This window comes from Chenopodium album, chromosome 27 (assembly GCF_948465745.1).
Source record: "Chenopodium album chromosome 27, dcCheAlbu1.1, whole genome shotgun sequence".
Taxonomy (NCBI): Eukaryota; Viridiplantae; Streptophyta; class Magnoliopsida; order Caryophyllales; family Amaranthaceae; genus Chenopodium; species Chenopodium album.
In genome coordinates, this window is record NC_137860.1 from 1,991,113 (window position 1) to 2,095,314 (window position 104,202).

At 35.3% G+C, this 104,202-nt stretch overlaps 8 protein-coding genes, 1 non-coding gene and 3 pseudogenes across 14 annotated transcripts; 7 read left to right on the plus strand and 5 right to left on the minus strand.

Moving 5' to 3' along the window:
• The first annotated feature begins 9,843 nt into the window (after positions 1 to 9,843).
• LOC145620745 (two-pore potassium channel 4-like) lies at positions 9,844 to 12,756 on the plus strand. The gene is made up of 2 exons (XM_081675453.1): positions 9,844 to 11,145; positions 12,139 to 12,756. The coding sequence occupies exons 1-2, from the start codon at positions 10,058 to 10,060 to the stop codon at positions 12,332 to 12,334; spliced, it is 1,284 nt and encodes a 427-aa protein (XP_081531579.1). The 5' UTR covers positions 9,844 to 10,057; the 3' UTR covers positions 12,335 to 12,756.
• A 115-nt stretch (positions 12,757 to 12,871) lies between these two features.
• On the minus strand, positions 12,872 to 20,372 carry LOC145620746 (uncharacterized; annotated as a pseudogene). Its single transcript, XR_014108294.1, has 2 exons — positions 19,742 to 20,372; positions 12,872 to 13,266 (listed from the first exon to the last, which is right to left on the minus strand). The product of XR_014108294.1 is annotated as an uncharacterized LOC145620746 (transcript).
• A 171-nt stretch (positions 20,373 to 20,543) lies between these two features.
• Positions 20,544 to 20,699, minus strand: LOC145621753 (5.8S ribosomal RNA). The gene has a single exon (XR_014108552.1). It is a non-coding gene; the product is annotated as a 5.8S ribosomal RNA (ribosomal RNA).
• Positions 20,700 to 24,493: 3,794 nt separating this feature from the next.
• LOC145620521 (peroxisome biogenesis protein 7 pseudogene) lies at positions 24,494 to 29,067 on the plus strand (annotated as a pseudogene). Its single transcript, XR_014108249.1, has 2 exons — positions 24,494 to 25,587; positions 28,705 to 29,067. The product of XR_014108249.1 is annotated as a peroxisome biogenesis protein 7 pseudogene (transcript).
• Positions 29,068 to 30,571: 1,504 nt separating this feature from the next.
• Positions 30,572 to 34,207, plus strand: LOC145620594 (uncharacterized). Of its 3 annotated transcripts, none has more exons than XM_081675289.1 (5): positions 30,572 to 30,716; positions 31,763 to 31,962; positions 32,364 to 32,809; positions 32,915 to 32,995; positions 33,390 to 34,207. In XM_081675289.1, exons 1-4 carry the CDS (start codon positions 30,614 to 30,616, stop codon positions 32,952 to 32,954), a joined length of 789 nt encoding a protein of 262 aa, XP_081531415.1. In that variant the 5' UTR covers positions 30,572 to 30,613; the 3' UTR covers positions 32,955 to 32,995; positions 33,390 to 34,207. The 3 variants fall into 3 exon arrangements, with proteins under 3 accessions (XP_081531415.1, XP_081531416.1, XP_081531418.1); XM_081675290.1 differs by having other exon boundaries at positions 30,576 to 30,716; positions 31,735 to 31,962; XM_081675292.1 differs by having other exon boundaries at positions 30,581 to 30,716; positions 31,782 to 31,962.
• An 877-nt stretch (positions 34,208 to 35,084) lies between these two features.
• LOC145621474 (callose synthase 7-like) lies at positions 35,085 to 59,653 on the minus strand. Of its 2 annotated transcripts, XM_081676208.1 has the most exons (42): positions 59,235 to 59,653; positions 58,322 to 58,422; positions 57,401 to 57,510; positions 57,059 to 57,146; positions 56,846 to 56,956; positions 56,607 to 56,762; positions 54,704 to 54,793; positions 54,530 to 54,621; positions 54,274 to 54,400; positions 53,153 to 53,287; positions 52,993 to 53,069; positions 52,801 to 52,921; positions 50,587 to 50,718; positions 50,353 to 50,470; positions 49,351 to 49,682; positions 49,183 to 49,235; positions 48,953 to 49,013; positions 48,098 to 48,179; positions 47,956 to 48,005; positions 47,775 to 47,861; positions 47,090 to 47,194; positions 46,880 to 46,977; positions 46,694 to 46,775; positions 46,426 to 46,589; positions 46,183 to 46,306; positions 45,814 to 45,923; positions 45,347 to 45,467; positions 45,129 to 45,280; positions 44,229 to 44,338; positions 43,471 to 43,590; positions 43,320 to 43,388; positions 43,034 to 43,220; positions 42,841 to 42,952; positions 42,078 to 42,200; positions 40,421 to 40,539; positions 40,248 to 40,331; positions 38,047 to 38,159; positions 37,744 to 37,973; positions 36,471 to 37,268; positions 36,335 to 36,385; positions 35,819 to 36,004; positions 35,085 to 35,466 (listed from the first exon to the last, which is right to left on the minus strand). In XM_081676208.1, exons 1-42 carry the CDS (start codon positions 59,437 to 59,439, stop codon positions 35,200 to 35,202), a joined length of 5,853 nt encoding a protein of 1,950 aa, XP_081532334.1. In that variant the 5' UTR covers positions 59,440 to 59,653; the 3' UTR covers positions 35,085 to 35,199. The 2 variants fall into 2 exon arrangements, with proteins under 2 accessions (XP_081532334.1, XP_081532335.1); XM_081676209.1 differs by lacking the exons at positions 57,401 to 57,510; positions 58,322 to 58,422; positions 59,235 to 59,653 and having other exon boundaries at positions 56,846 to 56,952; positions 57,059 to 57,079.
• Positions 59,654 to 65,044: 5,391 nt separating this feature from the next.
• On the plus strand, positions 65,045 to 70,957 carry LOC145621613 (putative receptor-like protein kinase At2g42960). The gene is made up of 8 exons (XM_081676340.1): positions 65,045 to 65,747; positions 66,357 to 67,100; positions 67,194 to 67,298; positions 67,471 to 67,593; positions 67,837 to 68,007; positions 68,094 to 68,223; positions 68,432 to 68,641; positions 70,352 to 70,957. The coding sequence occupies exons 2-8, from the start codon at positions 66,439 to 66,441 to the stop codon at positions 70,490 to 70,492; spliced, it is 1,542 nt and encodes a 513-aa protein (XP_081532466.1). The 5' UTR covers positions 65,045 to 65,747; positions 66,357 to 66,438; the 3' UTR covers positions 70,493 to 70,957.
• Positions 70,958 to 74,331: 3,374 nt separating this feature from the next.
• LOC145618975 (uncharacterized) lies at positions 74,332 to 75,102 on the minus strand. Its single transcript, XM_081673581.1, has one exon. It carries the CDS (start codon positions 75,100 to 75,102, stop codon positions 74,332 to 74,334), a length of 771 nt encoding a protein of 256 aa, XP_081529707.1.
• Positions 75,103 to 79,246: 4,144 nt separating this feature from the next.
• LOC145620404 (conserved oligomeric Golgi complex subunit 5-like) lies at positions 79,247 to 85,255 on the plus strand. The gene is made up of 3 exons (XM_081675080.1): positions 79,247 to 80,494; positions 82,634 to 83,107; positions 83,906 to 85,255. The coding sequence occupies exons 1-3, from the start codon at positions 79,379 to 79,381 to the stop codon at positions 84,842 to 84,844; spliced, it is 2,529 nt and encodes an 842-aa protein (XP_081531206.1). The 5' UTR covers positions 79,247 to 79,378; the 3' UTR covers positions 84,845 to 85,255.
• A 1,937-nt stretch (positions 85,256 to 87,192) lies between these two features.
• On the plus strand, positions 87,193 to 90,704 carry LOC145620406 (GDSL esterase/lipase At4g10955-like). The gene is made up of 2 exons (XM_081675082.1): positions 87,193 to 87,670; positions 89,482 to 90,704. The coding sequence occupies exons 1-2, from the start codon at positions 87,498 to 87,500 to the stop codon at positions 90,479 to 90,481; spliced, it is 1,173 nt and encodes a 390-aa protein (XP_081531208.1). The 5' UTR covers positions 87,193 to 87,497; the 3' UTR covers positions 90,482 to 90,704.
• Positions 90,705 to 96,129: 5,425 nt separating this feature from the next.
• LOC145618976 (uncharacterized) lies at positions 96,130 to 97,572 on the plus strand. The gene has a single exon (XM_081673582.1). The coding sequence runs from the start codon at positions 96,130 to 96,132 to the stop codon at positions 97,570 to 97,572; it is 1,443 nt and encodes a 480-aa protein (XP_081529708.1).
• A 971-nt stretch (positions 97,573 to 98,543) lies between these two features.
• On the minus strand, positions 98,544 to 100,970 carry LOC145621562 (pentatricopeptide repeat-containing protein At3g16610 pseudogene; annotated as a pseudogene).
• Positions 100,971 to 104,202: the final 3,232 nt, after the last annotated feature.

The window sequence follows — 104,202 nt, forward strand, 5'->3', positions numbered from 1 at the left end:
TTTAATCAATCGAATGGACTCTTCCATTTGCATACCAAACCACATAATGGACAATTGAAATAAGCTCAAAACCCCATCAATCATTACATCAATTTCTATCTCATTAATCACTCTAAAACATATCTAACACAAAAATAAGTTAACCCCAAAAAATAAAGCACAGATTTATATATAATAAACAAAATGCAATACAAATTAATATGATTCATTCTTATAAAACTCAATAAATTTAGAATAAGAGAGAAATACCGTCAGAATTTATCTAATGCATTAAGATTTATCCCATAGAAACCCCCAATTGAATTTTTTTTTTTTTAAAAAAACTAATTTGTTGTACGCCATTCCTACACATTCAGAAGAAAGCTCAAAAATCTCAGATTCCAATTCACATCTTCTAAATTACAGCAAACCTACAAGCTACAACCATAAAAAGCTGTCATCTCGCCTTTTTGGTGATCAGGAGCTAGGTGAGCACAGAGATACTTATGCTTTGCATAGTTAAACAAAGATAATGAAAGAATTGAAAGGATTTGATCATTAATCTCTAAATTAAAAGTAAAGCAGTCAACCTAAGCAGATAAACTATTTTCCGAATCATCAGAGATTAATTCAATATACATTATATCAGATCTAAGAAATAGAAGTAAATTACCTGAGATTCTGGGAATACGAAATCTTCTAGGCCACTTGAGTAAAAAACGCTTGAATGGAAAATGAGATTAAGTGTGTAGAGAATAGAGATTAGAGAAGAGTGAAGTCAGTGAACACAAAAGAGAGAGATTGGACTTCAATGGAGTAATGGATGGAATGAAAAATGAAAACGGCTGAGGAAGTGAGGAAGATTCTAGGGCTGTAGATTTTTTTTTTCTTTCTTATTGTTTTACTTTATTTTTGTTTTTTGTATTTTAGAATTTACTTAATTTCGTCACTTTACCAATTATCCTTTCACTCGTGGAAATTTGGAGGGAGTATTCCCGCTTATAATTTACCAATTATCCTCATAATGAAATACTTTTAGAGTTTTAGCCATTTGGGGGGGAAGAATTTCCCACAATTTTTAACCAAGTTAAATGTTTATTTTTGTTTCCCTCTTAAATTTTCACTTTTAAGTTGTAACTTTGTTAAAATTGAAATTTTGAAAATTTTTAATTGATCAACAGTGTGTTCGTAATCTTACATATGATTATCTGAATATGAGAATATTTCACTTAATTAATAATACCTTCGTTTTTTTTAGTTGACACGTTTTGACTTTATTCACACACTCCTCTTTGACCGTATTTTGTGTTTTATATGTAATGAAAAATATAGTATGTGGGATCTTGTAACATTCGTCACGATATTTATTTTCAAAATATCAACTTTTCATAATTTTTTATTATCGGTGATTAAGGATATAAATGGTTGAAGTTATGCATCAGCAAACATGACTAAAGAAACGTGTCAACTAAAAAGAAACAGAGGAAGTATCATATTATGTGCAACTGGCCAACTGTGCACCAATTACCCAACACTCAGTCATTATAAGTTTATAATTTAATAAATTTTTTCTTTTTATAAATATAAACATCAATATATAATGCACGATAAATCTTATATTCAATCAAAAAGTAATATTCATTTATTACATTAGTTTAGTTGTTTAATTGAGTAGTAGACTAGTAGATAGATACAAGCATAGTTGCATAACTGATAACTGCAATACTTCATAATTCATTAATTCATAATAGACTAATAGTGATGAGACATCCTATGAAGTAATTTAGACCGGAGAGTCGGAGACTGAGCTATTAAGTAGCCCGAAAAAGCTTTAATCTAATCTTATCAAGTTTGAATTTGAGATCAAATTACCTTGAACAGGAAAAACCTTGTTATGAGTTTCGTTTGAAAAAAATTGATTGGAATCGGATATGTTTACAATAATGTTGTTAATCAACTTTATAATTAAATTTTGTGTCGTTTTCCACCCTTATGTTTAAGTACTTGATCACATATATTATTATACATTAAAGCATGTAATTTTAAGAACTAATTACAACTGAGTTTAAGTTGACTTGAATTCCTAATTAACAATAAATTTTTTATCAAACGAAGCATGTTATAACCTATTTTTGATTGAATCGGTCACAAAAATAAAATTGAGTATATGTTGGCTGGTTTGACCTCCTAATTTGCAATTTAGCAGTAAATTTAATTTCAAACGAAGCATGTCATAACATATATCTGATCGAATTGGTTAAGAAAAGTTCACAACGCGAGTAAGTGTACTTGGTGTCCATCCACGCTACTACTCTTTAAGTCTTTATTAGAAAAAATATAGTCTTGTCACTCTTGTGTCATTGTGTGTACTTGTTGAAATCGCCACCACAATAAATATTTTAAGAATATTCAATTGGTAAAATTTTATAATGTAAATTACTGATAATTATAATAGGAAGTCCATTATTGATCAATTTCCTGCACTGGCATGCCTGCATACATGTATCAATGTATGTCCAGTTAAAATTAATGGAGCACTTAAAAAACATAGATTATATTATAGATTATTATAAGAATAATACAAAGAAATTATTACAACAGTGACAATGATAATAAGAGTATTAAAACTAAGGTCAATAAGAGAGTGAGGTATAACTCAATTAGTTAGAGCATCCCTCTTAGTTTCAGGAGATCCTGAAATTGATTCTCAATCTAAACACCAAAAAAAAAAAACGTCAATAAAAGTCTAACAATTACTATATTGGTATATTCCATGAAAAAAGTAGCCTTACTAAATAGTAAATAATAAATATAGTGAGTTTCTCGTCAAAAAATAAATAAATATATATACAGAGTTGAATTTAACCCAATGCATCGACCCGAATATGACCCGACCCGAAGTTGACCCGAATTTTGGACCCGAAAATTGACCCGACCCGAACTGACCCGACCCGAAAATTGACCCGACCCGAACTCACCCGACCCAAACTCGACCCGACCCGATCTCGACCCGAAGTGTTGACCCGATACCCGACCCGACCCGATTATCAGTCGACCCGAAATCAACCCGAAACCCGAAATGACCCGACCCGACCCGAACTTGACCCGATAACTTTTTGACCCGAAATTGACCCGACCTGAAATGACCCGACCCATACCCGACCCGAATGACCCATTTGCCAGGTCTAATGGGCCTGTTCACATTTACTGAACTGAGTTGAACTGAACTGAACTAAACTGAACTAATTGGAGCTGAACTGAACTGAACTGAGCTGAAATGAATATTTTATGAGAGAGGAAAATTAAGAGCTGAACTAAACTGAACTGAACTGATTGGAACTGAACTGAACTAAACTGAAATTAAGTAAATGTGAACAGGCCCTATATCTCGTGATTTAACATGTATACAATATAATAAACTCTCGGAGGGTATTAGGGACCATGGTAAACATTTCGGCAATTTTTATTTCCGGGCGAAAAAAGGTCAAAAAATTACAAAATTGAAGGCTATATAATCCACAGTTTTAAAGGAATTTTAAAGTTTCGGGGCCTAGTCGCGAAAAGTATTGAGACCCTAAAGCTGTCAAAAACTGACTCGACCCGATCGAGGATCTGACCTTAATCGAAAATAATCTGAACCCAGCCTGAACTCAAACAATGGGGTGGATTATAGCTTTCAATTTTGCCACTTTTCGCCACCGGGCCCCAAAACCTCAAAATTTCCTTAAAAATCGTGGATTACAACCTTCAATTTTGTAATTTTTGAAACTTTTTTCTCTCGGAAATAAAAATTGCTTAGATGTTTACCATGGTCCTTAATACCCTCCAAGAGTCCAATTGGGTCGGTGGAACCATCCAATATGCCCTTAAACGGTCTTTTTACCCGTTCACAACTTGAAGTGATTTCGTAAAATCAAGCCTACCACTGACATTTATAAAAACATATAATGATCATATGTGGTTTCAAATAAAATTATATATATGACCCCGATATGTATCCCTTAGGGTCTCAAAACTTTTGGCCACAAGGCCCCGAAACCTCAAAACTTCCTCAAAAAGCGTGGATTATAGTCTTCAATTTTGTAATTTTTTGACCTTCTTTCGCCCGGAACTAAAAATTTCCAAGATGTTTATACCCTACGGGGGTACAATTAGGTTAGTGGAACCATCCAATATGCCTTTCAACGGTCATTTTACCCCCCGTTCACAACTTGAAGTGATTTTGTAAACTCAAGCGTATCACGTCCGTTTATGACAACATATAATCATCATATATGGTTTCAAACAGCATTATATGACATCGCGATATATTCCCTAGGGTATCAACACTTTTCGCTACCGGACCCCAAAACCTCAAAATTTCCTAAAAAAACATGGATTATAGCCTTCAATATTGTAATTTTTTTACCTTTTTTCGCCCTAAAATAAAAATTGCAGAGATGTTAACCGTGGTCCATAATACCCTTTAAGAGTCCAATTGGGTCGGTAGAACCAACCAATTTGCCCTTAAACAGTCATTTTACGCGTTTGCAACTTGTACTGATTTTGTAAACTCAAGCCTACCACGGACGTTTATGACAACATATAATGACCATATATGGTTTCAAACAACATTATATGTCCCCGAGGTGTATCCCTTTAGATTCTCAAGGCTTTTCGCTATAGGCCCCTAAACCTCAAAATTTCCTAAAAAAGCCAAGATTATAGGTATAGCCTTCAATTTTGTAATTTTTAACCTTTTTTCTCCCGGAAATTAAAATTATGAAGATTTTTACCATTGTCCCTAATACCCTCTGAGAGTCCAATTGGGTCGGGGGAACCATACAATATGCCCTTAAACGGTCATTTTACCCAATCACAACTTGCAATGATTTCTTAAACTCAAGCCTCCCACGGACGTTTATGACAACATATAATGATCATATGTGGTTTCAAACAGCATTATAGGACCCCGAGATGTTTCTTTTACGGTTTCAAGGCTTTTCGCCACCGGGCCCAGAAACCTCAAAATTCCTCAAAAAGCGTGGATTAGCCTTCAATTTTGTTATTTTTTTACCTTTTTTTCCCAAAAATTATTGCCAAGATGTTTACCATGGTCCCTAATACCCTTTGGGAGTCCAACTAGGTTGGTAGAACCATCCAATATGCATTTCAACGGTCATTTTACCCATTCACAACTTGCAGTGATCTGATTTCATAAACTCAAGCTTACCACGGATGTTTATGACAAAATATAATGATCATATATGGTTTCAAACGGCATTATATGACCCCGAGATGTATCCCTTAGGTCTCAAGGCTTTTCGCTACCTGGCCCCTAAACCTCAAAAATCTTGGATTATAGCCTTCAATTTTATAATTTTTTGACCATTTTTCGCTCGGAAATAAAAATTTCCGAGATGATAACCATGGTCCCTAATATTCTCTGGGAGTCAAATTAGGTCAGAGGAACTATCCAATATGCCGTAGAACAGTCATTTTACCTGTTCACAACTTGCATTGATTTCGTAAACTCAAGCCTATCACGGACGTTTATGACAACATTTAATGATCATATATGGTTTCAAACGACATTATATAACCCCAAGATGTATCCCTTAGGGTTTCAAGGCTTTTCGCCAACGGGCTTCGAAACCTAAAAAATTTCCTTAAAAAGCGTGGATTATAGCCTTTAATTTTGTAATTTTTTGACCTTTTTTCGCCCGGAACTAAAAATTGCCAAGATGTTTACCATGGACCCTAATATCCTCCGGGAGTCAAATTGGGTCGGTGAAACCATTTAATATGCCCTTAAACGGTCATTTTACCCGTTCACAACTTGAAGTGATTTCGTAAACTCAAGCGTATCACGTACATTTATGACAACATATAATGATCATATATGGTTTCAAACGGCATTATATGACACCGAGATATATTCCCTAAGGTCTTAACACTTTTCGCCACCAGAACCCAAAACCTCAAAATTTCCTAAAAAAACGTTGATTATAGCCTTCAATATTGTAATTTTTTTGACCTATTTTCACCTAGAAATAAAAATTGCAGAGATGTTAACTATGGTCCCTAATACCCTCTAAGAGTCCAATTGGGTCGGTTGAACCAACCAATATGCCTTAAACAGTCATTTTACGCGTTCACAACTTGCACTGAGTTTGTAAACTCAAGCCTACCACGGATGTTTATGAAAACATACATATAATGATCAAAGTCCCTAATACCCTCCGGGGGTCTAATTGGGTCGGGGGAACCATACAATATGCCCTTAAACGGTCATTTTACCCATTCACAACTTTCAGTGATTTCTTAAACTCAAGCCTACCACGGACATTTATGACCGCATATAATGATCATTTGTGGTGTCAAACGGCATTATATGACCCCTAGATGTATACCTTAGGGTTTCAAGGCTTTTCGCCACAGGGCCCCGAAACCTCAAAATTCCTCAAAAAACGTGGATTATAGCCTTTAATTTTGTAATTTTTTGACCTTTTTTGACACGGAAATAAAAATTGCCAAGATGTTTACCATGGTCCCTAATACCCTCTTGGAGTCCAATTGGGTCGATGGAACCATCCAATATGCCTTTCAACAGTCATTTTACCCGTTCAACAACTTGTAGTGATTTCATAAACTCAAGCTTACCACGGACGTTTATAACAAAATATAATGATCATATATGGTTTCAAACGGCATTATATGACCCTGAGATGTATCCCTTAGGGTCTCAAGGCTTTTCGCTACCTGGCCCCTAAATCTCAAAATTTCCTCAAAAAGCTTGGATTGTAGCCTTCAATTTTATAATTTTTTTAACCTTTTTTCGCCCGGAAATAAAAAAATGATGAGATGTTTACCATGGTCCCTAATATCCTCCGGGAGTCAAATTGGATCAGTGGAACCATCCAATATGCCCTTAAACGGACATTTTACCCGTTCACAACTTGCATTGATTTTGTAAACTCAAGCCTACCACGTACGTTTATGACAACATATAATGATCATATATGGTTTCAAACGGCATTATATAACCCCGAGATATATCCCCTAGGGTCTCAACACTTTTTGCCACCGGGCCCAGAAACCTCAAAATTTCCTCAAAAAGTGCGGATTATAGCTAGAGCTGTGAAAAACTGACCCGACCCGAGAGCCCGACTTCAACGGACAAATATCTGAACCCAGCATGTACTCGAACAATGGGGTGAAATTAACTAGTGACCTATAACCTGACTTCAACCTGACCTGATCTTAACCGAAAACCCATTTGATCCAATACATTATGACCTGAACCCGAACCTGCCCCGACCTGATAGTAACCGTTAACTGATTTAATCCGATTAAAAAATAATCCGAACCTGAACTAGTACCTGACCCAATTAAAACATGAACTCGAGTCATGGAAGGTTTAACGAAATTTTATATACCTTTTATTCAGCTTATATAATGGTATAATTCTGTAAACCCTCAATCCGATTTAATTAAATCTTTTGTTCAGCATATATAACTTTTGTGTTTTATAAAATGTTGATGATGCTTGATCAAATTATGGAAGGTGTAATTAAATAGTTCAACTTGGCCACATCGATATTTATTAGAATTGAACTTGAACCAGATTCTGACTCAACACTAACCCAAACCCGAATGTACCATATTTGTTAACCCATCCAAACCTGACTCAACACAACCCGGACCTGAAATTGAACCCGATCTGATTTTAACTCGAATTGAACTAGACATATATCCGAAAAGGTGAACGACCCATTATAACGTGAACTGAAAATTGATCCAACCTGAACCTAATCCTGAGCTGAAACTAGATTGACCCGACATAAACTGATCTTAATTTAACCCGAGACCTAATTTGACCGACCCAAACCCGACTTGATTACCCGAATTGACGGCTATAAGTTGATGTTGAAATGAATGGGATGTATAGCCGTCTAAATCTAATTAAACTTAACATGGTTTTGTTTGTTCCCTACCATTTTGCCAACTAGGTTGTCGACCTTTTTAATTCATTTTTTCCTTAACTATCGGATTTATAGATAATAGATTATAGAGTAGAAGGAGAATAGGAATTTGTCAACCACATCAACCAGTAAATATATAAAGACAACAAACAAAAGGTGTCAAACTTGAAGAAAATGACTACTATTTATTTATTATTATTATTATTATCATTATCATTATCATTATTATTATTATTATTATTATTATTATTTTGACATTGAGGGAAAGGACAATTTTTGCTGGGGAGGTATAGATTTCCAAAGGGTCTAAACTAATTGCCGTTGCGTTGTTTACTTGTGGAGTTGTGGATATTACAATCCCTCCTGTTTTGTTTTTTGTTTTGTTTTGTTTTGTTTTTTTTTTTTTTTTTTTTTTCCAATCATTCACACTTACTGATTTATTTGACGAATAGTAATGGTCGGTTTACTCTTGAATAAGTAACCCCGGTCATACGATGTGGCCAGCCACACAAAAAAATGTGTTGTAGTCATATAATTTTCTTGAGAAATTCTTACTCTTATTTTCATATTTTTGGAAATTATTGAATGAAGAATTATTAAATTTGATTATTACATTAGATTTTTTCTTAATTAATAATTGTGGAATGTTTGTTTGTTACAAATACATTATCATTGCCATAATATATTGTTTTTTATCACATAAGTACTTGTACCTTCTATCATTATTTTATACATAAGTTTTTTATTTTTATTTTTTTGAGTGGTTTTTTTCCTTATAAATATTGTAGCACTAGGTTAAGTCCCGTGCCATGCACGGTAATTTTTAATACATATCATTAATTTTAAGACTGCTATTTAATTATAAAAAAACCTAATTGCAAAATAGGATGAAAGTTCTGTAATTACAAAAAAATAATTAAAAAATTTATCACACTAAAGAAAACAGAGAGAATAATATATGCACGACTAATAAAAATAACTCTGAATTACATTACAATTACAAAGTTATAGATGGAAAACTATTATTGCATATAAATAAGATATACTTATCAAATAGGAAGTGAATTATTATTGTATAGTTTGTATTAAAAACTTCTCTAAGAAGCTTTGGCCAAAAAAATAAAAAAAAATGGAAAAAAAACTTTTGGAGGGAAAATTTTTAACCAGGAAATGACATGTGTCATTCCTGGTTTCGCCTTTAGTATAAAGTTATAGATAGATTATAGATTTATAGTGATACTATATTATCTTTTTTGCTTGATTCTATTTAAATCATTCCATGAACTTGTTGCTAGAGATATAAGATATCATTAATATTGAAAAATTTATTTGTGTGATTGATTTTCCATATCAATATCAAAAAATCATTTTTTTATCAATATGAAATAATATATTGGATATCTTTTATATCTGTAGCAATAATAATGTACACCATATACAATATATATCTTTCTTTTTCAAATACTTATCAAATGGAGGAATTTGTTATATACACCCGGGTGTACCGTATACCCATAAGTATTTTGTTCTCATTTTGATGATTGTTTTTCATTTATTCATCAAATAAAGAGCAAAATTAACCTTGGGTTAGTTGGATGTACGGTACACTCGGAGGTATATAACAATCTCTCCTTATCAAATAGATCACCTTTATCCTATTGATACATCATAAGATCAGTAAACAAATTTTTGCTGAAATAGACAATTATACATCATATTTAATTGTGCCACTATTAATCATTTTTAGTACGTGTCTAGGTAAAGTTTGATAGGAGGAAAACTAAATATATCAAATAACAAAGATCGTTTTCAATAAATTAATAACAAAGATGTCCATTTCCTTGACCAGTGTATAAAAGACAGTTGTCTCTATTATTTTTCAACCACTAATAAAAAAAATTGTATTTATCAAACATAGGAACCTTTGATTACAGATCATTATTATGAACAAAAAGCAGAACATCTTCTGCTAACAAAATCTTTACCCAAAAATTAAAATTAATATCAATTATCACCAATATCCAATTTTATTGTACAACTTCATAAAAAAAGGCTCAAATATTTCTTGCAAAAGTTTAACAGTGAATGAACCATTTCTCCCTCAAGATGGAAGGATGTCTCAAGACACAAACTCGCCTCGAGCCATCAGACAACAACCATTCCCTTCGGCCTACAATTACATTGATCGCGGCTCTCCAAGGTCGTCGCAATCTCTAAGATCGCTTCTTCTTTTCAATGATGCAGTCCATCCCCTCCTCGCCGCACCACGAGTTAACTCCATCAGAAGAAAATTATTAGATCATCAATCCACAACTAGGCTTCTGAAGGATGACAGCACATTTCCGTGTCCTCCGCCTATTACAAGTCCCTTAGACAAAGATCTTATTATCAACTTCGACAGGTCATGTTCTGCTCCTCCTCTGTTCACTGATGAGAAAGGAATTGTTCCACTCAACTCCTTCGATCATAAACATCGAACAAAGAAGGCTTCACGGATACTGAAGCTGGCGTTGATTGGATTAATGCTATATATAACTGTTGGGGTGACAGTATTCACGTTAACCCACGACACGTTTAAAGGTCATAGAACAGATAATAAGCTTGTCGATGCCCTGTATTTTACAGTAGTAACGTTGTCTACCATAGGATATGGTGACATAATACCGGCTTCTAATTTTACTAAGCTCTTCACATGTATCTTCATTCTAGTCGGGTTTGGGTTTATCGACGTTCTGCTGAATGGTTTAGTCACGTATGTGCTCGAATCACAGGAGGAAGTGTTCCTCGACGATACCAAGTTTAACAAGATTATAAGAGATTATGTGATTGACAAAAAAAAAGGTAGAATGAGGATAAGGATTAAGGTTTGCTTGGCTTTGGGAGCTGTTTTTGTTTTCCTTACTATTGGGACGTTTACAGTGCATGTTTTCGAGAAGTTGAATTGGGTTGACAGTTTTTATCTGTCTGTAACATCTGTTACAACAGTAGGTTATGGAGATCATGCCTTTAAGACTGTAGGAGGAAGATGCTTCGCGATTATTTGGCTACTGGCAAGTACATTGGCAGTTGCTAAGGCGTTCTTGTATCTGACTGAGTATAGGCTCGAGAAGAGAAATAGAAGGATGGCGAAAGATGTACTTAAGAAAAGAATGACTCTTGGAGATCTGATGGAGGCTGATATAGACCATGATGGAAGTATCAGGTAATTAAACTTCATAATTATTCATTGGAATAACAATAATCTGCAATTTTTTATTCTGTTTATCTTTTAACATTCTGATTCTAGGTCACCATCTTATTATACTTCTCTGTGAGGTTAAAAATCGCAGCAGAGAAATAACTAATGGTCCTCAATGTAGTAGAATATTTCCTATTGGCCTACAAAAGCCGCGTCCTTTCCATAAAATGTAAAGAGTTTTAAAATGTTATAAGAAGTGACCTAAGGTTTATGCTAGACATTACAGTAAGAAGAGATGGTGAAGGGGTTTTCGGATTGGGTTTGGTCGAGTGAAATTATTATAGGATTAGAAACAAACAATTACAACTTAAAAAGCATAGCTCTAATTGCAATATACTCTGTATCATTATAGAATTGGAAGCAGTAGACAGTCCATTTAGGTGTGGATCTTGATCTCGGAACTGCTAGATCAAAGCTTCAACAATTCAATAGTTATGTTGGTCATAAAAGAAGGTACTAGTCAGGTAACAACGCTAGGCAATAGGTATTCAACAGCATAAATATAACATGTTTAAAATCTTACGATAGGTGCTTAATGACTGTCAGCTAGAGCAGCATGTTCTAAGACTTCTAGCCATTTCCCTTCAGTTAGCAAGCAGCAAAGCAAGTTCTGTGGCGCTGAGGTCTGAATCCTGAACAAGGTTTTGCAAAATTTCAACTATGGAAAATGGTGGCGGACAGGAAACAAGGTCATGTTGTACAGCACGCCAATGCTATGTCATGAAAACGACTAATCGTATAATGTACACCATGGAAGATTATTTCGTAAACCCCATGAGGAGCAAATAATTAAAACAAGTCCCTACTACTTTCTGGTCTAACAAGATAGGAAAACTTACAAAAGTTGCTACTATAGATTCGTCACTAAATGTTTGGAAAGGATTGAATATGTGCCCTGCTTATATTAAAAATTTCTAAACCCGCCCCTACTTCTAACAGTTATTTTGGTGTTTGCAGTAAAGCTGAGTATGTTATATTCAAACTTAAAGAGATGGGGAAAATAACAGACGGTGACGTGGAAGAGATCTGCAAAGAATTTAATGCTCTAGACTACACCCACAGCCGAAGAATTGCAATCACTGATCTCGCAGGAGGTGACTCGGTATCAAGCTCTGAAGATGAACATGGTGAGGGAAGCCATAGCAAAACATGAAAATGCTTCCTGCATTTAGGGCCTCGTCTTGCTTACTCATTTGGGGCTAATAGCACTAGCATGCATTTCCAATGGCATATTGATTGTGTAATATATGAAATTGTTTCTGGGTGAGGTTTAGCATCGTGAGTCCTGACTCGTGAGAGATGATGAAGGGATTGTTTCCTGATCAAGTGATTTTCACGATTTTGTTCCGTCAGAGAAGAAAAACTGTTTTAAATATATGATGCAATGCAATACTTTCTCCTCAAAGCTTCAGACTTCGGTGCAATAGCAGAAGTAAATGCAATTGAGCATTTTATGTTGCAGTAAACTGTGCATACTGTACTACGAGTAATTAACACTCAAACTGAGGATTACGGTCCATTAATCATTTGAGGGGCAAAACTTTCTAAAATGTTTTCTACATGTACAAATTGCCACAGAAATAAATTGGACAAGCATGATACTGCTGAATATTTGAAATATATCAATATAAGAGCATTTATGCGTTCTGACAGTCACGAAATGAAAACAGAATTCTAATCAGCCCAGAGTAGCAATAATCAAGAAAACCCTAAATCAAAACAATATGACCATAATTAAGGATGGAGACTATTATTATATTGCAGTAAGCCAGTAACCATTACAGATTTGTAAGGTGCGTGATTGAAGTGCAAAATTTTCAAAACATTTTCACCTACTCTCAGTGAAGACTACAACCATGAATTTATATGAGAAAACATACAAGTTTATATCCAGCACTTCAGGCTTGATGGAAAATCCAAGAGATTTCATTGAAATATTAATTTATCTCGACCACAACCCTTTGTAAGCATGGAAAATGGTGCATCAAAGAGTTGGCAGGCTTAGAGATACCACAATTTAGAGAGGGAATTCTTCATTCTGCCAACCCTCCTCAGGCAAAAAATCTAACTAAATCAGAGACCGACCTGTAGACCACAAATGCATGAATTAGACAAACTCACAATTTGAATTAGAATATAAAAGCATAGCAAGAATTTAAAAAAACTGAAATTAACACAATTATTCTTAAAAAAAGTGTATCCATTCAATTATCCAAGCACCAATTCACCCAAATCCCAAACAACTGATTATAATTATCATAATCTTACCAGGCAACCATAATGGCGACCTAATATTCTAATTAAATAGAGCAAATATAAAAAGAAGTGTGGAAAAAAAAGTTTTAGGAGAAAACACACTTGCCCACACTAAAAATCCTTGACTAACATTATGATTATAATATCCGCCTTTTCCCTATAAATCAAATCATTCACATACAGAATGTGGAGGACGAAAACTCCAAAATTCCAGCAACATATAGAGTTCAGATATATAAACCCTTGATGTTTATGACATGCAAAGAGAGAATCATCATTTGTAACAAGTCATATGAAAATCTATAATTAGGAAAATAAATAAATCAATATCAAAGTAGATCTAACTGAGAATGAGTCAAAGCATAAATTATTAAATTTATACTTGAAATTTTTTTGAACTTGGGTCCAACTCCATAGGTTTTAACATCTCAACAAAGTTTTCATGAATAGAAGACTTTACATGCAACAATGGTAGTGAATGAGATCAACAGTTTGATAACCCTCAAATGTCAAAATTTAACCAAAACCAGTCAAAAGAAACAGATAGAATATTTACATCATAGGCAAGTCCAAAAGCAACCCTCGAAAAGAGAGCTCTAAGATAACTAGAGGCTACAATAACTTAAAGTATAAAGCAAAAGCTTAAACAAGCTAAAAACGAATTGATAAAGTACGGGCTTAGGCACTTAGCACCAGAAAACAGATGATTGATGCCCAAACAAGAATACTGAAAACTATTTAGAGAAGAGGAAACAAAAGAGTTTTTAATAACCCCAAAATAAAATATCAACAAAAACAAATCATCGGTAATGCTACAAATATATAGCTCCCTCATACACAATGATCAGATAGTCATATGGCTTAATCCATATAGAAAGCTTCCAAACCAAGTACTCCAACACAAAACCATTGGCAGGTAGTGTAGATACAAAATGTAAACAGAGGTGTAAAAAGTAATTAATGCAATAATCATAATCCAAGAGCCAAATGAATGCCCACATGAATCTTTAACACATTAAGGCACTGAAACAATGATATATGCCATGCCAAGCAAAAAATAAGAGATTTTCCACCTCACAAATCCTGTATTTTGTATTGCATTAAGGCAGTACGGAGAATATCAAAGAAGTAGCTCTCATATTAATTCACTCTCTTGAGAACCTTTATTGAATCCCCAAAAGTACAACTAAAAGTAAACTCCTGTACCCCACAAACAGTTGCTCCCTTTCATTTCCAATTTTCTGCTTTTATAAATTACTTACACAGTCTAATCAACATCTTACAGAAATAGATAGGATATAACATAGCCTACATAACCTTCTTGCTTTCAATAAACCATTAAACCTACAAAACATTTATATACTTAGGGGGTTAGCCACTTAACTCATCAGTCGTTACATACTATTTGTACCATCTGAATGAGCCCGGTTCCATTGCTTAATATAGTAAAGTATTCTATTTTTTATTCCCAATTCATCAAGGAAGTTTTCAAGTTCAATTCACCAACTTTCAAAAATCTAAAACAGATTAACAATATAACTGAGAAAGGTTGTACTTGCCTATTTTATATATATATATATATATATATATATATATATATATATATATATATATATATATATATATATATATATATATATTATATATATATATGACTCATCAATTCATAGATTGACAGTGTTTGTCAATCATCAAGATCAACTGGCAGCCCTCTTTAAAACCCTTTTTGTTCTTTCTTGAAAAAACAAAAATCTACTCATGCACAAACACAATTCTAGCAAATTCCAACTTAACTCATGGACCCAAATTCACTTCCTCTTTCTTACTTCATCTCAGCCCGCAATTCCACTAGTGATGAGCTGGAAGTTCCATTGTTGAGCGAAATATTGGAGGAAAAACCTTAAGTTGCCGAAACCAGCTTCGAGATCTGAGGAAATGGAGGATGCTTCAAAGTTGGGTTCATCCGAAGTCGGCAGGTGTTCTAGCTTCACATTTCCTCTTCTTTCGAGCTCGGTTTTCACAACACCTGGTCTTAGGGAACCGAACCGTACACCACCGAACTCGAGGTGTGGGTCGGTAACACATAGGGAAAAGAATACTTTAAGGGAGTGTCTATGGCTTGATAAATATGTTGATGCTAAATTAAGCAAGGGGGTTTTGGTTCCTGTAGACGATGATGAACCCATCCTAGTCACACATCTGCAAGTTCATGTCGGCGCGGCTCTGAAGGTGAAGAAGAAGGTGGGCTTTTTTTGGAAAACTGGGTTGATGTTAAACTGCTTTGTATTTCCCAAGCATTAGTGGGGAAAAAGACACGTCTATGGTGGAAAATTTGTGATAAGGCGTAAAGGGTCAACTATGTTTAAAATTGTTGTTTATCAAAAATTAGTGTTTTTATTTCTACGTCTCTATGGATTTTAGAAAAAAAAAAGTCTTTAATTAGGATGTGGTTAATATCACTAGTAAAAATCTTATGATTATGTATTTGAAGTATTATGGTAAGCTATAACTTGTACCGCACAAGTAGTGTGCTATGTACTTGTGATATTATGTGTTAATGACTTAATGTAGTATTATGTGATTAAAAATTAAGATTTAAGTTTTTTTTTTGATGTAAAATAGCTTCTACAATTTATTTGATTACAGTATTATTCATTTCATATACCTTTCTAAATGATTATCTTTTTCCGCTTTAGCAACTATATCAATTAATAAAATGTATAAATTAAACAAACAAACAACATATTAGTATATTACCATAAATAGTTAATACATCATACATAACACCCTTCCGATTTAACATTAATGCTAGCAATACAAACAACTACCCCATAAACTATTTAAGGGGAGGACTAGTTCTACTACATTAATACATCATCCGTCATCATAATGCATAAACATCACTAAATTAGAAGCTTAACACACACTAGACAATAGAGTACTTAAAACATGACATGTAAAAACATAACACTTCATGAAGTAAAAGCATAGCCGGAGTTTAAGTATAAGAATGCCTATGTTTGTGAAAACTCTGTTCATTCCCTACTTATCCAATAACCCTAACATTTTAGAAGTTAGGTAAATGAACACATCTTGATCATTCCTTACTTGGTGACCAGTTTGTTCTCATGACTCGTAAATAGTCTATCGGGGTCCAAAGATCTGTACACAGACCAAAGCTCATACAGACCAGTTGATCTTGATGATTGACAAACACTGTCAATATTTTCCGCCACATCAGCTTTTTAAGTTAGGGAAAGATGAGTGATATCAATCAATCTATATATATATAGGGACAGCTTTAAATTGATTAATTTTAACCCATCTGGAACACATACTTGCATATACTCACAAGACTGATAGGGCAAAGGATAGATAACAAAAAACTACTACAAGGCATAAGAGTAGTTTACAAAATTATATTGTACCGGGTTGGAGCAATGTGACTATAACAAATGGAGTATTGTTTAGTAATTTTATCACACTAATTTTAGGCCTTGTTTGGTCGATGTAGGAAGTAAATTCCCATGGGATATTCTAATTCATGGGAAATTACTTCCTTTATAAAAATTCCTAGGAATTACATAAATGTTTAAATCCTAGGAATTGTGAATGACCAAAGGTGGGGTGGGTAAGTAACTTCCCATAATTTGTAGGAAGTGAAAATTCCCATGAATTGTGACTTCCCCCATATTTGCTTTTTAATGTCAACCAAACAACATACCCAAAAGGAAATTCATGGGAATTTTGAGTGCCTATGAAAAGTAAAGGCAACTAAACAACACCTTAGTTCATATTCAATCATTTATTGTATTGAATCATAGCTTTCCCATTCTTTCACACAAGAAACATATATACTGTCATGATTAGAATTCTAATCAAATTTTCCTTGACTCGTTACTCGTATGGGGTAAGATATTAAAAAATTGGAACAAAAAAAAGAACTAGTGTAGTTGAAAGTACTTGCACCATATCCCTTAAGCCTTATCTAAACCTATTGGAAGTTAATTTAGCGCACTTATCACATATACTTATAAATAGTAAATTGGACTTGGTAGCCATTATGTAGACCTTTTCAAGCTTAATGGTACTTACCTTACTCCCTTTGTTGCAAATTAGTTTACCTTCCTCAAAATGGCACAGAGTTTTAGGAAAAATGCATGGGCGGGCAAATTTAAAGATAGCATCGCTAAAAAAGGTAGATGTGATAGGGCATAACAAAACTGCTCCTCCATATTTCTCAGTCTACACCCCCCACCTTTTTGGCAGATTTTCTGAAAAAACTGCAAATTTGTACCCCATGTTTGAATCAAAACAGTGGTAGTCCTCCACAATTCCTACTCTCAACTCATCACAATACCCACCTTCTCCAGCAACAATCTGAAGAATATGCAAATCTGCTCCCTTTCTCGAGAAAATTACTGTCGCTGCCTTCCATTATCCCTTAATTTATATCAACCTTTCCAATAAAGCCATCTAACCCCCCCCCCCAACCACCAACCATTGAAAGAGACTCCATCTCTTGAAAGTGGGTATGTTGAATTTGGTTTAATTACACTGATCAAGCTAATGAAATCATTTTTTTTCTTGCTTAATTTCTGCTGAAAACATAACACCATCCCACCACAAATCCTCAGATTCCTCACGACGTATTGAATCCCAGTAACTAGCAGTCCCCAAAAGCTTTCAACCCTTTTTCCCAGTTAAATGTACGGGAACAAAAAAAAGGCAGCAAGGAAATGAGGAATGTTGCAGCGGTGATGACATGCTGGTGAAAATTCCAATGGAACAAAAGGAAAAACAATATAGAAGGGAGAGGAGTGTGGGGGGCTTCAGGAGAAAGACTGGCCCTGGCAGCTCTTGCAGAGTGATTTGATGTCTGGTGGAGAGGGGAACGGAAGGGGAGAGACAGTTGAGGATTGATGGTGCTCATGCTCAAAAGAAATAAAATGAGAGAGAGAAAGGGGGGTTAAAATTGCAGGCTGAAAGATAAAGGGAGGGTTAGGGTGCAGGCAGAGAGAGAGAGAGAGAGGGGAGAAATTGACAGACAGACATATTGCATTGATAATTTGATAGTTTAAACTTGCAAGTAACATTACTTAGATATGTTAAGGCTAGGTAATATGGAATAACAAAAGTTGGTTAAGTGGACACTAATAAGGAATGGAGCATTAGTCAAATCCATTATCTCATCAATACCCATTTAACTGAAGGATGTATAAGCTAGTGAATTTTTCAAATTTTAAGAATCAAAGATAGGAATTCTCTGAGCTCAAAATTTTTAAATACTAAATCAACCCTTATACATCACAAATACATGCACCTCAGTACACTAGAACATTATGTATATCCCCCAAATAGAGCTGAAGAAATTAGAAATCAGCGCTTAATGATGAGTAAAAGTTTCCATTTCAGCTCTAAGTCAGATTCTTTTAACCGTGAGTATGTAAAGGAACAAGACCAAGTACTTGAGACCTTTGGAAACCTCAAACCAGCTCAACATAAAAGACCAAGCAAAACTCTCAAGTCTTAACAGCTAAGTAGAAAATTGTATCCAACATCAACTAGTGTCTGCATTCCAAACTTTCCAACTAAGGCTATAATCAAATTCTTCCAACCCTTGAAGAATACATAAAGCAAAGGAGACTAAGTGTGGTACATTTGTAAACCTCAAATCCCATGACCAATAAATGACCTTTACAACAATCCAGAGACATTATCACTTACAAGCTAGTGCCCACAATCCATGTAAGTAGCATATACTTAATGAAAAAAAATGCTCCCAACTTCACAATGATTTTCTAGCTCTTAATTACCGAAGTCAGAATACAAAGATTAAAGCCCATAAATTCCTAACTGTCATTACCGCAGACAATTAAACTACTCTCCAGCCACACCTGTCTTTAAAAGAGAAACCAGTCATAGAGTTGCCACTAACCACTAGCATCGCCGATCCCATATATAAATGTCCAAATTCGTTTAACAACCCAAAACAAACTTCCAAATCATCAGTTCAAAGAGAACAATAGCTAATAATGCTAATTACTCGATAACATAAACCAAGGATCCAATGGAGAACTAAGCTACATTAGTTTGCAATCAACCAATGACTGCAGAAATTCGTACTCTAATAGCTTAACTAGGCAAAAATGCCATTATTTCCAATCAGCAATGTAGCAAAAGTAATCTTAACATAAACCCAACAACAAAACCACCTTTAATCCTCCCAAAAACACATAAAACAACCCAAATTCAACCAAACAAAAAATAACATATAACAAGAACAATCAATATCAATTCTTACCTCACTCCATGATCACTTTGGCGCCAATCGCCTTCATCTTCTCAATAATCTTCTCTGCATCCTCCTTCGAAACCCCGGTCTTCAACACCGCCGGAGCCTTCTCCACCAGCTCTTTAGCCTCCTTCAAACCGTAATCAGTAAAACTCCTAACCTCCTTAATAATCTTAATCTTCGCCCCGGCCTCGAACCCGGCTTCCAATTTCAAATCAAACACAGTCTTCTCCTTCTTCTCCTCCTCCACCGGAGCCGCCGCAGCACCGCCGCCGGAGCCACCCATTCCTCGGAGACTGAACCCCATTCCCGGCATCATCAGCGAAACAATCGGCAAATCTTTCACCTCCAATTTCTTTCCAAGCAAACTCGTCAAATCTGCCACTTCTAGCAATGTCAAATTCGAGATTTCGTTGGCAATGTCGGTGATCTTCGCCGCCGGTAGCGGTGGTTTTGGCGTTGATTCTTGAGCCGGAGTGGTGCTGTGATTGCGCGAGGAGATTGCATTTGATGATTGGATAAACCCTAGAAAATTGAATTTAGGGTTTTGGCGAAGAGTTGAGAATTTGGGTGAAATGAATCGTAAATACTTCATTTTTGAGAAAAATAGGTGTTCACTTAGTGAGTGAGTCGGGAGGAGAGATAAAACGTAGAAAAACCCTTCGATTAGATTTTTTTGGGGGGCGGGGGCTATGCCGCGGCACTTCATAACCGGGGGCTCCATATTTAGGCCATCCACACCCGGTGAGGCATGGGAGGCCATCATCCTCCGCCCCTCCCACTCAAGGTGGGTGGGGGGAGATGCGATGCGTGACGCCCAGGCAGGCGTGCCCTCGACCTAAAGGCTTCGGGCGCAACTTGCGTTCAAAGACTCGATGGTTCACGGGATTCTGCAATTCACACCAAGTATCGCATTTCGCTACGTTCTTCATCGATGCGAGAGCCGAGATATCCGTTGCCGAGAGTCGTTTAATGTTATATACGACTTGGTGCCACCTCTACATCTGGCGAACCAGCTGAAGAAGGGCACACTTGTATCCACGTTCCTTAGCGCAGACCGCGCCGGGGTTCGTTACTGTGCTGAGAAGATACCCCACCGAGGCGGAGTACCATCCCAGCTTAGGGATGGGGCTTTCACCACATCCCCGTTCATGATAAACATGTTCTCTGGTCGCTCTGCTGGGCAGGTTTCGACAATGATCCTTCCGCAGGTTCACCTACGGAAACCTTGTTACGACTTCTCCTTCCTCTAAATGATAAGGTTCAGTGAACTTCTCGCGACGTCGCCGGCGGCGAACCGCCCACGTCGCCGCGATCCGAACACTTCACCGGACAATTCAATCGGTAGGAGCGACGAGCGGTGTGTACAAAGGGCAGGGACGTAGTCAACGCGAGTTGATGACTCGCGCTTACTAGGAATTCCTCGTTGAAGACCAACAATTGGGGGGGAGAAGAATTCGATTTTTTTTACTACGGTTCGTAGTTTGTAAGAACGTTGACCCGTCTTTGACCATTACTATCTTTGATTACGTATTGATGAAAATTATGGAGTACAACAAAATTAGTGTACTCTTTACAAAACAATACATTTAGACGTGTCCAAGTACAGAAATATGTGATTTCAAAAAAAAAAAGTACAGAAATATGTAATCATGTGTATAATCTCTAATATTGTAATTAATTAGTATATATTTGTAAAATAAAAAATAAAAAAGTAGGTAGATTTTGATCCGTATTTGTTTTTGGCGATCGTTGTCTTTATTTTTCGACGTCTTTAATGTGAATTGAAGTTTGTATTTTAGTGAATAGGTTGTGATAGATTGTACATATATAGAGATAGACAAATTGTACACTTTTTAATGGGTTTGAATACTATGATAACAAGCAAGAAAATATCATTGACACGGGTCAATTACCTAATGTATGTTAACATACTCATGCATATACATCATATAATGTCGTTAGTATAAGTAACTTTGCAGGTATCATCTCTTATCCACCTCAAATGTTTGTGCATGTATTATGAATGCTTGATAAAAATTCTTACATTATGGATTTAGGAGCCTTTGATCATATGTCAAGTGATACAAGATTAATTTTTGAGATTAGAAATATCAAAAAGCATGTATGTAAGAGTTGGAACACAAACTCTTAATAACACCCGATTTACACTAAATTAGTGTAAATCGGGGTGGCTAACTTCATCACCGAGAAAAACACCCACCACCAAACCACCAACCCTGTCGGATTCCAACGCCGCTGACCTCCCCCATCCCCCGATTCCGGCGTCGCTGACCTCCTCCATCCCCTGATTCGTGTCGAACTTCGATCCCTGCACCGATTTCGCGTCGAACCCAGTGTCGGGTTTGGTGGGTTTTCACACTTTCTTTCTCTCTCTTCCTTCAAATCAATCCACTAACAACTACAACTATCTTTCCCCCAAATTCCAATATCGCTTCCTATGTACACAACTACACAAAATCCGAATCAACATCCAACTAAAAAAAAAAACAATCAAATTCATTCATCAAATCCCAAAAATGATCCAAAAATTGAAACAAAAACAAGCTCAAATCAAAAAATATTAATGGGGTTAATGGGGTTTTGGGTTGGCTGGGTGGGTGGGATTCCGTTTGGTGGTTTGGCGGTGGGTGTTTTTGATTTTGTGTTTTGTGAAATCAAGTTGGCTTCTGGACTTATGTAGTTGTATTGCACTGAAATTGCAACTTCAAGAACACAAGGTTTAGTAAACTCCGAAACTGAGAGGTGATGACTGATATAGAACAAAACTTTTGCATTTTGTGTTTATTTTTTTGATTTTGATACTCTGTTTTTGTGAAAAAAAGGGTAACTTTTGTAAAAAAAAAAGGGGGTCACTTTTGTGAAAAAAGGGTAACTTTTGTGAAATATAGGTCACTTTTGTAAAAAAAAAAAAGGGTCACTTTTGTGAAAAAAAGGGTAACTTTTGTGAAAAAATAGGGTCACTTTTGTAAAAAAAAAAAGGGTCACTTTTATAAGAAAAAAGGGTCACTTTTCGCAAAATGTTCGATGTACAATAAAATTATTGTAAAACGGGTGCATGCAAAAGGTTTTGGAGTTGGAATATGATATGGTACAATAAGATGTAGAAATAACAAATATGAAGTTGAATCCTCACATAGCTCCTGGAGTAAATTGATGGAACAAACAAAATTGAAAGTAATCAATACTGTTTAAGACTATAGGAGTAAATGTATCCACTCAAAATCCCCACAAACCTCGCATGCCCCAATCCTTTTGTGAAGCGCATTCTCAAACATTTCCTGCACCCTTTCCCAATCGTTGACCATCAACGGCTAGTAGACAAGGCTTTGACGCGATTTTAAAAGCAATTTTCGATTGTTCGAAGTTGCAAAGGAAATATATCAACACCATGAATACGAAATTAACTTAAGCGAACATTTAAGCAAAGGTGGTGATTTCAATAGTCTCCTTCTACATAACTTACTAAAGGGAGGCGAAGGGTGGATAAGGCTTGAAATCCCATCACATATCTTGCTAGCAAGTTCAATCTCTTACCCTTGTACTCGTTGATGGTTGTAACATGATCCTCCTTTCACCTACTTTCTTCCTTTTGCTCAATTGAAGAATTGATACTCCAATAAGCCATCTTTATATCAATCACATTCTTATAGGCATATGTTCTAGCTTGTTATTGATAATCTGAATATAACATTGGCAACATAGCTCATTACCAACCCGCAACAATATTATTTAAATATATGACTAAAAGAGTATTAAGAATATGACTACTCTTTCTTAGAGCACTCATAATGGGGACTAAAATCCTTATCCTCAACATATTTTATGAATTTAGAGAATGAGGGTTGTTGTGGAAGTAGTCATAAGGATCCTCAATTTAAGAGAATGAAGGAGCATTGGCCGAAGAGCCAAAATTTGGGTGGGAAAGTGTGGTTGGGTGACATGTGGATAGAGATGAGGGAATTGTTATTTTTTTTTTTAAAAAAAAAATCAACATGCACCAGTTATTGTTAGACACATGGCAATGCTTTTTTAGCTAAATTTGTTTATGCATTTGTAAATAGTAGGAGATAGAAAAGAAGGATGAGAAAGAAGATCAACTGATATGAGGGAAAGTAGAGGATGAAAAATAGTTAAAGGATAAAGGTAGCGGAAAGTGTGTATATAAAATAGAAAGTGAGGTATCAAAAGAAAAATAAAAGATAGAGTTAAATAGAGGATGAGGATGAGGATCTAGTTGTCCATGTTCTTAGAGGTGAGTTATGTTGGTTGCACTAGGGTGCAGTTAAATAACAATAGTTTACTTGATATCATTTAACCTGAAAATAGCCACAAATAGAATGATCATTTACATCACTATCAACAACCAGATCTATATAGAATTGAATTTCAAAATTTAATTAGTTTGCAACAGAATATTGTCTATCTATGGTTGTTGAATATATCCTAAGATTAATTGATCCAAACTTTAATTTTCTTGAACTTGATACAATTGTTTTACTAGCTAGCTTCTTGATAATGCCAAGGATACAATTTGATTTAGCATAAATCTACACATATATATACTATCATCAAATAACAAAATTAAAACTTTGATCAATATTTTTTATTTACTCCTTAATTTCTCAAAACAAACCGTAATATTGAATCGTAAACCAAACATACCCGCTAAACTATAAGATACAATTGGTTTGCGATTTGGTGCGGCTTAGATTAAACTCCGTACATCCCTATTCGTTGATTTGTTGAATAACGACCATCCTAAATTCCTAATCCCCAAAACCAACCATTTAAGTAGACTAACCCCACAAATCCACAAGACCAACCACCAACTTCCGATCATGCCGATGTTCAAAACCCCCTTCAATGGCTACTCCGTCAAATTTAGCCCCTTCTACGAACACCGCTTAGCCGTCGCAACCTCCCAAAACTTCGGCATCCTCGGCAATGGCCGCCTCCACATCCTCGACCTCTCCCCCACCCCATCTCCCACCCCCATCTCCGAACTCACCTTCTTCGACACCGCCGACGGCATCTACGACGTCGCCTGGTCCGAATCCCACGACAACCTCCTCGTCGCCGCCATTGCCGACGGCTCCCTCAAGCTCTACGACCTCTCTTTATCCCCCCAACAAAACCCTTCTCGCTCTCTCCCTGAACACACCCGTGAAGTTCATTCCGTCGATTGGAACCCAACTCGCCGTGATTCCTTCATCTCCGGTTCTTGGGATGATACTATCAAGCTTTGGACCGTCGATCGCCCCACCAGTGTCCGCACCTTCAAAGAACATGCTTATTGTGTTTACTCCGTTGCTTGGAATCCCCGCCATGCCGATGTTTTCGCCTCGGCTTCTGGGGATTGCACGGTTCGGGTTTGGGATGTTCGTGAGCCGGGTTCTACTATGATCATTCCTGGTCATGAACATGAGATTTTGTCCTGTGATTGGAATAAGTATGATGAGTGTTTGCTGGCTACTGGGTCGGTTGATAAGACGGTTCGGGTTTGGGATGTGAGGAGTTACAGGACTCCCATTGCTGTTCTTGCTGGTCATGGGTATGCTGTGAGGAAGGTTAAGTGTTCGCCGCATCACCGGAATATGGTTATGAGTTGTTCTTATGATATGACTGTTTGTATGTGGGATTTTATGGTGGAGGATGCTTTGATTGGGAAGTATGATCAGCATACTGAATTCGCGGTTGGGATTGATATGAGTGTTCTTGTTGAAGGGTTGTTGGCTAGTACTGGTTGGGATGAGACGGTTTATGTTTGGCAACATGGAACTGATCCTAGAGCCACTTAGCATTGTTATTTAATGGGGATTTTGAGAGAGGAGGTATGTTGTACTTGCTTGTGTTGAGGAATTTATGTCTAAATGTTGATATATTTAGTGTTTAATAAGATCATGTAACACAACTTTTTTTTGGATGTAATTGGAATGAGTTGATTATACATTCACCCCTTGTTGGGTTGTCTAATGATCTTTATTTATATTTGATGCTGTGTATATGGATGCAAATAGAAACGTAAGCTGTGATTGTTCCGATAATTTTATAAATTGCTATGAGTAATTGTTTATGTGATGTTGGGAATCTTTATTGTTATGCTGAATTGTCAAGTTATAAGTTTTACTTGCTGTACCTTAGGAACTAGTTTGGACAATCTTTATCCTTGCCATATTCTTTATCGATTTAAGAATGTGCACAGGCTGCACATTATTAGGATTCAGGGTTTATAGAATATTCTGAATTGTGTGGATTGGAAAGTGGAAGGAAGGTAGCTGTTGTTAGCTCAATGAAGGGTGTTGTGAAAAGGCCATGTTGCTGTATTGCAGTAATTGGGTTAATTGAAGGCTTTTCTGTTAGTTTTAAGAGTTGCATGCATGACTTCGAAGTGATTGTCAAGTGAAGGAAGATATCTTTAAGGTTTATTATTAATTGTCCAGAAGGAGGCAAGGAGCTTAATGGAATTGTGAATATGGAGTTTTAAAGTTGTTCAGTGCCTTCTAATTCAAAGCCAATTTGATGTCTCAATCTTCTTTCTTCTCCAAGTTTCTATGCTTGATGGTGTTGTACTTGGTATTTTCATTCATTTATATATAATATTATAGGTTAAAACCTACTATGGAGTAATGGAGTAGTGTGATTCTTAACCTATGTAGATTTTGGGTAGCTTAATGACTTAAATGGTGACTCGTGAAATAGTTCCTTTGCTGACTTACATGAAAGACTCATTGGGAAGTTTAGCTTTGAACTTATCATACATTCTTGCAAATACATACTGGGTCAATGAATTTATCTGCTGGTTCTTGGTAACTTTTTTATCCCTCAAAATCCTGGAATTACATTGATTATATTTGCTTGGTTTTGAGTTTTGAATGAGGCATTTGCTTGAATTTGACTGAGGCTGTAAGCCCTGATCATCATTTTAATTGTTTATTTTCCTGGTTTCATTTTGTGAGACTTCTCCTGTTTTATTATTCCCCAATCACTAGTTTTCTTAATTGCTGATGTAATGTTGGGAAACTTTACTGCTATGCAGAGTTGCTGAGGTATATGTTTGACTTGCTTTACAATAGGAACTAGTTTGGACATTCTACATCCCTGCCATATTTGGTTACAATATAAGAGTGTGCACACATTGTACATTATTAGGATTTCAGGGATTTGGCTTTATCACTGTATTTTGTTGAGAATATCCCTAGTCGAGGACTTAAGGGTTGATAAAATATTCCCCATAAGTGGACTTGAGCCCCTTCTCTTAGGGGAAATCCATTAATTTACAAATGAAATGTAAAGAACCATGTATGGGATCAATAGTGGCAAATTGTGTATAGCAAAGATTCAGGGGAGGGAGGGAGGAGGATTGTTTCATCTCACATCCCAATATCTCTGTCCTTTTCAAACAGAAGAAATCAAGGATTTTTTGGGCAGTTGAAGTAAATTGTGTGTTTGTTCTTCTGTATTTGAGTTGAAGAGATGGAACTATCTGGCTTTGGAAAGTGGAAGGAAGGTAGCTGTTGTTAGCTTATTTGTAACTAGAGATGGCAGTTATAGTAAACCCACCTGAAAAAAAGGAGCGCTAAAATAATCCCACATAGATTTGGCCCTCACTATTGCATTGATTACAAAAGGATGAAATTCAATTTTTGAAGTTTGGTTCCAATATCTGGCCATTTGTATCTTCTATCAGGTTTAAGATAGATTCAAGAAGAAGTTTGATAATATCTATCTAAGTTAAAAGTCTAGAAAATGAAAGTTTGAAGTTGCTGTTAAGTGCATTCATCAGCACATTATAAATGCACTCCAAAAAGACTTCCAATTCTAATTGAAAACGAGATGAGGGGTGTTGTTAAAAGACCATTAGGCTGCGTTGCTATATTTAGGTTAGTTAAGGTTTTTCAGTTAGTTGCAAAAGTAACATGTATGAGTACATGACATCGGAGAGATTGTCAGGTAATTAGGTAAAGGAAGATAGCTTAAAGGTTTATTGTTAATTGTCAGGAAAGAGGACAGGAACTTAACGGAATTGTGGATCTGGAGCTTGTAAGATGTTCAGTAATTTCTATTTCAAAACCAGCTTGAGTTCTCATTTGTCTTTCTTCTCCTAGTTTCTATGCTTGATATTTATCATAGGTATTTGTTCGTATATTAAGAAGTTAGAACCTATAAGTATGTTTTTTAACCTATGAGGAATAGCTTAATTGACTTTAATGATCATTGGTGAAACAGTTTCTTTGCTGACTTACATGAAAGCCTCCTTGGGTAGTTTGGCTTTCAACTTATCATACATCCTTGGGTATTATTTTTGTTCAAAATCTTGGGTATTATATTGATTTTATTTGCTTGGTTTTGACCAAGGCTGTAAACCCTGATCATCATTTTTTGTTTATTTATCTGGTTTCCTTTTGTGAGGCATTTCCTGTATCATTACTCCCCAGTCTTCAATTGTTTTGTAGTATGTGTGGGAAAGTTTAATAAGTTGAAGATAAGAATGGGGTGGAGGGAGTAGTATAACTGTATAACTAGTACTCCGTATTTTGTATCTATTTATAATTAGCTTGGTCTTGCACTCTTGCTGAGTGGTTTATGTGGTACTGTGGTTGTTTATTACCAGATAAATTCAATTTAAGGAAAAAGTTTCTGGATATTGAACATGTTTAATTCAGGTGGTGTACATAACTTTTTTGAAGTTCACCTTATTAGCTAGTCAGCTTCTCATGCAACTAAGGTGTTTACCTTTGAGACTACTTGAATTTGTGGAAACAGAGGTTCAGTGGGGTGATTGCCACTTTTTTTTTTTTTTTTTTTTTTTTTTTTTGCTGGAAAGAGACGTAAATACCTAATATGATATATCATTCATGAATTTCTTGGAGCATTTAGCTTATTTCTAGATGACTCTCAGCCACTCTTATCTTCTTTCTTTGAATTTGGTGAATGGTCAACTTGAACAGGTACCACATTAGAACCACAGCACTCTTTTTTCGTCGAATGCTGGTCTAGAAACGTATTCCTGGGTAAATATTGTGTTTTCATAGTAGTTGCTTCTCCATTGTAGAACAGCTGCTTGCTGGAGCTATCTTCCACTGAGGAAACTACTATTTGGCTAGTGACCATCCATTGTTCAAACCGCAGCTCCAGCTCATGTTTGGTTCAATGCCCTCAAAATTTGTATGCTTCTTCTTTGAGCAGATTTTTAACTGAATGATCTTACCAGATCAAATTGTTCTTGTCGAAGTATAAACTGTCTGAACTTGTTGTTATTTCCTCTCTATCCCTACACCCACTCTCCTCTTAATCTTTAAATTTCCTTAATCTTCATGCATATCCTTGATGTATAGATTAGTATGAGATGGGGGCAGCAATGAGCAATCGTGCATAGCAATACATTTTTTTGAAAGGCAGTGTACCTGTTGAGAAAAGGCATATGCCAATGCCCTCTGTCATGTTCATGTCATTGCTCAATTTTGTTCTGATACCTTATTTTCGATTTGGCACTGTTCAGGTGTGCTATCAACCCAATCTTCCTGTTTATTCTGAGTGCAACACTAAGCAAGATTTTCAGTGCTTAATATAGAAAGCAACATTAGAAACCATTTTGGATTAGTAAAACATAATGAAGTACTGGAATGACACAAAAGTCGACATTCATTTTCAGCATGGTGGTATAAGCATAGGTATGCAGCTGGGTTAAAACAAATATCGTGTAACCTTTGGTTTATAACCTGAAACTCGGTTAAAACAGGAGGATCTTGAATTGAAACGGACTCCAATCGGATTTCTGGTTTGAACTTTAATGGATACAGCCGATGATTCCCTGCTTGGACTCTTCATTCCACTGCCAAAGTGAAAACTGCAGCCCCCTCAAGTGTGCAAGTACAAAACACTTGCAAGTAACCAAACAGCAAATTCAATCATGTCATTTACTATAGACTTGATTAACGATTACTAATATGTCATAATTTTCATAGTTAAGAGGATTATCCTAAAATGAGCATTTCCTGGAAGCATATGCATATTAAAGGGTGCTCTGAATTCAAGAAGCTGAATCTCTCGGCTAAAAAAACAATTATATACACTTGTTTGCAAGGTGAACCTATGTTTCCTACTTGTCTGTATTTATTTATTTATTTATTTCTCATTTTATGAACAAAAGAAGAATATCATATTTGAGTGTTATTATTTACCATAACAAATTTTCATTTTCACCTTTTTTCACAAATCATTAACTAGTTACTAGGCTAAGGCAAAAACAAAAAGATAAAAAGAACATATTAAAGCAAAAAGTAAGAAGATAGGATTTAAAAAAAAAAAAAAAACCAAAAGTACAAAGTTGAGCATTTGTAGACCATAGTGATATACTCCTTCATCCCTATTTCTTGAGGGCGCTTCAAATGACAAATTTGTAAATAAATGACCATAATTTTGCATGGTAAAACCGCTAATGTACATATTTTTACTATTTTTTTACTACTTCCGTCTCCTTTTGATAGTCCCTTATGGGCAAATTTTAGTCCCAAAATGTTCACCCCATTTGCTTTTTCCAACAACCATTAATATTAATTTTTTATCAAAATTCCCTCCAATTTGCAATAATAAATTTTGTTTTCCCATGTACTTTTATTACTCTCTCTCTACTTTTTTGCATAGCCAATGTCAATTTATTTTTACAATTCTTATTTGTGTTTATTAATTCACGTGAAATATATCCATAAAGGACTATTAAAAGGGGACGGAGGGAGTACAAGTTTACCGTTAATAAGATGTATTTTCTCGAGTGTATATATTACTCCGTAAACCGTAATCCGTAGTTGGAAAAAAGGCAAAGTGCGGAGAGAAGGAGATTAGAGAGAGAGAAAAGCGATGATGATAGTAGCAATGTGCTCAGCTTCAAATGTCAACACTGACCACTTACGCTCTCAACTCGATCAACTTCACTCCGAAGCTCTCATTACTCGACGAAAAGGTCGCACCTTTCTTCCTCTTTTTTACATTTTTCGATTTTATACCTTGTTCAATTTCGTTTTTGGAAGATTTTTCATCATTTGTTGATTCATAGTTCTTAATTGTTCGCTGAATTTCTATGTTAGCAACGCAATTTATAAGATACAAGTATTTTTTTCTTGAAGCTTTAAGCCCTTAATGTGTGGTTTTCATTCTGTATTTGATGATTTGTTAGTGGGTATTTGTTTTTGGCATATTTGTAGCTTCCTACTGGTAATTGATTTGACTTGTGAACTCGCCAGAAATTGATTTCAATGAGATGAAATTGATTGATTTGATTTCAATGAGATGAAATTAATTGATTTCAATGAAATTGTATAGAAATTTAGTGAAGAAATGGATTTAATATCACAAGCTCCATTATATAGGTCTTGTAAATTCAGTGGTATTGAGCTTTTGATATTCGCCACTGCAATTTCTATAGACAATCCTTAGTGATGATATGTTCGGGCACAAGAGATGACAAGATTCTTTTGATGACTTTTAACTGAATAGAAATTATCAAGTGCTAGAAATTCAGCTGGATTTAATTTTCCTATGTCTTGGTTTTATTTTTCGAATCTTTGATAGTTCGAGTGGGGTTATAAACTGTTTTTTTGGGGAGACTTTAAAGGTACTCTACTAATAAGAATTGATTTGGATCCATTCATGTCATCTTAATTTCAATTTTGGATAAAGTTAATACGGTGGGAGATGCTACATCCTTTTGATGGGGTAGTCACCATGTTGCCATAAATTATCGCAATTCTAAGGGTTTATTTCTTATAAAGAGCTCATCGAACGTGATCATTTTTATGTTGGCTTTGCTTAAAGCTTAATGAGACAATGACAACTGCATTTATGTTATAGAGAAACCTGTTCAAAAATGGTGAAAGCTATGAGAATAAAATACTGCTTGATCTTTTTTTTTTAAAACGTTTCAGCATAGATATTTATGAATCTAGGAGTGCAATTAGTTAATAACAAAGCATGACATACAGTGACAAGGATCTGTTAGAGTTTGTTCAGCTAATAATGCAAGATTCAGGCTCCTACGGCTGTCAGAAGCAGCTGAAAATTTATGCCGGCAAGCAGCTGTAAGTGTGCGCAAGGGAAAAGATGATGATGCTAGGGAGCTTCTTTTCCAGAAGAAGAAAATTATGTCAGCTTTAGAGAAGTCAAAAGGTCGTGTAGAATTGCTTGATGAGCTTGCAGCAAAACTTAATGAGGTACAGAATGGAACAAGAGACTTACCTAATTTGTCTTTGGTGTCTTAATATTTTTATCCCACATGCAGTTGGTTAACTAGTCATCAGTCAAGTATAATTTTCTTGGATCCACTAGAGTTAGTTTGCAATAAAGCCTCTATGTCTGTACTTTTGCGTTCTGAAAAATTCATATCACCTGCATGTATGGCATGCCAACTGTTGAAATGCGGTGCAAAGTATTGTTGTCCTATTGGTCGCAACTGTTTATGGCTTTCCTTCATTTTTGCCTCCTGCTTAGGATTTTCTCCTTTAGTAGCTGTTTAGGGTTCTCTCACGTGATCCTAATGGCTCTTTCTGGTTTCTTGTTTTAAAAATGTAGCCCTCTGTTTTCCCATACCAATGACAGTTTTATTGTTTTCTAGGCAATATCTATCAAAGAAGCGCAATTAGTCAGAAATGTAGCATCAGATCTTGATATTAATGGAGATGATGCTGGAGGTCCTGTACATATTGTTTCTCCAACACAAGATGACAGGACAACTTCAGATAATGACAGCCATACCACCTTCAACCGATCTGAATTCAGTGAAGACCAAGCACTAGGTCTCGATATTGACAGGGAAGGAGATATTTTGTCTTATAGTCAGGCAGAAGAATTTCCCAGAAGCTTCAGAAGTGAAAATGAAGCAAACATGCTTAGTAGCTTCAGAGGTCCATCATCTTATATTGATTTTTTGGAGGATCTTGACCAACAATTAAATAATATTGAAATTGACTTGGGTTTGGTACTAGTTAATGAGGAGATACCCAATAACACTAAAGTGCAACAGTTGAAAATTCTTGAAAACATTCGGAGTGCTAGAGGGAGGTATCTTTTTATTCTTATTGAATTCATCTCATAGTTCTCTTTTGGCTTTCGAGGCTTCATTGTTCATAGATCTATCTGAAATCTGTTATATTGTCATCTTTGCAGGATACGCAATTATGTCAAGGAAATCACGGCGACTAGGTAGATGCTTATCTAGGTTTCTGGAGGAGATGTCCCTTACAAGAGGTTAGTGGAGCTCACCCTTCTAAGAAATAGCATTAAAAAACATTAGCTGCTTTTAGGTATATTCCCAAATCAGTAAGACCCTTTTTTGGGCTAGAGAGTACCAACCGTTCATTGCATGTACCTTATGGAGCCAATTTATCTACCTTAAACAAGATACATTTTGGTTTAAGGATTTAAACAGAGGGCTGTAAGGTGGAATAAAGTTGATTTGTGAGCATTCTAATGATAAATGTTCATTGATCTTTAGACTACGTAATGCACTGAAGTATCTGAAACTGTACATGCTGTGCCCATTTCTTATGCCTATCTTCTGCTTATTTTTTAGTTCGTAGTTCACTGAAGCATCTGTGTCTATCAGCTTTTCTCATCATTTCGATCAACATTCTTTTATTAGGCTGGTTTTCACAAATAATGGATACACTGTTAAAGAGAGTGTTTATAAGTAACTTGAGGGAGATCATATCCACTCAAGGACCAGGAGCCAGACATGTAGCGGTACAGTAAGTCATGATAGGGTTCAAAGAAAATTCGAAGTCCAGAGATGAATATCAAAGAAGAAAACATCAGTCTTGTACTAAGTAATGTAGAAAGAGCAAGCACTTCATGCACCCTAGTGGCTGCTAAGCAGTTCAAAGTTGCAGTGACCAATTTAACTCAGAGAAAGTGTCATGTTCACAGATTGTGCTTCAATATATGAATTTGTGAACATACTGCAATTATAGTACTAATTCATATTATGAACATATTGAAGGATTGAACATAGCATGGTTATATGGCAGACTGCAGAACTCCGTATCTTTGTCTGGATCCTCTGATTTGCTGGACTGAAAATTTTCTCTAAACATTAATTTACTTCACTCTTTGCATGACTTCAGACTTCTGATAACAAAAAGGATAGCATCCTTAATTCCTGGTCTATGATTGTTCAAATCTTTGTACTTGCACGGTTCCTGTTGTCGTTGATCATTCTGAGAGCAGAGAGCAACCCAGGCGACATTATTGTTTTCATTGAATCATATTGAGTCATATCAGAGGATATTCATGTTGTATTTTTTTAACTTTTATGCTAGTGATTTGAATGCTTTAGTGCTGGTTTCATATTCTGTCACTGAAAAAAAAAAGGTTATATTAGTCATGACAAAGGCTAATTATTTTGGTTGAAGTAGTTTGGGTTGACCATAATTTTTTTCATAATATATTTTTTTTAGAAATAATGTTATTTATTATGAGAAATGGCAAAGTTTAAATTATTTAAATAGTCTTGTGTTATTGGTGTATCCGTGTACGTGTTAAACAATGTTTAAGACTTTTTTTGTATAAATTTTCTAGTTATAATGTATTTTATTTTATTTTTTTTTTTTACCTCCCAAGTATGGGTTAAATGATTATACCAATCAAACTAATACCTTTAGCAAATTGGACTTGCACTTTTACCATCACCTATCCCCTAATTCTCCCTCACTCCTCTATCGCAACCTAACCCACCCCATCACCACCATTAACAAAATGTTTAAGCTATAAAGTATTTAAATTATCATGGCTATATAATTTTTTCTTTTAATTTTTAAATTTTTTTTTTCTATTAAAATGTAATATCTTTATTTATATGCTCTTATGTTCTTTATATAAATATGAAATAATCTGATTTGACTAACAATGAACCACGGATGATGACGTATTCCATTACAACAAAAACCAAAATTTGATTTTAATCCTCACTTTTGATGGTACTTGGATTAGTGTTGATTTTGGATTTAAAAGAATCAATTACTTAAGAGTTGTAGACATAAATCAATGGTACTCATGCAAGCAAGGTATTTTCAAACGATTGCACCCTGAAGAGTACATTATACAGCGTTTTTTGATAGTGATGTTCGATAATGCTGGGCTAGCCAGGTTTGGCCTTGTATGTATCCCATTGTATGATCTTTGATCTTCACACAAGACAGGGAAGATGATATTTGGTTGTAAATTGTATGAGGTTAAATTTGAGGCCGACTAGAGCTTTGGTGAGTCCAAGGACCAGCTCAGAATGGACGAGATTAAAGAACAAATGAATCTTAGTATGTACTGTGTTAGAGAACGCGGAGCAAAACCTTACTGATGACGTTGAACATAAACTAGTAATAATGGCTGCATTACAGAAAGTGGGAGAAATTACAATAGTATAAATAAAAATTGTTTACTACAAGAATCATTACAATTTACAAGTCAACCACCCTTAAGCCTTGCATATCTGAGGTGGAATGATCTTTCCGCCCTGCAATAATCATTGAAATCTGCAGACCTCTACTAAAAGCTTGGTTGAACAGCAACCTTGTTTGGAACTCGGAAACAAATGGAAACCACGACAATACAGCAATGGGCATAAAGATTATCAGTCCCATCACATATTCATAGGCTCTGCCGAGCTCCTTAATTGATTCCCAGAACTTTAAAGCTTTCAACAAACCCCTGCAAGTTTGCCCAATCTTGAAGAGGGCAAGAACAAGTAGGCACAATTGTTAGGCTTATGGTAGGAAACTCATAGTCAAAAGACAAGCTTGGACTGAGAAAGCAAATGGGCATGAATTAAAAAAGGATTGATATCGTGAATTCATGCATTAATGAGTGCATAGACAATCTGGATGGCACGAGGACATAGTAGTCGGTACAATCAGCTAGAGGTTATTTAGATTGCCACACTTAGAAATTCAATTCAGCACTGTCTTGGGATTGCATTGTGATTGGTAGTGTGTATGTGTGGCACATATGCAATAGTATCATAAATTCATAAGAACAAGAAAATGAAACAGACAAGAAAAGGATAAACGTATAACTTACTAGAAGCATAGCCCACCCGGTGGGCAAGAAAGCAAGGATAGAAGCAAATAGATCTTTTATGGTGAGGTTGCAGACCACAAACAGTACAGTCATAACTGATACAAAGCCAAGGAACAGGAGTCCTTTGAGAATTCTAAACATTAGCTGAAAATCAGTACCAAATCTCCTCCTTCCCATCGAGACCATCTGATGCCAAGAGCAAATAGCCATTGAAAAATTACTATAGGCGGTATAGTATTTAGATTCATTAGCGGAATAAAAAGAAATACATGTAAAAAGAAAATATTTGCTTGTAGAAGAAATCATGTGCTTTACTGAATGTTATTTGCTTCAAAACCCATGGTCAAGGAAATCAATAAAAAATAAATAAATAAATAAAAAATAAAAAATTCATAATACCACCTTTTAATTATCATTCATTGCGTTTAAGCTTCAAGTTGCAAAATTTTAAATAATTGAAATTATGGCCTAGGCATAACACAAGAGGGAAAATAGGTGATAACTTGCTTATGTTACCTTCAAAACAAGAAGAACAGTAGCCATGACGACCCAAGAAAGTGCATAGACCTATCAGAATAAAATCACAGATAAAAGTCAAGATGTAAGCTGCAGCAATGTATAACGAAAATAAAAACATGGGATAGAATAATACCAAGACACTCCTGCTTCCATGAGCAATATCAAGATGGTACACAATTCCGTATTGGTAAAGGAAGAAGCGAAGAGAGAGGACTATTTCCAAGAACCGTCCCCTCACAGTTGTATGCTTCAGGTGTTCTTGTTCTCCATCCCACCATGATTCCCAGCTTTTATCTGGCTGTATACCTATTCCACCACGATTTCCCATCCACCTTTTCCAGTCTGTCCAGTCATCGACTGTCTTTTGCCAGTCAAATCCAGATGGATTAAAGAGGAACGGAGCAAACAGCCAAGAGACGACAAGAAACCACATGGACCACGTAACAAAAAGGTAAAGATTTGAGCTGCGGTATGAGTCCCCATAGGCTTCATAAACAATTAAAAGAATAAAAAGTTCCAGAGCTTTCACAAAGTGACTTCGTGAATACCGCCTATAATTGTCTGCAAATTTTGCATGGAAAACAACAAAACCACGCCCTGTCGCTCGATACTTGGAACCTCCATGTAAGATAGTTCTTCCATAGTAATGTGCTTTTGTCCCTAACTGGAAGGTAAAGAACACAGAAGCCAGCTGAAGTTGCATGATTACAAAATCACCTATTGCTGTTCGAAAGCCTCTTTCCAAGCCAATTTCCATAATCATTGGAAGTACTAAAAGTACACCAATTTGAAACATACTTTGTGGTGCTAGAGCCTCTTCAAGGGCCTTGGTTTGATTTATTGTTGCACTATCTATAATCGATTTCTCTAGCCCACTCAATACCATGTACAGACGTCCATACAAAAATATGTATACAGTCAAAACAGTGACCTGAAATGTGGAACAAGATGAGATATATTATAGAGATATCCGAAGCAATAGATTTTAAATGCAAATCAAACAAGTCCCTCCTTAACTCCATCAGCCTAGACCAATTTCTCCAACAATTTTCACTAATTAAAACAAATGGGAAGATAATACAGAAACTGCTAGAAAAGTACAAGCATGTCAAGTCTAGCTAAATGCCCATTATAAGGGTAAAATACAGTTTGAGCAAAGAATGACGAGCAAACGATTTTGAGGATGTGTATTATTTCATTTTAACTTCATTGGCGTTAGACTAACCTACTTTCTCTCAAAATGACTTCCCTGATATTAATATTTCTTAGTGCATTTGAAGAACAATATCCATAGTATGTTGACTGGTTACCATCTCACTATTCAACATATGAATTTCAGATAAGACAATCACAATTATACAAATTGGTTACCATTAAGCACTTCAATAATTGTCAGGGATCCATACCATGCTACTAAAATAGAAGCCCACTGTGGTGTAGTAGAATGAAAGCATCCTGTAAAAGTCAAATCGGCGGCCAAGTCGATAAACATCACGGCTAAGTGTTTGCTCACCATTGCCATTGGCAACTTTAGCCTCAAAAAGGGATATTTGATTCATTCCAACATCACGGCCTTTTCCCACCTGAATATACTCATGGTGTGTAATGAAACCTCCACGTAAGGTTGAATTATAACCTAAGAAGATTAAAGGAAATTAGCAAAGGCTACAGATATAAAATCTCTGTTTTTGAGATGTAAAAGGACATACCTGAGAATATATCTTCGCTCAAGTTAATGATTTTTGAAGCTTTGCTAATTCCTCCCCTGGTTATATGAAATAGTCTGTCAAATATATCAGGATGGCCATAATGGAAACGTACCCTGTTCAGAAACGACAGAAAATCAAACATAAGAAAGTTATATAACCATAAAGATGTTTTCTACTTTTCTATGTTTTATTGCAGATGATTGATGAGAAATGAGCCGGCAAGTGAATTGGTATGTACAAAAGGTTTGGCCTTGGTTGGAGACATAAGCAATGATATGGTAACGATTTAATAAAGCACGACAGAGAAATTTGTCAGTGACAGAATCTCATAACTGAATAAGCATCCACCTCTGGGATACTTTTACAGAATCTGAGCTGCTAAGCTGCAGACTGAACACACTTATTTGGCTTATTGAACAACAGGCTTACTTACCACTTCAATATATAGCAGTTGTGTTACGATGTTTTCTATCATTTGTTAACACGACCAAAGATCCTGAATGTCGCTTTTTTTTTTTTTTAAAAAAAAAAAAAAAGAGATGTACATCCATACATCATCAAATCGGGTCTCTTACCAGTAACTGCCTTTGCAAGAACATTCAATGTGATGACCTCAAATTAAACTTCAGGAAATACAAAAATAAAAATTAAAAAAAAAAAAATTGGCTCCTGATTTAAGGCTTTTTTGAATGATCGGTTATGGCTTGGTTACTTAGACCTTTTTTTCTCTTCAGGATCACAGTTCCAAATTTCAGTCAGCCTGACAGACTTGTGACACAATCAGATATAAGTCTAAGCTGGCAGGTTGTTGCCACAGTCAGGCATGTCTAAACCATCACATTAGGCCTACCTGTGGCCATTACACAAAGAAGATACATCCCAAAAATCTCTCCAAGACATTATCAAATGGTATTGAGGTTTCAACTGATGGATATGAGAAAATGTATGGTCATAAAAGTATAAAACTCATAGTCTATGGAGGCAATATTCCCATCCAAATGCTTGTAGGCTCTACTAAAAATATCCCACTCTGGTTTGTGCCATACAGTGATACAAAATATTTCAAAGTGTATGCTTTTCAGCAATAAACTAAGGATATATTGAATCATAATCAAAATAATAACCAATGCCCAAGTGCTTCACATGTGGCTGCCGCAAAGGCAGGGGAGGGTTAAATGTATTCAGCCTTACCCTTGAAAATACCGAGACACTATTCCAGTTAAGACCCTGCAATTGAAAAGTGTTGAATGCCTGCAGCTTCACCAAGAGTGACAAGCATACTAATCTATTATTTTTTATTAGGTCCATTTTATAGCTCAGGGAACTAAATCATGGGAGGTCATGATAGCCTAAAAGGTCAAATGTTGAAACATGTACTCCATCCTCAAATAATTGTCCTATATATTGCTTTGGTCATTGCATAAATAACTGTCATCTTGCCTTGCATGGAAAATTTACCGGTTTACCCCACCCATCTCGTGTGATGTGGGCTCCTCCACTGAATATTTCTCTCTCATGCTATCTACCTTCATATCTCATGTCATGTCCCCCCACCAGCTCTATGTCCCTCAATTTAAAAAAAAAAAAAAAAAGTTACCAAAATTTAAATTCCTTACAATTACTGTTAAGTGACAAAGTCTAAGAAGACATTCAATTGACGGAGAGCCTACTTTTTTGCAATGTCATGTAAGAAGTCACAGATGATACTTTAGTAATTTTAATTAGTACCAGCCTGTATCAACTTGCATAGACAGCATCGATTGTTGTCTTGGTGGCAACTGATATTAAAGGCCTTTACAGCTCATCAAATATAAGTTAAGCAAAGCTTAGTTTTATTGCTTCCACCGGCATGGTCAGTAATAGCTTGTAACTCCAGATTTTAAACAGATTTTAACCGGCATTGGCACTGGACATCTCATTTAAACAGATTTTGAAGAGGGAATGATCACCTCATTCAGCCCATATATAAAATGATTCATTGGCTCTTAATCTTAAGCGGGAACCAGGGTTATAAACACAGTTATGGTCAAGATCGTGGCACTAGTTACACTTAGTGGAAGTGTGCTTATCTGAACTTATTAAATCTAAAATAAGTGAAAATAAGTTGAGGAGAACCAAGCCTTGGGAAAATTCAAAAAGCCAATACGTATCAGCCAAAGGATTGCATATCAGACAATATTGAACCATGACAGCAGTGCTACCTCAGAGGGTTGGCCAGGACTCGCTGACCAATGGTAACAAAGCTAGTCTCCTGATTGGACATGAACCACGCTAGAGATGAAACACTGAAATATAAACACAAACAGAATCACAAACATGTTATAATCTAATGTTCTTGCATAAAATGGTTGTAGAGAAAGGATGAAAGGCCAACCTTCCAGTGAAAATATGCTCCCTCAAACCCAATATTGTAGGTTTTCGACGCTTACGACGTGACTTTTGAAACTCTTCCAAAACATTTCTCATTTTAAAAGCTTCTTCAAAATAATTATCCTGTGACACAAATGTAGAAAGAGAGGTATGAAAACCCAAAATTACTACCGTCTTGGCATGTAGTGTATTTAAACATATTAAAATATAAAATAAATCCAACAACATTGTCTGTGTCCTATATATAGAATATAGTTATTTATTTATTTTTTTTATAAAAAATCAGCATACTTAAACACAGTAAATTGAATAGGCACAGCTAATCCCATCCATGGATAAAAAAAATATATATATATAAATTGATGGATGTACTATCCCTTCCAAAATTACTTGTCATGTAAGGCTAATTCCGTAATATAATGGCTCCAAGTTAGGGCTGCTTAGTAAATCGTAGGAATGAGTCGTAAAATTGTAAGCTTCTACTCCCTCCGTCCCATAATGTCATGCCTGTATTCCATTTTGGGTGTCCCAAAATGTTGTGCCTGTTTCTAAAAATAACCCATAATCATTACTTTCTTTTTATCTTTCCCATACAAAATACATATATACCCAAAAAATCATTACTTACTTTTTCTTTTTTTTTTTCATACAATATTCTCTACTTTTAATCTTTCCCATACAATATTTTCTACTTTTTATCTTCCCAATAAAATATTCTACTACTTCCACCATTCTCCTTAATTACCGTATTTTTTGAGAAATAGGCACGAAATAATGGGACGGAGGGACTACATATTTGCTCAAAAAATTATATGCAATTCGCACTTGAATTCTAAAGTACTAAAAAATTATCCTCTAACCCAATCTCATAGATTTGAAAGTTGTGATGAACAAAATTATAAAACCAACACAATCATTAATAGAATTAATTGGTGAATAACATGTAAGAATGATTTTATCATTTCAAGTAGTCATTGTAGGGATTGTATCACTGGATCATAAGTTTGTATTACAATTCAAATATTTATCTTGATAGGAATAAAATGTCCTACTTAAAATTGAGACCAGCCACATATTTTTGGATCATATAATAGTAAGATTCTAAGATTCAAATCACATTCTAACAACCATGATTAAGGTAACAATTACTTCTGGCAGAAGTTATAGTAGTAATTTTGTACTCCACATAGGATACAATGATACATACACAGTTTCCTTAAAAGCATCTTTTTTATCCTTTCAAGTGTGTAAGTAGTTAAAGCTCTCTTTTAATTACTTAAGGTCAAGGAGGAAAACTAAAAGAGCAAAAAATTAAGCTTAGAATTCTATCTAATCATAAAAAGAAATTCTCCTGTGTTCAATACAGCAATGCTTTACTTTATACCATCCTCTTTACTCTAGTAGCTATCAGTACCCACTCACATCAACCTATCCCTTCAATTCCTGCTTCCAATTTATCCAATCATATACCAAAAAATAGCATATAATACTGAACATATATTCAAGTCTTCCTTTTTCATTAGATTATATAGTAACTTTGGGGTCTTTTGACTCTATAAACCCAAGCCCCCTACCTGCCATTCTCTCTCAGCCCCTTAACAAGAACCTTGCTTTCAGAGGTCAGAAAGGGGACATTAACTGATAAATGAATGATGACTGACCTGGTTCATGTCTATTGTTTGTAGGGCCTCTCCACGTGTAAAAATAATGGCATGATTTTGGTTCTCAGGCTTGCCTTCACCGATTTCTGTAGGCGGACCCGGAAGCTTGATCCGATATATTTCCTAAAACACATGTAACTTAGTCAAATTACAATTATGTCACAAACTAGGAAATGGATTGCACAATACTAAAACATCAGAAGTAGAGGGTACTTGAAAACTAAAATTGCTATTAGGGATCAAACAAGATAGCGCAGTTCACTTGTCAGATATATAGAGCCCTCAGGGAACTGAGTTACTCTGTAAAAATACCTAATTTCTTTCCCAAGCATACAAAAACTCCAAGAGCTCAAATAAAAACATAAAACCCTAAGGCATTGTGCAATACAAATAATGCTAAAACAAAGATTCAGCAAACATGGTTATGACAGGATCATCATACTAATTAATTACCTTGTACTAGCGGTTTAAGATACCAATACAACGAGGAAATATTATCTTATCCCTGGCCACATACTAGAAGGGTTTTCATCTTTTTTAAAAGACAAAAGTACGAATAATCAAGCAAGTAGGATGTAAAATAGAGTATAATTCTTAAAATAAAAATAGATTTATGGCTTGCAAAAAGAACTTGTGAAATATTGTGCAGGTTTATCTTTTGCTTCCGGTGACATAAATCTGTTTCTGCCATAATAAATGCAGAAACAGGGCTAAGATAAAAGATTGATTAGTACATAAAGAAACATCTTTAAAAGCTCCATACCTCATCCAACTTGAGACCGGCTTTGACCAGAACAGAGTAATAGACCTTCCCATTGTTCTCAGCAACTTTCTCCTCTCTCTCATCTATGTAAGCAACACGCAAAGATGGGTACCTACAAATTTACTACATTACTAAAACATGTGGGGAGTTTATACCTTATTTAAACTACAATTCACTTGTAAAAGAAACTTACGTAATCATGAGATTTAGTATGTTATTTGCACAGCTTCGTTCCCTAGCATCACTAGATTTTTTCTGATTACCATAGACTTGACAAGAGACAACATAAGTGAACTTCAAATCAGTGAGAGATTGAGAATATTCAAAAATCTTCTTATGTGTTTCACTTTTCTCAATGGTTCGGTAGCCAGTAAAGATAGCTGTCAGGGTAAAAAAAGATTGAGTCATAATTTATACATTATACTCGGTGCTAATAATTCCAAAAATTAATTGAAAAATTAAAGAGAAATATAATATACCCGTATCTTCAGCATATTCCAAGAAGCACTGAAGCTCCAAAGCCAGACGATAATACATCATTCCTCTAACTAGAGCACACAAACAGATAAGCTTGAGTGACAGCTACAACCCATACAAAGAGAAAAATAAAAATCAGCATGTTATGCACACCTGTTCTAGCTAGTGTTTGCCCTCTATAAGATACCCAATGACGAACCAACTCCTTCGTGTCTTTGCTAGCATATCCGAGTTTTGGATCATTTACTCTTTCCCTGAAGTTATTCCATTCATCTGGAGTGATTCCAAGTTCCCCACAAAGAAATACAATCATAAGCCAGAACTTAATGAAGAAACAACAGAAGACAGAATATGAACATATAAGAATAAAACAACAGAAACAATAACCATAAAATAAGACATGAACTTGCATGCAGCAACTGCGAGGCTGACATGCAGAAAATAGGGATAAGGGCAAATAGGGGAGAACCCTGTATTCTGTTAGAAGAAAAAGGTGGCAGTGGTGTGAGGAAATAATTATGTGTGTTGAGAGCACTGTAGTGAGAGGGAAAAAAAAAAAAGACAAAAAAAAAAGGAAGAATAAAAGAGAAGATGGAGAAGGATTTCATTCAGGAAGTTGTTATTTGGTTGCTTGGGAGAGAGTTGAACCTCTCGAATGCTCAGTTGTAACCCCTTTTACTGCAATTTTCTCTTAAACCAAAGAAAACAATTCTTTTCCTTAATTGCTTGTTAATTCTGCAGATTAATTATCTTATTTATTAACTTTGATCTGAGTTCACCACAAAATCTCCTAACACTGGCACAGTTAGAAGGATCAAAACAAATATATGCAGGCTCAGCTCCACCAACCAAGGCAAGGTTAGAGAGGCCAATAGAAAACGAAACACAGAGGAGACAATATTATGACTAACCTGGATATATCTTCTGCAGATAGAATAAGGTTGAAATTCCATCCTCATTTTCTTCGTGAAGTTCATCCCATGAATAGAGAACATCTTCTTTGTAATAAGGGGTCAAAACACTATAATATGTGAAAAGAAATAGTAATGATTAATTGATTTGTAGAAATAGAATGGATAAGGATTGTTACTTTTAAAACAAAGGAAACCATCGAAATCAGTTTAGGATCATACGCCTGATTATTACAGGCTGTATAAATTAAGCTATTTGGAAGAGGTCCAACAGACCAACAAGTCCGTCCACAGGTCCCCCACTCCCACCAGCAAAAAAAAAATTAAAAAAAAAATTAAAAAGATGAAAAGAAAAACTCTGACCCAAAAACAAGCCTTATGGTGAAGTATTAGCAAATTAGGCCCAAATACAAAGAAGAGTCAAGGAAGAAAAGATTCAGTATCTTTTCGAGGTCAAACTTATCACGCTTATATTGGATTTGTAACTTTCAAGCCCATGCATTGAACGGGCTTAAAAGTAAAAAAAAAAAAAGAAAAAAGAAAAATCATATGTGTAATGTTATTGTTCTACTTTGTATAATTTTATTCTCAGTGTACATCCACGCTTTTATTATTTCTACATAGTCACTCTTACTTGAAAATATATAATTACAACATTTGGAATTTGACACTATTTACACACTCTCCTTTAAAAAGTCTTTTATAAATTTTACTAGCATATAATAAAATATAAATATAATGTGCATTGAAAAGCGTGAAACTCCCAACATTGCAAGTAAAAATGAAAAAAGTGTATAGCATTCTCTCCCTCATGCCTTCAAATTTTAAGAAGAAAAACAACAGTGAAAATCAAACAACTAAAGTACAGAAAGAACTACAAGCTTATTTTGAAGGTCTCACCTAAAGGAAACCATATTGCGAACATAGGGAGCTGATGGCATGGTCATGAATAATGAATTAGTAAAAAATGTCATTCGTCGGCGTGCTTCCAGATTTGTAGGAACATTTATTGCAGACTCCTTCTCACTCAAGAGAACATGTAGCCGAACAACCTGGGGGGATGGAAGAAAGGGTTATATCTGAATATATCTGGTACTAAATAAGTAAGATGTGAATACCTTTTCCCTCCACGATTTATTACGTAAGAGTAAGATGTTTATCCTTTCAAACCTCTGCTCTCTTTTGCCATCATCATTGATTTGATGGTCTTGTTGAGTGCCTTGAGTCTTCTTAAAGATACTAGAACATCAAGAACAAAATAAGTAATCCGGTTAACCAATTGATCCAAAGTTTTTCTGACTGCTAGATCTAATAATGTAGTTCTTTATTTATTTAGTTGCAATGTTTTGAATTTTGCACAATCTTCGGTAATTTATACTTAAGATATATAGTCATGTGAGATCTCGTTAGTTTCATCTCAATGTATATTCAAAATAGTAACTTTTTTTAAACCTTACTTGTTGACGATTACAGTCATTAATGGTTGAAATTATGCATTCGCAAGTGTAAATGACATCATGTGTAATGATATCCACAATATCCTGGAGAACATTTATTATATGAGACTGGACTTCATAGAGCTTACCCAAGGTCATTATAAATGACATCATGTGTAATGATCTCCACAATATCCTGGAGAACATTTATTATATGAGACTGGTATAGGTCTTCATCCGTATAATCACTGTCACTCAGCTGTAAAACATGCAATCTTGTGAGAAAGAGCATAAAGAATACATCACCAACATCAAAAATCACCATCAACTCAATGCACAAAATTCAAGGACTCAGATGTTCACAACCAAACTCCTGCAACTGCAATGGCAGAGAGCAGTTTTTTGTCGGGCCATTCCACACAGGGCACTCATCATGAAAATATTGACAGAATAGCTAAAATAAATACCGAAAAGGGGAGGGAGAGTCAGGCGAAGATGAACATTATGAAAAATCTCACCAGTAATTTCAGAAACCTCTCCAACTTGGCATGAAGAAAAGGCAGTCCAGCCATACGAAAATCAGCTAAAAATTTGTGCTCCTGTATGCTAGTTTCTACTTTTTCACATATTTGTCTAATTGCTCTGAAACAAATGAAAAGAATTAGTAAACAGGTTCACTTCTTTTAACATTTTAAAACTCTATAGGAAGCTGCTCTCTGTTAAAACACAGGCCAATGGTAGAATAGAAACAACTAGCTTACAGTTTATCTTCTCGATCATCCAAAAGCTCAAAGAGAATTTCCCTAAGGGTTTCATAGCATTCAATCACAGCTGAATACATGTAGTCGTCATCCTTGATCTTGTTGAATAACTCAGAATCGTCCTTTTTCTTAAAATCTTTCGCCATATCTAGTGCTATAGGAATCTGTTAAACATTGAATCACAAAGAAGAGAGCAATACAACCATCAAAGTCAAACCAGCATACATATATGATAATAAGGTCACAAATAGTTAGTGAAAGGGCACACCTTGCTAGCAAGAAGGAAAGGAGGCCATTGAACAACTGAAACCTGACTTGATGTGTATGGTACAAGAAGCAAATCTCTCTCCCTATGTAGAAAAGAAAGTTAAGTAGAAGAATAAAGAAAATGAAAAGAAATTAGGCTGATTCGACATATTAAGCTAATTATCTGGTCTCAAGCAAGATGACCAACCTGTGGCTGATCAAATCTTCTAGCCGCAAATAATGTATAAATTCATTCCACACTTGAGAGAATTTTGCAACATTTTTTCGAGCCTCCTTATCTTCTTCCTACACATTATATGTATTTTAGCTTAAAATATATAAACAATGAAAGATATTAAACATGGATTATATTATACATGAGTAAACAACTAAGATATCATTGATAAAATGGAACTACCTCTGGGCTATGATGAGTTTCCCTTTTCATTCTTGGGACAAGGCGTTTCTTGAAAGCTATAGGCACGGATTCAAATCTGGAGCGCAACATCCCAAGAGTGCGTATCTTTATAGGGAAACAAAGTGTCAAATTAGCAAATATTTCATCTTTTTGGTTTTCACTTCAAATTTTTTAAAGAATAAGTAGAACCATAGAACAACCCAAATCACAACTCAACAATTGACATGTCCTGGTCTTATCAGAGGATGGAGATACTTCCTTTTGTTTTTTAGATTTTAAATGCCCCAATTTGACTAGGCACTTATGCCAATGTGGAACTTTGACAGATTATATCTAATATTGTCAACGAGTATAAATTATAAAAAGTAAATTTTTTTGAAATTAAACAATGAGACGATTCTAACAAGCAACCATATGATTACTTTTTTTTCTTATGCAACATTGGTCAAAGTTGAGTATGTATATAGTGCGAAAAGTCAAACCAGGGAACTTAAAAAAAATGGAGGGAATACTTCAACTGAGGGCTCATGGGTTCAAATCTAGGCACCAGTTTAGTAAGAGAAGGTTTCACTACAGCAATTTCGGCTTTAATTTATCTCTTTCATAAGATAAATTCACCAATATAGAGCATGGACAAAACATCTATTAAATGTTGCATTACAAAATTGACAATAAAAGCACAAACCTCGCCCAAGTGACTGAAAGCTCCAAGGATGCCACCAACAATAGTAGAAAATATAGCATACCATATTTGTGCATCCATAAGATAGACCTAAACATGAAAATAAGGGTACAATATTAAGTTACCACAGAAACTACCAAAATGTAACAAAGTAAAACATTTCATCTACTTCTGAACCACTTACGAGAACAACTGGAGCCCATATAGCAATGATAATACCAAAATTGTGTGTCGCTGCATGTACAACAAATATAATTAAAGTCAGTTTATGGTGAACCATCTAAACAAGAAATCATGGTATTCGCAAAAATCGAGAAAAAGCTTACCATTAGGAAAGAACTCATGCCATTCGTAGTTATCAACTCTCATCCCCCAAATTAGCTTTGTTGGCCCAACTAATGGCAAGATCTATGCACCAATTATGAAGTATTAGAACTCGATTGAACTTTACTTGAAAATTTGAGCACAATAAAAAGTATATTTTTTTCCGATCCTTCAACAAATTCCAGGGTATCTAAACTTCCTACAACATTATCATAGCAAGAAAGTAATTTTTATAATGTTTTGGAAGGGATGATTGAGGCTCAGGGGTAGAGGAGACACGATTTCATTGTACCCATTATTTATTAAAAACATGACTGAAGTAGATTCCAAGATTTTATATTAATGTAATTTTGAAGTTTTAATTAAGATCTCAGACCTATTACATAAAAACACAAACCCAAAGTCATATGTGTATCTCTAACTAAATTCTCCCACTTTTTTGGAAATTTTTTTATATATAATGAGTAGTGAGGATCATTAATAGTTGTAATTTAGTTTTCCTTCTCCTATTTCATCCCCTTAACTAAAGTTAATTTTTCTCCTCCCCTTATCCTTCCCTCTCTCGTTATCACTGTCTTTGTCCCTTTCTTCTACTGAGACAGCTTATGTGTTGCATGGATCAGAAGACTAGTTAATAAATATTTATAGTAAAGAGATATTGAATTATCAATGATAAAGAAATTTATTCAAGGGAACGCAGTTTAGTACAGGGACAAAGTTCCACATCAGAATAGCAGAGAATATTTAGAAAATCTAGAAATAATACTGTACAGCTCAATGAATCCTCATGCATTAAACAACCAAAAATACTTTATTGGCAAAAATGCAATAGCACATTCATACTGAGCCAAACTTACCTCCACATAGTAACTAAATGCCAGCTTGCACATTAACAGCAAGATCCAGAACAGCATATACCTGAAAATTGTTGATATTTCCATGGTGTACCACAAGCAAGAGCATAATAATTAACAACACAACATAGATTGTACAAATAAGTAGAGAAATCATGGAGCATGATATGATCAACAACAAAATTTGAAGTCAATTAATCTCTCCTAAATACATCAATACAAAGTGTCCTTACTTTAGAAGGGAAAATGTGTCTTCATGCATGCCTCTAGCGATATACAATTTCGGCTGCACCAGCAAAAAAAAATGAAGTTCAACAATGTTCCAAAATAGCAGTGGCTTGCAAGAGGTTAGCAGAAAAAATATAAACATTGCAAGAATGAAAGATGCAGAATATGCTTACCTGAGCCCACCACATAATGAGAATAATGATACGTGAATTCGATCTTTCCACAAATTTTCGTACTGGTGGAAAGAAAAATAACAAAGCAGCCAAAATGTTAGGAGCCATGTATAAGGCAATGGCAACTTTGAAAAATAAAGGACTCCTAAGATCTCCTGCCCAGCTTGTGAGGAAGTCTACGAGCCCTGCTGGATTCTGCACATAGCTGGTATAGCCTATAGGCAACACTATAGCCCACATAGCTGCAACAACAAATTTCAAGAGATATCGCAGTATTTGAGAAAACTTCAAGCTCCCCCAAGCCTTCCAACTGAGAACTATATCCAGTGTTGCTGCACATAAGAAGTGAAAAGAACATTAACTATTAACATTAAACATACGATAATCCTAGAAGAAAACCCTCCAGCATGTGAAAAAAGGAAAGACTTTCTGCACAATAATTTTCCATCATTAATCGAGAATTCATCAAGAAAAATGCCAATTAAACAAAGAACGCAGATAATAACCATCACCATGATCCTATCATTGACTTAGAAATGACTCTGCAAATGAGCATTATCAGCCTCCGAGCACTCCATTGCTCATGGATACAGGGAAAGTGCTTAGAGTTAAGTGGAGAAAGCTTAACAAAAAAAAAATACAGAAAATCAGGGAAGAAATTTAAGGAAATCATAGATATGTTAGAATTGGGAATGGTGAGGAGCTTCTGTGACCATATATAGGGAAGGAAAGCTTGTGCACGGGATTATTGAGATAAATCGAGGGAGAATGCATCCACATACACACTACCATGATAATCCAAACCTCACAACAGAAGTCATTTTCCAGTTTGGACTTAAATCCCATACCCACAGCTACTTACATCTACAGCAAGAAACACATGACCAGCCAATCAGAACCCAGGTAGAATTCAAAGAGTAGAGATGTTGAAGCATAATCACATTAATCAACCATCAATTTAGATAATATAGACTCAATTAACAAATTGCTCATATAAAGTACCTCCCATGAAATTGAGGAAAGCAGCAGTAATGAATATGCTTAAAACAGTGTCGAATACATCCGGATCAAATATTGAGGTAATTGAACCAGAAGAACTCCATGCAACAATAACCATTGTCTGCAAACAAATTAGAATAATAGAAAACTATACTATCAGAATCTTCAATTTTCATTATTACTAGATACTAATAATGGTCAATATTAGAAATAACAAAGTCTATACTCAGAAGCTACCTGAAAAGCAAGTAAGAAGAATATCCACATGCGGTCAAAGCTTCTATAAAGGTGCCAAAAAGTACGCATTTCGACAAAATTTGTCTTAGGCTTCCTCTTACCAATAGCATCCTGATGGTCATGCTCATGCCTCTGCAAAAGAAGACATCTATTTCATTACAAATTTGCATCTTGTACATGATAAAATACATGATTAAATGCAAGAGCAGAAGACCCTGTACATGATAGTTTGTGTCTCGACATGAAAAATTGGAATTTCTGCCTATAAGTAACATTAATATATAACACCCCCCCCCCCCCCAAAAAAAAAAAAAAAAAAAAAAAAAAAAAAAATCAAATCTACAGGACTCAATAGTCAATATGTATGAAGAACTAGTTAATTACAATATTAGCTTGTATAAGAAAATTGAGGTGAAATGACAAAATTCAATAAATAGAGTTACAGGTAATACCAAACACAGGCATAGAAAAATCTCAATTACAAGTTAGATCAGGAAAAGTTATATTATATGAAACCATTTATTGTGTCATGAACCCATAACCATGATGTGTATCCTATATGTCCTCACAAGTATTGATTCTTCAAAATAAAAGTCAATACAAAATTACAAATGCCTTCATCCAAACTGGAAGCTTTCAGTGGAGAAATCTGAAATCTTTTTAGACACCAAACAAAAAAAAACTCCAAGAATCCCTTGTTCCTTGGGCAAGTAAGGCCTATTCTCTTGGACTTATTAAAAAAAACTATCAAAAGAAAATATAGACATCCATAAAGTGGGGGATGGAAGTGGAAAAGTGGTCGATTTTGAGTGGGAAAACGGATATTCCAATGCAAAATTGGGTTTTAAGTTTGGAAAAAATTGGTTTAAGAAAGGAAGACCCCAAGCAGGTTGATTAAATAAAGCATGGTGCTTTATATAAGCATTAAATACACTTCCAAATATTAAAAAAAATACACTTCCTATATATTGAAAATTTAGAGATTCATGACAAAAACATGTGTAGATCAGTGTGAACAATGTTTATTTTTATCAAAATCTTTTCTTTTTTATGTACATTGATATACACATGTTTTTAGAAATGTATATAATGCTCTATCAAGGGTTGCATATAGCAATACCCTTAAAAAAGACAAATTAATAAGGGAAGTAGGAAGACCAGTAAAGGATGGATTTACGGAATCATAGATAATGTCAACACAACAGCCACTAAAAATCAATTTACTTACAGACATTTGTAAGAAGTATCAACAGTTGATATGCAAACATTTAGAAGAAGAAAAGTCAGATAATCCATAAGATAATGCTGATTATACAGGCAATAAAATTAAAGATGATTCTAATTTGTAAGCAAAACGACAATAAAATTGTAACAATAATAATTCTATTATTATCGATTTATCATTATGTAAGACTAATAAAATAAGAAAAAAGTTGTTCCAACAAAAATTCAGCTTAGATCAAAAAAATAATCTGAACAATAATTTCATTTGAGCATAAAACAATTTTAACCAATAAAAAACCAGTGTGTTCAACATAAAGCTTTTGGTCACCACAAAACAATTTTAATCTTCATATATCAATCTAATGTTCCAATCAGATGTTAGTTAAAAAGGACAATGCATCAATGCCTTAAATAAGATTCCTCTTAGAGAAGTTGTCCAACGATTGCTTCCAATACTTAAATAAGCTAACTCCAGTACTCCACAATCATGTTCTCATTTTCACAGCCACACTCTAGGGAACTAAAACGAAACAAGAAAATTTCCAATTGAAACAGGATAGCAGATGTTCTGAAGTGAACTAAAAAATCAACATGACAACAAAAAACAGAAAAGTTCCATCAAGACCGGATGTACATAATTGTTGTTTCAAAATCTACAAGTTAGAATCTTGGAATAGTAGTTGTTCACTATGACTTCAGTGCCATGCTTTATCTGATTTCATGTTTATCACTTAATATCATTTTAGCAACACTATTCAGAAAATAAGACATGACAGAAAAGAGATTCGGAAATTTGTTTATCAACAATCCTTATGTTACAATCTGCTTGTCACTCTTGTTGCACACCATGTTCTCTTGCTTACAATAAATGTAATAACAACCATCTCGACCACTGAAAAATACTTGGAAGAACACAGTTCCAGGATGATAACATTACAATTCATTATCACAATCACAGAATTAAAACAATATTAGTAAGCATTATTTTACCAGCTGTTTCTCCATTCTGTTAGGCTGTGTCTCCGTCCCTGGAGGATGTGTCTCTTTCTCTTTCGGAAAAAAGTCAGCAGTGCGATCCATTGGCCACCCTAACTTGAAACATTTTTTAGACCTATAAAAGAACTCGGTTTATAAGAAATATCAAATACGGCACAGAAACCGCTATATGCCCTTTAATCTTACCAAAAATATTCATTCAGATCATCATAATTTCTCCAAGCTGAGTGGCTTGCCGTGCCTCCTTTGTTTCTTCTTGCTTCCTTTTTGAACAATTGGCTGTCATTCGTTTGGGCGAATTTTACATATGGACAGTACAGACTACATTCATGTGAGAAAAACATACCTTACGAACAACGTCATAAATTGGAGTTATAATTTCCTTTAGAAAGAAATTTTCTCTATGCTCCATAGTTTGATAAGGCTCTCCCGTGATTGGATATACGTTGCTATACAAAACTCCATGAATTTCACTAGCCATCTACAGGCATTAGAAATACATAACATACATAATTTAGAGAAGGTGAGGTAACCAAAAAATGTTGATCGTGAATTGCGTCAAAGATTGATAAGATTTTCAATGGAAAATGTGATTATCACAAATCACTCAATTTCTTTTCAAGGTTTACATACCATATAATCTCACAACACACAAGCATGGAACATTTTCCTCCAGACCAAGCATCAGCAGTATAGCATTTTTGTTGATCATATATATGGGCTTCCAGTGACAGAACACAGTTCTAAAGAGAATTTTCTTTATAGATTAAAAAGTCATGTCAGGGTTATATATGCAATAAACAGCCTCAACAGCAAATATTTTAAGAGTTCTATTAGGTGTTATTCCCATACTCAATTCTATATGTTGGTCCCTAGTACTTTTGACAATTCTATTTAGTGGACAACAATCTTTTGGAATGTACATATTACCCTTCTCTTCTATTATTGAGAATTTTCACTCTATGCACCTTCGTCATATATTGGAGTTATAATTTCCGTTAATGTTCATGGCAAATGTGTGGTGTGTGTAATTGAGCAGACCCTCCCATACTTTTTCATGACCTTCCTCATATAGAAAAACAATCATAGAGACAAAATGAGAATAGGGATATTTTTGGGGGCCATGGTTTATGGCTGTTTATAATAGTTGTTAAGGAAGCTTTTTAAGAAAGACTTATATAGGTTGTGTTCTCAGGTTATTATAATTTTATCTTTGCTGAACTAGAGATAAACCATAGTGTTCAATTGACCTGAAAACATAATTATTGCTTAGTACTTTCATGCAAACAAATAGAAAATCGTTTGTTAAGCACCAAGAGATACTCCCTTCCATACCAGTTGAACACTTGAATTTTATGAAAATAACATGAACCCATGAAAAAATAGAGGATGAATATATATAGAGAATTTCGACCGAAGAAAGAAATTTAAACCAAACACTTTCAGATGTGATCACCAGTTACTTACATTATGGAAGATGTAGCATAGGCACTCGGGCATGAAGCGAACATTTGAAGCTTCACCCCAGATAAGGAGATAAAGTGCAATATACAAAAGTTCCGATTGCTGCTGATGATCAGCATCAGGAGGAAACCTTGAAAATTCCACGTGAAACCAAGTCAACAAGTGACCTATATGCCTTATTCTTGAGAATGGGTAGTACATTCTGGCTGTAAATTAGATAAACAATATTACTTCCATTCTACAGGACAAGAGAACTTACTTGAGATTTGATTTGCAATGAAGATAATCACACCATCTTTCATAATTTTTAAAAATCTTATCCTTTAGCTGGTGGACAGTTTGAGGGTCAAGCTGCATCCCTCAATCATCAAGTACTAATTAATCATATGTATCAAAACCTTAATAATAGTTAAAATAATAGATGTCAACCTACCACTTCATAGTCCCCGGGCCTTCTAACCCTTACATCCATGTTTGCAAGTATCAATATTAGGTGCTCCCTCTGATTTGCAACATTTCCTTTCTTTTACCGCAGAGAAAGGAAAAAAAGAGGAAAGAATGAAAGAAAGGAAAAAACAAATGAAACATCAGATATTGGCAACTATCAGATTGTGTAATCTAAATAAATAAAAGCATTGAATGAAATCTATAGATTATTCAACATACATAAACAGAAAAAAGAAACAAGATGATGTATGCATGGTTGCTTAGAGACAGTACCACAAAACACGTATTCTGATTATCAAATTCATCAAACCACCTTGCTATCTAAATTTAAAAGAATTTTCTATATGAATGGTACTCCAGTGGCACATGATTAAATCTGATTTTCCATTACTCCCTCCGTTTTTTTTAAGTACCCCATGTTGACTTGGCACATATGACGATTCAGAACTTTGATCAATAATATCTTTAGCTATTAATTAGTACAAATAATAAGAATATTAATAATCTATTCATTGAGACGATTCCAACAAGTACCCACAAGACTATTTTTTTTCTTATGTATAAATTACAAACATTGGTCCAAGTGGATAGTGCAAAAAGTTCCAATGGGGTACTTCAAAAAAAAACAGAGGGAGTATCATCTCGGCTATTTAAGACAAAAACGACACCCTCCCAAGCAAAATTGACTGAGCAGAAACTACCAGAGCCAAAAGACGAAATAGATACTGCTATATATAGAAGTCCCTTATCAGGCCAAAGAAGCAAGCCGATTGTGTTACCTCAACAACAGTATGTTCTAGTACATACATGGTATATCTAAAGAAGCCAAACTAGTTCATAAGTGAACCAGTGTACAAAACTACATACACAAACCAATTCGCACATTCCAAATTGCGGCTCACTAGGAGGATGAATGATATACTCAATACTATCCATTCTAAAGTAGACAGATGATTAGCCACACAGTATGACTGATGCAATCATTCTAGTTCATTTATATCATCAAGACCAATCCCTGATTTATCGCATTTGTCACCAAATGTAACTCTTTCGAATTGGAAGGTATGACACAAAGAGTTACATTTCCATGGTGATACTGTAAAATTCTTCATAACAGGACCAGTGGGACAATACTTATGACAGGATATTGGACTAGATCGTTATGGGGCAGTCACTTAGCTGGTGCTTTTATGGGCTAAGACAACGGGGGATTTAAAGGATCACTAGACTGTGAGATTCAAAGAAATTGGGATAATCCCTGCTTTGATTTTAATGGACAGTGTTCCCTCTTTTGCTTGAACTCCTTTTTCTGAGCTTTTATACTTTTTTCTTGTCAAACAAAAAAATGGAAACAAATTTTGGAAATCCAATCTACCAATCCTGCCTTTCAGACTATTAAATTTTTATCAGAAAAGGAGAAAAAAGCAGATCTTGTTACCTATGCTATAGTGGAAAAGATACTCATACAGAAAACATAGTTTCTTGTTTCTCACAATAACTAAGCAGCCAAGTAGTGATTTCATGTGGAACAATAAAAAAGTATAAGATGAATTTCAGGAAAAACAGGATACCAATTTGATATCTCAGTATAAATTGAGACTTCCACTAAGTAAACGAAACTAAATTGACTGAGGGTACATCAAAAAATATATGATCTTGATTAGTGATTTCAAGGAATGTAGTTGATCAGAATACAAGCTTTTCTCTTGCTAACACTCGTCAGAAAAAGCCTTGCTTCTCAAGGTTGGAGGAAAGAGCATTTTAGAGCTAAAATTGAAAAGGTTAAACTACTCAAAAAGGCCTAAAGCTGTATACCAGCTAAATTAATAAGCCTACCCTCCCTCAAGCCCAAAGCAGAGATGGAAAAGACCTTCATCAACAATGTTTACCTGAAACCCAAAGATGGATGCTAGCCAGTCGAGTATATCATTGATAGACTTGTCCTTGTACTCCGGCATAATAATATTATCACCTTGTGTACCGGACGATAATCGAGGCATGGGAAGATTGTCTGTATTGCGTATAGCCCGAATTGCAGCTTTTATCTGGATGTTTCAGACAAACATGTCGTCATTAAATTTACACAGTTACGGACAATGCAAAAGCACAGATGGAGAATGTAATTGACCTCAGGAAGTTCCATAATTGCTGGCTTAACTCCAATATCAAAGAGAGGAAGAATATTATAATGCTCATATTGCTCTCTATTCCTTTCCACTTCCTTGGCATAACTTTCTGTCTGCAATAAACTTGAATGTTAAGATTTAACCTGATACTATTGATATGAAAGGTAATGTCAATAATATAATAAACATTAAAAAAAAAAATGCATGAATCAAACCTTTTCATCGACTTTTGCATAGGGTACCACTGTCCTTAAAACGTCGTACAGCACAGTTGCTATCTGATAAACCTTGGCCATTTCTTCCCTTAAGAAAGCAACATAATTCAGAACCTAATGAGCAACAGAATTTATTTTGGGTACTACTGGGGCATAATAACACCCTATAACATATTTTGTGCGCTTCTCTATTTCACCTTAGACAGGATCAACAAACAATGATAAGTGCTTCCTCTGTCTCACATTAGTTGGAACACTTAACACTATATAAAGTTTTAGGAGGATTGTTACCCACTGTAACAATCATTGATATGAGAGGAGAGGGCAAGAGGGTAGGCTTACAGTGTCTTTGTTTGTGCACCCTGCCTAATGTTCTTCTCACAAAAGTCCTGGTAGAACTCCTGAATTTCTCTTGGATCACTTTTAGTCCTTGGGTGAGTTTCCACCTCCTCCTGTAATAAAGAGGATACAATACATTAAACTCTTAACAAAAAGCTTCCACAAAGGAGAACATTTGTCTATATATCACTAGGAGAATCACATAAGAATCAGTGACATTATATCTTCCCATAACCCCATTTGACCACATAAATGACCGATAGGCTTTAGTTTAATGAATACAGCACCAGTGCCATATATGAAACAGCAACGACGAGCAAGTATACTCTCCTTCTCTTTCTTATTTCTTTTCATGCTCGTTTTCCACATCAATATAAAAAAAAATAATAAAAAAAATTGAGAATAAACCATCTTCTAGATTTAGGCTCAAATATTCATTTGAATATTAATTGACTTAGTCTCTGTAAAAGAAGATCCTATCCTGTAGCAAGGCAACTGTTAAAGCATTTCACTTATAATGCAAATTTAGCAAAAAAAAAAATTGTGAACAGCATAAGATATACTTTCTGTCGATAAAAACATAAAGATAAGTCAATAATTAAACCTGTAATTATTAAGCCTAAATTAAGACTTCAGAAAGTAAGCAATGCAATTATGGAATTAATCTGATTCAAAACTCAAAAGGTATAAAACATAATTCCCGTTATTCTCCGTGTCTCATACAACTCTTGGAACAAGAAACAGCAAATTCATAGCTAAATGAGATGGTATTTTTTAATCAAGTCGATACATGGATGCTACCCACCCCCCAACATTCGGGTATTCAAGTTGCAAAACCTCCTAGAAATCAACTGCTAGCTTGCCCAAAAAAAATAAGGGAAAAAAATTGTTCAGCATAGAGATCTGGTAAAGAGAAGATCCCACCTTTTCAAGTCTATGTAATAGATATGTTTTGAATTGACGAACCCCTCGCCCACTTGATGTTGGGTCCATCTTGTGAGCCTTCTCAAATGCATGAAAGCGACCTAGTTGATCAACAGCATCAATTGAGAAAAAGGAACATCACAAAAAGAAGATTTATTGATACCAATATACTTGTGTCCTTTTCCAATCAATAGAACAACAATATAACTTCTGAGTCTGAAACAGATGATAAAAACAGCCATTTGTTGCATAAAAATAAAAAATAAAAATAAAAAGACCAAGACAAGCAGAAATGAAGCTGTTGATGCAGTAATATTCTGTAAAATAAGCAACTGGACAAACGGATTATGCCTGATTAGCTTTGAACTCTATGAACAGATTCCCATATTATGGTCAATATAGTAAACTATCAGTTCCTTATGATTCAGTATTACTCCGTATACCATAACTCCAAAAGACAAAATAATACCAATGCCATTAAACAACAAATCACCTGAATTTTGTGCTCAAACTCACTAAATTTGGTCATAAATTTGTCAGATATTGTATTGAGCTATCATAATTCATAATCCATTCTACAATTTGATATAGTACTACTAGTATATGCTTCTAAACTTATCTAAAGTAGCATTTTCGCGAAATCATCATCATAGAATGTCTACTTTCTACTATAAAATAAAATCAAACAGGAAAAAAAATGAAACAAACTAATTTATAAAATAAAATTCACATATACTAATTAAAGTTTTACCATTATCTCAATCAGTAAACACAAACCAAAAACAAATAAGCCTATACCCTTAAATTCAATTGAAACACAAAATTTAAATTAAATTAAATCAAAAATAAAACTCAATAATTCCAAAATTGTACAAAAAAATTAAAAAGATAGAGGAAAAAGAGATGAGATTACATAAATAAGCAACCCTAGGGTTTTCGGCTTCGACTTCATTAGCAACCCTAAGAATAGGAGCAATAACAGCAAGAGAAGAAGGAACAAGTTCACTATCAATCGGAATCTCATCTTTAGTCGGATCAATCATAGTAAGAGCTCGAGTCATCCGCCTCGACGGCGGCCGTGACCCTAAATCGCCTTTGCTCCCACTGGAACTCGCCATATCGCACCACCACCGGCACCGCCACCGTATGTAGTATCCACAAATCCAGTCTCTTGATTTTTCGAGTCGAGATTGAATATAATGAAATGAACAACATTGTATTGAATGATTTAGAGGATGATGAAGATACTTTGTGTAGGAAGTGGGGCAATGAATCCAAGGTAGTGCTTTTTCTTTATCGCTTTTCTCTTTGAGCAAGTAAAGAATTGCTGGAATTTTTATTTGTTTTGGTTTTTTTTTTTGTCTTTGTTTGTGAAATCAAAGAGTTGTATCAACTTTAATGGAAAAAAGGGATGTTTTCTGGGTTTCTTTTTGAATTATTTGTTATTTATAATGGTTTGGAACTTGATAAAGTTGGGGCGGGAAAGATAAAGTGGGTTTTGATGTTTACAACTAACGACTATCCCATTATTCACTACTCAACTCCTATTTTAGTATTCTTAGCTTGGTAAGTTATCACGATGGAGACATGGAGTCCCTCTTCCTCCGTGGGCTCCGTTTCTTAATGTTTATCGGACTTGATCACCTTAACGATTGTTAAGAAACACGTTTCGTATGGTTGATAATAACTTAATATTGCACCTTTCTAAAGAGTGATTTTTTTGCTATGTAATCAAATTTTATTAACATGTGGGCATGTGGCTCTTTTTATGTCAAAAATATACTAGTATATAGGATAAATTTGTTAGACATGATTAAGTAACTTAGCATAGTTTACATGTCTCATAATTAGGAGCATCGTTATCACTTAAGCATATGGAAATGGACATACAATGTATCAGTGAAAAAGTTGTTCTAAGCCATATTCGTGTTTTCTACGTGACATTTTCTTTTCAATACAATGATATCTTCACCAAGGGACTCCCTCACTCCCCTAACCCTTGTTTGTGGATTTTACATAATTAGCTTTGGTAAATAATAGTGTCTAACTATCTATAAATGACATATTGTAATTATGTAAATTATGTTAAATATTTGTACAATATCATTATATTCCCTTCGAACCTTTTTAATTGTTACGTTTGTTTTATGTATAGGAATAATTAAAGTGCATAAATGTTCCATTTTTTTTTTACTTACAAAGTATATTAATCATATTTTAATGTCTTCTAAGGAAAAATCTAAAATTGTGTTTTAAAATAGTGAAAAAAGGTACATGAATACATAAAGTCATAAATGAATCGATGACTAAGTACATAAACAACCAATGACTTACTTTTTCATCTAATTTAGGCAAAGTATAAAGATTGATGATTAACCACAACAAAGAGCTGAAATTTTATTTATCTTTTCCTGCAACTCATTGTGGTTGACTGGTTGTTGGTAGCCTCCCACCATTTACACTACAAAAACCAATGGAAGTTATGGAACAATACTCCATTTGAATATTTGGTAATCATAAAATAAAGGTTATAAGAAGCTCAAAAACAACACCCCTAAAAGTATATCAAGAGGTTTGGGTTTGCATAGTATTAGGAACATTTTAATTTCAACATCATACCACCGGTTCATTATTGAATTTCAAGAAGCCAACTTCAACAACACAAAATCTGATTAACATGCATTTTGAAAATGTTTAATCTTAAAGACACGGCACCAGATTATATGCAAATTGAATGGAGACGACCAAAATCATGAAAAATGCACCAACACAACAAGGCACTATTTATCATAATAAGAAGCACAAACTCAACAATTCAAAGCAGCTAAAGCCTAAAGGTACTTATTGTCTTATTGATACAAGAGCAATAGTCCAATATGAGTTTTCTTGAAGATTCATTGAGTTTTTTGTGACATTTCTATTTTTATGGTGTGTTGCAACTATTGTGACATTTTTATTTTAGTGAATTGTTGCAACTATAAAAAAAAAATGGAGGAAGTTTTAATTATTAGGATTTTTGGCAATGTATTTTTACCTTTCACTTGAAAAAATGTAGGTATTCTCAATCATGGATCCATGGAAGAATATGATGATTTACCTTTGAGAATAGACATGACAGGAAAAGACATCAAGGACCCTTAGATAATCAATGGAAATGGGTGAATGGACATGCATTAGAGATTTAGCATCCATGCTTAATTTGGGCAACACTTGGTAAATGACCTAAATAAGATTAAAAGGCTTGAACAGGTGCTTAATCTGCTACTAGGTGGCACACCCCTAACATAAACACATTATACTATTCAATGTTTTACTTTGAACATTTGGATAATATGTGGTTTAGTTGACTAAAAGTCATAAAAGTGAGTTAATGTAGAAACAACACAATATAGAGTAACACCATTCAGCATAGATGTGCCAAGAATAATGTTCAAAACAATTGGTATGGAAGCCAATGTACAACCATGAAGCTCAATACATACTGACGGTAAATAAAAATTGGTACATTCATTTACAATTTATAATATTATTAAAATCCAAGACATTACATGTGTTGCTCTTATATCGGCATGACATGGCACTACATACATAAGATCTAGAGGTGATCAAAATTCGGTCAGACCGAGCCTTAACATCAAATCTCATGTCTAAACCCACAAAAAATGGCGGGCTTGTCAGGCCAAAAACAGGTTTTTTCAAGTAAAGTTCGGGTTCATATCTAAAATAGTGTTTTTTGCTTGTCCAAACCAGTTTTTTTTTAGGCCGAACCAAGTCGAGCTAACAGACCGACCCGTAGTTAATCACCTACTTATAAGATCTTCTTTATTCTTAAAAAAACATATACATAACATCCAACTTCTCTCTCTAAATCTTTCGCTTCTAATCACTACCTTAATCGTCGGAGGCGTATATTTCGATGATAGAGTATTCACTATTTTATTGTTTTGCAGGTGGTCATTAGTACAAGTGTTGCATCTTAGTTCGTAGTCTCTCGAGAGACATTCAAAAACCCCAAACAGTATCCAGGCCAAGATTTCCCAATATGATATGCACGATATGCTTATCACTCAAATTTTCTTGACAAGCTATATCATCTATCTATCCTTCACAACATGAAGTACAAGTCTAAATTGTAGGTAAATGTATAGGTGTTAAATATAGGCCGGAGTCTCTCCTGCAACCAATTAAGAGCGAGAGAGAGAGAGAGTTAACCTCACAAGTCCAAGGAAGATTCGTCCCAAAACCATATGTCAATAGGAGCCTTATGAGGAGTAATCTCTTAGCCTTATAGAGTGTTTAACTCTTTCTTCTTTTCGTCTTAATGTGGGATGTTTACATGTGATATTTATCCTTAATACGAAATATAAATATTTTTGTTGACTTTTTATATGTAATTCTTGGGCTATATTAATCATAAAATGTCACTTGATTCACTCTTTAATCAAGGATATCTGTTAGGAAAGACTCCAACAAAAACTACGTACATAAATTCGTGGTAATGCTAATGAGAATTCAATTCAATAGCTTAAAAGTTATACGAATAACAAATGTTAATGTTGAATGTTTGACCAAACCATGAAATTAATTGAATACAACGGCTATAATAGAATGACTTAAATAGCTTTTTGACTAGGATGACTAAATGTCAGGAATTATACTTTAATTATATGATAATAAATGCCAGGAATATTAAATTAAATTAAATTATTATTAAAAAAATGTACAGATCTAGCTTGGTGAAATGAAATGCTTTTCAGAAAGAATGAATTATCATCACATTTTGCAGTGTGGTGGGAAATTTATTATACAAGTATAAAGTAACCTTCATTGCCAGACTCATCCAAACTCATTTTTTTAAGTAATCCCTTGTGATTAAAGAAATTGTATATTTGTACAATACTACAATTTTCATAGTTACTCACTTTTTATTCAATCTATTTATTCCTTGTACAGTTTCAATCCACATTTTAAATTATATTATTAATTTTTTAATACGTACGTCTTTTAATAATAATATAGAAACTAAATCTACACATTGAGATGCAGTTAACAATATTGCACATAAACATGATTTGAAAGTATTAAGCTTTATCATAATATTTTAAACGGGACAATAAAAAAGAACGAAATTATAAGGGTGTGTTTAATTCACATGATTTTCACTGATATAAACTTATTAAACCTTATTTTAGTTATAATTTGTATTTGAGTAACCCTTATGAGAACTTATCAAACTGAACTGAACTTAAATAAACTTAAATAAATTTATCAAAACTTATTACACCTAAAATAAATAAAAATAAGGTGAACATAACATACCCTTAATTTAACAAATTAATTTTGTACTACAAGGTCTACAACCTACTTAAACAAACCTTTAAAATTAAAGGCTGCCATTAGTATACTGCAAATCTAAAAGCTGAACATTAAATCCTGACATTTCACCAGCAAATTACTGCGATGACTTTGATTTTCTCACTAATTTTAATTTGTTCTACCAAAAATGTCCTGGGAACAAATGATTTCATCGACTATGTGCGATTTCTAGTACGGACTACACTTTTATTTGGTAATGATAACACCATACTTTTATATCTCATTTGCACATTACAAAGTAAAGTACTCTTTTACTTTGCAACAATCAATAATTAATTTGATAAATTACGAAATGTTTGATATTTGTTCTTAATTTTGTTTTGCGAATTTATAAGTTTTATTACAGATAGATATTTCCTCTACAAGTGCTCCATATTTTTTTTTTCAATTGTCATATGACTAGAGTATATGCTAAATTTGGAAATTAACTACTACCTCCGTTTCTTATTAGTTGCAACTTTGGGGTATTTGTGAGATATAAAATATTTCAAAGTTGCAACGAATACGAAACGAAGGTAGTAGAGTATTTTATTTTGTGGTTTTCATATACTTTGTATTTGTCATAAATAAGGAATTAAATTTAATTTTGTCATGAGTATAGTTTTGACTTGATCGTATGGAGAATTCAATGCACCTACTAATAATTTTTTTAATGGTAGGTAAGGCCTTATTCTCTTCACCTTAAAAAAATAAAATTAAGTAAAAATAATTTCAGTTCAGTAAAAATAATTTTAGTTCAGTAAAATTAATTTAAGTTCAGCAAATGTAATTTCAGTTCAGTAAAAATAATTTCAGTTCAGCAAAATTAAAGTGAAGAGAACAGGGCCTAAGAAGAAGAGTTTTACCACCTCTTATGGGTCAACCCAACTCAGGTTAATATACTAGATAATTTTAAAAAGTGGATAAAAACTAAGGATTTTTCATCCTCCAAATTACCCCAATTGAGTGCAATGAGTATCAAACCTCCAAATTCGATATTATACAAACATGAATAATTTGGAAATCATTGATCAAACTGTTGCACCTTGTTTCAAAATCAATCCAAATCTAAAGTCATCTTCTTTAGACTAACGACACTAATCTAAACCCAAAACCAAACCGATCGAGCCATAAAAAGGTCGATGTCTCGAGACAACTATTCATACGCTCCACCCCATACAAGTATAATATTGGTCAGCAATACTCAACGGTAACGAGACTTATAATTGTGAAAACAAAACAAAAAAAAAAAAGCTCCACTTTTAGAAATAACATAACATAACATAAGAATATAACACATCTATCCAAATAAGTACGTACCATAAACAGGTGGAATGTATTGTTATTTGTCTTCCAGCTAGGCATCCTCTGCTTTTGACTCTCTTCTTCTTCTCTTTCCCACCTCTCTCTCACTATCTTGATTCTGACCCTTTTTCCTCCTTTTCTTCTTCTTTTTTCTACTTCTACTTGTTCTAATTATACTTCTTTTTACCAGTTTTATTATCATTATTCACAAAAATATCCCAAAAAAAGAAAAAAAAAACCTTTCATTTCACAATTTCACCCTCGATTTTGCTTCTTCTTCACTGATTCTGGGTTTTCTTTCCTCCATTGTAAACAAAGCTTCAATCTTTCTTAGATCCCTACATTTTTTTATTTTTAAATTTTAATTACCATTTTTTTTCATACCCTTTAATAAAATTCATTGGATTTGCCGGCCATTGAAAAAAAAATAAAACTTGGGAATTTTCATTTTCCCAAAAAAAAAAGAAAAAAAAAACCCTTTTGTCTTCCTTTTCACATTTGGGTTAATCAATTTTTTTTGATTATTTAAAAAATTAATTTAGTGGGGTTTAATTTGAATCCTTGAAAATTACTCTACATTTTCAAAGGTGTGACCTTTCTTGTTTATTGTTGTTGGGTACTGCTAGCTTGCTTTAGGTCTACATTGGCCTATCTATGCTTATTGAGTTTGTTTTGGGTGTAAAGCAACCCCTTTTTTTGCTTCTCTGGGTTCTTAAGGAAGAAGATCAAGGTGGTTAGGTTTAGATTTCATCTCCCTGCTAAAAAGGTATAATGCTTTCCTTCACTCTTTCAATTACTGTCTTGTCAATGTCACAATTAGCGTAGTTGGTTAAAGTCTTGAACGGCGATAATTAAGACCTTGGATCGAATCCCGTCTATGCTACACTCTTTATACACATCTAAAAAATGGAACTACTGTTCATTTTTTTTTTTTTAAATTCACTGTATATTTTTTTTTCTGTAGTTGTATACTTGTATTATCCCTTCTATCCCCATTGACCTTTTTTTATTCATTTGACTTCAATCACAAGTGATGCTACTTTCTGAATTTGATCTCTGTTAGATTTGGAAAATTTGAGTAAATTTAATAATTTTTACTATAATTTAGGGCATTTTATACTGCAATTTCATCTTAATTTGGAGTTTTCCTACAAGTAATGGGTGAAATTGCTAATTATAATGTCACTTGTTTACAATCTGTAATTAAAGAATGTGATATACATTGGTTCTAAATTTCACAATAATGGTACTGATTTCTAGCATGTGTTGCCTATTTGGTGAAGTTTTCTGGGGATCATATTGTTCTTTTTGGCTGATGAACAATTAGACATTATAGAAATGTGAAATTTGAAGCAACATTGTTGTGGTGTAACAGGTGAAGATGTTTAGGTTGTGCAACCTGTAGACTCAAATAAGGGTGGGCTAATTTGGCAATTCGTATTGGCGGAAGATTAATCATGTCATTGAGTGCTAAACTTTCACAGAAGACAATTCTGGATCTTAAGCTGTGGGTTTTAATAGGATTATGTGTTGTTTTGTTTATAGTTGTGATTCTTTGTATCTTATGTATATGGTTCACATTCCGGAAGAAATCAAGAAGGGTAGACAGGTTTTCCGTTTCTCAGATTCCAAATGTTACAAAGGATATAAGGGTTGATAGAATTGGGGCTCCGGGTCCTCGTGAATATACTAATAACAATACTAATAATAATCATCATCTATCCATCAATGTACATGATAAGTCAAGTGACAGAAATTCGGGAAAGATGTTTGCTTATTTGGGTAGGAGCAAGTCCAGTGATGTTGAAACTATCAGCCAGTGCAGTTCGGTTCATCACCATGATAGGGCATACAGCTCACATTCTGGGGATGATGGAAGTTTTGGCGCAATTCCAAAGCATGCTTCATCTTATGGCCTTCCAACAGCTTCTCCTTTGGTTGGTTTGCCAGAGATATCACATCTTGGTTGGGGACACTGGTTTACTCTTAGGGATCTTGAAATGGCGACTCATCATTTCTCTGCAACTAATATTATAGGTGAAGGTGGTTATGGGGTTGTCTACAAAGGGCTGTTAGTCAATGGAACTGAGGTAGCTGTTAAGAGACTAGTGAATAATATGTAAGTAAATTTCTGATTTCAAAAGATTTGAAGGCCTGCATATTCTGATGCTTTTATTTTGATCATAGTCTGTCATTGGATTTTTACTGACAGGGGGCAGGCTGAGAAAGAATTTAGGGTAGAAGTTGAAGCTATAGGTCATGTTCGACACAAGAACTTGGTTCGCCTTTTGGGCTATTGCATTGAAGGAGTTCATAGGTAACTCACCATCTATCCTGATGTAGAGAAAATTTTCTTCCATGATTATGGTTATGATTATTGAGTGCCTTTTGTGTGCAATGCTGAAAATTTCTTACTAGTTACCTGCTATAAGTTATTTTCTGTTGGCCCAACTGCCTTAAGTAATCTAAAAATGAATTTGGTTTTCCAGGATGCTTGTTTATGAATATGTGAACAATGGCAACTTGGAGCAATGGATTCATGGAGCTATGCGTCATCATGGTACCCTTACATGGGAGGCTCGCATTAAGGTTCTTCTTGGAACCGCTAAGGCGTAAGTTTACCTTACCATTAGAATTCAGTATTCATTGCAAACATGTATCATGAAGATATACATCATTAGATGCTACATCCTTGAGGTAGCATTGATAAATGAAAAATTAGGAATAGAGAAGAATTGCGTTAATGAATAAGATTCATATTTGGCAACCTGGTTCTGTAAGATTTCTACCAGATTTATTCAAGGTTATTCTGATTTTAATTTAATTTGCTATCGAATTGTATTCTTTTGTTGCAGGCTTGCCTATCTGCATGAATCAATTGAACCAAAAGTTGTTCATCGGGACATAAAATCAAGCAATATTCTGATCGATACTGATTTCAATGCCAAAGTTTCTGATTTTGGATTGGCAAAGCTCTTGGATTCCGGAGAAAGTCATATAACCACCAGAGTAATGGGGACTTTCGGGTTAGTTTTCATGTTTAATCTTTCTGAGTTTTTAGCAATTAAGTGGATTTTATTTATGTTGCCATTGACATTTTTACGAACTACAGGTATGTGGCACCAGAATATGCAAATAGTGGGTTGCTGAATGAGAAGAGTGACATTTATAGCTTTGGTGTTTTGCTTTTAGAAGCCATAACCGCAAGGGACCCAGTAGATTATAGCAGGCCTGCCAATGAGGTATCAGAAACTATGCTTCCATGAATGCTCACTGTAGTTGCTCATGAAGAATGCTCATTGTTGCAAAATCACTATTTAGTGGATATTTTATTATTCTCTGCTGATAACCTTATTATTTGTGCATGATTAAAATTTAAAAAGTAAGATAATAAATACACAATCATATTGTGCACAGTTGTTCATGTAGATAATCGTGTCCTTGTGATAGGTCAATCTTGTAGAGTGGCTGAAAGTCATGGTGGGGACTAGAAGGGCTGAGGAAGTCATAGATCCAAACCTTGAAGTTAAACCTACAACTCGTGCCCTGAAACGTGCGCTTCTGGTAGCACTTAGGTGTATTGAACCTGACCCTGAAAAAAGACCCAAAATGAGCCAGGTTGTAAGAATGCTGGACGCTGATGAGGTTCCAAATCGTGAGGTATGCTTCCCTAGCTATCGCTGACTGCATCTTTTGGATTATTATTTACTTCGTACTTGTGATTGATGCTCTTTTTACTTTTATCTTGAAGCTGTTTCTTCAGACTGCATTTCAAAAAGAAAAAATTATTTATCTAATTTTTCTTTCCTGAATTTCTTTCCATTTAGGAATAAGAACAAAGGGGAACGGTGGGAGTAGTAAAACAATGTCTAATAAAGACTATTATATTAGTTTGTGAATGTGGGATATGATAGTAGGACCACAAGATTTTAGATTTTTATCAATCAATCAATCAAAGCCTTAATCCCATAAGTGGAGTCGGCTAACATGAACCAAATTTGATTAACAAGATTTTAGATTTTTATGTTGATCATTATTTTAAATGCCTCCACTTGGAGTCCAAGATGCTCTGAATTTCAGTGGACTGCAATTGAGATGATTGTATCTTTATCGTATTGATATGCATATGACAATAATTCAGTGCTTATAAGAGTTTGCCAAATGGTGTTCCAAATACTCGAGAGCTATATTTGGTTTCTTAATTTCAAAAGCTAGAAGTTGAGGCAAATGATAGTTTGAGAAACAGCAAATGATTTGTGAGCTTTGAAGTAGAGAAAAAGCTAACTTTTGAACTGGTGAATGACTGACCTCCTTACATTGGCTATTAGAGTGCACAGGAATCGAATTGCTTCTGCTAATAGTTAATTTCACTTTGCGAGTTATAAGCTGCAAGGGTGTGGTTTTATACTGTGTACAATTATTTTGACACCACTAAAACAAACCAACCTGAGCTAAGTAGACAATAAAATCAACAAAATAACAATAACAAAGTAATAAGTATGAAAGATAAAGAGTAGGATCATAGCCACATAGGCAATGCTTAAAGTTTTCAATGAGTAAAGCAGTTGTTTGGGATGGAGTGGAACACAAAGGCTGTTTTATGTATAGCGAAACAAATGAGCTATACATTGCATGGGAAAATTAACTGCTTTATGATCCTTTGGTTTGTAAAACGAATTCTGTTTTTCTGGTCTATAATTCTGAAGACCCCTATTAATTTAAAAAAACTAAAGAGAGAGAGAAGGCGCTGTGAATGTCTGGGAACCGGTAACCATGGATCATACACATAGGATGATAAGCTTGTAGATAGAATGTATTACGTATTAAATTTTGTGCAGAAATTGATGTTGTTGTGAGCTACTGAGCTTCTTTCCAAGATTAATTTTGTAACATTTATACCTTTCTAACTTTTTTTACCTGTTGAAAGCAATTTTTGTAACTTTTCCCCCTCGCATATAAACATGTGAACCATTTGATACCATGACCAGTGTCTGTAGAAAAGCTCCTCTCTGGAGCAGAGTGGATTTATGGAGCTTTGGCGTAAAATTGATCCTGAAGGAACCAACTAGCTTACTAAGTTACTATTGTCATAGCTAACAAAGTACAGTGTCACTAGGCAGGGGCACTTGATTGTTTCTGAAATAAAATCATGCTCATTTTCTTGTTATGTTGAAATATAAATACTAAACTTTTAGCTAATGTTCAGGGTTTTAGAGCCAGCAGATCAGAAGCTTGAACACATTACTCTCTTTTTGAAGTCATATTTAACCGTGATCAAATTTTCCCTATGTGAACAATTTTTACTATCTGAGCAGGTCTCCTAATTGCAGTTGTTGAAATTGTCTGACTTTAAAGCTGTGTTCTTTGTAGGATCGTAGAAGTAGAAAGAGCCGTACAACGAGCATGGAATTTGAGAGTGTGAAGGATACTGGTAGTTCTATCGGTGATGAAATTAGTATTAGTAGAGTGGAAGACACTGATAGCATTGCACCTAGTTCTAGTCAAGTATAGGCATTGACTGTAACATGGTTTAGCAAATATTGGCTATTTCTTCCAGAATTGTATGGTGCAGCCACTCATCTTGACGCTTAACGAATACTTGTGAATGGTTTACCAGCTGCCCTGTTCGATTGCTGGTGTCTCCCTAGTAACACCTGTTGGGAGTTCCTGTAAGCGTGAAAGTTTTCCTTATTTGCCTGCCTTCCGGGAATCGTGACAGGGGGGACAGGAAGCTGGGTAATGATTGGAAATGCTAAGAAGAGGAGAGCAACCTATGTACAGATAATCATCAGATATAAAGTTAATTTTCATTCATGGTGGAACCTAGGTGATTCTACCCGTTTTAGGTTTGCATTTATTTACTTAAATTTTTTTGTTGCTTTTCCTTTTTAAAGTTTAACATCTGTATTTATTCATCTTTATGTATGAAGTATTTTGAAGATTTTATTCTATAATTTATATTTGAAGATATGTTAAGGTGAACCCTCATATAATACGTCTTGCATCGACAAATGAGAGGGATGATTAATTAACAGTATTGTGGGCTAACCTTATGTATTTTGAATTAATTCTAGCATGAACTTTACTCTGCTTATATGTGATTAGACTCTATGAAGACATCGATGATACTTGGGGAGTTCGGTCTTTGGATGAGCATCCTAATGCTGGCGACAAGACTTAAGGGTCGAGTAAAACTTAAAATTCTCATTTTTCATCCTTCTCTTACTCAAAACACTAACTTGAGTTATTTGACACAACTCATAGAGTATTTTTTTTTTTTTTTTTTTTTTTTTTTTTTTTTTTTTGGTGGAAACGAGGGGCAAGCCCCAAAAACAAAGAGAAAAACTAGAACTAGAAAACAGAAAAAAGAAAACAACGAACAAAACAAAAACAAACTAAACAAACTAATCCTTCCTAGCTACCCTCCTCGGCATAGCTACTCCCCTAAGGTCCTCCAATAAAACGGCACGAAGATCCTCCGGGACCGCCTCAAAGATGATCATAGGTTGCTCCAAGGACACCCCATAGTTAGCCAACCAGTCGGCTACCCTATTAGCTTCCCTGTAACAATGAGAGATAGTGATTTCCCATCCTTGCCTTGCAATTAGGGTCTTACACTTTCTAAGGATATGAATATAAGGGGAGTTAGAGGGAATAGGTTCCTCTAACAGACGAACTACCACTTCCGAGTCCACGCGCACTTGAACCTTCCTATGTCCAGCATTCCACGCAATAGCCAGCCCACGCATAACAGCCATCAACTCTGCCTTTGTACAAGTACAAATCCCACATCGAACCGCAAACAACTCATGAACCTCACCTGTACAACTGCGCACAATTCCTCCAGCTCCTGCCGCACCTGGGTTGCCTTTGCTAGCACCATCCGTGTTGAGACAAACCCATCCATCTGGAGGAAACTCCCACTTCACATAGACCTCTTCTCTGCTTCTCTTCGGGTTCCTATCTTGCCCAGTCACCTCAAAAGCCCATTTTATGTCACTCACCCGAGCAAGCACAAAGTAAGCTTGATCTATTGGAATCTCCACCTCTCTCTCAAAACTTTTGGCATTCCTCCATTTCCACAACCACCAGCAAGTGACCACGAAAATTAGATTCCAGTCTTCCATATCATAGTAGCCCCTACAAGTCAGGTTTTTGATCACCCAATCCCTCAAAGGCTTTTCAAACTCCAAATCTTCAATCCTAATCCCAAGCTTTTTCCAAACTGCTATTGCTGCTGGGCACGATCGAAGTATATGCTCCACGTTTTCTTCAACATAGCCACACACTCGACACCTGGGATCCGAAGTTAAATGTCTCAGGAATCTAGCTGAATTCGTCATAAGACGTTCTCTATACACCAACCAAAAGAAAAATCTCATCCTTTGTGGAGCTTTAATTCGCCATATGGTCTTCCAAGCACTGCACCCTTCTGTCTCAATATCTTCCTCATGTCTTACAATAGCTAAAGCCGACTTAAGGGTAAAACCTCCAGATGGTGAACCATTCCAGTATACCTTATCAATCGCATCATCATCTTCCATCAATTCATGAGATTGAATCTTCTCCAAGGCATCCCTCGACAAGTATTCCGCAAATACTTCAAGTTTCCAGCCCCTATTGTGATCCCACATGTCCTGCACTCGATAATCTAAGATCTCAACTGGGGGGTCTTCGATAATTTCTTCAATCTATGGCTTTTTGGTAGCCCACTTATGGTACCAGAAGGAAGTTTCCCTCCCATTACCAACTGCTGAACTCACACCCTTTTTCAAAATATCAATGTGCTCAACAATTCCCTTCCATGAGTTCGAGGCATCACCTTTGCTTTTAAACATATCTATATCACATCTACCATCGCAATATTTGTGTCTCAACACTCTAGACCACAAAGAATCTGGCTCAGCTAACACTCGCCACCCTAACTTTGCCATGAATGCGGCATTCGACTGACGCATTGATCTCAAGCCCAGTCCACCATCTTTTTTCTGTTTTGTCACCTCATTCTACGATACTAAGTGCATCTTCCTCTTTTCTTCCGTGCTTCCCCAAATAAAGGCCCTTGTTTTCTTATCTATTGTATCACACACACCACGGGGAATTCGAGCCGACTGCATAGCATAGGTTGGAATCGAGGATAAGCAAGCTTGAGCTAAGGTTGTTCTTCCAGCTATCGATAGAGTCTTCGATTGCCAACCCCCCAATTTCGCATTCACTTTATCAATTAAAAATTGATAAGTTGCCTTAGTCACTCTACCATTCAGAGTTGGCACTCCCAAATACGTGCCCAGGTCTTCTGTACTCTCCATGTTTAACTCCGAGCAAATAGCATCTCTCAAATCTAAGTTTGTATTCGGAGAAAAATAAATTCGGGATTTCTCATTGCTCACCTTGCTGCCAGACGCAGCACAAAACATATCCAAACAACTTTTCATCACTCGAACTTGATCTACCTTGGCCTCACAAAATAATATTAAGTCATCTGCAAAGGCCAAATTCGTAATTGGAGGGCCACCACGACTTGCTCTCACTGGTCTCCAACCTCCATATTGAACCTCACGGTCTATCAAATGAGTAAGCCTCTCCATACATATAACATAAATATATGGAGACAACGGATCCCCTTGGCGAATCCCTCTCGAAGGTGAAAATTGAGCGGTGGGTTCACCATTCCATAGAATGCTTAATCTTGCCGAAGTGATGCACATCATAACAATATCTACCATACTCTGAGGTAATCTCAACTCCATTAGTGACTCTCGAATAAACGACCACCTCAATCTATCATATGCTTTCTCGAAGTCAATCTTCACCGCCATGAATCCCACTTTTCCTTGCTTCCTTCTCATTGTATGGAGCATCTCTTGCACTATTATCACATTATCTGTAATTTGTCTCTTCGGCACAAAACTACATTGAGTTGGCGAGATCAACTTTGGTAGCAATGGTTTCAATCGATTCACAAGCACTTTAGTCACAATCTTGTAAGTGATATTGCAGAGTCCGATTGGTCTAAAGTGTTTTGCTCTTTCAGGAGAATCAACCTTCGGAATGAGTACTAAGAAAGCGTCATTGATGCCTTCAGGAAATTCACGACCCTCCAAAATATTCATCACAAGCCGAAGCAAATTAGGCTTCACCAAATTCCAGAATTTCTGATAAAACAAAGGTTGGAATCCGTCAGGTCCGGGGGCCTTATACGGATCCATAATTTTCAAAGCGCCAACTATTTCACACACAGCAAAAGGTCGGGTCAGCGTCTCCCAATCATCATCTAAAATTCGAGGAAAATAATCTCGAAGTAATTCCACCACAGGACCTTGGTGCGATTCTTCAGAGAATAATTTATGCTAATACTCCTTAACAGTTTGTTGTACTAGCATAGGGTCTGTCACCCATTCTCCCTCCTCATTCATGAGCGTTTCAATTCGATTCTTTTTCCTCCTAATGATCGTGGACAGGTGAAAGAATCTCGTATTCAAATCCCCTTCACTGATTGCCGTAGCTCGAGACTTTTGAAACCAAAGGGTTTCTTCTTGTGCCAGCACTTGATTCATCTCACTTCTCAACTTCTCTTCTAGCTTCAAAAGGTGCCTAGGACCCCCATTCGACAGCGATTTCTGAATACCCTCCAACCTAGCCATCAATTCTGATTTTTTCCTGAATATATTATGGAAGATTTCTTTGTTCCGTGTCTTCAATTTATCTGCAAACTCCGCTAGATAAGGGATAAGATCCGCTCTGCTATTCCAGTTCGACTCAACAAATTGCTTGAATTTGTCATGATGAAGCCATGCTGCCTGGAATCTAAATGGCTTTAAAGCCATAGGAATCGGGGTAAAACCAGTCGTGCTCACTAATATCGGACAATGATCCGATGTGAACTTTGGAAGGTTTCGAACCGCACCTTCAGCAAACTTGATTCTCCACTCTTCGTTAGCCAAACCTCTATCTAGTCTCGCTGATTTGTAAGTTGCAGCTGTTAGCCCTCTTGACCAAGTGTGTGCGGGGCCTGAGCATCCAAGATCAATCAAGTTATTCTCACACACCCACTCACAAAAATCCGCACATCTCCTCTGCATCTCCGAACCTCCATTACCCGATCTCTCAGACATGTACATAGTGTCATTAAAATCCCCAGTGAGAAGCCAAGGACCATTATATCCACTCTTCAATTCTCTAAATACCTCCAAAGCTCCTTCCTAGAGTTACTATCTGGACTTGCGTAGATAGCCGAAAATAACCACGGGTCTTCACCATGCTTTTCTACCTCGACAGTGATATGTTGCGAATGATTATCAAGCACCTCCACCTTAACTAATTCTTCCCTCCAAAACAACCATATACCTCCACTGAAGCCCTGAGCGTCCACTCTAGTTTGACCAGAAAAACCAATTCTATCACAAATTCTTTGAGCTTGATCTCCACTAATATGAGTTTCAACCAAGGCCAAAATAGTAGGATCGTTGATTCTAATTAGCTCCCTAATAGCAGCTAATTTGCTTCCCGCACCTTGTACATTCCAAACCATAATTTTTATCGACATATTAAACATCGGAAAAACAGGGTGACGGTCATAAATATTCAACGGAATATTAGGCAGAAGTCCTACATACGCTTCCATCAGCGCACTCATAGGACCTCTTACTCTCATTGGAATCTCCACCGTGGCTAGCATATCCGGGGGATTGTGTTGCGGTGGCAGGAACGTGGTCAACTGAAGCGAAGCTTTGTTGGCCGTGGGATGCACTTTGACCATTGTTGGTCCCTCCATCGGGTAATCTACTAGAGCTGAATACGTTGGGGGAGTACATACCTCTAATGTGATCGGGATCTGGGGGTAAGACATGATCTTCAGCCACACTCTTTTCACTGTTAGCACTCAAATTCTGGGAATCTTGAAGAACAGAGTTTGGTCTATGATTAGTCTGCCCTTGTATTTCCTTCACCCCTTTTTTAACGAATGAAAAATTGGGATTTAGGAAAGTAGGAGATAAATTTTCCTTATTATTATGATAATATTGATGCAAATCATTTTTATCATAATCTAAGGAGTCACCATTATTATCTTTTCCCAAGTTTACCTCAAATGAATCTTTTCCAATATTTCCTTGAGATATCCTTGTCCCTGCTTCCAAATCAACTCGTGATTTACCAATCCTTTCAAACTCCATCTCATTGCAAGATATATCCATGACATTCTTGTCATTAATACCCCTAGTACTTTCCTCACTTAAATTGACAGCTTCCTTCTTCATCATTGATGAATCTTCAGAAAATAATTCTGTTTCCATATTGTCATTGCCTTCCAAATTTTGCTCCTCCTCAACTTCATCAGTTATGTCAACTACATTGTCTTGATCCAATACGGAAAACCTCGAACCCGAGTTCGATCCTTTGTTGTTGGATTCGACTTTCTTCCAGACTTGATTGTTCTGTTTCCTCCTATCTGCCTCCTTAGGGACTTGGTCGCCCTTTGCTTTGTCATCCTGAGCTTTCCCTATATTTCCATATTTCTGAGCTTGTTGAGCTTTGTTCTTAGGGACATATTTCCTGGTATTACGTTGAACAAGCATCCAAGAACCATATTGATTCTGTTCTTCAGGTCTCACTTTATTTTCCAAAGTGCACCGATCAGCATCCTTCCTCCGAATGATTTTTTCCCCATTGTCATCTACAATTTCTTCAAATTCACAACCATCTTCCTTATGCCCCAGCTTACCACAACGGAAACAAATCTGCTTTAAGCCTTCATATTGAACTCTCCATACCCTGCCATTCAATCTAAATCTTGATAATAATGGCTTCGACAGATCCACTTCGATGCTAAATCGAATGTATTGACCTCTGCTCATGGCCTCTGTATTCCTATCAATACTAATCACCCTTCCTATACTCGAACCAATTCTATGCAAGAATTCTTTGTCAAAATATTCCAGTGATAGATTGGGAATACGCACCCAAGCCGTCAAGAACTTAATTGGAGCTTCATCCGCAATGAAATTGGGGATCCATTTTCGAATAGTTAGGTAACTATCCCCTATAATCCAAGGACCCTGTGTCAACACAAAATGATAGTCTTCCATGTTCGTAAATCGCACTATATAGTACGCATATCCCACATCCGTTAGGGTTATATCCCCCTTCAGACTCCACTTCAATCTCAACCTCTTGATTAGCACCTCATAGCCAAGTTTCTTATCAAAGAGTTTAATTATTAATGCATTATGCCAAGGTTTGCGCAACCTTTGCTTTTCCTCCTTCGTTAGCAGGAAGGTAGGGCAAGTTTCATCATCCGAATCGCAATCCAAAGGAGTATCGTCATCTGAATCGAAATCCATGTCGTCCTCTCCTAGCACTTGAGACTCTCTCTGATTATTCGAGATTCCTTTTGCAATATTCCTATAGGAAACCTTCGATTGAGGCATATTGCCCCCCATTTCCTCTTCAGCCACCATAGCATCCATGTCCACATCCTCTTGATGTTGCATAGCCATCTCCTCTGTAGAAGGGTTACTCGATTGAGTTCTTTTGAACTTTTTATTCGACCTTTGCATCAGGTCTTCTTCCTCACTCGACAAGGTTTTCGCTCTCGCACTTACGCTTTCTCTCATAGGGTTTTTATGGATTTTTCTACTCATAGAGTATTTTTTCATCTCCCATAATCTTGACTCAAGGCTTTTACTCTCTTCTTTTACCTATTGTTAACCTCAGATTGTCTCTTCTATACAATTTGCTTTTTTATTAAACCGTCAACTGATTAGAATTGAGTCTAATTTTATTTGTTATTGTTAGAAATACTTTGCTATTGCAAGTAAGCTTTGTGTAAATAGCAAACTATTCTCTTGAGTGTCGTGTGTCTTAAAAAAAAAATAATAAAAAAAAAAATAAAATAAAAAAGGAGTATTTTTATTATGCTACACTATGCTAATACTGTACCATTTTATTTAAATTTTTATTTTTTTTTCTTTATGCAAAAATTAACTAGTTGCCCCGTACTATGGATTCATAATTTTGTCAAAAATGGATTCGTAATAACAAAATTCATTAATAGTGATATTCAATTGAAATCAAATGACTTATATAACATATTTTATTAAATTTAAAATTATTTAATGTCCACCCTTAAAACTATTAGTATGTGTTAAATATATATAAAAATTTATTAAAATATATATATAAATATACAAGTATATAACACTTTTTGAGTGAAATTTTTTTCACAAAATTATGTAAGGCCCCATTCTCTTCACCTTATTTTTGCTGAACTGAAATTATTTTTACTGAACTGAAACTATTTTTGCTGAACTTAAATTATTTTTACTGAACTGAAATTATTTTTGCTGAACTGAAATTAATTTTACTGATTCCATGTTATATTTCTTCTTTGAAGTTACTGATTTTTACTGAACTTAAATTATTTTTATATAACTGAACTTATTTTTACTGAACTGAAATTATTTTTGCTGAACTGAACTTATTCTTACTGAACTGAAATTATTTTTACTTGATATTATTTTTATAAGGTGAAGAGAACAGGGCCTAAATGTCCTATTTAGTGATTACTTTTTCCTTAGGTTTTATAATTATCACAACACTTTTCTTTTTAATTTGTTACATAATAATTGCAACACTTTCTTATTTGGTAAGGACCCATAAATATTTTATTCTTTCCCTCTCTTACCAACCCCATTTACACTTTTTTTTTTTTTTTTTTTTTTTTTGTGGGAAATTCTACATTTTTTTTAAAAAAATTTCTACGTGGATGACAAATTTTTTTCCAACTCTCTCAAGTGGCATTCTGGTTTTGCAAAATTAAGTTTAGTGTCTTTTTTTGGTTTTATGGCTAATTTATATAATTAAAATGGTTAACCTAAGGTTTTTTTTTTTTGTTAAAAATTAGTTAAATAATATTTTAAAATAATAAAATTTTAGAAAAAGGAAATTTATTAAAATAAATCTAACAAGATTCCACGTGAATATGTTTTTACTTACATGTAATTTACAAAAAATAGTCAAAGGAAGGGTGGTGAATAATGTAAAAGTCAAAGCGGGTCAAGTAAAAAAGAACGGAGAAATATATAATATAGATTTCCGATTGTTAGGTTTACTTGATTGGTAAACAATTGGTAAATTGTAAATAATTACGTAATTTTTGCACTGTTCAAAGTAAAACGGATAAGTAATTTAGCTTGTAATATTACAAGTTCACCCTTTGATAAACGATCCAAGATAAAATGGAGCTCACTCCATAATCGCAATTACTCAATTAGTGATCATTTCAATACATGACGAATATAACATTTCTTCTCCACAATTCCATGAATAATTTCACCATGAATCTCCATTAACACCACTCACTAACTCTGCAACCTCCAATTCTCCTTCTCCTCAACAATGGCGGCTTCCTCTGCTTCCCTCCATAGATCCTCTCTCTCTCCTCCTTCTTCTTCCTCCCCTCTTCAACGCCTCTCCACCTTCAAAGACACCAACCCATCTTCTTCTTCCCTCGATTCCACCACCACTACCTCAACCAACCCCCTCTCCTCCTTCTCCTCCGACCCCATTTTCTCTCTCTTCCTCTCCCCTGACTTCTCCTCCACCTCCTTCTCCTCCCAAGCCCTCTCCTCCGGCTCCGCCGCCTCCACCGCCGAGCGCCTCCAGGACGGCATTCGTCTCCTCGAAAAACAGCTTCGTTCCGAAGTTCTTTCCCACCATGATCATCTCTTCTCTCAGCTGTCTTCCCTTCGAGATGCTGATTCCGCTCTTTCCCTTGTTCGATCCTCCGTTTTCTCTCTCCAATCGTCTGTTCGTCGTGTTCGATCTGAGATCTCTGACCCACATACCCAGATCAAATCTAAGACTACCCAGTTGTCTAATCTTCATACTGCTTCACAGCATTTGCAGTTTACTATCAAGGTGTTGAGATTGATTAAGAAGCTTCGAGATCTAATGGAGGGTTCTTCGGAATCGTTGGACCTTTTGAAGGGTGCTCAATTGCATTGTGAGATTCTAGGGTTAGCGAATGATAATGATTTGGGGGGGATTGAGGTTGTTGATGAGGAATTGAGGTGGGTTTCTGAAGCCGGGTCGAAACTTCGGGCCGAAGGGATGAAGATGTTGGAGGGAGGATTAGAGGGGTTGAATCAAGCTGAGGTTGGAAGTGGTTTGCAGGTGTTTTATAATCTTGGGGAATTGAGGGGGACTGTTGATGGATTGGTTGCTAAGTATAAGAATTTGGGGGTTAAGAGTATTGCTAATGCATTGGATATGAAGGCAATTTCTGCTGCTTCTGGTGCTGGTGGTGGGTTTGGTGGTCCTGGAGGGATTCAGAGGAGTGGTACGCCGCAAATTGGGGGTGGGGCGAGAGCGAAAGACGCTCTTTGGCAGCGGATGAGTGGGTGTATGGATCAGTTGCATTCGATTATCGGAGCCGTTTGGCTATTGCAGAGGGTGTTGTCTAAGAAGAGGGATCCTTTTACTCATGTTTTGTTGCTGGATGAGGTTATTCAGGTGTGTTTGCTGCTCCTGTTTTTGTATTGAGAATGAAATTCTTTTGCTATTTGTAGTTGACAGCTGCATAATGTTTACTGTTTATATGGTTTTATGTGAATTAGCATTGTTTGATTGAGTAATGTAGTTACAATCGAAATCGTAGAAGCAAGTAGGAGAGTCTAGATTGTTTGATTTGCATTTTGTGGGAATACTTGCTACTAGTATGCCTAGAAGCGAAGATGAACTCTGACTGGATCTTCTGTGTAGTTTATACTTCGTATGATTTAACTTGTAACTTGATTAGTTGATCCTCACTTGTAGAAGTAGTAAATGGGGGGTAACGAATGTGGTAACTAAGCTCTTAAGGTGGTAAGGGTAGAAGTTCAGATTTTGAATTTTGGTTGATTAGTAGCTTCGTTTTTTCATTCTTCTTAGATTAATCATAGCTCCTCCTAGTTCTCTTGGGAGTTCGAAGTTTGAACATACATTATATGTTAGCCTAGTTTTTGGTTCGTGCCGAATGAGGGTGACATTGTTTAATATTGTATTCATAAAGTACATGACATCTTTTTGTATTTTCTAGTGGAAGCACTAAATATTTATGAACAAATATAAGGTGCATAAACTTTAGAGCCTGTGAAAAATGAGACATTAAATTTGATGACCATCCCAACACTTGTGAATTACAACCCTTTTTCTCGAGAATTTAAACTAGACTAGTAAGAGTGCTGCCTCCTTTATGTTTTTGTTGAATAACAGTGATTCACCTAAGAAGTTAGTGGTATAGTTTTTTCTGTAGACCCAACTCAAAAATGAGAAATTGAGAACTTTATATGGGATCAAACATTTTGTGAGGAATGAGAGCTTTATATGGGGAAGGAGAGAGTAGAATCCTAATTCAAGCAAATCCAGAAGACTTGGTAGCTTGCAAGCAATATTCTGCAAAAAAGACAAAAATGCATCAAATTTCCCAGCCCCACTCCTGCATAGACGTATGGCCCTACCACGGCTCACCCATCCTGTAGTGGACTCTTGTGCTTTCCGTACTAAACACTTTAAGGGATTATCTTGTTATTGCAAATTATCTTTAACTTCTTTATTGTCCTCTCTCCAATTCCAATTCCAATTCCAAGCTCACTTAGTCTCATTCTGACTCAGCTGCTTTATTCAGTTGCAAACAGAATCATAACTATGAGAATTCAGTTTGAATGCTTAAACATATTACTTGCTAATACACTCTTGAGGAAGATCTTGAAAGTCTATGCACATCATTGAGTAAATATGGATGGACTGATGGAGTTTCGTCTTGCATTAGATGTTTTGACATTATCTTTCTTTCATTGGGTTATTGCTTCCTTCAGCCTAGTCTGGTTACTAGACAATCGACATGGCAATGACAATGCTTTGGACTTTTGGAGGCTGTTAATCTATAATAAAGTTGAAGAAAATGGTTATGCTTTAGCCCCTGGGCAAGATAAAAAAATTATCTTTTCAAAGTCGTCCATCAACTAAAATGAGTATAATTTGCATTTCCATAAGTGCCCCTTCCCCTTAGGCTAGTCTATTAGATGACTGGAATTCTGTTATTGATTGATTAAGTATATTTGTAGATTCCTTGTATCTTTCCTATTTAACAACTTGTAGGCCTTTTTTATGAATTTTCTTTATTCATCTAATTTGATGATTGCTTAAGGAAAATGGTGGATCTTCTTAATGCTACACAAGATGCATTGGTGATTATTGATTTTTGGTGGCTATGTGTCAGACATTTAGATATGGAAAGTAGGTATGACTGTATGAGGTTGTGTGTTGGGATCAATCTGGGCAAAAGTAATGGTTAGTGTGCTGGTAAGTTAATTTTTGTCAAAATCTAAAATGTTAGTTTGGAAATCAGGCCTGTATCTGGAAACTTAATTTTTCTTGCCCTTATGTTGTTGATTGAGTAGACAAACATCATGTGGAACAAACCACCTCTCTACCATAAATAAATTTACAATGTTTCTTTTTTCTAGTAATAATGAATCATGGAGTGGCAGATGTTCTAGATTTAAGTTCTCTTTTTTGTTATCTTCCCCAATGTTGCCATTTCAAGCTAGCTGGTCAAGCTAGATTTTGTATGACTCTTCCTGTTTTCTTAATCTACCTGTTCTATTGCAGGAGGGTGATCCAATGTTAACAGATCGAGTTTGGGAAGCATTTGTGAAATCATTTACTAGTCAGATGAAATCTGCATTCACCGCTTCAAGTTTTGTGAAGGAAATATTTACGTTGGGCTACCCAAAACTTTATTCCATGATTGAGAATCTGTTAGAACGAGTATCACGTGAAACTGATGTCAAAGGAGTTCTACCAGCTATTAGTTCAGAAAACAAAGAGCAGATGCGTGGGGCAATCGAAATTTTCCGGACAGCATTCTTGACCCTTTGTTTGAGTCGTCTCTCAGACCTTGTCAACAGTGTCTTGCCAGTTTCCAACCGGGGAAGTGTTCCCTCTAAGGAACATATATCCAAAATCATATCACGGATCCAGGAAGAGATCCAAGCTGTTCAATTTGATGGACATTTGACTCTTTTGGTTCTGCGTGAAATCAGCAAAGTTCTGATTCTCTTGGCTGAAAGAGCAGAATATCAGGTATGTTTTGGTTATTAATCCCTGAAAAACCAAAATTATTTGTTTTTGAAAATGCTACTTCCATTGGGCGTTTGGTTCGCAGAATGGTATGGGTTTGGAATTAGGAATGGGGCTAAGGTGGTATCGAGTTGTGTTTGGTTGAACTCTGGAATGGAATCTCATCTCTTAATACCATGTATTTGATACCTAAGGGAATGGAATGAGTCAAACCCACCTCCCCCCCAAGGTTTCTAAACAATGGGTTTGAGGTATGGGTTTAAAATTCATACTTTTGACAACCAAACATATGGTATGGGTTTTAGACATTCTAAACCCATACCTCATACCTATATCCCGCGAACCAAATGCCCAGTTAAGCTTATAAATTTGTTTCTTGTATGTGCGCTTGTTAGCTTTTCTTTTCTTGCCTGTTCCGAGTAGTTGCTATAACCATATCTGAATTGATATTTTCTGCTAACGAGTAGGATATTTTCTGATTTCTGCAATGTGGTTTTTTAGTTTGTCAATTTAAAATCTGCTTCTGTTTGTATGTAATGGTGGAGGTCCTAGTTGTTGAAACTAGAATCCATTTTTTTTTTTTTTCATTTAAAGAGTCACCAGCTTGAGAATCCAGCCCTTGATATGGAGAAGGACAACTAAAATAGACACCAACCATCATAGTGAAAAAAATATGACTAGGTCTTCCTTGATGCTTCTCCGGCGGTTTTCCACTTCTTTTGTTTTCCATTACATTTGCTTGGAATTTTTTTTCTCCTTTCATTTTTCTGCCCAAGCAATTAATGCCTGTTTGAATTGCAGATATCTACTGGGCCTGAAGCTAGGCAGATAACAGGTCCTGCAACTCCAGTGCAACTGAAGAACTTCATGTTGTGTCAGCATCTTCAAGAAATCCACACTCGCATATCAGCTTCGTTGTCAAAGCTAACCCGTGAAGCCTCTGAAGTATTGTCTCCCTCACTAGGTGCTGTATATGGGGTTGCCTGTGATTCAGTAGAATCCTTATTCCAAGCAATGCTAGACCGTCTTCAGTCATGCATCTTGCAAATTCATGACCACAACTTTGGCGTTGTAGGCATGGATGCTGCTATGGATAACAATGCTTCACCATACATGGAGGAGTTGCAAAAATGCATCCTCCACTTCCGCAGAGAGTTCCTATCCAGGTTGTTGCCTTCCTCTAAAACTGCGGCGGCAACCGGAACTGAGTCTATATCCACTAAGCTCGCACGTGGAATGGCTTCACGGGTTCTCATGTTCTTCATTAGGCATGCTTCCCTTGTAAGGCCCCTTTCCGAGTCTGGAAAATTGCGGATGGCTCGGGATATGGCTGAGTTGGAATTAGCTGTGGGGCAGAATTTGTTCCCAGTGGAGCAACTTGGTGCTCCATACAGAGCCCTACGAGCATTCCGTCCTGTCATCTTCTTGGATACATCTCAACTTGAGGCATCACCACTGCTTCAGGATCTGCGCCCTAGTACTATACTTCACCACCTTTATTCTCGAGGACCTGATGAGTTGTTGTCACCAATGCAGAGGAATAAACTCACGCCTCTTCAGTATTCCTTGTGGTTGGACTCCCAGGGTGAAGATCAAATATGGAGGGGAATCAAAGCAACACTCGACGACTATGCTACATTAGTGAGGTCTAGAGGAGACAAGGAGTTTGACCCTGTTTATTCCATAATGCTTCGAATAGGGTCATCTATCTCAGAAAATTCTTCGCAATCGGAGACTTGATTTATTATGTGGGCAACAGCAGCAGACCACATGTTTTTACTTACTAAAGTGCCCTTCTGCTGGATCAATTGCTTAGTTTAGGAATACTGCGGGTTGGGACGATTAGATGAAGGGTGCAACTGGTTGTTTCTCAACTTTGGGGTCGGAGACAACATGCTATTTCACTCAACGACCAAAGCTTACATTTTTTGAAGTCGTGATTATATTGTAGGCTCATTGTTTCAAACTCTAAAGGCCATGCTGTTTATATACTCTGAGAACTGATACTGTCCATTTTTTTTTTCCATGTGTTGTTATAGGGAGGGATATTTGTATACTACTGATATAGTGATTTTTGTATTAGCGTCACATCGTTTCGTAGCTCTTTGTAATAATCACTCGTCTTCCTAGCTCTTTTAATTGTTATCTAAAGGCCATTCGTTATCAAGATCCAAATTAAAATCGTTATGTGAATCACCAGATTAATATATGTATGTCAACTTAAGATTCTTTCCTTTGAATACAACACCGTCCTTCCAGTCAGCAAACAAAATCAAAGAACAAATACAGATGAAAGAACCATGTTCAATTGTTCAATTATCAATTAGGGGTTTTCAATTGCATCTTATAAACTTTTTGCAAGGCTTATTTGAATTCTTTGAAGAAAATTTTGATGTTTAAGCAATTAAGATGATATAATGTGTAAATAAGCTCCTTTTCAAGTTAATACGTTTTGTTATCATATATAAAATGGAGTTAGTAGTTAACTTGTTTATGTAGTGCACGTAGCTTTTGGATTAAATTTTCCAAGCTAAAAGCCAAAGTGCCAATGTATAAATTCCTTCCAACCAAGAAAGAAACCACGCTTTTTTAGAAGGCAAAACATTACTCCAATCTAAAGCACTTTTACACTGTAGTTGAAAGCAAGACTTGACTCTTGAGGATCATGCGCTAAAGGCCAAGCTTACTTCATATTCCCTCATCTCTTTTTTTTGTTGCTCCATAGAGCACAATTTATTTTTGTAAGAAGTAAGGTAAAATCGTGCGTATGAGGTTGCAAGTGGAGTTGACTACGACAGAGAGGGAAAGAACAAATGGAATTAAGAAATAGTGCATCTTATAGGGTGATCTAAAAAGAAACATGGGACAAACAAAAAGGAACGGAGAGAGTATAAAGTAGTTATTATAATGATTTTTAGGACATTATATTAATAACATTAGATCAAATAGTTTTTATAGAAATGAGTACATCTTCGAATGCATGAAGCTCTTAACATTTAATAAAGGAAATGAACGTTAATCAGCAAATGATTAAAATTTTCGAATAATCAAACCCTTTATTCATTCTAAAAGTTAGAGAAAACAATAGGCATAGGAACTTATTGTATTAGATAATGACATTTTGGTTAATGCTTAACGTTTTGTTTTCAAGTGATAATAATTTTTTGGCAAACATTTACTACTTAGGAATCCTACTAATTTTAGGAATTTTGTGAAAAATGAGCATAATAAAGGAATTTTGATATCTTAGCTTAGTACTCCGTATTATGTACTTCGTATAAGATAAGAAGTTGCAAATACTGTTACAAAAACGTGTATCTGTTGAAGTGATGACTTAAATTGCACTAGAAGTTTGAGCTAGACAATTTCACAAACCATATAACTCTAGAGCCAAGGTTATTGTCTAAAGCGTGTAGAAAATTAAGCACCTCTTGACTTTTTTGACTTTCCCTTTCATTTCATAGCAATTGCCAGCAACCAATTCAAGAAATTTATTTTTATTATTTTTTTATTATTTCTCCATTTTAAATCATTTATTTGTCATTCATTTTTAGGTTGTTTTATTTATTTATTTATTTTCTTAAGTGGTAAGATGAAAAAATAATTAGGAAGCCCTCCTCACGAGGGGTATTCCCAATGTATTAGTCGAAAGAATACAAAACCAATTAGAATTATTATAAACGAGGGATATTTAGGTTGCTTAATGCTTATCATATAATAATATATACGTAGTACTTAATATCCCTATTGAGTGTGTACAAATTGAGTCTAAAATCCTAAAAGACTGTGATGTAAAATTAGCAAAAAAATATTTTACTTAAATACTTACGGTCTCACTAAAATAAACTCATGAAATTTCCCAAAAAAAAAAAAAAAAAAATATTGATGAAATAGTCAAGTCAATTTAACCAAATCTAACTAAGATAAAATCTCATGCCTAGATAAGTGGTTTAAACCTTAGTAACAACGTCAAGAGCACGAGAACAGGGGACAACATGAACAAAATATGACCGTTGGGCAAAAAGGAAATGAAATCTAAAACACCAAATTAAAAATCCCATTAGATTACATTTATTTCTTTCCTTTTTAATCCAACGACTAATTACAAACATCATTCACACTCTTCCACTTACTTCGAATCACAAAACCCAGAATCAATTCTTCTTCCATTTTCTATTTCTCTCTCCTCAATTTCTTCTTTCATTTCTGTTTGATTGTAAAAATAAGGAATCCAATTCTGGGGTTTTTTCTTATCTTCTTCATTTTCTGCAAATGATGTGACATTATTCAATTTGAAAAGAAATATAAAAAAAAGGGACGGTCCATAATTGTAATTCTAGCATATTCTTCAAGATCAAAACTTTATTGTAAAGGGGTTTTATTAAATCAAAAAATGGCAGTTGAAATTGAAGGAAATCGTCAAGTAGAAGAAGAAATGGTTGCAAACACTATGCAAATGGTGGAAAGTGGTGTTAGTGGTGTTGAAAGTCATCCTTATGCATTTCATGTTTCTGGGCCGAGGAATCTTTCTTCGCCTAATTGGAGAGATATTATCAATTCTAGCTGGTTTGTTTGATTTCCTCTTTTTTCTGTACATTACTTATTTTTTTTGAATTGTTCTTTCTTTGAAGTGTGGTTTAGAGAGTTGCAAACGGCAGTGATGTAGACGGGATTTGATCTGGTCGCGTCTTTACGAAATTATCAATTTTTTGGGGTTTTAATGGGTTTTTGTTATGAAATTATGTCACCTGATTTATTTAGTTATCTAATTGTTTGAATGTCTGAATGTGTTGGTTTATTTCAAAATTTGATTATATTGATGGGTTGATCTGAGAAGTTGCTAATAATGGGATATTGTTACCTTTTTGGCTGTTGATCTTTGAATTGGATAAACGGGTTTAGATTAAAAAAGGAAAGTTCATGATACATGCTAAAAAATCATGATCTAATAGTTTCCTTTTATGATTAAATGTCTTAGATTATTGCTTATCTTTTGAATACATCGCTTAAGATGATTTGACTATTGTTATGTTGGATTCAGGTTTCTAAATCATCAGCATTTGCTCACTGATCTGTGACAATCTGTCTTTGAATGGTGATCTATTGGGAATTTAGATGTAAAAATTGTGCAATGGGATCGTTTTGACTTAGGTTTTGTAATGCAAAACTGTTCGAACTAGAAACGAGCTTTTCGAGTAGTAATGGGATCGTTTGAATTTTCTTTGGACTAAAACTGTTGGCTATTTTAGGAAGTTGTATCTTCCATGTTTTAGCTCGTTACAACCCGTTTTGTAGATGGTAGTATTACATGTATATTAAAAATTTAAAATTTCATTACTACCTTTTCTTACCATCTAGTCCCCTACCAAACACGCGATTTTGCAAAAGTATGAAGGGTTTGTAGCAATGCAATATGTTTTTAGTTGTTTACTCCTCGCCTAATATTGTCCAGTTTCTAAATGAATTGTTTTTCTTGATAATATGAATAAGAACATCTCTTTTATTTACTATATTTGGTCTTCCAAAAAAGGGTTGCAGATGAATTTTGATGAGCATAATTTAGGAAATATACCTTATTCATGATAAGATAATACATAGTAGGAATTCTGCTGTAGAAGAAACCATGTTATTGAAACCGTTTGAGTTTTCTTTGGGGTAACATCAACTGGAGCTTGTTATCAAGGATTACTTAAAGTCTTTTTCCTGTGTTTTTGACTTTGTGAAACTATACTACGTAAGTAGTATCGTAAATTCTTCTTTGATATGAATATATGATTGATAACCTATTAACTTATTAAGTATTCATTTACTTCATGCTTTACTATTTTGATATTTCCTCATGGCAGGAGAATCTTCATTGCACACCATTGGTCATTGGCAGTAAAAGTTGAATTGAACTCGTCAATTCTTAAGTAAAAAATATGCATGTAACCTTTTGAAGTCTCATGTACCTTCACATACAGTTTATAGAATGAGATTTGTTGCCCTTTGCATCATCATCACACTTGTTGGAAATGACTACTTAATTTGAAAATTTGAGTGATTAAATTTGGATGATTTTGTGTACGCCTCTTTAGTTTTAAAGTCATAGTGTATCATTTTTCCTAGACCAATAATAAAGTGAAAGCTACAAAAATAGTGGCACCAATAAAGTTTGATTTGTTGAGCTACATGTTCCACAGTGCAGGGGAAAGATACATGTTCCAGTTGAATGTACATTATAACTAGCCTGGACAAGCTCTTGTATCTTTTAACAATGAATGATATAGAAATTACCTTGCAGTTGCACTTGAGCAATAGGCTTTATGCGCGGGCAACTTTATGTCATGACAAAAGTATAGTTCTCTAACTATTCATTGTTGTGTGGACAAATGCAGGAAAGATGGAAATTATAAAAGAACAGTCATGGCGTGTTTCATACAAGCTGCTTACCTGCTAGAGCTTGACAGGCAAGAAAACAGAACACCCGATAATGCTTTGGCTCCAAAGTGGTGGTTGCCTTTCAAGTACAAACTAACTCAGACCTTAATCGATGAGAGAGATGGATCCATATTCGGAGCAGTACTTGAATGGGACCGCTCTGCAGCTTTGGCTGACTTCATTTTCATGCGGCCAAGTGGGGCCCCAAAGGCCGTTTTAGCTCTAAGAGGAACAATCCTCAAGAGCGTGACAATCCGAAGGGATTTAACTGATGACCTTCGTTTCCTTGCTTGGGAAAGTTTAAAGGGTTCAGTAAGATTCAAAGTGGCTTTTGATGCACTCAAATCGATTGCAGACAAGTATGGAAGTGGCAATGTCTCTATTGTTGGTCATTCATTAGGTGCTGGGTTTGCCCTTCAAATTGGAAAGGCATTAGCTAAAGAAGGAATATATGTGGAGGCTCATTTATTCAACCCTCCTTCGGTTTCCCTAGCCATGAGCCTTAAGAATCTTGGAGAGAAAGCGGTTTTTGGTTGGAAGAGAATCAGGGCAATGCTTCCTTCAGGAGCCGAAATCCAGAGCATATCATCAGATGATCAGAACAAGGTGGCAAGTGAGGTGTTGAGAAAATGGGTACCGCATTTGTATGTAAATAACAGTGATTATGTATGCTGCTATTATGCTGACCCAACTGGGAGTGTTGAAGCCGGAAACAACAGTGGCAGTAAGGAGAATGTGGCTCCTGTGAACAACAATGCTGCCAGTGTGGCTGCAAAGCTCTTTGTATTGTCCAAGGGAAATCAGAAGTTTCTCGATGCTCATAGGTTGGAGCAGTGGTGGGCTGATGATCTGGAACTCCAAACCGTTATTAACAACAGCAAGCTGATTAGTCGGCAACTCAAGTCTTTGTATCAACTCCCAGCATCGCAGCAGGCAGTACCAGGGAAGCAAAGATAGCATCCAGGGAACCCAAATTGATGCAACAGCTGATACAAAGTATTTCTTTTTCATCTCATTTTCCTCATAATTGTGATCTAAATGCTTTACAATTGAGATTTTTAATCATTTTTCCTAAGTAATCTTCAGAAACTTTGGGCCTGTTGGTCTTGCAGAGTTAATGTAAATCCCCTTCAAATAAGTAGCAATATCTTCTGATAACTATTTTTGCATAGCTTCTTAATATTGAATTATCCTTGATCTAATTGGATTTGATTATCTAGCCTTTATAGTTTCATCAACTTATCCTTAGATATATAATTGGTTCACATTAATCTGTCGTTATACACGTGCTTTTAAGAATGTGCACACATATTAAATGAATTGTGTATTGTATTGGTAATTTAAGTTGACAAATGATCCTCGTATTATATTAATATTTTAGATAGATAACAAATAGATTTCGAGTAAAAAATAGTAGAATTAACAATGGAAATTTGAAATGGAATATCTCAACATTTCATCAATTATTGACATATGCTTTTGTATTAACTCAAGAATCATAAAAAACCTGGTTTCTTGGTATAAATATTTCATCCTCTAAGATAATTTTCATGCCATTATCGGCATTATGCATGTCTCACCAATGGGTAGTACAATCCTTAATATAGGTGCAACCCTTATACAATAAAACAGGAAAACAAATATAAGTTTGTTTTGTACATTTTCATTCCATTATGCATATATAAATTGTATGATGAAATGAAGGATTGAAGGGCATTATGAAAATAAAGCCAATCATAAAAATGATATGATCTTAAGATCAATAAGGATTGTTGTCCTTTAACTCTCCTTTTTTTGTAAATTTTTGCATCCTCATTGTTGTTGGATTTGCTAAGGGGGTGTTTGGTTTAATGATTTTAGATGTAGGAAACGGATTCAATTAAGTGTTTCCATTTCTAGTTGTTTGGTACGGGTTAAAAGTAACAAATACCGTTTCCTAAGGGTAACAAAATCTTTCTATTTGGTTACCCTTGACAAACTAGTGGAAACAAATACGTTTCCTTACTCAATCACAATCTACCCAACTTGCTTCCATTCCATTAGGATACCAAACATATAGTAAGGGTAACGCTTATCATTACTGTAACACCCCAATAATTCTCTCTTTAAACCTGTGAGGACCCTGAACAATATTCAAGAGAATTACTGGCGTGCTACCGCCACGTGTTCAAACGTTAAGGCTTTATCAGAAAATAGCAGCGGAAAAACTAAATCAGTTATAAATAAGTTTCAAAACCAACGAATGAAACCAAATTAAGTCATACAACTTGGAACCATTAAGGCCCTTATTCAAAACCCAATAAAAGTAGTAAGTGGTTAAATTCAGTGTTCAAATAAATTCAAACCCAAAAGAAATAGTGTCGAATAAAATCGAATTAAAATAAATTCAAACTTGCAAAAGAAATAAATGCAAACAACCAACTCTCTACTCAAGATCCCATAACCCTGATGAATGCTACATGTGTAAGAACCTGTGGTAATTCTGCTCCCCAATATTACAAGTGTAAAAATTGGATCGTCACAGGGTCATTGAAAGGTGAAGGCCATGACCAAAGAAAGACACACAAAGCACGCAATCAGCAAAGCTGAGTACATACAAGCTGCAAAATAAATTAAGAAATCCATAACATGCTACTAATAATCAATCATCATGCATCATTAAATTATAGACTCAACACACGACTCAACTATTTATATTACTAAGACTCCATTAATTAATAATAGGTAAATCATTATTTTTATTCATTGGATTACGCAATAGACAAGGTTGTCCAACCCGTGCTCCATTTGGAACATCAATAAATGAAAAACCCCATGCCTCCTTTCGGAAACATCAATAAACATCCAACGACCACGGGCGCGACTCCGTGACCGTAGTTAGTATGAGATCTCACCTAAATCCTAGTTTTGAAAAATATTTGAAATAAGAGACTCGTAGATCAGACGGCCTCGAGAAAAGTACACGGCTAATACCCCATGTACCCCAACCCCTGATTGTCATTACTCTAGAAGTGCACCAATCCAGAGTTTTATTGCTCATCCATCTTGCACTTTACGTGATTTACAGGTTTAGACTTGGTGATGACTCATATGCATAACAATACAATCAATCCAATATCAATTCAATCAAGTAAAACAACTTTTCAATTTCAATTCTTGATTTATTAGTGGCAAGCAACATTTATTATTTATTCCTTTACTACCTCGGTGTATAAACACCTCGAGTGCATAAGGCACCCCAAAACCTCAACCTCGTCTTAGAAGACTTAAATTCTTCCTTTACTCATCCTGCTTGCATAATCATGAATGAGTAATAAATTAATCATTACACCAATCATATACCTTTGCCTCTAAGCGCACCTTGCATAATTAGAGCACAAATAATACTTGCAATATAAAATAGTGCACGTCATACGAAATTCATAATGTATAACCAAACAATTTAACTCAGTCATCCCTATACATGATACTAAGTTCTCGATCCGTCGTCCTTAAACATGCACCTAAAAGAAAGGTTTCGTAACTTGTACGTACCTTGAGCAAACGAATTGGTATGCCACTTTACTAACTAGAAATCACCTTCAATAAACTCCTCTCCTAAGCCAAATAATAACATCTCAATCAATACCCAATCAATCAAATTTACAGCAATACTAACTTACTTTAAAACCTTCAAAATCCAAATCAAACAACACTTTAAAACCTTCCCTTTAGTTAAAATTAAAGGCTTATATATAGTTCTTTAAATTTTTCTTCATAAAAACCTTAAAATACACTCTTATACATGAAATTACAGCAAGTTCAAAGTCTAATAAAAATCTGAAAATTATATAAAAACCCCTAAAAATCTCCCTTTTTAATGGGTGATTAAACCCTCTTTATAAAACATCAAAAGTAGTACTTAGAAACTATTTCCAACACTTAAAACTTCAATAAAAATATATATTTATGCTTAATTAACTTTAAACATAATTAATTTTATTAATCAAACTCAAGGATAATATTTTAAGTATAAAAAAAAACTTCGTTAAAATCAAAAACTGCCCGAAAATCATATTTAGAGGCTGAATTTGGCCACGAGAGGGTGGTTCTCATTACCAAAGGTGGTGAGTCTTTCTTAAAACGTTGTTTTCACATGGAAAACACTACTTTTTCATCAAAATCAGATGAGTTCAGAATCTGATCGGGATTAAAACGGGATTAATATTAACGAACGAAAATCTAAAAATTAAAACACGAATCTATGTGTTCAAAATAATCTGGAATTAAGTTAAAGTAATCAGTAGTTATAATCACCAAAATTTCAAAACATCATTACTATAAAAGCCCTAAATCAATTGTTCAAAAAAACCTTAAAATCATGATTTTCAATAAATTGAAACCCTAGGTTTATAATTCATAAAATATGAAATTTATAACATAAATATAATCTGAAATTTATAATCTTTATACCATTAAAATATAATTTGATACTAAGAATATAATCTTTATACTAAAATCAAAACCCAAAACAATTAAATTAACATTAAGCAAAATAATGAAACAAAGGAGGATGAAAATAAGACTAACCTTTTTTTGTGGGAAATTTTTGGAGATTCATGGGGTATTTATAGGAGAGAATTATTGTAGGGTAAAAAGAAAGATTGGGCTTCATAAAAAATAATGGGTCGATTAAGTAAACAAATGGGTTAGGCTTGTGTGATTGGACATAAATTGTAGAATAAAGGTGCATAAAATAATTTGTTCAAATAATTTTCGACCCAGATTAATAATTTGAAACTTTTGAAATTAAATTATGAAATATAACAAATAAATATTATAAATAAAATAAATTTTCATTTATAAAATATTTAAAAATACGGGGGATTACAATTACCCTTTTCCCTAATTGAGGAGCGTGATGTTTGTTTTGTTTTTTTATAGGTGCAAGATAATCAACTATTGAATGCCATTGCTGAGGAAGCTCTTATAATTATACTCGCAACGGTTTGACTTTTTGCACTATTAACACATCATCATTTGACCATCTTTTTTAACTATTATATAAAGTCAATGTTATCATGTAAGATGTTGTTGGGTTTATTTTAATATATAGTTTCTTAATATAAACTTTTTATAACTTATATAAATATATAATAAAAGATATCAACGGTCAAATATGTGCATTGGAAAGCGTGTCCAGTCAAAATGTTGCAAGTAAACTGGAACAGAGGGAGTATTAAAATTTTTAATATTATTAACAAATTACGTGAAACTATATGTATATGTAATTTTAATTATTTATTTTTTTTGAAAATATTTTATTAAGGGAAGTTTATATAATTATTAATTTTATTAAAGTTGAGGTTTAATTTAGGAAAGTTTTATTTTAGTAAAGTTTTTAATTAATCACTTTAATCAATCAAGATAGAAATTGCAACCTCAAATTGCAATCACACAATCCAATCAAACAAAACACCAGAAATTGCTACAAATCACCACAAGATGAACGCAAGAACAATCGCAGCAACAAATTCAACAAAAAAACTCGAACAACAAAATTCGGTTGAAGAAGACAATCGAAAAGAGATAATACGCAAAAATGAATAATTTATAAACCTATACCTGAATTCATTCCGACAAGACCATAAAATCAGCCAAATCAATTTCATTCAAATTCACATTCATTCTCAGTACATCAATATCTTCCTTCAATGACTAATAATCCGCCGCCGAAAACGCCGTCGCAGCTTGAAGAATCGCAATCTGTGTCAGATATCCCTCAACTCTCTCTCAATTCCAGCCAAATCCATTACAATTTCGCAATTAGAGTTTTTGTTTTTTTTTTTTGTTTTTTTTTTTGTTTTTTTTTTTTTTTTTTTTTGGAATAAAGGGTTTTGTTTGAAAGGAATTTTGAGTGCCCATGGAAAATTAGAGTAACCAAACAACACCTTAATGGAGATAAGTGTGATGTGCCTATTCAAATGTTAATGTAATTTGAGAGTGAGGGATAGCTCAAGTGGTTAGAGCTCCCATCCCGGTTCCAAGAGATCTTGGGATCGATTATCATCATTCGGTTCGGCTCCAATCAGTGCAGTACAGTTCAGTTTAGTTCAGCTCTAATCAGTTCAGTTCAGCTCAGTTCAGTAAATGTGAACAGGCCCTTAGTCGATTTTTAATAAACAATCCCAACTTTTGATTATTATAAAATAACAATCCCAACTTTTGATTATTATAAAATAACAATCCCAACTTTTGATTATTATAAAATAATTCCAAATTTGGGAGAGAGAAACCTAAAGTTAAAATTTCAAAAGATTTTGTCAAAAATAAAATTTCAAAAGAAAATAGAAATAGAAAAGACATAAAAAAAGGAATGGTTTTTTTTTATTTATTTTTTATTTATTTTTTATTCTTGAAGTAGGTGACAAAATTTTATACTACCTCTGTTACTTTTTATGTGCAACTTTGAAATATTATTTGTGATATATAAAATATTCCAAAGTTACACATAAAAATTAACGGAGGTAGTATTATAAAATTGCATGAGAAGTTACCAAAATACCCAAAATAGTCGCCTCCACCACCTTTCCAAGGCGTATATTTGTTTTATCCACAAATTTGTCATGCCTAAGAATCTAAGATCACCACCTAAGAATACTATTTTTAGGACAGGTAATATCTCCTGGGGACGGAGAGGCCTCCGGGATGCGGGGAATAAACTTATACAAGGTTATGCTTGGAAAGTTGGTGATGGAGAGACAGTGCGAATTGCAAATATGAAGTGGGTTCAGGGGAAAGTCCCAGAACTTAAATCAAGTCTTACCCTTAGAGGAGCAGGATCAGGAAGAGTTAAAGACCTACTGGTTCATAATCCGAGACAGTGGAATGCAGCGATTGTTAGGGAGAGATTTGAATGGGACTCGGCTAGGAAGATTCTGGAGATGGAATTACCGACAACTGATGAAGAAGACCTTCCTTTCTGGAATTATCATCCCTCTGGTAACTATACTGTTAAAACTGGGTATGCTTTTTTAATGCGTGATTTTTCTCTGGAACAGGATAATAATCGGGTTCTTTCCTTCTACAAACTGATCTGGAAGCTTAATATTCCACCAAAATGGAGTCTATTTTTATGGAAGTTGTGTCGGAATGGAGTGGTTGTTAAGCACAACTTGATCCAACGAGGAGTGGAAATGGATGGAGAGTGCGACTCTTGTGGGATGGAGGAGGAAGATATTCAACATATTTTTAGATTATGCTCTTTTGCGAGATATGTATGGAATAATTTTTCTTTGCATATTAGCTCAGAAATTGATGAATCTATTCCCTTAGGACACTGGATTCAGCGTCATATCCTGCTTTTTCATAGCGAGGATGGGAAGCACAGTAGTAGGATACATGTGTTTGTGGGCACCTTATGGAGCCTCTGGTTAACTAGAAACGGGAGGGTCTTTAGGAATGAAGGCGGGTATTTGGCTGATCTTTATAGACATTATAATCAGTCTATGAAAAATCTTGAGTCTTTCCTCACACCTAATGTGAGAACCAGGGAGGCAATACAATTTCTAGATAATGGGGGAGGTCAGCCACCAGGATTTAGAAGAATTAACATTGGATGGGGTGGTACTCTTTTGGAGACACCCCTGGGTGAAGATAGTCAGGTGGTGATTATGGTCGACGGCTCCTGGATGAAAAGCACGGGCCATGCAGGCTTTGGATGGGCTTATTCCTCAAATGCGGAGGATTTTCAGGAAGGAGGAGGGGACTTTGGCAATGCCCTATCAGCACTTCATGCGGAACTAGTAGCTTGCCTTAAAGCTATTAGGTGGGCCCGAGGAAAAGGGTACCAGCGTGTCACAATTTACACAGACTCAAATGCTATGATCCAACACTTGCAACACCCAAAGAGTAGAGAAATGAGGCTTCTTTGGACCTTCGGAGATTTATTGAAGGAAGGTCGATTTTTGGAAAACTGTACTATCTGGAAAGTTGATAGAAGTCAGCTTTCTATGGCGCATGATATTGCGGGAAGGTGTAGAAAGGATTTAATTAGCTTTACTTTGTAATTTTTCTTTTAGTTGCTGTTGTCAAAATATATATATATATATATATATATATATATATATATATATATATATATATATATATATATATATATATATATATATATATATATATATATATATATATATATATATATATATATACTATTTTTATTTTTTTGAAACACCTAAGAATACTATTCAATCAAACTCTTCCTTTATATCTTTAGCTAAATACTTTATGGTCCTAGGTCCTTAACATAAAGTTAATATATTTTTAATATCTTCAAATACTTGATTTGTACGAGTATTAAAATATTGTGAGCTTTAAAAATAGGGAAAATTTTCTAGTTAGATTTGGAGGAAAAAAGTTATACTCGTACAATATTATGTAAAATTATATAATGGTACGAATTAATTTACAATCTTTTAGTTGTAGTTTATGAAATACCGGATACCCACCCCTTAATTGCCTGATCTATTGCTAATTTGCTAGGATCACGCTTCATTCATTTTTTACTCGCCAACTGATGCAAAAAATAATAGGGTGTACATGGTTCATCTACACTACATTTCAATTCACCTAACTGCAGACTGCAGAGTAGTCCAACCTCCATATTGTTCTTATACTCTTCCATCCTTTCACCCTCCTCGAGCATTTTCTCCAACAGTTCTTGAGCTCGTTCCTTCTTCATTCCATCATAAGCACCACTGTATAACTCCATAAATGAAAAGCCTTTCTGTGGTAAACCTTTAGTTTCCATAAGCATAGGCACGTGAACATCCTTGTACAAAACATCCTACAATCCAACAGCCAAGGGACTTTTAGAAGACATGGGTTTATTTCGATATACTGAACCATTCATTACCAACGTCTGTATATGAAGTACGAACTCTTCAGCTAAGATATACCCCTGATTTTGCCCATTAGGAGAACAAAGAACAGATATCTCTAGTCAGAAGGATGTGCAGTATGCATTACCTTTTCAAAAAGGCTACCAATAATCTCCACAACTACATACACCATCTCTAAAATGGTGAAATCGACTGGTATCCCTTATTGTTATCTCCCTCTTAGTAACAAGAGTGATATACTTAATGGCCTCATGACAATCACCACAAACCCGCAAGTTCTTGGTAACAAAAATAGGTTGGCTTGGGCTCAAACTAATTGTAGCATATGCAATAGCTAACTTTTCACTATGATAAAGAAGAATATGTTCCTTTTCTTCCTCTTCAACATCCTGGAATACAACACTTGGGACAGCCTGATATCCCAACTTTTTAATCTCTGTGAACAATTCCTCCAATTTTTTATAAATTTGTTCCGATTGTGGGTGTGAATTGTCCCCACCGATGAATGCGTGAATCTTTCCATTTATCTCTACCCAGCTACATCCTGGTCTTTTCTTGAAACCCTGATCACTCTGCGTGATTCTTACAGAAGCAGCCTCTTCCCATCTCCCTGCACAACTATATATATTAGATAAAAGGACAAAATTGCCAGAACTTTCAGGACCCAAACCATGGATCCTCTTTGCTGCTTCTTCAGCCAACTCAACATCCTTGTGGACTTTACATGCAGCAAGCAAGGCGCTCCAGACATGAACATTGGGAGGGCATGGCATTTTGTCAATGAAATTTTTAGCCTCTTTCAGAAGACCTGCTCGACCCAAGAGATCAACCATGCATATACAATGATCAACCTTAGGGACAATCTGAAATTCTCGGACCATAGCATCAAACCAGTATTTACCTTCTGTAACAAGGCCTGCATGAGTGCAAGCAATCAAAAGACTGATGAACGTTATATCATCTGGCATCAGACCTTCAGTTCTTAGTTCACTGAACAGAGCAAGTGCATCTGAACCAAGGCCATGAATACCATAGCCGGCAATCATAGAATTCCATGAGATAATATCACGTTTATGCATCCTATTAAATACTTCCCTAGCAGTTCTGACCTTTCCACACTTTGCATACATATCAATTAGCGCATTACAGATTGGAGTATCAGACACAAAACCACGGACTACAGAATATCCATGAGCACATGCTCCATATTTTAAAGCAGACAAGTGCGAACAAGCTGGTAGCAAGGCAAGCATAGTAGCCTCATCTGGATCAATTCCTGAAAACTGCATGTTCCGGAAGAATTTCAATCCTTGCAGACTGCTACCATTTTGCACACAACCAGAAATCATTGCACCATAAGAAACTCTATCTATTGGATTCATTTCTTGAAAAAACTTGACAGCATCATCTAATATACCACACTTTGCATACATAGAAAGAGTTGTATTGCTAACCATCAAATCAGAAAGATACCCTGATTTCAAAATGTATCCATGGATCCTTCTCCCATTAACAAGATCAATCAGCTTCGTGCAAGCTCGAACAGCACAACAAAGAGTTACCAGTGATGGACTTCCTGCCTCCTTGAGCAACATATGGTTGAACAGTTTCAAGGCTTCTTTCATCTGATCAGATGCAACATATCCACCAATCATTGCACTCCAAGTGACTTCATTCCTTAAACTCAACAAGTCAAAGGCTGTCCTCGCGTATGAAATGCACCCGCATTTTCCATACATATCAACAAGCCCTGTGCCCACCATAACCGCATTGCTAAAACCCCGCCTCACTGAATAACCGTGGATCTCCTTCCCATGGCTCAAGGCACAAGCTTGAGCAACTGCAGGTAACATAGTCACAACAGTCGACGAGTTGGGGCTAATTCCTGCTTCCTGCATATCAACAACCAATCTCATCATATCATCATAAAACCCATGAACAGAAAAACCAGCAATCATGGCATTCCAAGCAACAATATCCCTGAACGACATACCATAAAACACATTCTCCGCTCGAGCCATCTCTCCACACTTGGCATACAAATCAACCAAAGCAGTGGAAACATACACATCCGAGTCAAACCCAAGTCGGAGCACATGGCAATGAATCTCTTCACCACGCTCTACTGCATTCAAACCCGAACACGCCTTAAGAACAAAAGGGAAGGTATAATTGTTAGGAAGAATCCCAGAAACAATCATTTGAGAGTACAAATCAATGGAAGCATCAAAGGGTCCATTCCAAGCATAAGCCCGGATCATCAAATTCCACAAAACAACAGTTGGTTCAGGAATTTCATCAAACACATGGCGTGCATTACCTAATTGCCCACAAATAAGATAAAACCGAGTGAGCTTTTCGATTACAATAGAACTTCCATTGCCATTGTAGTTGTAATTCTTTAGAAAATGTTGATGAATGATCTTGGCTTGTTTAAGTGATTTGGTTTGAATGCAGTGTTCAAGCAATTCTGGGTATTTGTCAACTGTTATGGCGTGTAGTAAGCGAGTGGTAGTGGTGAAAAAAGGGCGGCCAACACGGTTGAGTCGTGCGAGGCATTGCACCATCTCGCCGTGTTTCTCTTGCAATGGTGTGCAACGATGTCTGAGTATCTACTTTTTATTGTTGTTGCTCAGTTCATTTTGCCCGCCAATTACAGCCGTTTTATAATTTTAAGTCACAAAAATTATCTCACCATTTAGCTTGTGACAAAAGTTACTCTTTCCCTATCTTATGAATAGTGTAAGGCCAGCTATACCCTTCAAAATGTGTAATTACATACACACCCTCATTAATGTATACATGTTATTTTTAATAAATAGTGTTTGGACAATTATACCCTCTGAAATATTTATCTACTTTTATGCTTTTATTAACATTAGTTGTCTTGGACATTTATACCACCTAAACATAGTTGTTTACTTATTTTTTCTTATTGTTTTTTAACTAAATTTGTGATTTAAAGGTCAAACCGAAAGAGCTTCTAGATATGGCTAGATATGACGCACGTTAGCTGCCCTAGTAAATGTAAAAGTTTCCGTTGCCTTTGGCATTGGCATTTTCTACCAATAACGCTGAATTTCTTTTCTTTTTTTTTTCTTTTTCTTTTGTTTATTGGTTCACCTTTTGGCTCGTGAGATGAGGAGTGTTTTCCTTTCCACGAAAAGGAATTGGTGTTATAAGAGATTTAATTCACAAAAAAATACGTGACCTCTAAAGTTGTGACAAGTGTCACAACTTAACTTGTGCTTGCTTTGACATTTGATCGTTCTTTTGGGTCGTTGGTTTGGCATTTTTCTCCCAACGATTATTTTTTGTTTTGTTTTGTTTGCTTTGGCACATGGTTCAAGGCTTTGTTTCCAGGAAATGCTAGTTTCCTAATCAAGATAGGATCCTTTTAGCGAACCCAACATTCATGAGGAAGCTAAAAAGTACATAAAAGGAGAGCGAAAAGAATAGATATCCTCTTAAATGCTGATGCTCTTATAATAATCGAAAGTTGGGATTGTTTATTAAAAATCGACTAAAGCTGGAATTGTTAAAACAAATTTTCCTTACGGTGAGCCTTAGCGCTTTAAAATTACATTAACATTTGAATAGGCACATCACACTTATCTCCATTAAGGTGTTGTTTGGTTACACTAATTTTCCATGGGCACTCAAAATTCCTAGGAAATGCAAAAGTTGTGAGTTGTTTGGTTAACAAAAAAAAGTGCAAAATGAAGGAAGTTGGAATTCCATGGAATTTGAAGTTCCTACATAATATAGGAATTGAATTACCTAGGTCCCCCAAGACCTAAGTTGGAATTCCAAGGAAGTTGCGTGGTGTTTGTTGTTGCGGGGCTGCTGCAAGGCGGTTTCGTGCTGGTTGTGGTTGATGTGTGTTTGTGGGTTGGTGCTGCTCGCGGCGGAGCTGACGGTGTATAGTGGTGATTGGATTGTGTAGTGCGGCTCGGTGTTTGGTGTGCAGGTACCGAGGCAGCGTCGCCGGCGCCGGCGCGGAGGAGAGATGTCTAGGTACCGGCGGCGATGGGGGTTTCGGGAGGGGGCCGTAGCTATTGGTAAAGAGGGTGGTCGTGGGGTGGTGGGTTTGTTTTTTAATTTTTTTAATTTTTTTTTTTTAAAAAAATTATTAAATATATTTTTAATTTTTAATTTTTTAAGTTTTTTTTTCCTCAACCTATTACATGGTGACACGTGTCACCTTAACCTGTTATAATAGGTTAGGTGACCGGTTGGGACCATTTTGAGCAAATACTCCCTAAAGTTCGGATTATTTAAAAATAATCCAAAGTTGGGATTATTTTGAGCGAATCGGTGAAAGTTGAGATTATTTTTGTCAATTTTTCCAATAACTTATAGATGAAATTTTATTTCATTTATAGCATTTATTCGTATTTTCCCGAAATTTAGGGCCTGTTCACATTTACTTAATTTCAGTTCAGTTCAGTTCAGCTCCAATCAGTTCAGTTCAGCTCCAATCAGTTCAGTTCAGCTCTTAATTTCCCTCTCTTATAAAATATTCATTTCAGCTCAGTTCAGTTCAATTCAGCTTCAATCAATTCAGTTCAGCTCAGTTTAGTTAATGTGAACAGACCCTTATTCTACAGGTTTCAAATTATTTTGGGTTGATAAACGATTTTGTTTCAAAAGTATTTTTAATTGTCCTATCTACAATTAATGTTAATGTAAATAAAGCCCATTATTTTTATGAGACTCAATCTTCCTACTTACTCTACAACTCTTTTTTCTATAAATACCCCATTAATCCCCAAAATTTTATTTCTTTTATTTCTTTTTCTTTCCTTTTTTCTTTTTCTTCTTTTTTTTATTTTTATTTTTTTTCTTTCCCTCCATACGTGAGCAGTAGCTCACAGCTGATGCCGCTGCTCTGTCCCCACCTGTCGGCCGGACCACCTGCTGCCGCCTCCTGGTCACCGGCCACCGCCCAGCCAACGCCTGCCACCTTAGCCACCTTTTCCCCCTTCTTCCTCCCTTGTTTCATCTACTTTGTATAATCTTAATGTATTACATTAGTTTTGGGTTTTGATTTTTATTGTTTGAAATTAGTTTTATTAGTATGAAAAATTATATTTTGGGTGTTTAAATTCATATTTTCAGATTATATAATGTTGTTTTAATTTTCAGATTTGGTGATCTTAAAACCTAGGGTTTCAATTTATTTAAATTGGGATTTTAGGGTTCTTATGATCAATTAAATTGGGGCTTTTGTTCCTATTGAATTTCTAATGGTTAATTAAGCATAAAAACATGTTTTTAAGGAAATTTTAAGGTGTTTTAAATCTAATTATATTGCTGGAAATTAGTTTGGGAATTAATTTGTGATTGTTGATTGTTTTCTAGGAGGTAATTATTCCCTAGGAGACTATTAATTAATTAAAAGTGGCACAAAGGATTGTTTATTCAAGGTACGTACGAGATACGAAACTTTGCCTTTAGATGCATGTATAGGGATGTAACGAGAACTTAGTATCATGTATAGAGAAGACTGGGCATAATTGTTTGATTATACATTGTGATTTCCGTATGTTGTGCATTACTTTACTTTGCAAGTATAATTTATGCATTAGTTTTGCAAGATGCGCTTAGAGGCAAAGATATATGAAAATGTGGAATGATATATTTATTACTCGTTCATGATTATTGAAATAGAATGAGTAAAGGAAGAATTAAAGTCTTATAAGACGAGGTTAAGGTTTTGGGGTGCCTTATGCACTCAAGGTGTTTATACACCGAGGTAGTTAAAGAAATAAATAATAAACGTTGCTTGTCACTAAT

What these genes read in the sequence shown, in the direction of transcription:
- LOC145620745 (XM_081675453.1), top strand. Translation starts at nt 10,058, where the DNA reads ATGTCTCAAGACACAAACTCGCCTCGAGCCATCAGACAACAACCATTC. An exon ending in GACCATGATGGAAGTATCAG is followed by an intron (nt 11,146 to 12,138) that starts GTAATTAAACTT and finishes TGGTGTTTGCAG; the next exon opens with TAAAGCTGAGTATGTTATAT.
- LOC145620594 (XM_081675289.1), top strand. Translation starts at nt 30,614, where the DNA reads ATGATGATAGTAGCAATGTGCTCAGCTTCAAATGTCAACACTGACCAC. An exon ending in TCTCATTACTCGACGAAAAG is followed by an intron (nt 30,717 to 31,762) that starts GTCGCACCTTTC and finishes GAGTTTGTTCAG; the next exon opens with CTAATAATGCAAGATTCAGG. An exon ending in ATTCGGAGTGCTAGAGGGAG is followed by an intron (nt 32,810 to 32,914) that starts GTATCTTTTTAT and finishes TCATCTTTGCAG; the next exon opens with GATACGCAATTATGTCAAGG.
- LOC145621474 (XM_081676208.1), bottom strand. Translation starts at nt 59,439, where the DNA reads ATGGCGAGTTCCAGTGGGAGCAAAGGCGATTTAGGGTCACGGCCGCCG. An exon ending in CCCTAGGGTTGCTTATTTAT is followed by an intron (nt 58,423 to 59,234) that starts GTAATCTCATCT and finishes TTGATCAACTAG; the next exon opens with GTCGCTTTCATGCATTTGAG. An exon ending in TCTGCAGAAGATATATCCAG is followed by an intron (nt 43,591 to 44,228) that starts GTTAGTCATAAT and finishes GAATCACTCCAG; the next exon opens with ATGAATGGAATAACTTCAGG.
- LOC145620404 (XM_081675080.1), top strand. Translation starts at nt 79,379, where the DNA reads ATGGCGGCTTCCTCTGCTTCCCTCCATAGATCCTCTCTCTCTCCTCCT. An exon ending in TGCTGGATGAGGTTATTCAG is followed by an intron (nt 80,495 to 82,633) that starts GTGTGTTTGCTG and finishes GTTCTATTGCAG; the next exon opens with GAGGGTGATCCAATGTTAAC. An exon ending in CTGAAAGAGCAGAATATCAG is followed by an intron (nt 83,108 to 83,905) that starts GTATGTTTTGGT and finishes TTTGAATTGCAG; the next exon opens with ATATCTACTGGGCCTGAAGC.
- LOC145618976 (XM_081673582.1), top strand. Translation starts at nt 96,130, where the DNA reads ATGCCTAAGAATCTAAGATCACCACCTAAGAATACTATTTTTAGGACA.
- LOC145620406 (XM_081675082.1), top strand. Translation starts at nt 87,498, where the DNA reads ATGGCAGTTGAAATTGAAGGAAATCGTCAAGTAGAAGAAGAAATGGTT. An exon ending in GATATTATCAATTCTAGCTG is followed by an intron (nt 87,671 to 89,481) that starts GTTTGTTTGATT and finishes GGACAAATGCAG; the next exon opens with GAAAGATGGAAATTATAAAA.
- LOC145618975 (XM_081673581.1), bottom strand. Translation starts at nt 75,102, where the DNA reads ATGTACATGTCTGAGAGATCGGGTAATGGAGGTTCGGAGATGCAGAGG.
- LOC145621613 (XM_081676340.1), top strand. Translation starts at nt 66,439, where the DNA reads ATGTCATTGAGTGCTAAACTTTCACAGAAGACAATTCTGGATCTTAAG. An exon ending in AAGAGACTAGTGAATAATAT is followed by an intron (nt 67,101 to 67,193) that starts GTAAGTAAATTT and finishes TTTTACTGACAG; the next exon opens with GGGGCAGGCTGAGAAAGAAT. An exon ending in CTTCTTGGAACCGCTAAGGC is followed by an intron (nt 67,594 to 67,836) that starts GTAAGTTTACCT and finishes CTTTTGTTGCAG; the next exon opens with GCTTGCCTATCTGCATGAAT.